This window comes from Mesocricetus auratus, unplaced genomic scaffold (genome assembly GCF_017639785.1).
Source record: "Mesocricetus auratus isolate SY011 unplaced genomic scaffold, BCM_Maur_2.0 Super-Scaffold_100008, whole genome shotgun sequence".
In the NCBI taxonomy this organism is placed as follows: Eukaryota; Metazoa; Chordata; class Mammalia; order Rodentia; family Cricetidae; genus Mesocricetus; species Mesocricetus auratus.
Genome location: NW_024429192.1, coordinates 7073529 through 7216709, shown reverse-complemented (window position 1 = coordinate 7216709; position 143181 = coordinate 7073529). Strand labels below are relative to the sequence as shown.

At 49.4% G+C, this 143181-nt stretch overlaps 1 protein-coding gene and 1 long non-coding RNA gene across 3 annotated transcripts; both read left to right on the top strand.

Moving 5' to 3' along the window:
* Window positions 1–10709: 10709 nt before the first annotated feature.
* On the top strand, window positions 10710–18825 carry LOC110341607. Of its 2 annotated transcripts, XR_002383576.2 has the most exons (3): window positions 10710–11115; window positions 12433–12635; window positions 18598–18825. It is a non-coding gene; the product is annotated as an uncharacterized LOC110341607 (long non-coding RNA). The 2 variants fall into 2 exon arrangements; XR_005878842.1 differs by lacking the exon at window positions 10710–11115 and having other exon boundaries at window positions 12233–12635.
* Window positions 18826–28474: 9649 nt separating this feature from the next.
* Window positions 28475–131419, top strand: Hunk (hormonally up-regulated Neu-associated kinase). Its single transcript, XM_040750519.1, is given in 12 exon segments — window positions 28475–28761; window positions 28763–28789; window positions 70591–70883; window positions 83664–83719; window positions 88917–89052; window positions 96642–96769; window positions 103692–103827; window positions 108621–108783; window positions 114167–114250; window positions 120386–120433; window positions 125693–125873; window positions 128128–131419. Coding segments are annotated over 12 exon segments (2145 nt in total). The 5' UTR covers window positions 28475–28527; the 3' UTR covers window positions 128787–131419.
* The last annotated feature ends 11762 nt before the right edge of the window (window positions 131420–143181 follow it).

Genomic DNA, 143181 nt, shown 5'->3' with positions numbered 1-143181 from the left:
CTAGCACGTTCAACTTTGTGTACAGTCCTCTCTCGCTCCTTCCCTTCCTCCCTCCCACCCTCTCCCCTGCTCTCTGTTCTTCCCTTGTCCCTTTCTTCCCTGGAGAGCAGTGATTTGATGTCATCAACCCAAGACATTTCACGAACATGGAAATGTAGGTGGCAAGGAATTAAGTTTATACCTAATAAGTGTCGCAGCTTTTAAAAAAATATTTCAAGACTTTTTTTTCCAAAAGGAAAAAACCTAATTATGCACAGGAGAAAAATCACTTAGAATTAATTCACTAGGAATTAAACTAAAATTAAAAGGTAAGGGTGCTAACAATCCTTCGAAAATAATTCGAATTAGAAACTCTAATTATGGAACCTTTTACATAACATGGGAAACAGCTCACCAAGGCAGGGGGAAGCGGGACAGCAAAGGGGAACCGGAAGCTGCCTCAGAGCAGCACGGAGGTCTGCTGTGGTGGGGTTTGTGCGAGTGAGAAGTTAAATTTCCTTTCACGGCGGCTGCCAGTTCTGCTTATGGCCTATCTGGTTGTTTGAAGAGATCGCAGGGCATAGCACGCGCTGCACTCGGCTCTGGAGTCAGGGCCCGATGGTTCACCGCCTCGGGTGGAGGAAGTTTGGAAGGGAGGACGCCAGAGGCCTTCCACCAGTCAGTTTCCCACGTGACGTGGCTGGATCAACAGTGTCCCCACCGAGCAAGAAGAAGCAGGCGGGTCGCGAAGGGGGTGTGGTTCTGTGTGGGCGTGTCCCACCCAGAGCTTTTCCTCTCATTAAGTGCCGCGGAGAGGAGGACCAGAGATTGCGGGCATCTGCTGGCCCATTTTCACGGTGCCAGAAGGTGCCGTGCAGGGCTGCCGGGGGAGAAAACGTCATCCTCCATGATCTGAGCCCAGTGTCCCTCGCCAGGCACGATGTGCCCGCTGGTGCAGTAACGGCATGACCGTCAGGAAGGCTACCAGCGGGCTATGATTGAGTCTCAGGCCCACTCCAGAGCGGGAAATTCATGACTGGTACCGTACGCCTGCTCAAAAGCCCACGGCTTGAAGGCCAGAAGCCCTAGTGGAATCTCCTGCTTTTATTTTTCTAGATGTTTATGGTGTCAACCGCCTACTAAAAAAAAAACAAAACCCCATTCATGCCTAGGTTAGTGCTAACCGCAGACTGGTTAAGAAGCTTCTGTTTGCAAGCGGGCCCGCAGTTGAGGCACTGAGGCATAACTAAAGTACTGAGAAAAAGTGACTGTCGTGTGCTCGGTCATAAACGGGGCGTCTGAGCCACCCTCTCCAAGGACGGGGAAAGAATGCTATGAGACGGAGGATGCCAGGAGCCTGAGACAGCGCTTCAGGTCATGGCGTGGCCTCCGTACTCACGAACTCATCGCTCTCTGGACAAGACCTGCAGGAACTGGGGCCCGGGGACTCCCCGCCATGGATGGGAGAGCGACCCATGAACCCGCTCCCGAGGAGCTGGCTATTGGCAGGTAATGGTTGCTAGAGGAAGGGGGGTTATTTTCTTCAGCGACGTAGCCGCTGCGAATTTTCCCACGCACCAGTCAATAACCCTCAACCCATGCTCGCGCAAGGAAACCCTAAATTAGGCTCAGCGGGCCCCAAGACAGAACAAAAGGGATACGCAAAAGGGAGGTGGCATGAAAATAAGAGAGGGACTAGTCGAGGAGAAGAGGTTCACCTGGAGACGGCGAGGGTGGGAAGGGATAAAAGAGCTAAACATGGCACAAAATTATCAAGGAATAATAATAAAAAACAACCCGAGGGTTGTGTTTTTTGACTCCGGACCCGGGTTGTATTTACTGGAAGAAGCTGAGAGATGGGCATACGCCCTTGAAGGAGATGTTGGGACCGCGTCCCCTTCCTGCCCTTCTCTCTGCTTCCCCGCCACCGCGGGATGAACTGCCTGCTTCAACGAGTGCTCCTCACAGTGTCCTTGCCCCATGGTGCGAAGTTAACAGGACCAAGCGATGGCAGACTGAAGTTAGAGCCAGAGCGAACCTTTAAAAGTCCTTCTAAAGTTCATCATCTTGGGTGTTTTGCCACAGTAAAGGAAGGCAGCTCAGGTAGAATTCCAAAGTTTGCATGTCTGTAAAGAATAAAAAAAACCCAGCTGTTATTTTGACTTGTGGAAATACAGAGTTGGTTGTGAGCAAAGATGGTCTTGTGCATTATGCAAAACCAAGTAGCAGGAATCTTGAACTGCTGGAAGTTTCTAGAATCGTGGAAGAGGCTCATCTCATAGGGAAGAAGGGGCCAACAACTTGGTAGGAAATCAGGTCCCAGGGAGAAGTTGGGTTTAGAAGTGTCAGGGGTTCAAGAGGGAGTTTCTGAGCAATGACATCCAATCTAGTTTAAGCTACTTCCCGTTTGGGGCTACGAGCTCTTTCTTTGACCTGTGAGGCCTCTGCGGGTCTGCTATACAGACTGCTATCGGTCCAGTGAGAGAAGTCCTGCATCCGCAGAGTGGCCAGAACAGAAAGGGAACTGGAAGCCTTAGTCCGGAGCCAAGGGAGGGGCCGTATGTGGCAGCAAGGACCAGGGAAACTGGGGGGTTCTCTTCCTCCAAAGCATGGGTTGAAGGCTGTCCTACATCCTTTGAACAAATGTACCTGCCAGTAAGGAGAAGTTCTGTATGTGGGCATGCCATTCCGTTTTATGGAATCTATTCCTAGACATGCAGTTGGGCCAAACATGGGTGTCCCATGCTGTCCTCTCCTTGTCAATCACCATTTTAGCAAATACTATTGTTTTTTGAAAGGCTGCTGTAACCCAGTGTCTTGGTTTACTTTTCTGTTAAGTAACTCAGGGAGGGAGCTTACACTTGATGTGGGATAATGTTCTCATTCATTGTAAAGATTTGTCACTCTTGCTGGTTTAATAAAAGGCCGATTGGCCAATAGCCAGGCAGGAAGTATAGACAGGGTGACCAGACTAGGAGAATTCTGAGGAGAGGAAACAGAGACGCAGTTGCCAGTCAGATGCAGAGGGAGCAAGAAGAGAATGCCATACTGAGAAAAGACAGCAAGCCATGTGGCTGAATATAGATAAGAATTATGGGGTAAAGCCAGGCGGGGGTGTCCTTTAATCCTAGCACTCAGGAGGCAGAGGCAGGCAGATCTTTGTGAGTGCAAGGCCAGCCTAGTCTATAGAGGGAATTCCAGGACTATAGAGAAACCCTGTCTTGAAACCCTCCCCCCCCCCCAAAAAAAAGAATTATGGGTTAACTTAAGTTGTAAGAGTTTGTTACTAATAAGCCTGAGCGACAGGTCAAACCGTTTATAATTAACACAAGCCTCTGTGTGTTTATTTGGGACTAAACAGCTGCAGGACCAGGCTGGATAGAAACTCCCATCTACACACACCTCATAGTCCACCCCTGAGGGAAGCTGGGGCATGAACTCCAGGCAGGAACCTGAATGCAGGAATGAGGCAGAGGCCATGGAGGAATGCCTACTTGCTTGCTCTCCGTGTCTCCATTATACAATCCATGACCATTGGCTCTGGGGGTGGCACCACCCTCAGTGGGATCGGCCCTCCCATGTCAATCGTTAGTCACGAAAAGCCCCCACAGATTTGCCTGCAAGCCAATCCGATGGAGGCCTTTTGTTAATTGAGGCTCCCTCTTCCCAGATGACAAAAATTAATCAGAAGAGACAGCGTGCCATGCCATGTCAGTGAAAGGGGTAAACTAAACTCAAAGGCTTCACTTCTAATAATTTAGAAATAAAGGGACCAGACCCTCACTCAGCCCCCTGCTTTAGCGGCCATGACAGGCTACAGAAAAGACACATAGGCCTCTGACACAAGAAAACTCCAGAACCTCTGGCCTCCCATAGTCTAGGGCCAAAATTCAACACAAAGAAACTCCAGACACCACCCCCCTCTAGCCTCCTAGATGCTTGGTTCCTGGGAACTGTTTGACCACAAAAGAAACTCCACAGGAGACCAAAACCTCCCCTGTAGTCTCCAGGATTCAGTTCTGAAAACTATTGGTATCTATGTACGACAGGCCACCTGCAAGTAACAAGACAATGCCATAGAAACCACAGAATGTTCCCTCTCAGCACTGACCAATGAGAATAATTGGTACACGGGTATCTCATGCCAAAATACGACGTTAAGGAATGCTCCTAATTGTTTCCAAATGTCAACCAATCAGAAACCAACCCGTACCTACTGATGTAACCCTGTAACTTCTGTCTTTAAAACCTAGCAGTAGACAGGGAACTTCACTCCCTCTGGAGGCGGCTGTTTCAGCTTGCTAGACGGGGTCCCTGTCATGGTTGGATGAGCAATTAAAACCTTGGTTTTGCAGTTTGGTGGGTCTGTCTTCCTGGTGGTCTCTGGGGACTTTGCAGCTTGGGCACAACAGTCAGTAGCCTTGTGCATCTAGTATGTCCTGCACTCTTTGCTGTGTGGAGGGGACCATGTTGAATGATTGTTCTATTCCATCCAGCCTTGTAACGATTATTTCACTATGTTCCCTGTGTTTAAAAACTAACTAATTTTTGTTTTAAAATTGCAGCCATGTCACTGTATGTGAAGTGGCATTTCATCATGCCTATTGTGTGAACAACAATACTATTGCAATCTTTTCATGCTTTATTAGGCGGCTGGTGACTACAGTAAGTGTTTGGGATCCCAGAGCAGCCCCTTTCTCAGGGTGAGTGCTTAAGCACAAAAACCAAATTGAGGGTTGACATACTTTCATTTACCAAGAACAGTTATCCAGAAGCAGAGCTGCAGGGGCCAAGAAGCAAGGTCAGTGCATCTAGAGACTTTCCCAGAGGCACAGACTTTGATGGGTGAGGCCTCTGCTTTAGTTTTGGTAGGTGGTGTTGTCTAGGTGAATGGTACTTCCATCATGGAGTCGGGTGTGTTAAGGTCTGGTGCCTACTAGTTGCAATGTGTCCTGGATATTAAAGTCATATCGGATGTAGAGTTTGGAAATGTTTTCTCCCATTACCTAGGTTTCTTTCTACTTTCCTAACAATCTTTTTCGATGGACAAACATTCTGATGTTGATCAAGCCGAGTTTTAAACCTGTATTTTCTCTTGTGGTCATCTGTGCTTTTGACGTCATATTGAAGAGCCCATTGCCAAATCTAAGACCATAAACTTAGGTCATTGATCACTTTGAGTTAATATTTTCCGTGGTGTGAAGTGAAAGCTGAACTTTGTTCTTTCACTACTGGGAACCTGTCGGCAGAGCACCATCTGCTAAAGATGTTAATTTGCCATTGGATGATCTTGACACTCTGGGAATACCAATTGACCCATAGAAATGGATTTTTTGTAATTAAAATTATACACCATGGCCTAAATGTTTATTTTTATAGCCATTGTTTTGGTTATTTTTATTTTGCTGTAACTAAATTGGAAATTATAAGTGTTCTGTTATTTCTCAAGATACTGTTTGATTACCCAGAGTCTAACAATTCCATATAACTGTGAGGACTGGGGTAGGGCTTGGGTTTTTCCCAAAAAAGCTAAGAGAATTTCAGTAGGGCTTGTGTGTAAACTGCTTCATGTCAACTCCCCTTTCTTCCCTGCACTATGCTCCGACTCTGAGTAATGCTTCTCAGCCAATCTCACAGGTGTTAACTGGAAATTCCTTCCCAGGAGGCTCTGCAACTGCTGAACACACCGGTAGTGTTGAGCTTGGAGCCATTAAACCAGGGAGACACTCAGTGTCTACCCTTTCTCCCGGAGCTGGCTGGGTACATTAAACCAGGGAGACACTCAGTGTCTACCCTTTCTCCCAGAGCTGGCTGGGTACATTAAAAACACCAGCATGTTCTCTGTCTTGCATCTGTTCTATCCAGTGGCCAAGCTTCAGAGCACACAATCTTAGGGGGTTGATGAGTCAGTACCCAACTGAGGGAACTGAAATTGGACCAGCTGGGACTTTTGAGCCTCAGTTGAAAAGCCAACATGGAACCAAAGCTTAACTTTCTAGCAACTCTTCTTCTTCTATGGGAGTATTTTAGTACTTTTGTAGCTAAATATGTTTTGTAATTCATATATATATTATATAGGATATTATATATATGGAGATGCATCCTGGGAATACTTTCAGTTGCATGTAACAGATTTATTTTTCCTCACACAATAAAAAAGTCCAAAGGTAGGTGGTGTCTGGATGTAATTCAGTTGCTCAAAGATTTCAGGGCTGGCATCCTTGCAATTCTTTTTGCTGTTCTCTATTTCATTCGAAATTTCACACTTGCATTCACAACAGAGAGTGTACAAGAGGCACCCCAGAGCCGATAACCAGAGGATGTCTTTCCTGGAGCTCTGGGGATGTCCCATCACATTTTAGGAGCTAGAACAGTGTTCCACGGCTCTCCATAGTCGGGGGGATACAGTGTTCCACGGCTCTCCATAGTCGGGGATAGCTGAGATTCCAGGGAGCTGTGCTGCCATGATTATAGTCAATTGCTCTTGATCCACTGCCTAGAGCTGGGAATACGGTCTTCCTTGATAAGGTTGGGACCGTGTTGCCAAGAACTAAAGGGAGCAGGGGTCCCTTGTGGAGGATGCCATGATGCCTCCCAGCGTGCCTCCTGCCCCTGTGAGTCTGCCTCATCCCTGACACCGTAAGAGTCTCAGAAGTGACCTTGTTTTCTGTATTTCCCTATTGGGCCTGGAGAGTGGTTTGGCACATAGTACCCAGTAAAAGCAGAGGGATTTCTCCAGCAGACAAGCACATGCCGGGGTGTGTTGCAAGGGAGGGCTAGGATTGTGCTGATCGAAGCCGTGTGTGGTTAGGATAGAAAAGCCGGGTTGAGGCCGTTTGATCCAGCTGCACTGTGTTTTCAAGACCCCGGGTTTACACTTCAGGATGTGTCTCCTAATTACATCCTTTGAATGTTGAAAACACTTTTCTTTTCTTGCCCTTTAGGGGTGGGGGAACATGTTTCAAAAGGCATCTCACCGATGATCCAGTCAAAGGAATGCCATTCATGAAAAAATAAACAGAAAAAGAAATCCCCCAATGTTGCATTTGGGCAGATTTCAATGGCTAGTTTATATTTTAGAATGTGAATGTAAATTAAAAGGCTAAATACTTGAAAGTCAAAAAGTATCCCTGGTTTGACATTAAAGTCAGCAAAACTGATCACATTTGCAGAAGATAGCTGGTAAAAAGTGCTAATTTATGGCTAAGTAATTAAACAGGGAGACAGATGGAGAATCAAATGAGTTTTCCTCACATCCCAATTTGCATACCGTTCCCGATGGTGCGTGTTCTCACTTCTGTGGACGCTGCCCTCCAGCACTGAAGATCACAGGGAGGTATGTAAGTCACCCTCGTATCCGTATATTCAAAGATGCCAAGGGGGGAATGTGCGGATACCCAGACTTAGGAAAACCCAGGCTTCGGCTACATGGTTTTTCCTGCTCCTCACTTACTCAGCACGTTAGTTTCATAGGGGAGCATAGGCAACTGTCAAATAACACGATTCCCTCTCCTCCGCTGAGTGACAGAAAACACAGTGGTCCAGGAAGCGGTAGACAGGCTCACTTCAGCTTCTCACTAGTCAATTGCAGAACAGCCAATAGCTTCTCCACTTCCTGGTTTCTCCCTTCACAGAGCTCCATGTGGCCCAGATTGCCTCAAGGAAACAGGACAAGGTGGTGAAAGCCAGGGTTCCCCTTCTGACCTTGGACCAGATGCCCATTGGCTGAGTGGCCTTGGGCACATTAGTTTGGGTACTGTTGCTGGAGTTTCTTTCCCGCCAGGTCCTGGCTAGCCCACTTTAGCCCCAAATAAACACACAAAGACTTATATTAATTATTAAACTGTTGGCCGAAGGCTAGGGCTTCTTACTGGCTAGCTCTCTCTTAATTATTAACCTATAACTACTAATCTATGCATTTCTACACGGCCTTACCTTATCCTATCTTCCTGGTCTCTACATGGCATTTCCTTGAGGGGCCTCTCTCTGCCTACCTTTCCCAGAATTCTCCTCATCTCCTGGTCCCGCCTATCTTCCTGCCTCTATTGGCCAAACAGTGTTTTATTCATCAACCAATAAGAGAAACATATCTACAGAAGGACATTTCCCCATCAAGGCACCATGTGCTACAATTTCGTATTGGCAAAATGGGTGAGCTAGGTAATGGAAGCCTGAGCTATAATAATTACCACTCACGTGTTGGGTGTTGATTATCTCTAAGACTCTCCTCTGCGGTGAGAGCCTCTGGCTGTCCTGGAGCTCCTCTGTCGGCCATGCTGTCCTCAAACTCACAGAGGTCCACCTCTTCCTCCCAAGGCTCCTCGATTTCTTAGCATTGTCCCTAGGCACTGTGTTTGAATGACGGCTTTAGGACTGCTTACCAACGTGTAAATGGTTAGACCTGCCCTCGTTTCCCTGTCTGTTTATCAGTCTCTCTGCAGTGTCTGAACCACAGAAGACGACGTGATGGGAAACACTTAGCGGAGCCGGTGAGCAGCCATCACTAACGTCTCCGATAGAACTGTGAGCAAAAGGGCGTAGAAATAACTGGCTGAGCCGGGCGGCGGTGGTGGCACACGCCTTTAATCCCAGCACTCGGGAGGCAGAGGCAGGCGGATCTCTGTGAGTTCGAGGCCGGGCTGGACCGATAGCCTCCAAAACAATACAGAGAAACCCTGTCTTGTAAAAACCAAAAAAAAAAAAAAAAAAAAAAAAAAGAGAGAGAGAGAAATAACTGGCTGAAAAAGACCCGGGTCTTTGCCAGTTTGTTCCCATCTCCTTGCTTGGCACACATGAACTAACGTGACCATTACATCCGAACCCTGTAGGGGTCTTCCATTCATGAAAGAGAATCCGAAATTCTCCAGAGAGCCTTGGGGAGTTCTCAAAGAATTCCTGGGAATGAATATACCTGCTTATTTATTCAACAGATATTCGCTGACTGTTGGCCAGATGTCTGGCACTGGGTTGGATGTGATCCTTGGGGAGGACAAGCTGCCAAGTTTCTTCTGTCACTCCTTCCACAAGAGTGTCTCTGTCGGTGTCTGCCTCACAGCTGAGCTCTCCGTAACAGCGACCTACCGCTCAAGGCAAGTTTGGGATCTGCTGGAGAGTAAGGGATGCCCCACCTTGAAACAAGTTTTCTTTTCATTAATATGCACCTACTGTGAGGCCATGACCTAATAGATATAAGTGAATTATACAGCAGCACACTGAAGGGCATATGCTGGAATCTGTGCTGACCATGGGAGTCTGTAATAAATGGTCCTCGTCGGGCCTTGGTGGCGCACGCCTTTAATACCAGCACTCGGGAGGCAGAGGCAGGCGATCTCTGTGAGTTCGAGGCCAGCCTGGTCTACAGAGCTAGTTCCAGGACAGCCTCCAAAACAATACAGAGAAACCCTGTCTCAAAAACCAAAAAAAATAAAAAATAAAAAAAATAAATGGTCCTCAAATCTCAGTGACGTTCAATATGAAAGATTAGTCTCCCACTCATTGCTGTGGTTTACAAATGCTTGTTAGTGCTGGAACTCAAGTTTGAATTCAACCGCCATTGTTAGCAGTGCTGGGACACCTTTTGATAAATAGCATGGTTGGCCGGCAGTCACCTCCCCCACCCCCTTTAGCTTGGTTAATGCTTGCTTATATCCTCGTGCATGTATCTCCTTCCCCAGACAGGGCCACAGATCTCCTGTGACAAGGGGAGAAATCAGGGCTTACAATTTATAGATCTGTCTACGGAGCTGAAATGTAGCTCATTTGGGAAAGGGTTAGCGTGAAGAAGACCATGGTAGAACCAGAAGGCGGGAAGGATTGTGACACACTTAAAGACGAGAAAAGAAAATGGGAGTAACAATTACCCCACGATGAAGTCTGCAAGAATGCATCCCTGAAGCCTCTCTCCCCATGCAGCGGCCTGTGAACGCACAGCCAAGCCTGCCCACTTTCTAAGCTCTAACTCAGAAACCATAACGTTTACCTTTCCATCTTCCCACTCTAGACCCTCACCAAAGCTAAGCCTGCTTCTGCAGGCAATCCGGGCCTTTTCACTGTCTCTGAAAAGTGCTTATCCCACCTTAGAAATGCAGCTGCCTTCAGGACTTCATTTCTGCCTGCTCCTTGACCCCCTAACTCAGAAAGCAGAGACATGTTTCTCTTCTTTTTCCATCTCTCCTCCCAGCAGCTGCTGAAATCCCAACTTGCCTGTTCTGTTACCTCCTCTCTTCCCCACTGAAAAACTTTCCTCTTGTTAAAAAAAGAGTCAGAGTCTTTGAACAGTGATGATACAGTGTGTGCATGCATGTGTGTGTGTGTGTATGCATGCATACATGTGTGTGTGTATGCATGCATGCATGTGTGTGTGTGTGTGCGCGCACGCGCATGCGTGTGTGTAGCTTATTAGAAAGAGAGGGACTGGTGAGACAGCCTAGTGGTTAAAAGTGAGGACTTGAACTCACGCGGGCACGGGGACTTGAGTCCGATTTCCAGAATCCATATAAAAGTATTGGATGTGGTGGCTGGGTTCTGAAAAGTTGGAGATGGGAACCGTGTGGCTGAGTGAAGACATCTGAGTAGGAAGGAGGAGGGAGGAAGACTCCTAAGGTGTACGTGTATGTACATGTGAATCTGCACATATACACGCACGCACGCATGCACGCACACGCACGCTCTCACACACTCACGCACATACACACACCCCATACAGAAACACCAGATGAAGAGAGGAGAGGAAGGGGGGAGGAGGAGGAGGAGGGCGTGGCGGCCGCAGAGGCAGTGGTAAGTCTGGCTCCCCAGGCTTCGTGTTTGTTTCCCCATCCTTCCGCCATGGGATGATGCAGCTCAAAGCCTTGCAGCAGCTGCAGCTCCCTGGTCCTGGAATCCCTACTCTCCAAACCATGATCTAGAGACATTTATAATAAATTCTGTCCTATCAACGGAAACTGGGCTGAATGACTTACGGCCACCGTGCTGCTTCTGTGGCTCCTGGGTGTGCTGTTGACTCTGGGACTCAGTCAGGAACACCTCAGCCCTTGGCAGGGGCCGGGGAGGAGGACACGGTGAACCTTCCATCAGCTCTTACAGTTTCTGCCTGGGACTTACAGGTGTCTGCTACTGGCCTCTCACTGGATAAACAAGGTAAGTGGCTTCCCTTACGTCACTGGCACACGATCTTTCCGTAGGGACTGGCAGCCAACGTTTGGGAATGGTAATGCGAAGACCAAAGTACTGAGTAAATATCTGCAGCTTGAATGTTTCTGTGCAGTAAGTAATCACGTCCCAATCTATGACCAGGTTGTAACCCCACATGCCACACTCTGAGAATCCCACAATCGCGAAGCACTAAAATAAGTTTGAAATAATTATTGTCACGTCTAAGTGACAACTCCCCACCACTGGGTAGGGACACCCCCAACCTCCATTTTCCCACCCTACATCCAGTCTGCCTTTTGAAATGCATAAGAAAACATCAGAAAGAGAAAGGTCTGGATTACAAAGAAATTCACATAGGCAGAAAGTCAGCCTGTAACTCCCCCAGGAATAGAAGAGCTTAGTTCCCGGGCCAGGCTGCAGAGAACAGGGCTTTAAGAGTAATCTGGAGCCATCCTATGTAAAACAAATTCGAGGCCAGCAGGGAGCCTCAAAGTGGGCTGCAGAGTAGGAAGGAATGAAATGGATTCCAGACTGCCCGGAGGATTTTCTTGATTGAAACAAGACCAACTTACAGAACCAAGCTCTGTGTGAGCCCTTACGTCCCCCATTTTCTGAAAGAAAAAAAAAAGCATGAAAGAAAGCTTACAGAGTTGTTGGAGTAGTTGGGCTACACAAATTGAAGATGCTTTTCTGTTTAAAAAAAAAGATGTCTAAGCTGTGGACTCTGCAGTGTGAGAGGAGGGAATTCCACGCAGGACCCGCCTTCACCAAAGGCATCACTCTGGTTCTCACAGCTAGATCCAAGAGGCCGTGTGCTATCTCCTGGGCTCTCTCTCTCTCTTGTCTGGTTCTGTTTGGTTTATTTTACAGGCTGGGTGGCATCCACAGTTTTTCCTCACCAGGGCTATGACTGTGGTCTGATATATCTGCCTTGGCTGAACTTCCAAATATGTCTGGAGCTCCCTGCATCAGCACGGAATCTTCACCCTGTTGCTGGTGTAACAGTGTTGCATTCTCCTTTGCAGTGACAGGTCCTCTTGTGTGTGTGTGTGTGTGTGTGCGCGCGCGCGCGTGTGTGTGTGCGCGCGTGCGTGTGTGCGCGTGCATGTGTGTGTGCGTGTGTGTGCGCGTGCATGTGTGTGTGTGTGTGTGTGTGTGTGTGTGTGGGCACGTGCGTTCCTCCCAGGCCTTCCGGCTTTGACTCTGTGCCACCGGCAGCCTGTGATCAGTCACAGATATGTGCATCCTTCTGCAGCCGGTCACCAGAACAGCAGTACTCACCCTCAACTACTGCCTTTCTAGACTCTGTTACACCAAGATGTATCAAATGCCAGCATGGTTGCATCTGCTGTCAACAGTCATCTCCACTGGACACGTCCTCCAGTCCACCACTGGGCGATCTTCTGCAACGGGGTCACTGCTCAACCTTCCGATCGGATCTTCTTTTTGCCCACCAGACTGTAGACTGTAAAACATTCTCAGATCTCTCCCCGTGCCAATGACAGGTAAGCCTCTGGCTCTCTCCAAGGGGCAGACACTGAGATGTAACAAGGCGCACAGAGATTTTACTATGTAGCGTGATTGAGAGAAAACGGATAGAGGCCTAAAAAGGTGGGAGAGACGTCAGGCCACAGCAGGAGGGAGGGCGGAATGTTCTTGACTAGTGGGCAGTACTCAGGTTGGCTCATCAAGGATGCCAGGGCGTCCCTGGGCTGACACTGGCCACCAGGTGTCTCCTGCTTCTGAGTAGGACAACTACACGAGGGAGAAACACGGGGGGGGCGCGGGGGGGTTTCCTGTTTGAAAATTATTGATATTTTCATGACATCAGTGTCAGGTCTTACTAAACAAAGCTCAAGCGACCTTGTGAGTCCAGGACCTTGCGTGAGTCCTGTCAGAGGTTGGTGAGACTGACAGACAGCAGGAGTCTTAATGGACATGAAGCCGGGCGTGGGCTGGGTAAGTGCTGCCCTGTGCTGAGTCATTGCCTGAAGCTACCCGAGGGTAGTGTGACCTCAGTGTCACACACCGACAGATTTCAGAGTCCAGCAATCAGGCTTGAGGACAATTAGGCTTTCTAAAGTTGGTCTCCAAAGAGCTTTCTCACGGTCTCCAGGCATGGGAAAAAATTTTTATGTGTGCGGTTTTTGCTGAGGTTAAATGTTATTCTCTGTTTCACGTTCACTTTTATTTTTTGCTGGTGTGTATGGTGTGTGTGGGGGAAGAGGGGGAGAACTGGAAATGCAAACTGCAATAAAGTCTGCCACCGGCAAGGATGCATCTCCTAAAGTTTCCATACTCTCCATTCAAAAGTGCCACCAACTTGGGGACCAAGTGTTCAAACACATGGCCTGTGGAGGTGTTTTCTCATTCAAGCAGCCACACTGGGATGGCATTCTCGACCCTGTGCTGTCTCGATCTGTGCTACTGAGGCTGAAGGAGCTGCAGGAACCATTTCTCAGGTGCCCCCTGTCTGAGGCACCTGGTCCCTGGGCTGAGCAGGCTGAAGGCGGGCTGAAGGGTGGAGAGGATCACACACGTGTGTGCTTACACACGGCATGGTGTGAGACACCGGTTCAGCAGGGAGACCGCGGGAGGAGTTTCTTCATAGCCAGGTGCAAGAGGCGTCTTTTCAGAAGTCATATCATATCATCTCTCCACGCTCTACTGATTAAATTGTCACCTACGCATACATACTCAAGAGGACGGGACATGGACTTCCCAACTCCAATCTGCACTGTCAATTCCAGGCATGTAACAGGGACTCCACAAATGGAGTACATGAACATTGTCCCAAACCCAGCAGGATAAATACCACAGTTATTCTATACTTAACTCTCCATCACTGTTTGAATATACCTGTTCTTTTTAAGTGCATACAACATGCTATTTTAATTCAATGATTATTTCTAGAAGGTACCATTTGCATTTTAATATCATCCACTTAGGACCATAAACGTTCAACATCCACAAATATTGTTGTGCTCCATGACATGGATGTGGGTTGCACATCCTTTGTGTCACTGTACTGTGCTGGCTGGATCTCATAGTGGTGACAACTGGATTCCCTGGTGTCATCCCTTGCCCTTGGGGTGCCTGTTCCAAGACTTTCAGTGGATGCCCGAAGCCACATGTGACACCAGCTTCTGCATGTTCCGTGCTGTATTAGGGCCTCGGGGTGTGGATCAGTGGTAGAGCGTATGGGTGGCTAACAAGCATGAACCCTAAGGCTTCAGTGTCAAACACCACCAAGACAAAATGTTCTAGTGTTAAAATAGGACAGCTGTAAAAATTCACTGTAACAAATGTTATTGGAGAATGGCCTCACTCCAGTTATCCTATGCTCACGCACCCTTCGTACGGCATACGATGACATGACACATTCCCACGAGTGACACTGGTGATGCGTGGCCAGGCTTCTTACGGCATACGATGACATGACACGTTCCCACGAGTGACACTGGTGATGCGTGGCCAGGCTGCCCCTGACCTTTTGACAGCACAGGACGGTCCGGAGCCTTTTTCCATTAGCATTCTGTCATGGGCAGTGTGTGACCGTCAGAGAGCGAGGGGAACACAGGGAGTAGCAGGCCGCTCATTCCCCACTCCCAGCACGTAAAATCCACGGTTGAATCTCTGGATGGAGAACCCATGACCACAGAGGTTTACATTGGATATTTTTATGTAGAACATTTTGGGATAATTAAGAGATATTTATGAAAATAATTTTGCATTTCCTCTTTTTCTTCCTCTTCCCTACCTCCCCCCCCCCTTTCTGATTTTGTTTCTTGACCAGGGTCTCATGTAGCCTAGGCTGACCTTGAACGTACTGTGTAGCTCAGGCTGTCTTTGAACTCCTGTAAACTCTGGGATTCCCTGTGTCACCATGCCTACCACATACCCTTTCCTTCCTTAATAAAAAAAAAGCTTTTCATTAATGTATATCAATCATATATAATAATGTTTCATTGCATTACTCACAGCATATTTTAATTGTATTCACCCACCCTGTTACCCCCTCTTTCCTACCCATCTAATGACACTCTTCCTCTTCCTCTCCCCAGACAGACAGTTTCTCTCCTACCTTCATGTTTGTTTGTGTTATGTTTTTGTTTGTTTGTTTGTTTTTATGAGACAGGGTTTCTCTGTATTGTTTTGGAGGCTGTTGGTCCAGCCCAGCCTCGGACTCACAGAGATCCGCCTGCCTCTGCCTCCCGAGTGCTGGGATTAAAGGCGTGCGCCACCACCACCACCCAGCTGTGTTTTGTTTTTTGATGACCCAATGTGTTTCATTGAGGTTTAGAGTCGTTTACGTGGAGTGTGGTGAGGGCTTGTTTGCAAAAGTGTGGACACTGGTAAGTGGCTATGCCACTGGAGAAAGTGTCACAGGAGCTGCTTTCTGGCATGCATGTCTTTGCATGTTGAAAAAAAACCTAGGATATCTTTTTTATTTTGTTTCATGGTGTTAGGAATAAAACCAGGGCCTGCTCATGCTGGGCAAGTCTCTACCAGTGAAACCTCTCTAGCCTGCTTTTCATATTTTAAAAGGAATCCTTTTAAGTATAATTTCCTAGAACTAAAATTGTTGGGTTAAAAAATGAACACATTTACAAGATTTTATACACACATATAAATATGAAATCTTGAATATATATATCACAGTATGGTTTCCTAGTTTCTAAAGAATCCAAATGGAACATTATCTAGTGTTCTTGTTCTTCTTGTAGATTTTAAATTTAACTTATTTTCTCTTTTAAAAAAAAATCAGGTATAACTGTGCTCTTCATTCTAAACACTTACCTTTTTGATTTTAGCTTTGTTATAGTTGGTATTTTAATAAAGTCAGTGGTACTACTGAGAAGAAGTATCAGAAGGATTTCTAAAAATACCACATCATTGTGAAGGTGTTCAGATTTGAAAATGAAATGTGCCCATAGTAACTGAATCCCGCTGCAAACCAATTCGTCTCCGTTTCGAGGAGCAAAGCGGGTTGCACGGCAAGGGCTGTGACAGCAACACGTCAGTCCTGACTTGCAAACTCACAACAACAACACCAAGAGCCCAGAGGCAGACAGAGAGAAAATTCAAGTTTTAGATTTGAGTCAGTTATAACAAGCCATACGCCTTAAAATGTGACGGTGTTCTTAGTGCTTACATTTTTTCCCTCAATTCCTAATTTTTAAAAAACAATTTTATTTAAGTACCTGGGCGTTTTGTCTGCATGTGTGTCGGTGTTACCACATGTCTGTCCAGTGCTGCAGGAGGCCAGAGGAGGGCGTTGGTTCCCTGGAGTTACAGATGGTCGCGAGCCACCATGTGGGCGCTGGGAATCGAACCCACGTCCTCTGGAAGAGCATCCAGTGCTCCTAACACAAAGGCATCTCTCTGGCCCTTAAGCCTTAGCCTTGTGAAGTGCCATTCTGTCTGCTGTGGTTTGACTGTGGTCCAGTTGTCCCCCAGAGGTGCATGTGGTTGAATCTTGGCCTCTACTCGTTGCTGGTGTTTTTCTTGTCCTTCGAAGTCTCGCCACCACATTGCCCCAAATGAACACACGAGACACTATATTAATTATAAAACTGTTGGCCGATGGCTAGGGCTTCTTACTGGGTAGCTCTCCCTTAATCATTAACCCATAACTACTAATCTACGTATTTCTACATCTACCTTATGTGTGATTTTTGTGTGGTCAGCCTCTCCCTGAATTTGTGTTAAATGTTACCTGCTTAAAGTTACACATTTTGGGTCAGCAAGGTGGCTCAGCGGGCAAAAGCGACCTCAACCTGAGGTCGATTCCTGGGATCTACACAGTGGAAGAGGAGAGCCAAACTCCAGCCACTTGTCTTCTGACTTCCACACTCGCACACACGCGTGCACACACACACATACACACACAAATATATAAAGTGTAACTAGAAAGTTGCACATCCTGTATGTGATTTCATAATATCAAATGTCTAGTTTGTTTGGTGTGGTGTCTAACGGGGTCAACAGTATGAGGGCAATGGCCTACAAAACATCTGTTTATCTAAGAATGGCGTAGGGTTACATACCTGTTGTTGTAGTCCACAGGATGCTGAGGCAGGAGGATCACTAGTTTGAGGCCATCCTAGGCTAATATATATAAGATTCTGTCTGAGAACTCCAACTGACCAGGGGCTAGAGACATAGCTCAGTTAGGAGTACACACTACTCTTGTGTAGGACCTGAGTTTGGCATAGTATTAGGTAGATCTCAATTGGTTGTAACTCCAGCTCCAGGGGAGTCAAAGCCCTCTTCTGGACTCCAAGGGCATCTGCACTCATGTGCACATACTCATACATAGACACACATATACACAAAGTTACAAATAAGATAAATATAAAAAAATTAACCAACTAGTGGGAGATACATATATACACACATATGTGTGTGTGTGTGTGTATGTATCTCCCATGTATAGGCATAAGTATATACATACTTACATATGAGTGAGTATATGTGTGTGTGTGTGTGTGTGCAGGTGTATCTACCCAACCGCCTATCATTCTTAGAGTATGACAGTGAAATAAAATACCAAAGGATCCATGTGGTGACATTTTGTTTGTGATCTAACAAATAAAGGGCGCCTGAAGATCAGAGTGTGGACCTAAGTCATTAGTTAGTCACAGAGGCCAGGCAGTGGGGGCACACACCTTTAATCCCAGCACTTAGGAGTCAGAGGCAGGGGGAGCTCTGTGAGTTCAAGGCCAACCCTGGGCTACATGAGCGTGATCCAGTCTAAAGTAGAAACAGAGCCAGGCAGTGGTGGGCCACCTTTAATCCCAGCACTTGGGAGTCACATGCCTTTAATCTCAGCCCTAAGGAAGTGGAGACAGGAGTGATGTGTCTGGGTGGAGAGAGGAATACAAAGCAGGAGGAGACAGGAGCTCATTGCATTCAGTCTGAGGATTCGTGGAGACAGGATCTTGTCCACTTGGGTCTGAAGATTTGGTAGAGGTAAGAAGTCTCTCTAGTGGCTGCTCCCTGGCTTCTCTGATCTTTCAGCATTTACCCCGATATCTGACTCCAGGTTTTCATTATTAAGACCTATTAGAATTCGCACTACAGATCCAAGTGATTAGACTGAAAGCAAATTTTTAAAATATCCTTATTTTTCCTTTTGGCCATGTAGCAGCAGCAGTAGATTGTCATCCAGGAGCAGAACTTATCTTCAGTGACATGGTCATTGTTAGTGACTGTTACTAATTAATGAACATTTGTGGAATTCAAGCTCCCGTCCTCTGACCGTGCCCTTTGTCTGTGTCAACTAAGTGAGATGTCACTGTGAGAGATCATTATTGATTCTTGGTATTGAGACAGAGTCCAGACTGCTCTCTAACGCGTGGTCCTCCTGCCTCAGCCTCCCGAGTGCTGGGATTACGGGTGTGAGCAACCGTGCCTGGCCACGAGGGACCCTTTGAGAGTCTTTAAGTCTTGTGTCGTCCGCAGGACTGCTGGAGTACGTGACGGTGAGTTCGAGCCTTGCCTCCTCATTTCCCCCATTGCTGCCTGGGGATGTGCGTATTTCCTGCTGTCTATCTGTTTCACTGGAACCCGAGAGGAAGATGAGAAGTCACAGAGGAAGAGCTTCACGACGAGCTCGAAAAGATGAAATAGCAGGCAATTTAAGATCCTTTGAGTCTTCCTCAATAAACATACAATTTTGCAGATGTGAAATTAGTCTATGTAAGTTCGCTGAATAGATGTGAGGAACATTTTTTTTCCCTCAGACCAAACACATTTCTGTTAGAGATGGGATCTGTTGTCACCAAGGAGTGCTTTGGTAGGTTTGAATTTGGATTTAAGGACTCTGCAGTTGGAACATGAGGCTCTGACCAGGTGGGATCAGCCAGCCTTCCAGGACTAGTATAGAGATGTCTATACTATTTCCTCTTATCTTTTGGGTGCCAGTGTCCCTTGAAAGAGCCTGGCCCCTGTCAACAAAGGGTTGTACTCATGACTTATGAGGCCAGGAGACAGAATATCCAGTCGTCTGCCAGTGCCTGTGATGAATTCAGATATTTATTTATTTATTTTTTTTGGTTTTTCGAGACAGAGTTTCTCTGTATTGTTTTGGAGACTGTCCTGGAACTCGCTTTGTAGACCAGGCTGGCCTCGAACTCACAGAGATCCACCTGCCTCTGCCTCCCGAGTGCTGGGATTAAAGGCGTGCGCCACCAACGCCTGGCGAATTCAGATATTTCTATAGGTGCCGCACAAAGGTGTTGATGAGTCCCATTTAGGGTCCACAGACAACTAGAAAAGTATTTTTAGGATATCTGAATTCTTAGTTATGATTTCAGGAAGTCTAGCAAGTCAGAACAGCAGGAGGAAAATGGAAGCAGAGTCTTCCATTTCACAGATAGCATCATCTTTCCCCCGCATTGTCCTCTTGGGTTGGAGTAAGCTGGATCCTTCCAATCCACGGTGTTGTTTTATCTTGGTGCTGGGCTTCCTGCCTTGGACTCTACATCATCACCTTGGATGTAAACGCAACCCCGGTCACCAAAGTCCTTTTGTTGTACATGTTTTCTCTTGTATCGTCTATCACTTCATTAAAAGCGTCATTCTGAGTTGAATTAAGGCAGATCTCATTGAATTCTTTCATTATAATTTGGTGCAAACCCGGACTCAGCTTCAGCTACACTGTTTTATATCTGTTTGCTTAGTCCTAGATGTATACTCCCTGACTGATTTTCTTTTCAAGTTGGGTTTGCGTTTGGTGTATGACGCTGTTGATCTAAATAGGGTTTATTGTTTGAACATTGCGTGCTGTTCATGTCGCATGTCCTTGGGGGACTTATCGTCGCTATTGCACACCTAGCTCTCTGCCATGCTTTTCTTTCTCAGGCTAAACTACAGTATTTTTACATTTAACTATGTGTATATGTGTGTGGGCATATATGTGTCTGAATGCAAGTGCCCATTGGGTCCCCCCTGGAGATGGCATTACAGGAAGCTGAGGACACTAACGGGGGTGCTGGAAACCAAACTTGGTCCTCTACAAGATCAATGTGTTCTCTTAACCACTGAACTGTCTCTCCAGCCCCTCTGTCACGTCTTTCTCTCATAAGTGTGTGTTTAACAATTTCTGTGAATCGAGCACTTTTTGTAAGAGATTTATCCACAAGGGCAGAGCCTAGCACAGGTCTTAATACCGTACATTAGAATTAAGCTTTGAAGTGACCTTTGGGAGAGACACAAACATTCAAAATTTAGCACCAGTGGCCTACATTCCACTTGAGGGGCTAGGGGACATTAAGATTGGAAGCTGAGCTAATGATCATGATTCGTTCATGCTCTGGTCACCCACCCTTGACTTCCTCAAAGGGCATAAAATGAAATAATGGCTTTGTTTGCTTGCCATCTGTCTTACCCCTAGGGATATCATATTCTTTATGGACATAGCTCTCTAACTGGGCACTGCTCAGCTTCTATTGTCATCATGATAATTGCCCCTGCCTGGCTTCTGGTGGTTCAGCACAGCCACCTGGCCTCTGTTAGTTCAAGATCCTACTACACGCATATGAATTATATTAGTATTCTCTAGAACAGCAGTTCTGAACGTGGGGGTCGATCGACCCTTTCACAGGGGTCACATACTATTTACCTTACAATTCATAACAGCAGCAAAATTAGTTATGAAGTAGCAATAAAAGTAATTTTATGGTTGGGCTCACCACAGCATGAGGAACTTTATTAAAGGGTCTCAGTGTTAGGTAGGTTGAGGACCACTGCTCTAGATGACTAGAATGAGCGTATATAAAGGGGAGTTATTAGACTAGCTCACAGGTTTTGTAGTGGCCCCAAAAGAGAGGGTGGCACTATTTGGAGGTGTGGCTTTCTTGAAGTGGGTGTGGCCTTGTTGGAAGAAGCGAGTGTATCTCTGTGGAGGTGGACCTTGAGGTCTCACATATGTCTGAGCAGGGCCTGAGGGACCAAGTCAGCTGCATAAACAGCCACCCAACCTCATGACTGCACGCGGGGCTCTGCCTGAGCTCACACCTGTGGCTATGGGTAGGAGGGATTACCGATGACCCCCCCCGACGGGAGGAAAAGCATAAACTTGGCTCTTGGGTGGTGTAGGAAGGTCCAAGTCACAGACAGCAAGTGGATTGTAGCGGCCTTTGGGGAGGCCTTGAGGTCGGCAGTGGAGCCTCGGTGGGCAGGGTTTCAGGTGCACCTGCGCAGAGAGGGCAGGGCCTCAGGTGCACCTATGCAGAGAGGGCAGGGCTTCAGGTGCACCCGCGCAGAGAGGGCAGGGCTTCAGGTGCACCTATGCAGAGAGGGCAGGGTTTCAGGTGCACCCGCGCAGAGAGGGCGGGGCTTCAGGTGCACCCGCGCAGAGAGGGCAGGGCTTCAGGTGCACCTGCACAGAGAGGGCAGGGCTTCAGGTGCACCTGTGCAGAGAGAGTGACCATCCCCTCTCCTCGGCGTTTGTCGATGGGTCCATCACATGGCTATCTGCCGATTAACTTTTCTACTAAGCATTGATCGAGGTACCATATGCTTCTCTGCTGTTATCTATCCGTCACCTAGTTTATTAATGAAGTCATATCTCTGTTTGCTTACCATCTATTAATTAGCCGTCCTCCAACTTCCTATTACCTCCCTCTCTCTTTTATTTTTTTGAGAGATAGTCTCACGCATGTGGCTCAGGCTGGCCTGGGTACACACCGTGGAGTTTTAGGTTGGCCTTGAGCTACTAGCAATCTTCTTGCCTTAACCCGAGTACCGGGGTAGGTGTGCTAGGTCCCACCTCACGTATCTGCCTGTCTATCCGTGGTTACCTTGGTTTCATCTACATATTTATCGTCATCATCACCATCGTTATCAATGTATCTATTTGCATGCCGCCTATTAATTGCTTTTTCCAATCGTTTACCTGTTTTTATTTTTGTATACTTTCTGTCTGTCTAGTCTACCTATTGGCTGACCTATCTCCTGATCCTATCACCTTCAATATTTCCATATAGAGATTCATTGGCAGTAATAAAGGCTTCAAAAGAGACAAACCGGAGGGTCAGGGTCAAGAAGGCAGGAGCAGAGGCTTGTGGGTAGGCTGTGGTGGCGAGCACAAGACATGGAGATGTCTCTACCCCCAGGATGCTCCCAGACGCTTCCATCGAAGAGGAGCTGACAACCAGGTCTTCAAAACCATTCACTCTTGATCTACTGGGCACTTGTCGTTTTCTGACTTGCATCTTCGGTGACTGCGATATAAAACTGCTGTGCTAAGAACAATAACAACACGCAAAAATGTTCTTCCCTTTCCAGAAGAAGAAAGCCGACCCTCAGAGATCAGAAACCACTGTGTGGGTCCCTTGCTTGGCTTTGTGGAGGGAAAACAGCGGTGTCCACCAGCAGGGGGCGCTCACCCCTTCTGGTCAGCACGTCTGCCTGCTCTAGGCAGTCAGGGCTTGGCCAGCCATCCATTTGGGCTCGGCTATTGAATCAATGCCACAATGCCTTTCCTGTTCCTGTCTCCATGTCTCCATCTGCAACCACACAGGGCTGTTCACCGTGTGGTTGCTCTATAACTCCCTCACACTCTTGCTACTGCGGGCTGTGTCCAGAAACCGACAGGGGGAAGCGCCCAGCCAGGCATGGTCTATAAGCTTGGTACTGTGGTAGACCTTTCCCAACTCCAGCTATAATCCACACATGCCACTTATCACAGGGGTTAATCTCTAGCATGAATACTGATTTTTTCCCAGTGTGCCCTTGGGATGCATACAATCTCCAGAAGGACCCCACACCCCCAGTTTCCTTGCAATTTCTCTTTTTCTGTCTTATGTATTATGGTGAGTTAAAAATTCATCCAACCACCACAAATTTATATTTGCTTTCCTCCCAGGAGTCAGGCTCCATGCGCAGCACACTTAACCAAAATCCCAGCCCTCATGGGGCTGTATTTCCTGAAAGGAATACAAACAATGAGCAAAATAATAAGGCAACTATGTAATTTTCAGTTGGCAATAAGTGCTATGAAAAAAAAAAAGAAGAGGGAAAGAATATGGAGGTGTGGGCAGGGTTGGGGTCTGTTCATACTGTAGAGAAAAGGTCACAGGACAGACACAGGATGTGACATTTGAATAAAGACAGGATGGTGACAGAAAGTCAGCTCTGTGGGTCCTTGGGGGGGGCATACTCTGAAGACCAGGCATCACAGAGCGTTCCCTGGGTAGCGGGCTTCCCGCGCAATCTACCGTGGCGGAGGGGACAGGTGACATGAGACACGGATGTGGCACCAGGGTGAGAGGCAGACCCCACGGCCTTGTCTAGTGACACGGATGGCGCTGGCTTGCTGTGAGACTGCACACCACTTCCCCCCGAGAGACTCGGGAGGACTGTGCATGGCGGTGTCCTCCCTGTGAGCCGCTTTAAATATCATTCCTCCTCAATGCCTCCATCTGGGATTCAGATCCCAGAGTCCTGAGTTCCCTGGTGGCGGAGGTGGAGGCTACATTGCTCTCCCTGCAACGGAGCAGAGAGAGGCTCCTGGGGACTGGGGGCAGGCACAGCCGAGTAAAAAGCAGAACTCTCCTAGAGGGGCAGCCACTGGAATCTTGTGTGAAGAATTTTCCCCCACTCCCACCCGCCCCCGCTCCAGAATGTCATTGTGATGGCTGCTAGGAAGCAGTGGTGGGGGTTGGCTCCGTACCACCATCCACACCCTGTCACATTCTAGTTGACACGTCCATCCGTCCAAAGCCCAGAATCACCCTCTTCTCCCACGGAGATAAGAGCTGAGATGAAGTTCCAGGTTGAGCATCTGCAATGTGCCAGGCATATGGGTGCAAGGAGCCAGGAAGTGGTAGAATCTGAGTCCCATAAAAGAGAGAGACTTGAAATAAAGGAAGAGGTTACCTGGAGGCCGTGTCCTTACACATGACTCTCATTATTTCAAGGAGAGGGATTTGCAGGATTGGGACATTCCGAACTGCCTTCTCTTGGTGTGCGTGGCGGTCTGAACGAGAATGCCCCATCTCTTCCCGAAAGGCTCACATGTTTGAATGCTTTTTCTGCGGTGGGTAGAACTGTTTGGGAGGGATTAGGAGGCGTGGCCTTGCTGTAGGAGGTGTGTCACTGGGTATGGGATTGAGATGTTAAAAGCCCATGTCTTCCCTAGTTAGCCTCTCTCTGCCCCAAGGTTGTTGTCTCAACATGTGAGCTCTTAGCCTCTGCCCCAGCCTCTGCCCCTGCCTGCTGCCATGCTTTCCATCATCACGATCTTAGACCCTATTTTCCTCAGGAACAAGAAGCCCCAAATTAAATGCTTTCTCTTATAAGTTTCCTTGGTCATGATGGCTCTCCACCGCAACAGAAAGGTCGTCAAGACCAATGAAAGAGCGAGCGAAAATAGCCACGTTTATAATATGCCAGCGACTGAGCTAAACACTGCTCTACATTTAAGGAAACTGAGGCACAGAGGTGAATTGTCGCTATTCCCTATTGAGAAGTCATTGTTGTGGGGGACCAGCAATGCAAGGCTGCCCATGCACACCGATCTTAGGAACTTATGACTTACAGTCAACAGCTGGCTGTGTGACAGGACTCACAATGGCCATGAACTCCAGGGACGCGGTTCAGATCCAGAGTCTGCTGTTTACCGCTTGCTCCGCCTTGCAGCACCCTGACTTTTCAGGACACCTTCCAAGCCTCTCTTCTCCACGTCTCCTGCCTTCCCTCTGCTGTTTCTTCTCCAGCTACCAAGCCACCCCTGCCAGCCTTACCCGTCCTAGCCGACTCTCATTTCCTGGCAGTGCCAGCATGATTATTTCTAATTGTCTTTGACTGCTTGCAGCTGGGTCCTGTAGCTGGCGTACTGTGGGAGCATGCAAACAGCCTCTCGGCCATATGGAAGGAGGAGAAGGGGAAGAGGAAGAGCAGGAAGGAAGCATCTGGCGCGAGTCAACCGAAACAGCTTCTCCAGGCTCCCCTGGCCACTTGTGATGGATGGCGCTTTTGAAAGGGTTCGCTCCTCCAAGTCTGAGAACCGTAAATGATTGGCAACAATGTAACAACTAATAACTTTAGAAAGTTATTTGTAAGGTCTACCTGAGGGAAGACGGGAGTCTTGCTGGCTCCAAGTAAGAAAAGATCGCTCAACATTCAATAACTAAACAAAACTCTTTAGACAAGTCTGTAGCTCCGACGCCATGCTGGGCACTGTTGGGCAAAACACAAACCCAACTGACAATGCCCTTGTCCACTGGCTCTAAAAAAGGACGTCCAGGGGCTGGAGAGATGGCTCAGAGGTTAAGAGCACTGACTGCTCTACCAGAGGTTCTGAGTTCAATTTCCAGCAACCACATGGTGGCTCACAACCATCTATAAGTCAATCTGGTGCCCTCTTCTGGCATGTATATGTAATAAATAAATAAATTTTTAAAAAAAGGACATCCAATAAGCAATATGGAAGACTTCTAGAAGGATGTGAAGCTGAATGGTACCCAGTGGGAGGAACAGAGGGGCCAGCAGCTTACAGCAGCTCATTGGTTAGGAAGGGCTTCTCCTAACAGAACACCTCTGATGGGTGAAAGCGGGTCAGAAGCCGCAGTTTGGAAGTAAGCATGGGATAAGTGGGGGTGGGGAGTTGGGAAAGCCAAGCTGGATGGAGACAGACACTTTTTTAAAAAATACTTTATTTGAAAGTATGTATGTATGTATGTATGTATGTATGTGGGAGAGCATGTGCACCGGAGGGCAGGTGCCTCTGCAGGCTAGAAGGCACAGGATCCCCTGTAGCTGGAGTTACAGGTGGCTGTGAGCAGACCAACGTGCATGCTGGGAGCCAATCTCTGGTCCTCTGGAAGAGCAAGGCAGACTCTTAACCACGGAGCCATCTCTCCAGTCCAAAGGCAGCTAACCTGTACCGCCTAGAGGAACCCTACAAGTGCAGGGGCTTAGTAGAGGCTCTTCAATGATGTGTGACAGTCATGTATTTCCATAACACCTAGTGTGAGGGCGAGGCAGTGTTCTGTGTGCTATTTGTCTTATGAAGTGAATTCTGGGGTCATTCCTTACTGAGCAAAGCCACTTCAGACAGCAGGAACTGCGGTTCAAAAACCACTTACTAAACACAGGCAGGGGTGGGATTTGAACTTCTCTTTGGCACCCGTCCCAGCCAATAGAATTAGCAGTGAGCTTGGCTCAGACCCAGGCAGTAGGCTTGAAGATTTAATGGGCCCGTGTTTTCTCTCCTGTTCTCTGCTTTCCTGACCTCTACCCTGAGAGGGCATAGTCAAAACATTAAAAGGAAAGAAAGTCTCTATTTCATCATAAGTGACTTGCCCCACTTATGAAGTGGTTCTCCATAAATGATGAGTACTGTCTGGGATTTGTCTTAAAACTGTAACAAGCAAATCTCTGCATTTTTCACAAAGAGCTAATTCCCCAAAATTAAATTAATGCAACATTGGGAAACTTTAAATCCTTTCCTGGCACGCGGGGGGGGGGATCTACCCCAAAGTGGGCTTCATCCTCCCACACATTGGACCTAGCATCCCCTCTGCCTCCCCAACCCCTGCCCTCTTAAAATTAAATTACTGAATTAGAAACATGAAAGCGATTGGATGAGCCCTGCAGGAGCTAAGAAGTCCCTTAAGCGCAGTAAGAAAGCCGCGGAAAGCTTGTCTTTAGTGTGGGAACACAGAGCAACGAGACTCCTGCAGAAGACACGCGCTGGACGGGGTCGTGGTAGCACGGGGGAATGAGAGCACTAGGTGTTTCAAAAACACGTCTGGTGCTTAAGCTTGAGGAGGGCATTCTTCGGGGTGTGTTTGAGATAGGCCAGGGAACCCCCACTGGAATGGTGACAGCTGTGTCCCCTCCCCCATCTCAGAGCATTAATGTGGGTCGATGATGTCATACCTGTTTACTGCGGGGTAAACAATGAAATGAACTTTGTTGGGACCGAATCCTCCCGTTGAGCTCGGATGCTGTGGGATCGGAGGTTAGATTATTTGCATTAGACACGGTCACCTCAACAGGTCGCATTTTGGAAAGGCTTGTCTGCATCCTTTTTTGTGCGTGTGTGTGTCCCCCCATTTCGGTTCAGGAAGATGTTGGCGATCCTAGAAGTATCGGGTAGGTGTCTCAGAACAGATGTCATTGTTTATGTGAGACCAGTACAGTCACAGAGCAGGGAGAACAAAGGCATACAGGAGCGGCGAGGCTCCGGGTCCGGATCGCCCTGCAAACACCGACATCATCGCTATGGAAAGCAGAGAGGGTGCACACGTACACGCACAGGCAGCAAACGCCCTGGTTCCTACGCTGCCGCCACTACTATTGACTGTGGCGGCTGCTTCTTCACCAACCCAGCAATCTGGTCTGAGTGCGCGGCCGGAGATACAGCCACCCACCACCCACCCACCCACGCACCCACCCACCCACCCACCCACCCACCCACCACCCACCCATCCACCCATCCATCCATCCATCCATCCATCCATCCATCCATCCATCCATCCATCCATCCATCCACCCACCCACCCATCCATCGTCCAGAGTCCCTACTCTGGGCTGGGTACGTAACCCTCCTACAATCCAGAGATCTTCTTTCTCTTTCCCCTACCCCTGGTGGATGCGGCTAGCGCGGAAATTCACCCCCAAAAGGTCCAGAAAGCTCAAGCTCAGAACCAGTGCTATCCGGGCCGCTGGAGACAGCATGTCTTGGGCAGCCCGGGAGCGCGCGTCTCCGCGGCCGCGCGGGGTCCCCCTGTCTGGCGCTCAGGTGGCTTCGCCGCCCACTCCGCCGCTCCCGTCCCCTCCCCTCTCCAGGAAGGGTCGAGTTGGGCTGTTGCGCGCGGGGAAGGAAGGAGGGGCTACGAGGGATTTGAAAGTGCTCAGGCTGCCGAGTGGAGCTCGCGCCTGTCCCCGCCGCCCGCGAGAGGATTAAATTTCTGCAAATTCAAACTGAATGAGGCTTTCTTCTGCTGCCTTCCAGAGGGCGCCTGCAGCCCGCCGCGCGATCCTCTCCGGCGGGAGCGGCCGCGGGGCGCACCGCTGACGACCCGGCGGGCTAGAAGGCGGCGGCGCCTGGGCTTGGGGGACCCCGCCACCCGACCTCGCTCCTCTCAGGGCAGCAGCCGCTCCCCCCAAGCACTCGGGCAGGACGCCCGACGGGACGGTGGACGCGATCTGGGCGATCGATCCTCCGAGGACGAACTTCTCGGGGGCGGGTCCCCGGTCGCCCCGTCTCCAGCTATTGTCTGCGCGCCGCGCTCGCACGGAGGCGCGCGGAGGGGGGGGGGCGTGAGCGCGAAGACCCCGGCCGGGCGGGGCTGGGTCTAGGGCGGCGGCAGGAGGAGCCAGGGCAGTCCGGGGAGCCGGAGGAGGAGCGGCTGCGAGCGCGGGAGCCGAGCAGGAGCGATGCCGGCTGCGGCGGGGGACGGGCTCCTGGGCGAGCCGGCGGCGCCCGGAGGCGACGGGGCCACGGAGGACGCAGCCAGGCCGGCGGCGGCCTGCGAGGGAAGTTTCCTGCCCGCCTGGGTGAGCGGCGTGTCCCGCGAGCGCCTCCGGGACTTCCAGCACCACAAGCGCGTGGGCAACTACCTCATCGGCAGCAGGAAGCTGGGCGAGGGCTCCTTCGCCAAGGTGCGCGAGGGGGCTGCACGTGCTGACCGGAGAGAAGGTGAGCCGGGGCTCGGGGGGCCTGGCGGGAAGACCTGGGAGCACTGTCCCGCGAGCACTCCGCCTGGCTCTCCAACCCGATGTAGCTAGCTAGACTCAAGCTCAGACTTCCGCAATGGGTCACCAGGTATCTACTGATGGGTGATGTGGGGGGTGCAGGTTCGTGGAGTGGGGGACCCGGACCGATAGATGTACCCGCGAAACTACCCCGCACTGCCTTTCTGTTTTGTTTTGGAAGGGTGCCGCCTGGCGGACGCCGGAGAAGGGGCCGGGGCCAGGCACAGAGGGAGGGTGGGGGTGGGGGTGTCCTGCTGTCTCTGACCCAAGGGGCGATGGAACTTGATCTAGACCGGTGTGTGCGTGCGGGGTGGGGTGGAGTGGGGGGGGGTGGCCAGCCTTGCTTGAGGAATGTGAGGCGGGAGAGCAGGGTAACCAGCCTCTGGGGTTGCCTACACTTTCATCCCTCCTGGGCTCTGGTGAGGACCTGGGCTCGGAGAGTTGAGGCCCTGGAAGCTACCCTCTTTCCCCCTGCGTGGGCTGGGGCAGCTGTCCAGTTTGCAGTAAAGACCCTGCTCTTGGCAGGTGCAGGACTACGCAGCTAGGCCTCGGACTTGAGAGATTTGGAGATACTTTTTACGTGGGGGGGGGGCGGGTAAAGGGAAGGAGCCCCTCCCCCACGCGTGGAGTGACACTACTTCGACCTAATTAGAAGTTAGAGGGTGTGAACTCTTGCCAGGCCCGGGGTGGGCAGATCTCAGGTGTAACTTAGATTTGTGAGAAGAAACCTAAGAGGCTGGCTTACTTTTGAGGCTGGGTGGCCCCAAGCAGGGAATTAATTGCTCCGGGCTGCAGAGCTAGCTAGAATCCTCACCCGGACACTGTACTCCAGCACTTCCCCCAGGCTGCAGGAGGAGGAGGGGAGCTCAGGGGAGTCCTAGCAGCCATAGTCCAAGGGTCAAACCCTTGTGCCTGCAGCTCTGAGTCCCCCAGCCCAGCCTAGGAGTTTGTGACAGTGATAAATTGTGAGAACTCTCTCTGGTGACAGGGCCAAGCTGCTGCGCTTGCCTGCTCCTAGCCTCCTGATACTTTGTTTCCCTTCTGTTTTCTGCTGTCCTGGAGACCCCTATGTCTGAGCATTGGGCTCCATCATCCTTGGAAATGGTCTTCTCTTTCTGTGGCTGTCCCAAGCGGGGTGCCCCTTTATACTGGATACAGGGCTAAACCGAGTCATTTTCAAAAGTGCCTCTTGGCAGAGTTTCCAGGCGGAAAGCAAGCGTTCAGTATGCACTCAGTTTCTCTCTTCAGAGAAGAACAAACTCTTCAGACCCCGCGTTAGTCATCCCAACGGGAGTAAGCAAAAGTTTATTTACTCTTTGGTGTGTGTGTGTGGGCTGCCTGCCTGCCCAATACCCCGAGGTCTATTCAGGGTGCTGGGTTGCTGGGTGTTTCCTAACCTATAGAATTCATCCTGGCCTTGCACACCACCTCCTGGAAGAGGCGAGATGTTCCTGCCACCTCACAGTGCCTCCCTTTCTCCTGTCCCGCTACTCCCAGCTCCTTAGAGGCTCTAGCCGTATTGGGCTGGACCTCAGCACTTCACCGGTGTAATTTTGTCCCAAGGCGTGACACTTTTGGCCTTGGCTGAACTGCCTGGGGATTCATCCAAAGTTCAGCCCCTCTACCCCTGTCCACCATCCTTCATGGCTTCCCTCCTGGTCTCTTATGCTACTCCTGCTCAACGAGGAGTCCTTGGAACACAAGGAATTTCTGCCCAGCTGGGGGTCCAGATGAAGAGTCCTTTTCCTCCTGTCTTTATGGATGGCTCAATTCATCTTTGCAATGAGGAGATGCTTGGTGGATGTGAAATGATTTCCCTGGACCAGTTGATGAGGTCTGGTTAGAGACTCTGCTTCTGGATGGAGGGAATCCCTGCATTGCAGACCTTGGGCTTTCCTGCTGTGCTTTTCTCTAGCCAGAAGAATCCCTGCTCCCGGGGACTACAGAGCATCAGGAGGGACTCCCGGGCTTAGCCTTTTCAGTTGTGAACTTTAAAGAAACAGTGGCCATTCATAGCTTTTATCTCCCTAACCCTGCACCTTTAGAGCTCAACTAATAGACGTGGGCTTTAGTAGATTGTAGAGTTGAGAAAGAGGGAGTAGGAGGAGAGGGAGAGAGAGAGAGAGAGAGATTAGTGAGTTAACGAGTCCCCAGCTCTCCTTTGTTTTGGGTTTTGCCTCATAAAGGAAAAGTGAGGGTAGCCTCAGGTCATTTGCAAACTAAACTGCAGGTCCGGGAGGGGAGGCAGACAGTGGAGGAAGCCTGCCCGCCCCCCCCCCGTTACACCTTTGTTGGGATTCACACTGCTAGCTGAAACCTTTCACCGCTTCCCTTCATTTTTACCGGGTGTAGATTTTCTTTCTCAGAACGCCGTGGTGAGTACTGCCGTGAGAAGTAGCTTGTCCTGAGAAATGGTTGCACGGACCAGGCTGGAGGGCAGATGGGGGCACGCCGTCTCCAATCCCGTCTGTCTCAGAGCGTCTCTTATCGAAGCGTGTGCTTTATTTTGGTGGATGTGTGGCCAAATCCAGACGCTTGCTAGTTGGAGGCATTTGAGGCAGCGTGGGTGGCGGGGAGTGAGTGCTTTTGATAAGGTGTGCATTTGCAGCATGCTTTGGATACAAGCCTCCAGGGTTTGCGGGGCATCCTTGGCTTAGTCCAGATGACAAGCAAGTCCCCTTCCCCCCACTTTCATTTTGGGCTCAACCTTATCTCCTCAAGAGGCTCCTGTTGCCGCAGCTGCCTGCAGGACAGGGCAGTGTTTTGTTTTTTTTTTTTAAACCTCAGTGGCCTCTGAAGTTGTATGGAAGTAATCTGACTCTAGATGGCCCCTTTACAGCCGAACACAAAGGGTGACTTAGGGCTGACGCCCAATTTTGCTGTCCTTTACTGGTCAGCGGAAGACAGACCCTGTCCATGCGGCTTTATAAAAGTAAACAAATATTCACTTGATGATGTGAGACTCTTAATTACTATCTTCTTAGTCATGGCTGCAGTGATGTTTGGGACCAGGAAGTCTTCTGTTAGATTCAGAAAAGCATCCCTCACTGTGGCTTTGGCGTAGGGAACAAAGTTGCTGGGCTAGCAGCCCCGACAGACTGTGGGAGGCTGGCTTGCTGCCTCACAGCGGTTCTCGATAGGTAAGGAATACCCGTGTTAGGCCCTCGAAGTAACCATCACATTTTAAAATGTCGAAGAACATAGCCGAAATGGCTCAGTGGAACAAGGTGTTGGCTGGCAACCACGGTGGCCCATGCTTCCTCCCCCAGTACCCTGTGGGGGAGACTTCCAAAGGTGCCCTTTGGTGTGTGTTCCCCCCCCCCCAACCCCGTGAATGTGATAAAGTTAAAAATACTTAAGAACAAAGCGAAGAGACTTGGTGAGGGAAAGAACAGGGACCTCTCTGGCGCAGCTGGCTTAGTAGGCAAACTTATTCACCTCGCCTTCACCTCACCCGTGATTAAGAGGCCGAGGGCACGCTAAACTATCCCAGATAACTTCATTCCAACCTTTGGTTTTTTTTTTTTTTTATCTAAAAAGCCCATTTCTACATTTCATTAGAGCTATTTTGGGGCTAAAACCAAGGGCTGCCTGCTTAGTAAGTTGCAAGTCATCACGCACAGAACACAACGGTACCAGATACCTGGAGTGAAGAAGTTACTAAAAATTACCCTTTACTATGTTTTGCAGAGCAGGAAATATGACTAATTTTAGAGGTGGCCTTTTGGCAGATCCGTTTTTAGCAAGTATTTCTGAAACAAACAGGTGCCAAACCCTGGATTTCTTTTTAAGTGCTGGAAAATTTCGGGAGCAGTGACTCTGAGGAACAAGGCCTGCAGTTCGGAAGGGGTGTGCAGAGGCACCTGCCCTGTCTGTCTGTCTTGAGTGACGAGGCAGTGCCTGCAATTTCCTGGATTACAGGTGGTGCGGTTGTGGGCACGTTCTTTTGAACTTCCTGCCTTGCCTGGTCTTTTTGAAGTACTTTGGGGGTGATGGAAATTGGCAGGTAGGGCTTGTTTCTTGGTGCTCACTGATACAGGGCCAAAGGACTTCAAAGGGTGCCGTGAGTCAGCACCGCCCTGCCTGATGGTACCCAGGGAGGAGTGCACCATGCATTTTCTCTGCAGGTGTTGAGCCCAGGCTGCACCTACCAATCTGACTTTAGGCATCAATGTCTGCCGCTGCCGGCTATTCCAGGGAAGTGGCAATCGTGCAGTTTTCTTCCCAGCAGGGGTGGGGAGTGGCAGCACATTCATCAGAAGGGATGGATGGGCAGGTTGGATCAATGGCTTGGGCATACAGTGGCATTTGTACTGGGTTTTTTTGTTTCTGCCCCTCTCTATTATTCACGTTAACCGGGAACTCTCTGTCTTGCCTAATTGCACCCTGATCAGTGAACCCCGTTTTATTGATTTTTGTTTCTGTTAAGATAGGGTCTCACAGGCTGGCCTCAAAACTTGCTATGTCACCGGGAAAAGAGGTGCTGAGCTGTGTGTTCCTCCTGCCTCCCCCTCTAGAGCACTGGGGTGACGGGTGTCCGCCAATAATGCCCAGTGTATTCCGTGATGGGGAGGATCTTAGTCACCACTACATCTCTGTGAAGAGACACCACGACCAAGGCCGTTTATAAAAGGAAGCGTATAGCTGAGGGCTTGTTTACAGTTCCACAGGGTGCATCCGTGACCATCCTGGTGGGGAGCGTGACAGCAAGCAGGGATCGTGGTGGTGCCGCCGGGGCAATAGCTCAGAGCTTACATCTGATCCATAAGCAGGGGCCAGAGAGGGAGACTGTGCCGGGCGTGGACTTTTGAAACCTCAAAGCCCAACTCTAGCGACAAACTTCCTCCAAGTTGGCCACACCTCCCAGCCCTTCCCGAACAGTTCCACCAACTGGGAACCAAAAATTCCAACACACGGGCCTGTGAGAGCCTTTCTTATTCAGAGCACCGTAGCGATCGCCCTCAGTGCTTCACAGACCAGGCAGGCATCTACCGATTCATCCACTGCAACCTCCCCCTGTGCTCTGCCCCGGCTCTGGACGACACACCCACCCCGCGTGCTGAGCTGACCTCAGTCCCCGGCTCTTTCTCAGGAGTGTGGCTGCATTGTCAGCAGGCACTCTTTTCAATGGCTTCAACCCCGATGAGGCCGGATTCCTGATGTGGGGACAGAGCAGAGCTTCAGGCTAAGCGAGAAGCAGACTTGACGGTGGTTAGACATTTTAGGGCAGCGAAAGTGGCTCGGGGTTGGGTAAAGGTATCCGCCACCCAGACTGATGAGCTGAGTCTGTTGTTCTCCAAGGGTCCTCATGGTGGAAGAAAACAGCCAACTCTTGCCAGTTGTCCTTTGACCTCTACTAGCGTGCCAGGGCACACGCGCCCCGCCCCTCCCCCAACCATAAATAAATGTACCAGTTTAAAATCGTAAAAAGAGGTTTTAGGGTTGGGCAGACGACCCAGTGTGGAAAGTGTTTGCTGTGTAAATGTGAGTAGCAGAGTTCAGATCCCCGGAACCCACAGGAGAGCCGGATGGATGGGCCTGGTAGTCCATCTGTAAGCCTAGCAGGGGGAGGCAGAGACGGAGAGCCCGCAGGGCAGGCTGGTGAGCCAGACTAGCCGCAGAGGCGAGCTTATTTGTATTGAGAGATTCTGCCGCAGTACATAAAGTGGAGAGCAGCTGAGGAAGACACGTGACAGGTGCAGGCGTCCATGCGCACATACGTTCACATGCGTATGCACACCCACATACGTGTGAACGCACAAAGAGAAGCCATTTTAACCTGGGATCTTAAGTGTCACGTTAACAGAGCGGTGATTAAGGAGAGGGCCTGTACATCTGTACCCACGTGTGGGTGTGGGCTCCTCGAGGGAGAGCTCTGCCCGATTGTCTCAGCAGTAGCCATGATACGGTTTTGGGGGTTCTCAAGTGATGTCTGAAAAGGTTGCTACGAAGCCCGCCTCTTTTGTCTCTCCTGCTTTTTTTTGGCCCCCCAAAAATGCAATTATGGTTGTAGGCGATGCCTTGGGAGGGCTGCAGGCGGCGCGGTGAAGCATGCTTAGTTGTAAGTCTTTTACTGTGGACGGGTTTCTTTATGGCAGCTTGGGCTGGGGGGCTACACAAAGAAGGGCCATCTGCACTTAGAGTTTAAGCATGGCCCACTGTGGTTTTAACATTCTTACTTAAAGTATCCCCGTGGAAGGGATATTAGCTCTAGGCAGACAAGCTTCCCAGCAAAGTTAACTGTTGCGATCCATCCTTGACTCTCAGCTCACGAGACAGCTCGCGAGAGGGTTCAGCCAGACGCTTGGGCGGGGCTTCTATGCCTCCCAAGTTCCTTCATTTCCCCCTGTTGCTCTATTCTGCCTTAAGATTTTCTGTAAGCAGGAAAGCACAGAAAACCAGGGCCTGGCTGTCACACATGTTGGGCGACACAGATTTGAGAGTGCTTGTCTCGAGTGCCAGCGCTGTGGTTGGCATTTGCTGGTGGGGTCAGGATCTTCTTGGACCTCTTCCTTCCGTGCTGGCAGCGACCCTGCACAGGTGAGCGTCACCTGTAGGTATTTTTTTAAACCTGCAATGACCAAGCGGAGGAATACCTTGGGCAGGTTTTTCTCTCTGACTTTCTCATAGTTTGCTAGGCTATAGCAAATGACCATAGATTAGGAGACTTAAATAACAGTTATTTACTGTGCCACATTTCTGGAGATCAGAGTCCAAAATGAAGGCCTGGGTAGAGCCGTGCCCCTCTGGAGGGGAGACTCCTGCTTGATGCTCGCCCATAGCATCCTCAGTCACCCCGCTTGTTGATGTGGCCCCGCCTACCTCTGCCTCCCTTTACGCGGGGTTATTCCTGTCTTCTGGCGAGCTGCTTCCTTCTTCCCGTAAAGGCTCCCATCATTGGATTTAGAGCCCATTCTAATCCAGTTTTGCCTCCTTTTAACTTGATTTACATCTACAGGGACCCTGTTTGCAAATAAGACCACATTCACAGATACAGTTCTCAGCCTGCGTGTCCCGACCTCTTTGGGGGTCGAATGACCCTTTCACAGGGATCTCATCCTTCGTGTCAGATATTTACATTATGGTTCAAAACAGTAGTAAAATTATAGTTGTGAGGTAGCAACAAACATAGTTTTATGGTTGGGGGTCACCGACAGCATGAGGAACTGTATTAAAGGTTCGCTGCATTAGGAAGGTTGAGGACCGCTGTGCTGGAGGTCAGGACTTGAAGCTGTCTGTGTGTGAGTGGGGCATAGTTCAACCTGCTTCACGTTAGGTCATCGTACTGTGTCACGGGTGATTTCCTGGTAAGCCGACCTTGAGGGAGAGAGGAGCGTGTTCCCAAGGCCTGGGAAGGAGAGGAAGAGCTCTGCAGGCTGGAGGTCCCAGGTCAGGATTGGTTGGTTCCTTCTGAGAGCTGTGGGGGAGACTCAGACCTTTCCCCTTGCCCTGTAGACGGCTGTCTTCCTCGTGTCTTTCCACGTTTCTGTCTATAATCTCTGCTCACCTTTCCCTTTTTGTGGAGGCAGCAGCCACCATAGGTCAGCATCCCCTCCAGTGACCCCTAAAGACCTCCAAATCAGGTCACCCTCGGAGGTGTGGAGAGCTAGGCCTCTTAGCTCTGCGTGTGGGAGGAGTGCAGTGGGACTCTCATTGGCATGTTCACGTCACGCACAGCTCACGTCATGCACGGCTCACGTCACGCAAAGCCACGTCACGCACGGCTCACGTCACGCAAGGCCACGTCACGCACGGCTCACGTCACGCAAGGCTCACGTCACGCAGGGCTCACGTTACTCAAGGTTCACGTCATGCACGGTGCATATGCTCATCAGTTCACCTACCCGCTAGACCGTAAGCCCTACTAGGAGGAGGCTACTGCCCTGTTGCTGATGCCAGTAGTAACCTCTGGCGCACACAGGGCATCCGCGGAGGTTCTTGACGGTGGAAGAATACTTTGATCTTCCTGGGTGTTATATGGCACTTTTTCTTCTGGTATAACAAGATGCCATCTTGGACGTTGCCTGGTAGCCATGGCAACTAGAGCAGAGCAAGACAGTGTAAGCCAGGCCTGAGATCATGGCAGGGGAACCCTTTAGCAAACGCACTTCCTGTTAGACGCAGGAGAGGAGAGCCAGGAACCCTCCCCTGAGATTCCAGCTACTGTTCCCAGCCCCCTGCCAACGGCTGCAAACGACCCCAGGAGACGTGGAGTCCATGGAAGAGAAAGGGTTAATTAAAAACAGGACTCCAGGCTGTAGCTTCGATGAGACCCCCATTCTATGATGCAGCTGTTTTTTTCTGGGGGGTTCACCCACATTCCCGTAAGTAGCACCTCACTCATGCTCTGTAAGATACCGAAGGCTCCTTCATCTCACCAAACTGGGCCAGGGTGAAATTACACTTTGGCCTGCTGTTGGTGCCTCTCTAGGGTGAATGGATGTTCACCTCTGTCTCCCTAGGAAAAGCTGTCACACACCAGGGTGCGGGGAGGGCTTTCTGAGCAGTAACGTACATGCTGCCAGGCTGTGGATCCACGGTGCCACTGCTTTCCCTCGCTGCTGCTGCTGGGCATGTCTGGGGGTGCGCGGGTGCTGGGCTGCTGCCCTGCAGGAGATCCCTGGCCCAGCACCAGCTGTGCTCTCTCTAGAGATAGACAACTCGTGATGAGAGTGAGGGGGTCAAACCGAGGATGCCGCTGCTGCAGATCTTAGCGCTGTTCTTGGACCCTCAGCTCTTCTCAGAGAATGTCAACCAACACTGCAGCAGATGAGACAGGTTGCTATTTGCAAACATACACTTTTTTTTGGATGTCTCCCATGGAGATATACGTAGGCTTGGAGTCTGCCTCTTTGACTATAATTTTCTCCATACATTTATTAGTCTCCTAACCCAGATTCTTGCCAAAACATTCTGTAATCCTGCAGGCCCTGCTCGCCTGTTTTCTGAGCTGTTTGATGGGGTTTGGTCTAATTCCCCACGTTAGCTTTGCCGTTCTCAGCCTCTGCTTGAGTTACGGTTGTCTTTTCCAGACAGGGCTTCTCTGTGTTAACAGTGCTGACTCTCCTGGAACTCACTCTGGAGACCAGGTTGATCCTCCTGTCTCTGTCCCCCGACCCCTGAGTGCTGGGATTAAAGGAGTGTGCCACTGCTGTCCAGTGAGTTCTAGTGCTTTCTCTGTGTTAACAGTGACTGTCTTGGAACTCACTCTGTAGACCAGGCTGATCCTCCTGTCTGCCCCCCCATTAAATGAGTGTGACTGCTGCCCAATGAGTTTTAGTTGTCTTATTGCCTGTCTTGTGGCTCTTTGACAGTTTGTCAGGGTACATTTCTGCCGTGGTCTGAACACTATTAATGCATGTATGTGTGTTTGCTTACATGAATTTGTGCATGCCGTGTGTGTTCAGGAACCCGTGGGACATAGACGAGGCCATCAGGTCAGTACCGGGAACCGAACCTGGGGCTTCTGCGGCGGCAGCAGCAGCATGTCTTTTTAGTTGCTGAGCCATCTCTCCAGTCCCCTGTTGGAACTCTTGCTCCATGAGGCACCTCTGCTGGTCACCTGCCCTTTGTTTCCAGACTGGGCAGGAAGTGTGAGCGTCCACTCAGCAGAGGGCCACTGAAGAGGCTGTCTTCAAGCAATGATAGACAAGACTTCAGAGTCCCGTAAACTCTCTGTGTGAAACAGAACGGGGTTTCATGGCCTCCCGAGTCCCTAATTTGCTGGAAAGAAATGACTGGGATCAGGATAAGAGGGTGAACACTGGTTCTTACCAGCTGCAGGCGGGGTCTTGCATGTCGTGTTGGATAAGATGACGTTTCCTGCCATGCAGCAGCATTTTGTGGTAGGTTCTAATGTCTTCACTTCCCCCTTCAGCCTTGAGCAGCGTCCGAGGAGTCTGTTAAGCTTAGCAGGTAAAGACCCACACTCTGGGAAATCCACGAGAGAACAACGGAGAGGGATTCACCCAAGAAAACATGTCACCGGTGTTTGGGGGCTTAGCTGAGAGTTTCCGAAGGGACGTGTCAGTAAGTAGGCAGCTAACCAGATCAGGAATCAGTGAAGAGTGGAAGCTTGGAGCCCTAGGCGGAGCTGGGGTGCTTGTGGGTAGTAATCTTCATGTGTGGTCCTGGGGAACGAGGGACACTTTTCCACACCTGTCATATCCAGCTGATGTCTTTTACAGTCTCACAATGAGAAGAATACACACACGCATGTGCGCACGTGGACACACACACACACACACACACACACACACAACCACACACAGAAACATGTACATGCATATACATAATATTAAATATAAAATAGATATTACACTGGACATAGATATACACATGTATAACTTTTCGTCAGCACAGTTTCTCAGTGAAGGATGCAGGATGGGGTGAAGAGGGTGGAGGGCGCAGAGACAGGGCGGCTAGCAACTTTTGTAAGAAGAGGTATTCTGAAGCGAGACTTCCTGTCTCTCCCTTCCGTTGTCATTCTGTTGAAACTATGGACCCACCCCCCCGCAAGGAATCCTGTGCAACAGGGATGGAAAGGCTGGTGCCCAGGTGTCAGCTGGAGGAGAACAGTTTCCAGAAAGAGCTTTTGCAGTTCTGATAACTCGGCAGAACGTCTTTCAAGAGACACTGTTGCTGAGTCAGTGATGGGTCAGCCACACTTCAGCTAGGACTGCTTAATTACGTATGCCTTTTGCCCTGTATTTAAGCCTAAATTTAGTATTAGTCCCCCAAGGATGGAGTGAGGGGCATAACCGGACATTCCTACGCGTCTCTTTCCCAGAGTGGCCACTGAACGGTCTTGGATTTGAGATTCAAGGGGTTCAAGGAGGAAGACTGTCTTTTTGGGTAAGAGATGGAAAAGTTGCTAATACCACAGACAGCAGACAGCAGGGGCTCAGGGTAGTGTCGAGGCCCACATGGCAGAGTGGGGTCTGTCAGGAGTAAGGTGCATGCAGGACCCTGGCAGATTCCATGGCAGGCAAGGATGACCTAGGTCGGGGGCAAACACGCCGGGCAGACGGCGTGGTGAGGAGCTTCATTAGGAAGGGAAGGGGGGAGGAAAGAGAACCGAGGTAAAGAGACGTAGAGACAGAGAGAGGACAGACAAGGGAGACAGGAAAAGTCCTGTCTGCCCCGGGGAACAGCGGGGAAGAGCGAGGGAAGAAGGAGGGGCGTGACAGAGTTGGAAAGAGAGCGTAAGCAGGCGGAGGTCTTTCTTTTAAAGGGGTCCTTTGCACCTGGGCTGACCAGGGCACTGCCTGAGTGCGTTCTGCCAGGTGATAGGGCCAGGCCAGCGTAATGCCTGAATCGGTACAGGGTCCTTTACAGATTTCAGAGGACAGCAGCCTTGTGCCACGTGGTTGATGAGTAGCCCATAGTACAGGCCACTGCCTCTTACTGGCGGGGAAGGAGGAAAGAATGTGTGATCTTGAGGATTTGTAAGGAAGTGTGGAGGAGGGTCCCGTTTAGTTAATATGTGTCCATCCCAGGGCCAAGAGAATGGAGTCTGGTAGCCTGAGGCCTGTGTGTACACTCGGCTTTGAGTGGGAAGACAGCGGCAAATTGGCATGACCTTAGCAGTGACTGGTCTGGGTCTGATATCTCCACCCTGTTGGTTTATGTAAAAGGAAAGGGGAAAAGATTGGAGGAAGGGAGAGAAGGAGATAGAGAAGGGGAGCAGGAGCCCTTTGGGATTGTGGGTGTCATAGTCAGTTACTGGCTGCTTCCTGGGGACTCTTGGGGCATCTTGGAGGCCTCCCCATTGTGGGGCAATGGTTCAGAGGCCAGCATCAGCACCACTCACACACCAGGAGGATCCATATGTATGGTATGCTTCATGGTGGCCTGTGAGAGCTGACTTAGCAGAGGGATTAGAGAAGGGCCGATGGACGTAAGGATAATAACTATGCTTAAATGGATAACCACAAAGCAACCTTAGGTGACTGTTCAGGCAGCCAGCTGAAGGCCTGCGGTGTCTCTGTTGTTAAAGGCCATCGCTTAACCCATACAGGTCTGCCCGCCAACCATTTTAAAGGTAGGGCCGTTGGCGCCTTTGAAAGGTCAGCCTCTCTTGTGCCCGGCTCTTTGTACAACCCGGATGGCGGGTGACCGTTCTTACAGTGTCTTCTAATAATCTGACGATTCCGCTGCTGTAACAAATCACGTCCCCGTGAGTTCATTGCTGTGTTAGCCACATGCGGCTTTAATGTTCCTCTCTGTCCTTCTGGCATTTGACCCATCAAGCGCTGTTTTACCTAAGATAAAGCCCGTGGAGAGTTGGGAATTCAACTTGAGTTGTGTGTGTTGCGAAGCGTGGACAGAAGACAAACAGAAGGGTGACTACAGTTTGACCACAGACTACTGCAGGACATCTGTCAACGTAGGGGTACATTTCAGTGTGGTTGTCATAGTTCTCCTGAGAGCGGACATCATCCAATTGTTTCCATTTGGTTGTAAGACTGTGAGGTCACATGATAAGGTAACAGATTGCCTTTGGCTTTGGGTCTGTAATGTTCCATCTCCCCATACTTGTTGGAGTGCTGTTGACACGGAGGGAACTTGCTGCAACTGGTGTAGCTTTTCCTTGGATCTAGTGGAGATGAGGCTGAATTGTCGGGAGAGACAGATGACTGTCAAAGCCACTGAGGAAGAAGCTCTCGGATCAGGTTATTCTATTAACCCTCACGGTCCAGCCTGATGTTCTATTGTTAGTATTATACCTCATACTAAGAAGATTAAAAGCACAGTGAATATGAAAGTTCTAATGTCAGCGCTCCAATTTAGATGAGGAGGGATCATTGAAATCTTTAGGTATCCTTAACAGTAGCAAACGACTTGGACTCCGTTACTACTTTTCTTAGTAGTAAAAGGTTTTTGGCTCTAAGAATTTGGATGTGAAATATAGGAACTGTGCTGGCAAAATGGTGGGTCAGGGTGCTTGCTGCCAAGCCTGACAGCCTGAGTTCAATCTACATGACCCACATGAAGGAACGAGAAAACTTTCTCTCTGTCTCTGTCTCTCTCTCTCACACACACCCCAAAATGGAATTTCTTTTGGGATATTTAAAATAAGTTCTTGTCAATTTTAAATTAGATTTCTTTGTGTACAAATTATACCACGTAATTGTAACTACTTCTGCAAAGACAGTGACACATTCCAATGTTTTTGAACATGAAAGCTTGGTTGCAGCAGAGTGGAGTCTGGGTAAGCGAGCCGTTATATCAAAAACAAGATTGAAGGAAGGGCACACTGACATCCTTTTCTGTAGTCCGGTCAAAATAAAGATTGGCATCATTTTACCACTGAAGAATAACTCAGCAAAATCGTAAATGTCTTCTAAGTGTAACAGGATTGAAGAAATGTTAGGATACAGTCCTTTCCCTCTAGGCTGGCGGAACCTTCTGGGAAGTGAGCTTAGTCTACTTGTCTTCTCTTGGAAGGAGCTTACTGTGATGATCTCATGAGCCGTTAGCAGCGGTCACTAATTTAACAATCCATCCAGAGGACTGAGGATCACAGGCACAATGAGGATTTTGTCTAACAGCCAAATTTATAAATAGATTGAATTATTTGTCCAGCAGAATAAGTTTTATGATCACTGTAATTGAGCTGGAATGTCTCAAATGGGCATAATTCTTTGTAACAGAATTTCCCCGACTGCTAGACAGTGTCTATTCAATAAGAGACAGCTTTACCCATTGAGACTATATCCCAGCATGACTGGGAGAAAGCTAATCACAGGTTTTACACGTCTCATTTAGTCAAAGGATGGAACACAATCATTATATTTCCAAGCCCATTCCTAAGAGCAGGTCTGTGCTTCAGAAAAGTTCATCGCTGAAACAGAGTGTCAGGTACCCATAGGAATTATAATTAATTTAGAACTGATAAAACCACCTTTTAATACATTTCTTACATAAAAATCTTTTTCTATTCAAGGCCTTTCCTTTCTTTAAACCTCTTTACCAAAAGTACAGTTTATAACGGTGCGTCTCTTAATAAACAAATGAGGAGTCGGGAGGGGACCGTGCACTGCAGAGATAGTTACACTGAGAAGTGAAGTGTAGAGTTAAGATTCGTGGATGTCACTGGAAAATTCCAAGATGGTCACTCTATGTCTTTAAAATAAAAAAACCCTCTTTGCCTTATGTATACCTATGCACTCATACATATGCACACACCTTTATTTTCATTCAGTCATTCATTCATTTCTAACATTCCAATCCCAGTTCCCCCTCTCTCCTCTCCTCACTTCCTCCCCTCCTTCCCCCCATCCACCTCCCACCCACTCCTCACAGAGGGTAAGGCCTCCCCTAGGACACCAACTAAGTCTGTCCCCTCACCTGGTTGAGGCAGGACCAAGGTGCACCCACCCCATGTCTAGGCTGGGCAAGGAGTCTCTCCATAGAGAATGGGCTCAAAGTCAGTTTATGCATTAGAGTTATTTCTTGGTTCCTCTGCCAGTGGCCTCATGTACTGCCCCAGCCACACCGTTGTCACTGGTATTAAGGGCCCCAGTTCAGTCCTATGCTGATTCTCCAGTTGACAGTGTGGAGTCTGATCTCTCAGTAGCTCTGGTCAGCTGGTTCTCTGGGTTTCCCCATCATGGTCTTTACTCCTTTGCTCATATCATTGCTCCTCCCTCTCTGTGATTGGACTCCGGGAGGTCGGCCCAATGGTTAGTTACAGATCTCTGCATCTGCTTCTGGAAGAGGGATCTAGCTTCTCTGGGGTTGTGGATCGTAGGCTGCTTATCTTTGCTTTAAACATATGCTCACCTCCTAAAATCAGGAACATAGCACTCTAGAACCTTGACCGTGGCCACAGGTCTTAGTTTTGTTCTCTTTGAACACAGAATGTCTCAAAAAGAGGCCACTTGCATACAGGCAGCGAACAGCTGCATCATGAGGACAAGGGAACTACGGTTGCACCTACCTAACCCATCCGAGGAGCTAGGCGCAGAAAGAAGCTTTCTGTCTGGGCCAGGGGAGCATTTGGAGAAGTACTACTGCAGAAGGCAGGGGCAGCCAGGAGCCAGTCTGGGCGGCTTGAAACTTTCTTTCTCTAAGAAGTGTTTACTCCTTGGGGCTGAAAGCTTCAGGCCTGAGGAGGGATGTGGGCAGTCTGACCCTTCTCTTTCAGGTGTGGAGCTCCAGGGAGCGGGAGGGGAGGAGCTGCGGATGACAGGATTTTGGAGGCTAAAGGGGAACAGCTTGGGAGCCTTCTGATTGAGCCCAGAATATCAGGGTGCCTGGGAATCAGTAGTATGTCTTGTTCAAGTCTGGAGTTGTTTGCCAAGAACCAAGGTCCCCAGACTGACTGGGTACTGGGGTAGCATGCTCAACCCAATTCAAGAGATCTGTTAGGTTTTTTTTTTAATTTTTTTTATTTTTAACCAACAAGTAGCTTTGATTGCCAGGGGTCAAGCTTTCTCCCATCCCTCCCATCCCCCTTCTTTCTTCCCCTCCCCCCTTTCCCTTGTCTCCCACCCCACCCCCATCCCTTGTAACTCAATAGTATTTGGCTCGGGCTCCCAGGCACGAGGGACCCCCCTTTGTGGGTTCTTGTTTGATTTGGAGTTAAATCTGGTTTTACTTTGAGTCAGTGGGGAGGGAGGGGTACACTCCACGTCTGGAGTTGCTGAACAGTTGTGGATGGAGGTCTGGGGAATTTTCACTGGGGGAAGCAGTGGCAGTTTCCTGTTGCGGACTGCCCTGGAGATGGATCCAGGCAGGGTACCCATGTAGAGGAGAAAGTTACTGCGGGGGGGGCTGGGGGAGGGTGGGGGTGGGGGCAGGAATAGGAATCAGAGAGAAATGGGAAGGTTTTACCCAGCAGGTTTCAGAGGGAAGGGGAGTGGCGGTCAGGAGCCCTCCCATGTGTCAAGTGTGGGAGGCACCTAGGCAGGAGAAACTGGGTGCCACCCTTAGGAGAAACTGGGCCTCTCATCCTGTGACCAGAGGAGGGGCTTTGGCTAGCGAGAAGAGCTGCAGGAGGCAGAAGCCATGGAGTCTCCTGAGAGAAGTTGCTTTGGGCCAGCTGAGGCTATTTTGAGCAGATTTGTGGTAACAGGGTCTGGAAACAGCGTACACAGTTGGCTGAGGGGACGGGAGCTTTTAAGGCAGAAGCCTGTACCATTTAAGCTACCTGGGTCTGTATGAACTTGGGGATCAATGGTACCCATGGTGAGGCAGGCGGGCGGAGAGGAACAAGAGGGGCTGGTGTCCCTTGGTTTCCTCCTGGATGTGTGAGCTGTGTTACAGTTGTCATTATCCTGGCTGGCCGAGAACTCAGTGTGTAGACCAGTCTGGCCTGGAACTCACAGACATCCCGGCCTCCCAAGTGCTGGGATCGAAGTGCACCATCATACTCCGCCAAGTTTTAAAATCCGATTGCAAAGCTCTGAGCTCATATCCCGGGCAGCGCAGAGACTAATCCCTGGAAGTCTCCGGTCGGTACCACCTGTTACACGTGCATATGAGGGTCTCCTGGATGCCACCAGGGTTTCCGATTGCTTGTGTCCCGGGGCAAGACATAGGATAGGGACACGTGGAAAGTGGGAGAAGCAGAAACAGTTTATTCGCAGAGCGTTTCTGAGGAAGTGGGTTAGAGCAGAGGGCAAAAGCTGTGAGCTCCGTGGTTTCCCTCCAGTGGACCGGGGCCTTCACAGGCCATTCAGAAGGCGGGGCCTTTTCTGTACACATTAGTTATGGCACCGCGGGGGGCGGGGCACTTCTTGGCTGCTTTCTTCCGTATGCGCTCTCTTCTTGACTTTCTTGCTGCGCCCCAGAATAGTGAATCTTTTACCAGAACTGCCTTTTACCTTCTTGACCATAAGCGCCGACGTCTGGAGCTAGCGTGCAGCCTTCTCAATCTTCCTGGGGCCTCTCTTCCACTAGAAGGGACTTCAAGACCCAAGGAAGGAGGAAATGCCCTCAGAAGTGAGCCTCTGAGGGAAGCCTGGCTGCAGAGAGAGACAGACAGACAGACAGACAGACAGACAGACAGACAGACAGACAGACAGAGACAGAGAGGGAGGGAGGGAGTGTGTGTGTGTGTCCGTCTGTCCATCCGTCCGTCCGTCCGTCCGTCCGTCTGTCTGTCTGTCTGTCTGTCTGTCTGTCTGCCTGCCTTGGGGTGGGGGTGGGGTGGTGTGGGTTGGTGTGGTGTTACCAGAGCATTCCTCTGAGCGCCACTTCAGTGAAAGCACATGGCTAAAGCTAAGTGTCATCACTTATGTGATCTGGCGTTGATCTGGATTCACCCTGCTCCCATGCAGAAGCGGGGCTTCCTAAGTGCATGCTTTCTTCCAGGTTAAGATTTAATTAGAGAAGCTAGTCTCTGACTCGGTGCTCAGTCGCACATCTACATTTAATAATGCTAATAAAGAAAGCTTGTTTTGAAAACACGACTGCAGGTTTGTGAAGTGTTGTTCCCATAGGATGACATTTGATTCTATTAAAAACGAACATTTGTGAGCAGTAGTTGCAATTTCAAGGCCAATTTGAAGTAATAAAACTCGAATTTCCCTCTGGAGGGAAAGTGCTCTGTGCTGTACTCCCACCTAATTCCGTACTTCAGTTCCCAGCTCAGAGGTGAGTCGTCTGCTTGCTGTTCCCCAACGCCCTCCCCTCTCTGCCCTCTCTTTCCTTCCTGACCACAGTGTTGGAGCAGCTGGTAGGGACCCCAGAGCATGGGGAGGGACAGCGTTTTCCTTCCGTCCAATCAGCAGATGAAGAGCAGTGGCTTCCTGTCTTCAAAGAGGTCATTACTCGCCGCGTATTCATTTACATGTGGAGTCTGTGTACACACGTGTGCATGTGTGTGTGTCAATCGCCAAATGTCAATTCTCTTTTTCTAATGATCAAACATGGTACTGGGGGCTCAAACATGCTGAATACATACATTATCACAGAGTAAGTAGTACCCCTCACCTAAATACTGTAAAAATTAATATTTGAGAAGCAATTTGACAAACCATCTTAAAAAGGAGTCACAGGAGTGCTTTCTAATGTTTGAGGTTTTTAGCACATTCAGGTGAGTCTTGGGCTAATGGCTGTATTTTCTTGTACAGCCACTTAGCATACTCTGTTAGTTATGCATATAGTTCCATGTAGCACACACATGTAATAGTTATGTGTGGTTACATGTAGTACGTGCATGTAAAAGTTATATGTAATTACATTCAGTACATGCACCTAATAGTTATATATAGTTACGTGTAGTACATACATGTGCTAGTTATAAACATCGCTGACCTTCTTTCTCCTTTGATTACATATGTTACAGCATTGATATCTGCTGTTCATGCTGCTTTGTAACTACCCCTTATTTTACTGAAACTACAGAGAACGCTTTTCCCACACTGTTAAAAATTCTTTTAAATTTTGATGTTTTGAGATTTCTTTCATCATTTGAAGTTATTGTGATATTGAAAAGTTGGGATTGTCTCAAGATTAGCCCTGTATAAACACTGCAGCCGCTACTGTCCTTGTGTCTGGGTCTCTGAGCCATTCCTTAGGAACAAGACTTTGCAGAGTTTTCACATATTACCACATTGCAATTCAGAGGGGATCTGCTGCATGACAACACTGTCGGAAATTCTTGACATACTTTTAGTGATTTTCACCGTGTTTTGAGTACTTACTGGTTTTCATGAACTACTTACATATTAAGAATGTTAGCTTTGTTATGCTGTAGACATTATCTCCTACTCAGTCATTTACTTCCTTTGTGATTCGTTTTATGACCCTCTTTTGGCAGAGGTATATTGAGGTTTTGTTTTGTCTACCCGAACGATTAATATTTTTCTCTAGTGTCCCCTTATCTTCAAGCTTGTACAGAGGGAGGGTTTGTTGTTGGCTTTGCTTCATGCGTTGCCTGTGACTTGTTGCTTTGTGCAGGAGCCTTGTGCCGGGTAGGGAGAGACGTTGACCGTGTTTCCTAACCTGTTCCATGGTGACAGGCTGCAGGCTTTGGGGGTGCTCACAGCTTCTGCCCACCCCCATCTTTCTGCTTCTTAGCAGTTGTGTGGTCTTGGGTAAGGTACTGAAACCCTCTTAAAGTTCAGTTCTCCATCTGTAGCATAGTAAACTATATCTCATGAATATTCACTGACACTCATGCATATATGCATATGTAAATGGGGCGTGTGTGCAAGAAGCTTTGTTTAATTAGCTTAAAGTACATCATTGTGTGAGAGAACACATGGTAGTCAGTGACACTTTCCATTTAGACTCCCAAACCGGTTTTTAACTTAAAGTTATGCAGAGGTCAGGCTCCTTGAGCCAGCAAGACTTGGACCGCCCCCTCCACTCGGCTGATCTGGGTGATGGAGTGAGTTTCCCTCTGAGGGCAGAGGTGAGGGGGTGGAGAGGGTCGTGGACAGCTCTGCAGCAGTCACCTCCCTAGGGCAGGAATGCCTCTGGACGTGCAGAGACACACATGTCTGCATTCCTCAGCTTCCACACCCTTCGTATCTGCCTGTGCCATGAGGCTCTTGGCAGCCTCCCGTCTTCTCTGCCTCCTGGCTTTTACTTTCTGCTCTTTTTAGACTGTGGTGTGTGTGTATGTGTGCGCGTGTGTGTGCGTGCGTGTGCATGTCAGTGAGTGGGTGCGTGCGTGCATGCGTGTGCGTGCATGTGCGGTCCCTTACATTTCTAGGATTCATGAGGTCATGCTAGGAATGATCACTGAACTGTTTCTGGCCTCTCCCCTTGGCCACCTTTGTGGTCCCTGAGACTTCTTTGCAAAATGGACTCAAGGATGAATTTGTAGTCACTTCTCCTCCAGTCACCCTGGGGAGGTCGGGAAAGCTTCTTTGGAAGTGGTTTTGACCTCGTCTTCTCCCAGCAGGCGGCTGAACATTGTCAGTGTGTGCTGCCGTTAGCCGACCCTTGCTTAGAAGCCCCTGGAGTCTCTGAGCCCACCATTGACAGCATGGGGCCGGGTAGGAGAATGCGATCTTGTGTTAAGAGTTCCTGGAGTTCTGTTTCCAATCCCACAACGCCCCCATCCTCCCCTCCCGCAAGGCCGTTTTGTTCCTGTACCCTCTGCGGCTGCATGTGGCTGCCAGTTGTCCCAGGATGGAGACGGGATATTGATTGTTTCCTGTTGCCTGTGGGACAGGAATGCTTCTTGAATTAAAGCTGATTTTGGAGTTTGAAGTATTAAATGTCAAATTTGAAAGAGAACATGTCTAAGGCTTCTTTGTTGCAGAAGGGAAGGTCATTCAAGGCCTAGGGGGAGGAAAGGAAGAAAGACATGGGAGAGAGAGGAACCAATTCCTTCCTCCTTGTACCAAATGACTCCTCCTACACTCGTGGAAAACTCGCCATTTTTGTAAAGTCTGCTGTATTAATACTTCTCTATCAAAAAGTCATTTATGGTAAGGTAGCCTCAGATCTTTCCCTTTTTCCTTCTGCTTAAAATGATATCAATTCGTTCTGCTATAGTGTTCTGTATTGCTATGCATGGAGTATGGGGAAATGTCCCAATTGTAATGAGCTGAGAAAAAGACGGTGACAAACACTGACTGTGGAGGTGGACCCCCTTTCTGGTTTTGTATCTGTGAGTGCTTATGTGTGGGTTTATGCTCACGAGTGCATGTGCCTTCAGAGGCCAGAAAAGGTATTGTATCTTCTAGGTCTTACAGGTGGATATGAGCTCTCCAGAATGGGTGCCAAGAATCGAACTCAGGTCCTCTGCAAGAGCAGCAAGTGTTCCTAACTGCTGGGTCATCTCTGTAGGGCTCTCTCTCTCTCTCTCTCTCTCTCTCTCTCTCTCTCTCTCTCTCTCTCTCTCTCTCTCTCTCTCAGTCTCTCAGTCTCTCTCTCTCTCTCCCTTCCTTCTGTCTTTTGTTTTTTACTTTTATGTGCATTGGTGTTTTGCCTACATGTATGTCTTGTGAGGGTGTCAGATCTTGGAGTTACAGACAGTGGTGAGCTGCCATGTGGGTGCTGGGAATTGAACCAGGGTCCTCTGGAAGAGCTGCCAGTGCTCTTAACTGCTGAGCCATCTCTCCAGCAACCTCTGCTTCCTTTTTTATTCAAACATCTATTGGTCCCTTCTTGATGCAGAGTTTCTGCTAATCACCTGTGTGGGCTTTTATATAAATTAGAGACAGCTCAATTAGAAATGGAGTGACAGACCAATATCCTACAAGTCCAGGAAATTTTAAGTGAAAACCAGCCAGCAGCAGTCCTGGCCCCTCTCTGCTTTGGCAAAGTCTGTGCTGTGGCTTCTCCTGGGTCAGACAGCAAAGGCTGGTGGGGTAGTCTGGAAGGGAGCTGCTGACTGCCCTGCCTTATGGAGCAAGTAGAGTCGAAAAGATGTCCAGCTTCTGTCTCCAGAGCCTTCACTCAGCTGGAGACAGGAGGGGCTGAGGGCTCAGATGTGGGTGTGGCAAGAGCCCTGGAGAACATTCAAGCACCGAGAGAGAAACCGGTCTATACGTCTGGTGAAGAGAAATCTCAAAGTGCTGGTTGCTCCCCCCACCCCCTCCCACATAGTTCTCTCCATGGCTGAGTGAACAGCGTGACAGTTTAATAAGGGGCTGTGACAATGACATGCGAGTGGGGAGGATGGAAAAGCCAGAGTCTCTGGACTGGGATTTTTCTCCCCCCTTTCTGGGAAAGGAATTCGGTGGTTTTGGGTTTCTTGGTGTGTAACCTGAGAGGCTCATCCATCTTTCTGTGCCGGTGCATTTCAGCATTGGGAGAGCAACTTCTGATTTATCACACACAGCTGGGTGGGCCGCCGCTCACTGGTGCCTCACTGTGCCCAAGAGCAAGCCAAGTTGCTCGGCAAGGTCTCCGCCTTCCCAAAGGCTCGTGAGCTGGGGTTTGTGTACCGCAGAGGCTGCTGGGAGCTGTCACTTTGAGCGTGTGTGTAGAGAAGCTCGGATGAATGAGGGGGTCACCTGGCCCCTATCCAGTCTTGCCTTTGTCAAGGCTGAGTCGGGGGGCCCCCTGCCTTAAAACCCCTTTCTTTAAGTCCGAATGCACACGTGTGTTTGTCTTTAAGACGGAAGGGGAACTGAAATCTTGTGTATTGGCCCTAATCCAGCACAATGTTTTCTCCTCCCAAAAGGAAGCTTGGGCAGAGATGTGTGCTCATGGAAAGACCAGAGGGAGCAAAGGCATGGATGGAGATGACCACCTATAGCCGGAGGGGCGTGGGTCGGGGCAGGGGAGGCCTCAGCAGAAATCCACTCAGCCCCTCTTGACCTTCTGGCCTTTGTAACTGGGAGACAATACCTTTCTGCTGTAGAAGCCGCCCGGCTTGTGGGGCTTTGCGATGGCAGTGGTAGATCCTCCCGTCGCTTCTTCTGGAAGGAGCCTTGGTTCTCACACCCTTCGCTCCACTGAACTCTTGCTCTATATTGCGTTTGTCATGTCTTAGGGAAAAAAAGAATCCCTATTGAAAGTGTTTTGAGTTCCAGTAGAAACTCCTCAAGGGTGTACACATGAAATTCCTAGGGTGCCCGCAGAGGTGTCTAGGTTGGTTACAGGGTGCCTTCAAGTGGCCGGTGAGTATTGGTGATTTACCTGTGAGGAGGCACTCTTTTGACTTGCGCTGACTTTTAGTGGTTGCTCGTAAGTTGTGGCCCCCTTTGGCACTTGTCATGGGTGGCGGTGAGAAGAGGTTCCCGGGAATCTGCGTGTCCAGTTCAGTGATGCCGTAGATCCGAGTGTTGGGAGCTTGCGGGGCGTGGCCTACACGAATGGCTTAATGCTGTTTGCGGTGAGTGGAGGTTGTTATAAAGGGAAACCGTCCCTGTGTTGTGTCCTGCTGCACACGTCCTCTTGTCTTTCATCTTTCCTGACAAGTTAGGATACACGCATGAGGTCCTCATCAGAAGCAAAGCAGATGTCGGCCAGCGTCCTTCCCTTGGGACGTCTCAGTCTCCAGGCCGGGAGTTAGTAAACTTGCTTTCCTTTATAAAATCCTTCACTTGAGGTATTTTGTGACAGTGGCTGAAGGTGAGTTCAGACCGTGTGTGGCTCTTTATCTTTGACTGACGCTTCGTATGACCTGTCCCCCGTATGCCTGCGTTCCCTCTTCTTGTAAGGCCACCGTGGCTGAGGCACTGCAGGCCAAGAGTCCACGTAAGTGGTCTTATCTTAACAGATTAGACCTGAAGTGACCCTGTTTCTAAGCGGGTCCCATCTGAGGGGTCTCATTTGGATGTACTGAGTGGGGCTATGGTTTCTTATTTTTCTGGAGAACACGGTTCAGGCTTTAATGTGTCCCAAAGTGGCTGTCACCATGTAGGACTCTGCCTCCCCACCACCCTCCTGGTCATTCGCTATTTCTCTACCTCGGCATCTTGGCGTGGTCTTGGATTTTCTACCATCTCACATCCACTGGTTTGTTCGTGTTGCTTTCAGCTCTGACTAACCAGTGTCCACCTTGGCCTGGCTTCGTCCTTCCTTCATCATCCTCCGCCTCCTGGTATTATGCCTCCTGGTGTAATCCATCCTGACTGTCCAGATACGCACTCCGCTCAGGCCACAGCCCTGATAATTAATAAGCTGGAGGGTCTCAGAGAAGGTGCCAGTTGGTTCTGTGTGTCCAAGACCATCAGGGTCAGCCCCCATAATCCTCGGTTCCGCTGATGAACACTCTGTCCTCTCTGGGAACCTTCTGGCTCCCTATGGTTTCTCCTGGTGCCACACCAAACAGAACTTTCTAGAGGACATTCATCCTCAGGGCCTGTTGCCATTTGCCTAGACCAGGCTGTTCTCTTCCTCTTTGCTGTGACTCTATGTCACTGCTCATATGACATGTGACCTTGTCAGCATTAATGAATGTGTGTTGGCTTCCTCACCAAATCCCATTATTTCTGGTAGAGCTGTGCACTTTTGTAGATACACTCTTCTCTGCCCATCATAATTGTCCCCAAACGGCGGCTCCTTAGACAAGCTCAGTGGAACAAAGGTCTCAGGGAGTTCCGGCTGTCATCAGGAGGCTCTGTCATGGTCCAAAAGTTTCCTCTTTGTGCCCCGAATGCACAGTGACACCCAGGTTAATCAGTATCCATGAGCCACCCTTTTTCTAAAGACACTGTGGGTATACGTATGGTCGCTTATGTTTTAACTTCTTAATGGGGCGGGCTCAGAGCGATCAGGAGGAAATTCCCAATCTCTGAAGGCTGGACGTAGTGGAGGGAAGCCTTGAGAAATGTGTTTGAGTCCTTGAACTGCCTTAATAGCAAGGTACAAGGTAGGGGTTTGAGAAGCAGAGATACGCCATCCCATGGTTCTGAAGGCTGGAAGGCCAAGACCAGGAAGCTGAGAGGGCACATGCCCTCTGGGGGAGCTAGGGAAGTCCTAGGCTCCCTGTGTGCCAATTACCTTCTTCCCATAAGCCCAGCATTCTAAGAAGCTCTTTAAACTATTGTGTCGAGGTCCTGGGAGTAGGACTTCAAATGTTTTAGAAGACACATTTCGATGATAGCAATTGCTAGCCAAGGCTCTCCTACAGAGCCAGCAGCGTGTCTCCTGGGAGATTATTGAAGTTTGCCTGGTCAGGAGGATATATATGCCTTGTAAGTGAGGCTGTGAGGCCGTCGTACCTCCATGCACTCTGTTCCCATTCAGTCCCTGGGAAGACAGCTCGAGCTTGGTATGTCTGGCTCATTACTAATAGCTCTCCGTTCTGGAAACCTTGGGTTGACAGCCAAGGGCAGTAGTCACCCTGGACCAAGCATGTAGTCCTGACAGCCCTGCTTGCTCTGTATAGAGACAAGGGGGCTGCGTCAGAGTGAGTGTTTGAGATATGAGTCGAGGACCTGTGTTAGTCACATCTATGTTTAGCGAATGCTTCAAGTTGCCCATCACCCTTGTCTGGCTAGCCCTGTTTTGTCCATATTGTTTCTTTTTTGGTAAGCTGAGTTCTGATGGTCAGTGATTGAGTTCTTATGGTTGATGACTGAGTTCTGACTGGTAGCAGAGTTCTGGTGAACTATGACTGAGTTCTGGTGGTCTATCGTCAAGTTCTGGTGATCGATGATTAAGTTCTGATGATCCGTGACTGAGTTATGGAGGTGGATGAAAGAGTTCTCATTAATGAAATCTGCTAATTCAGGAGTCCTAATGGTCAGTGACTGAGGCCTAATGCTTCGCCGCTGAGTTCTGATGACCCACAACTGAGTTCCGGTGGTTGGTGAGTGGCGGTCAAGATCAAATTCTAGTAGTCAATAACTGAGTGCTGATGGCTGGGTGACCAAGTTTTGATGATCAGTGGTTGAGTTCTGATGGCTGAAGCCTGGGTTCCCTTTTTCTGTGGCTGTGATAAACTATTCTGACACAAGCCACTTACGGGTGAACTTCCAATTCACTGTTCAAGGTACGTCCGTCATGGCGGGGAAGTCAAGGCCACAGAGCAGGAAGCAGCTGGTCACTGTGCACCTACAGTCAAGCCATAGAGTGATGAATGCCCAGTGCTGCTAGGCCGCCTTCTCCGTTTATACAGACCGGGGTCTCACCGGGAGGATGCGGCCACTCACAGTGGGCTGGCCTTTCTTTCCTTTGTATGCATGTTCAGTTCATATGTGTCGTGAGGTCAACCTTGGGAGCTGTCCACCGTGTTTATTTTGGTAGCAGAGCCCCTCCCCAGTTAGGCTAGACTAATTGGCCACTGAGTCCCACTCACCTCTGCCTCCCTAGTGCTGGGGTTGCGACCACCACCCCACGCCTGAGTGTTTGGGGTTTTGGGGCGTGAACTCAGGTTTCCATGGTTGCATTCCAAGCACTTTACCAACCAAGCCATCTCCCCAGGACCCTAACCTTTCCTTCATGAATGGTTGAAGAAAGATGCTTGGTAAAATGAGAGCCTCCCTTTGATCAATATTTGAAAATATGGTAACAATCAAAGTATCTTAGTCTTTTTTTTAATTATTATTTTTGATGGTTGAGAGGCTCGATTTGTAACCAGTACATCTCGTCTCCCATGAAAGCAACATTAAAATCTATCCCACCTGATTTTTGACCTAGCAAAGCTCCATTAATTGCGATGAAGGAAATAGATAAGGCAGTAGTTAACCCAGATTCTCAGGATGAGGTCCACTGGGACAGGCGCTTAAGATCTGAAAGCAGTAACTTGGATCACAGCTGCCTTCGTACTCAAAAACAAAAACCAAAAAACGAGGCAGTACCTCACGATTTCAGTGAGTGAGCATATTCTTTTAAGCGGAAGGCTTCCCTTTGAAGTCTACGATGGTCTCCTTTCTTGAAATGGTTCTTTTATTGACTTGATTATATAAATATTCATATCCCTGGATGTTCGCCTTTCACATTTCTTTTTCTTTTTTCTTTTTTTTTTTTTTTTTGGTTTTTCGAGACAGGGTTTCTCTGTGGCTTTGGAGGCTGTCCTGGAACTCACTCTGTAGACCACGCTGGCCTCGAACTCACAGAGATCTGCCTGCCTCTGCCTTCCCAGTGCTGGGATTAAAGGCATGTGCCACCAACACCCGGCTCTAGTTCACATTTTTTAAAATTAGTTTTTTGTTTTGTTTTGTTTTTGAGACAGAGTTTCTCTCTATAGCTTTGACTCTCTTGGAACTCATCTGTAGACCAGGCTGGCTTCGAACTCATAGATTTTCCTGCCTCTGCCTGTTGAGTGATGGGATTAAAGGCATGCACCACTAACAGGCAGTTTTTTTTAACTATTAAAATATTTTGCTTCTTTTTTTTTCTGTAACTATTTTTGATATAAAAAGAAAGTTAAACACTTAGGAGGAAACGGCAGAAGGATCTTTTTGAGTGCGAGGCCAGCCTGGTCTACATAAAGAGTTCCAGGTCAGCCAGCGCTACACAGTGAGACCTCGTACCAAATTAAATAAATAAATTCAGTTATTTACTTCTTATCATACAGATCAACTCATTCTTGCCAGAAAAAAAATCACTTTTATAACTAGGTGGTTGAATAGATGATGTTGGAGGTTTCCATCCTGGAATATTTCTGAAGGTTGATGTTGCAGATAGGAGAGGTATGTTCTTGCTTTGTTTTCGGGGTGATCACTCATCTATGTGACTCTTGTTAGGTCCTCAACCTCATCCCTCCCGTGGATGGAAGCCAGATGGGAGCGCCAAGTCCCTCTGTAAAGGTCACATTCTTAGCGGGAGGGGCTTAGCGGGAGGGGCAGTTCACATTCCCCAGGTGGATCCACAGATTCTGGAGAACCGAAGAGAAACGATTCAAGGAAAAAAATAAAACGTACTCAGGCGGAACAACACCGATTGGCCAGGGGGCTTGAGATTAAGTCACTGAGTGTTGAGCCCTAAATGGGACGTCCTTATCACCCTTCCCCTGCCACAAAAGCCCAGGGAGGACCTGAGGACCTCAGAAGAGGATGGGGAGGAACGCTGTCTGCAGATAGACTATTCAGGGATGAACTTGCAGCCCTGTGGTTGTCTGCACAAGCGCGGGATCTGCGCGAGGTCAGCGGCCACAGTCCTGCACAGGTGGGGTTAATAGCCACATAGGTAGCGTGTTCCCCCCAGGCTCCACCCCTTCCTGAGGAGCTCTTGGCAGTTAATGGACTCTGGGGGAGAAAGACTCTTTTTTTGTGTGTGTGTGACCGCCAATACGTTTCCAACCCTGCAGTGGCTGGCCCTACACCCATGAACATATGGGCAGCATTAATCAGACTCAGGGGCTTATGGAAGGAGGAGGAGAAGATGACGACGAGAAGCTGGGGAGAACAATGTCTCTTGTGTCATGATTCCATTAGGATAATGAGACAAGGGCTGGAGAGATGGCTCAGCCACTGCAGGCTGGGGCCACAACCCCAAAGACAAGCGGAAGAAAGAGAAGCAGCTAGGAAAAGAGCCTGTGTGGAGGAGGCTGAAGTCATCACGGCGCAATGATGTGAAAGCTCAGAATCCGGTTCCTGGGACGCGGGGCCAGCGGTTGTTTCTTCCCAGAGTCAGCTTGAGCACCCCCTGCTCTTGTAAGCTAGGCAGTCCGACGTGACTCTTCCTCAGTGTACAAACCGTGGCCATTGACAACAGATGACATGCTCACACCTGTCACCTTTGAAGTCCTGGGTGATGGGCTTACTTTAGGGAGTTCTCTTTTGGGGTCTGCCTTTATGCTCTCCCTGTTTAATATTTTTGCTACGCTTTCATACTTACTTGTGTGTGCATGTGTGTACAGGTACACACATGTGGTGTGGTGTGTGCGCGTCCACATGTGTGTGGCGGCAAGAGGGCAACCTCAGCTGTCACTCTTCGGGACCCATCCGCCTTGTGTTTAGAGGCAGGGTCTCCCACTGGCCCAGGGCTTACCAAATCCTTGGTAGGCTGGCTGGCCAGTGAGCCCTAGGGACCCGCCTGTCTCTGCTTGTCCCGATTTTCCTGCTGAGCTTTGCTTTTCAGAGACAAAGAGCAGAAAGGAGATTAACCTGTTGTCCCCCAGACTCCCTCACTCAAAGCTGCAGATGGAGGCGTGGTGACTTCTTTTCAAAGATAAAGACCCCATTTAAGGTGTAAGAGTTGCAGTTATTTATAAAGAAGTTAATGACCTAATAGGAAGAACCCCAGCTCGGGGGATGTGTCTGGAGAGAGGAGCCCGGGACTCCTGTCCTTCATTTCCTCCTCCTTTAGCACTGAAATACGTGACATCTGTTGACTCCGTGGACCCTCCTGTTTCCGTGTCAAAGCTGACCCCCAGGACCTGGGAGATGACTGTTTGTACAGTGTCTTTCCAGAGGCAAACGAGCTTGGGGGTCATCCTCAGTGCGCGGCCCTGGTCCAGGCTGACTGCTGTCTGTAAGAAGGGGTTTGGATTCTCTTAAGAGATGGCCTGGCGGACGCAATGGACAGGGAAGGCACCGACAGAGGAGACAAGGGACGATTGTGTGTCACATCCCAGTGTCCTACGAAGAGTCAGTGCACGGGAGGAGGGGCCAGGTGGGAGGACCAGGGAGCTTTGGCTAGGGTAAAGGCACTCGCCACCAAGCCTGATGACCCGAGGTCCGTCCTAGTGCCTGGGCTCTAACAAGTTGTCTTTTGACCTCTGCATTCCCACCGTGGCACTAAAAACCACACACATGTCCACCCCTCAAAGTAAATGTAATTAAAAAAGACAAAACCCAGAGGAAGTTTGTATACAGGCGTGGGCGCATCGAGGGCAGGCCTCCAGCCCCGCTGTGAGAAGAGTCTGCCCGCAAACCACGGAGAAGCCTCACGAGAAACTACCCCTGTGAGCTCTTTGATCTCGGGCTGATGACTTTAGAGTTATGAGGCCACAGCTGTCTGTTGTTTGAGGCCACCGTTGTGCGGCAGCCCCGAGGAATGAGTGAATTTGCTGGGACACAATTGATGAGGGAGGCCGTGTTAAAGAGGAAAGGAAGCCAGACCCCAGCTGAGGATCCCAGCCAGCCCGTCTCCACTCAGCCCTGCCCTGTGCTGTACAAGCTTGCAAACACAGGCCACCTCCCACCGAGTTCCCCCTCTCTGCCTGTGGATTCTATGCCCTTCCTGAGCTGTTATCGGCTCCTCCCCGGAGCAGAGTGGTTAGTCTTCTGTGGAGCGGAAAGGAGGCCAGGAGGATTTACGGAGGCCTTGCCGGAACACAAATTCTGCTTTATTCAGACTGACACCGTAATTGCACAGGGATAAATCAGAGTGGAGCCGGGAGAGGACCTCCTTTTCCTTTTCTGGGGAAGGCAGCACTGGGGCTGGCTTGACAGCAGGTGATTTAGGAGGGGCGGGAAGGAAGCCACCTGCGCTGGGCTGTTAAGGAGATTGTGCGAATGCGCACAGGGAGACCTACTGGAACCATGTGGGAACTTTACCCTTCCTCTCTCACATCTGTCTCTTTGCCTCCTGGTGTTGACTTCTGTGCCCTGCCTGTGGCCGTGTTGTCGTTATTAATCACTCAGTGAGGACAACGGATGGTGCTCACCCTGTACCAGGCACAGCATATCAAACTGACTCCCTTTATCGTGCCCACGTCACCGGGGAGGAGGTTTCTTGCCCGGGCTTTCTCAGTGCTGGGACCCTGACTTTAGATGGGAGACCAATTGTTTTCGGGCACACTTTGCACACGAGAGGACAGAGCATCTTTGCCCCTCGTGCCTTGCCTGGCTTTCTGACTGAGTTCTGGATCTTAGGCAGGCAGTGTGCTGAGACCTGGGTGTAGAGAACAAATGATTTGTGTAAAGCCACAGGGCTAGGACTCTCCTACAGTCCGCTGTGGTTGCCTCTAACCAGAGATGGCTGCTGTGTACCAGTCACTGTGCCCGGAGTCTAAAGGGACGTACTGTTGAAGTATAAAATACATGTCAGGGTTCCCAAGGCATTGCGTGACAAGGAGCATGTAAAGATTGCTCACTAAGTGTTCTGAATGCAGGGGTTGGGAAAAAAATGGCTTAGCAGTTAAGAGCACCTGTTGATGGGGTTGTCCTTCTGTATAAGTTTATCTTATTGGTTGATGAATAAAACACTGTTGGCCAATAGGGCAGCAAGATAGGCAGGTCTAGGAGATGAGGAGGATTCTGGGAAACGTAGGCAGAGGAGTTATCATGTGAGACAGACAAGGGAGGACTTGAGTCAGGAGTTCTCTGGTAAGATAAGACCATGTAGAAATACATAGATTGGTAGTTATGGGTTAGTAATTAAGACAGAGCTAGCCAAATAAGAAGCCCTAGTCATCGGCCAACAGCTTTATAACTAATATAGCGTTTGTGTGTTCATTTGGGGCTGATGCTGCTGTGGGACCCGGCTGGCAGGAAGAACTATCGGTTATAACCTGTTGCTCTTGCAGAAGACCCAGGTTTGGTTCCTAGCACACATGGTGGCTCACAACTGTCTGTAACTCCAGTTCCAATTCCAAGGTGCCCCACACCCTCTTCTGCTCTCCTCAGGCACCGGTCATACATGTGGTACACACACACACACACACACACACACACACACACACACACACACACACAAAACCTATCCCTGGGGTTCACTAGCCCGCCTAGTTGATGAGCTGTAGACCACTGATAGATGCTATCTCAGAAAGCAAGGTAGACGGCTCCTGAGGTTGACCTCTGTCTCCTGCACGATGCACATTCCCCCACGAGTACACCCTCATGTACACAAATACAGACGCATATAAAATGTTGAAGATGGCTTTGTTACATGTCATTATAAAAAACTAATAGAGAGAAAGACAGGGAGAAGGGGCGTGAGGGAGGATGAGAATGTGAAGGCCAGCAAGGTGGTCCAGAAAAGTGCTGGCCACACCCGAGCTGATCTCTGGGCCACGTCAAAGAGTAAGAAGAGAACTGAGTCAGCACAGTTGTCCTCTGACCTTCATACTGAGGGTGTGACATGTCCCCCTCCCCCATGTCTCTCTCTCTCTCTCTCTCTCTCTCTCTCTCTCTCTCTCTCTCTCTCTCTTTTTCTCTCTCTCTATCCCCCTCACACACATACGACACACACACACACGCACACACACACACACACACACACACACACACGCTAAAATAGAGAATGACCAAAATAAAGGACTCAGCGTTTCACAATGACTACTATGCAAAAGCATTTAAAGAATGAGAACTTTATTTGACCAAAAGTAATGGAGCCAAACAAAAACTGATAGAATGTAAGTAGTCAAAATAAAATTTGTTCCAAGAAAAATAAAGCGAAGGGGGCAGGAAGCAGGGCCGGTACCAGATCATGAAAAATGTCACATTTCTTATGAAGACATCTTACTGGAAAATGTCCTGTCATGAACGGTTAAGGACAACTCTTCAGCCTCAGTGAGTGATGGGTGGGGAAGGAGAGAGGGCTAATAGTGCATTTCAGGCGTGCTGCCTTGGAGGAGGCTAGCCCAGATGGAATGTTCTAGAAACTTGGTTGTGAGGAGAAGAAAGGAGGAAGGGATTTGGGTCACTGAGGCAGCAGATGAGGACAACAAAGGATCTTACCGAGTCTGGGGGACTTTTCCCAGGGAGTCTCAGTCGTGGCTATGATCACAGGGATGGTGCATAAGGAATGTGGGGTACAGGATGCCCACCTTGGGGTGTCCTTGGACAGTGGGGTTGCTGCTGATCTCCATGAGTGAATTCTGTGGCCTGGGAACCCTCACTGTCAATCCCCCCTTACCTTTTGCATGTCTTGGATCTCTTTGCTTTCAGCCTATATGATTTAAGCCTTTCCCCTTTGTTGTCATTGGTTTAGACTCTGGCTAATATGGGGCTGAGTCAGGGGAAAAAATGGAGCAGAAATGGCCGGTGGGGAACTAATGGGATCGGAGTGCAGCATTTTAGCCCCAGTATTTATAGACTGGCTTCAGAGACCAAGGGTGGGAGTGACCGGGGTGTGGGGGGGGGTGGTCACCTGGCCTCTGTCATGAAAGAGAATTGACGTTTGCATCCCTAGTTCAGCAGAACCTCATTTCCCCCCTGAAATGCCCATGTCCCCAGGTCTACCATGTACACGCTCAGGTTGACTTGGCATACTTTGGTCATGGTCCGCAGAGGCAGCTTGGTCATGAAGAAAGAAGAGGTGGCCTCTTGGTAAGACCTCCAGGCACTGCAGGCGCCCATGTCTGCAGTCTAGCCTTTACCCTGCTCTCCCAGAAAGCTTCCCTTTGCTTCCCCCACTCCCAACCAGTCCAGCAGGATCCAGTTTCTGGTTTCCCACCAGCAGGGTGTGTTTCCAGGGAGATTTGCCCAATGAATTAGAGCCTGAGTGGAGTGTGTACGGAGTAACCCAGGAAAGCAGCTTCCGAACTCCACAGGGTGGGCGGGCGTGGGAGGACTTCCCAGCGAGGCAGGCAGCGGCTGATTATTTTTTTCCCTTTAAAATCGAGTCGAGTCAAGGCTTTGGCTTTTGCCCAGTGCTAGGTATGTCAGTTGTCGGGGGGAGATCAGAAATGAGCTCTGAGGTTTCATCCGGGGAAGGACGTTTTAATGCTGGGGGAGAAGACACTCCCCCCTGGTCATTTACAAAGAGATGAGCTTTAGCTTGCAGCCTGGGTGGCGGCGGCGGTGGTGCTGGTGGTGGTGGGAGGCCAGCAGGAAGCCAGGGGTCAGGAGCAGTTGTGTTCAGCTACATAAACAGCGGCAATTAGTGGATCCCTGTAAAAGACAGTCATGCGTGTTTGCCGTCTGGCATCACTTTCCCTGTGAATCAGAGCAACACTGAAGTTAATTATGAAGACAGCAAAGGGTATTTTCTGCTCTCTGTTAAATAAGTTTCATCCGCACGGGCACACGTTCCAGTTGGATGCGTGTATACACAGTTTCTGGGGAAGAAGGCATGGAGCCAACTGATTTTCAGAACTTCCCACTGGGTCATGCTAATCATGCTGGTGTTTAGCCCTTTTGTACGGAATTCTGCCTGGGGCTGGGGAAGCAGGACCCTCAGACCCTCCTCACTTTCTTTCCTGGCTTCTTTGGAGTTGGGGAGCTTCTCTTTTTTGCTGATTTCATGCTGTGTGGTCACCCAGATTTTATTGTGTTTAATGAGCTTCACGAGAGTGTTCCTAGTAACCAGTTAGTTTGCTCATAAGAAAACCCTAGGATGGGCATGGTAAACAGGAGTCCAGGCTTTGTCAGGGTGGGCACAGGTTTACTTTCTCCTGAAGTCTGTCTTCATCCTCAGATGACTGTCCTGGCTATATCCTCACACGGCATTCTTTTAATTGTCCTGTGTTGGTGGGGTTTTCTTGTCCCGCCAACTCCCGCTGCCTCAGCCCCAAATAAACACAGGGATGCTCTATCAGTTATTAAACTGTTGGCTGATGACTAGGGTTTCTTATTGGTTAGCTCTGTCTTAATCATTAACCCATTTCTATTAATCTAAGTATTTCCTTGTGGTCTTGGCTTACCGGAGAATGCCTGGACCTCTATTCCTTTGACAGCTACATAGCGTCTCTCCTTGGCGCCTCCCTGCCTGCCTTTTCCAGAATTCTCCTCGCCTCCTAGTCCCGCCTATCTTCCTGTCTCTATTGGCCAAACAGTGTTTTATTCGTCAACCAATAAGAGAAACATATATATATATATATATATATATATGGATGATCAAATTATTGAGACAACGGTTCCCCCCAAACAATGATTTCCCCAGGAGGAGTCTCATGCTGAGAGGAGGGAAAATTGTAAGCAGATACTTGTGGGAGGGGGGCCACTTGTCCCCCAAAGAGAGACTTCATGCAGTCATGGCTACTTGTCAGGCCACTTTACAGGAGGGACTGATTACAAACCGTGACAGCGATGGGCCTGTGATGGGATGGTGATGGGTGGGTGACACCCTGACCAGGTCTGCTTTGTTAGGCCTCGACTTGTATGTAAGCCCAGCCCTCATGTCAGGACCCCCAATGGGTTTGGAGGTCACTGGACCTCTTTATTTCTTCCTCTTTCTAATACGGTTGAGTTGAGTAAGTCTCCTTTCTCTGCTCTTTATTGGTCAATTGGCCTATTAAGGGCAGTGGGCTAGCTCATTAGGGCTGACAGGACCCAGGCCCTAACCCTAACTTCTCACATCTTTTGTGCACACGACCCATGTCTCCCTCGTGGGAACTCATCAGTCCTAGTGGATTGAGGAACTCTTTACAAAGTGCTAGAAGGCCCCAATACCGTTTCTGCCGCTGTGTGTGTGGGGTTCCAGTCCCTCTTCCCCTTCCCCCTTTCTCTCTCCCCAGCTCTGTGTGTGGTGTGAGGGGGGGGAGCGCAGGGTGATGGACGGGGTGGGATGGGAAGTGTAACTTGAGTCTGAGAGAGGAGAGGGAGTCAGGAGTGCAGTGTGTGGGGGAGGAATTTCCTGGCCAGGGTGAGTGGGGACCAGAGCCAGAGACAAGGATAGTATCAGGGAAGTGTGTCCCAGCTCAGTGTAGAGGTGAGGCGTGGAGGCGGAGGGGGGGGAGAGCAGAGAGGCTTTAGGGGGTGGAGCTGAGAGGCCTGTCTGATTGATTAGGGGCTGAGCTAGGGATGGGAGGGGCAGTGGAGAGAGAAGTGTGTGTGTGAGGGGGTCTGCCAGCTGGGACAGCCTACGGATACCTGGGGGATACAGTCAGAGGTGACCAGGTTGAGTGGCTTTGGAAGAGCCACATGCAGATGGCTGCAAGCACGTGACAGCTGGAGAAGGAGAGCCATGCTCTCAGTGTCCGTGGACCTCATCGGAGTCAGGGCAGTGGAGGACATGGACTGCCTGCAGGGGAGAAAAGTGGCCCGGCCCGGAGACTTGGGGCTCGCTCGGGTGGAAAGAGAGGCAGGAGGTCCCATGCCTGGGAGCAAGGGGCCGGAGAGAATGGGAATGCTGGACTAGGTTCTCCATGGAACCAGGGATTTGAGGGGGGGCAGTTGCAGGAAAGTGGGGAGCTGGATTGTAGGGGCTTCCTGGCTTCAGTTTTTACCTTCCCCTCTTGTGCAAAACACAAAAGCCCCAGCAACCGCCACTCACAGGAATCTGGTGATGAGTGGGGTTTCGTTTCTTCCTCCAGCATCCTGGAAGGCAGGCATTATACTGCCTTCTTCATTATCCAAACCAGTGGGGAAGGCTTGAGAGGTCGAAGCCACCAAGTCATGCACAGCCTGAAGACTTGTCCCTAGCTTGCATCCCGAGTGTCGCCAGTGCTCAATTGTGGTGCCAGCCCTGTGTGGCCTGAGGCAGGCAGGCTGAGGACAGGAGAGGGGCCCTGAGAGCTGCCTCTGGTGGCTGAGGCCTGGCCCCTTGTTCTTACTGCGGGGGAACCCTGGAGAACTTTTAAGATGTTCGGCATTTGTCTGCTTAGGTTCTTTAATGATATCCCATAGACGGAGTGGCTTAACTAATGCACATTCATTTTCTCGGGGTTCTAGAAGGTTAGGAATGGCGGTGCTGACAGCTTTCTCCTCAGGCTTGTCTCCCTCCTGGCGGTGTCCTCCGATGGCCTCTCCTGTGTATAGCAAAGGAAGAGACAAAACTCATCTCTCTGTAACCACACCTCCCTTTCAGTCTCCTCTTTCAAATCCCTGTCTGCAAACATAGTGACACTGGAGTCAGGGCCTCAACTTATGCATTTAAGGAAGGACGATTTATTTTATGAGTCATTTCAAACCACTACAAATAATCTGAACTGTCCCTACAAAAGAGATTGAAAACTCATGAGCCGGTTATTGCGTGCAGTCGTGACCTGGAACAGCATCCAGTGTGCCGTAATGCCGAATGCCTGTTCATTAAAGTAGGGACGATAATTTCACTTTAGCAGATAATATCCATTAAGAAACCAAAGTGCTCTGACAAGAAAGCTTTTGGGGGATCATTTCCAAGTAAAAAGAAATGTAGCTGTTAGGGCCTCTAGTCCCTGAGCCGGTTGATCCTTTAAAACATTATGGTACCAAAGTGTCTTGATGGAGGCATGAACTCCCGGAACCAGGCATCTAGTGTGAAATGTGTAAAGCGTGTGGATGCTTCTGTGGTGTTAGAAGGAGTCCATCTTTCTTTCCATCACACGGAAGGCTCATTTTATGCCTGAGTTTCCTCGTTAGGGAGTTGGTACATGGTTCTAGATGGGGCCTGAATGATGGGTTTTAAAGACGGTGGAGAAAGGAATGAATCCAATGAATGAATGCTGTTAGCTTTGGTCCTGTATAGACGGTCTCAACCAAGTCAGTATTTAAAGATGAGACACTAGACTGGTAGACCACTGCCTTGGGACTGAAAAGTAAAGCCTTTGTGGAGAGTTCAGAGCACTGCAATGCGGGTCTGGTTTCTTGTTTATGGGCTACAACGGTGGGTCAGGGTGGTGTGTGTTTTTCCATCAGCCCTGCTGGCTGATCTACCATAAGTAAAGTGATGGTGTTAATGGCATCGATTTAAGGAGTACTGGCGAGGTGCTCTGTGTGCTTAGGGACCAATGGACTTATGGAATTGTGGACCATTACTGTGTCCGCATGTGATACTCTCTGCCATCTTATTACTCATATAATACCGCACCCTTCTCCCCATATATGACAAAGGCATTGGGCTTCCTGGATGTGGACCCATGAGAGTCCCTTCCTTCTCCTGTCTTCCTGTCTTGTGCCGGAGAGTGACACTGCCATTGTCTGATATATATATATATATGTATGTATGTATGTATGTATGTATGTATGTATGTATGTATATATATATATATATATCAGAGAGAGAGGGAGAAGTCGGAGGGTGATGGTCTTGTGAGGCACACTGTTTCTTGTAAGTGGATGAGTATGCTGCTGTCCATCAGACCTGTCCACAGCTCTGCCATTTAGTGTGCTGGAAATACAGGCAATCTTTGAAAATAGGTTTCTTTTTTTCACTTTTAAAATTTTATTTTATGTGTTTTGATGTTTTGTGTGTGTGTGTATGTGTGTGTGTGTGTGTGTGTGTGTGTGTGTGTGTGTGTGTGTGTACTCTATGCACCACATGTGTACGTGGTTCCTGCAGAGGCCAGAAGAAGCCATCAGATCCCCTGGGACTGGAGTTACAGGTGGTTGTGAGCCACCATGTGGGTGCTGGGAATTAAACGTGGGTCCTCTGGAAGAGTAGACAGTGCTCTTAATCACAGAGACACCTCTGTAGACCTGAAAGTGGATTCCTTTGTAAAATTCTCAGACATTGCAACTTCTCAGGGAGACATGTAGGCCTAGATTGCCCCTTGCCTTCTCCACACTTCCCAACGTGGGAAAACTAAAGTCCATACATTCACCCTGAGTGGGAGTTCCTGCACAGCACTGCCACGGCCTTGACCTTCCCTGGTTTTGTAGCTATGGTCTTAGCCACCGGTGCCTTCTCTACCATGCTGAATCTGCTTATTTTACAGTTCTTTGGTGACATTGTTTCCTTCTAAAACTCTCCTGCCTAACACAGTTTTCTCTTTCTGGCAGAGACGTATGCCCACATTGGCCTTACTTGATGGAATGGGTGTTAGATATTTTCCTGCAGAACTGATTGCCATCTTATTAAATCCGGGCCTCCCTGTGTGGATCGTTGATTACCTTCCCCTTAATTCCCATCCACTGTGGTTCCCATTTCAGCTGCTGTACACACAGTTGATTAAATGGTTTTATGCAGTCAGAATGACATTCCACTTTAAGGATTATCAGTGTGGAGCCTGTCGGTGCCGGGTGAAATAAGAGTTGTTTTGAAGATGGAGCGAGCTCAATAGGCACCCTTCTGTCCATGAGGGAGCTTTAACCCTTGAGATGTTCCCACACGGCCACTGGACTGGTAGAACTTGGGAAATAAGACATCATAGGATGGTGACATGCGATGATAGTTTCCTGGGCTTCTGTGACAAATTGCCACCGACCTAGTGGCTTGAAACAAAAGAGATTGTTCTTCAGTATCTGATATCCAAATCAGCTTTATCGATTCCAAACCAACGTGACAACAGGGTCACATTTCCTCCTGGACCCTCGGGGAGCTCTTGACTTTGTCCTGCTTTCTGGTGGCTGTACAATTGTTGTCCCCTTTGTGTAGTCTTCTCACTCTGTGTGCCTGTCTGATCTTTTTCTATCTTCTAAGGCCGTCTGTGAAGGTCTCTGGATCTCACTCCATTGATGCAGGGCAGTTTCCCTATCTGAAGACAAAGACCTCTTGCTTAGTTAGACAGCATTTACAGGTTCCAGGGCTTGGGATACAAATCATCCTTGGGACAGGTTTCCACACTATTATTTACCACAGACCTCTGTGAGATAGCTCAAGGCCAGGGCTGAGGTGTTCCCTGCTGTGAGTCATGGGAGGTGCTCCCTGCTGAGTCATGGGAGGTGCTCCATGCTGAGTCATCTGAGGTGCTCCCTGCTGAGTCATGGGAGGTGCTCCCCACTGAGTCATGCCATTACCTTTTCCCCCTTCCCTTCCCAGGAGTTGAGAGAAGGTTGAGGTGGTCGGGGAATGTAGGCGTGCTTTGGCTTAAGGTGGCTCAATTTAGGATTACTTGACCTACAATAGCACAGAGGTGGTCCCTATTCACTAAAAAAGTGTTCTTCACTGTGTTACATTTGGATCACTTCCTGAGCTGGCAATATGTGGTTCGACGCCTGACCACGAGTGCAACAGTCCATTTCCTACCTCACGCTGCGTGACTGAGCCAGGAGGGATGGTATGTTAAGGGTATGCTGTGTATTTTCTCCCCAGGGAATCTGGCTACCTGGTTTGTCAGGACTTGACAGAATCCAGAGTCAGCATGGAGACTAATGCCCGGCCATGCCTGTGGGGAGTCGTATGAGCTGTCACTGGGGTGACAGGGAAGGGCGGGAGTGAGATGGGTGCTGGTAGAAGGTGGCCTTGTGTGGCTGGCAAGGACGGTGGCCTTGGAGCCTGGGAATGCGCTCCTGGAAGCTTGTATCAGCTGAGGGCTACCTCTATCCCCCAGGGAAGTTATTAGCGCCTTGTGGCTGCTATAACAAATTTCCACAAGCTTGATTGCTTGAAGTTGTGAGATTAACTGGTCTGGGTACCAGAGGTCTGAAATCACAGCGCCGGCAAGGCTTTCTGTCCCCTGTGAGCCTCCTTTTCTTTCCCAGTTGGTGTCTTTGGCTTGTGGCCCGCTCGCGCTTGTCTCTGCCTCCTTCACACGGCCTCCTCTGTTGTCCAAGCCTCCTGCTGCCGCTATTGCACAGGAACACCCGGGAGATCGGGGAGGCCCACTCTCTTACTTCAGGTTAATCTTGTCATGTCCCTTAACCATGTCTACAGAGCCACTTTTCCAAAATAAAGTCACATTGATGTGACCCAGGGATTAGCGCTTACTATCTTTAGACGGTCATTATTCAGCCCAGGACAAGCAATTAATGAGCTAAATAAATTATCTCAACAGTAACTGGATGCTCTGATATTTTTTCCTTTTAAAAGGGAGGTCATGGGCTGGAGAGATGGCTCAGAGCTTAAAAGCACTGACTGCTCTTCCAGAGGTCCTGGGTTCAATTCCCAGCAACCACATGGTGGCTCACAACCATCTGTAATGAGATCTGGTGCCCTCTTCTGGCCTGTGGACATACATGCAGACAGACTACTGTATACATAATAAATAAATCTTTAAAAAACTATTAAAAAATAAAAGGAGGTCATATTTCTGCTAGCTTCTAGACTATTGTTTACTCGTTGTACTTTCAAGACTTCATTGCCAAAGAGCATCGTTTTTTTTTTTCCCTGAGGCAGAGTTTCTCTGTGGCTTTGGAGGCTGTCCTGGAACTCTCTCTGTAGACCAGGCTGGTCTTGAACTCACAGAGATCCTCTTGCCTCTGCCTCCTGAGTGCTGGGTTTAAAGGCGTGCGCCACCACTGCCCGGCTCAAAGATCGTCATTTTAAAAACACTCACACAGAGAAGCAGAGGCAGAACTCAGTTGTGGCTTTCCAGCATCTTCCCATTCCCCCAAAGATAGATCTGTCTGTCTGTCCACGTACTCCACATACACACAGCCACACGCATGTATGTGTGTGTGTGCATAAATGTGCACCTGTATGTACGGATGTCCATGTGTGTGTATACATCTGCATGGATGCCACCGGTCAGCTGTGGCTGTCATTCTTTACATGCTGTCCCCTTTGTTTTTTGAGACAGGGTCTCTTAGTTACCTGGGACTCCCCAGGTGGGCAAGCCTGACTGGCCGTGAGCCCTAGGAAGCCACCCGTTCCTTGCTTCCCATTGACTGGATTACTAGCACGCACCACCATGCCTGGCTGCCCCGCCCCCCCGTGGGCTCTGGGGATTGAACTCAGGCCCTCAGTTTGCAGGGTGAGCACTTTCCCGACCTGCCTTTCATTTGCGTGTGGAGCTGTGCCGGTGTCGGATCGCACTTAGTGTACTATGCCACAGCTTCCAAATCCGGCAACCTCTGTTGCAGAGTGTCCTTCAGTGGTAGCAGGTGCTGGGCACAAGGCAGGCGGCGTGTCAGTGGACTCAGAGGAAGGACAGACAGGTGGGGAGATGGGCCGCTGGCAGGATGAGCTGGAGCCCTGTTCACAGCTGGCCACACTGGGGGGGGGCGCGGGGAGGGCGGAGGTGGAGGTGGAGGGGGTGACTCCCTCAAATGAACAGGATGCTGGGGTACTGACAGTTTGGGTGGAGAATAGTCTTCCCGTCCTGTCCTCCCTCCTTACGTGCTTGGGACAAGGGTCATTAGATGCCAATGGCCCAGTAGGAGCATCTGTGGGTGGCTGATACTCGAGGTTGGTCTTGACAGTGGGGTGAAAGTTCACTTGGAAGGTGATCTGCCAAGGACAGGAGTCACCACTGGAGGTCAGAGACCGTGTGGCCTGGGGGGACTCTGCAGGTTACAGAGTGGGCGGAGCTGAGCCTGAGCGAGCTGCATCTGGGCTTAAGTGCGCTCTAGATCTGAAGACGGGGTTCTAGGTGCAGCTGTTTCTGAAGTGGGGTCGTGGGAATCGCCAGACCTGAAGGAAGGCAGTGGGTCTTAGGAGCAAATGGCAGAGTCCTTAGTTCCAGAAGAAATCAGTGTCTCATCTTGGCACACTCCTGTGGAGACACAGGTCTGACGTGGTGGACTCTTTGCTGAGCTGTCCCGTGCTTCCTCTTTAATAAGGAATTTTTTTTCTGACGTTCTGGCTTTGTTTCATTTGCTGCTGCTTGATGAACTAGCTCGTTGTTTTGTTTGTGGTGCTGGAATGGGACTCAGGGCCTTGCAGCTAATTCCCTTCCCCAGCTCCGCGTCTGACCCCGGTTTCTCCTGGGCTCCATCTTCCCCAGAGTCCTTGAAACCCTCCGAGGAATGAATGGCCTTTGTCTACAGCTGTCTGGTAACAGCCGTGCTTTCTGGTTTGCCTTAGGTCGCCATCAAGGTCATCGATAAGAAGAGAGCCAAAAAGGACACCTATGTCACCAAAAACCTGCGGCGAGAGGGTCAGATCCAGCAGATGATCCGCCATCCCAACATCACGCAGCTCCTGGACATCTTGGAGACGGAGAACAGCTACTACCTGGTCATGGAGCTGTGCCCCGGTGGCAACCTCATGCACAAGATCTACGAGAAGAAGCGCCTGGATGAGGCCGAAGCCCGCAGATACATCCGGCAACTCATCTCTGCAGTGGAGCATCTGCACCGGGCTGGGGTGGTCCACAGGTGAGAGCCGGGCGGCCGGGCGCTGACCCCCGAGTCTGCCGCACTCAGCGGACACCTCCTAACGAGGCCTAACAGTTGCAGCCTCTTCCAGTTTCCTGGGTTTGTTCTGTGAGTTGCAGAGGGGTTCAAACAGTTGAATCTAAAGCCAGGGTGCCTGGGCCTGGGTCTTGGCTCTGCCCTTTAATGGTCGGTTGTTCCTTCGTACATTACTTGACCTCCCTGGACTCAGTCTCTCCATCTGTGAAATGGCAGTGATGACATGCATCTCTCCAATGAGCTAGTGTTGGGCCAGGGCACCAACAGTATTTGGTACAGAGGAAGTGCAGGACAAGGCTCACCGCTGCTCTTTTATCATTTCCAAAGGCAGCCATCCTAGTCTTCCTTACTGGCAAAGGCAACTTAAGGAGAAAAGGGTCAAAATTTGATGCTACCGTCTGTCACTGTGGAGACATCAAAAGTGGCAGGAGCTTGAAGCAGCTGAATTGACGTTCACGGTGCAGAGCAGAGAGCAATGAGTGCTTCACACTAGCCGGTAGCCCGCCTTCCCCACACTCACACAGCACAGGGGATGGTGACGCCCACAGTGGACGGGGCCCTCCCACCAATCAAGAAGTCCCCCACAGACACGCCCACAAGCCAACCTGATCTAGATCCCTGACAGTCCCCCACAGACAGGCCCACAAGCCAACCTGATCTAGATCCCTCATTGAGACACTACCCACAATTAAAACCAAAAGGCGTTGTATGAGCGTATGAAAATTTCAAAGAACAAAAGTGTTATTTTTTTAAAAAACATATGTAAAATGTTCAGAACAAAACAAAACCACAAAGCGCAAGGATCACAGAGAGGGACCACTTGCCCGGCTTGCCTTACAGAACAAACAGTTGGTGAGAAGTTGGCGCGGATGCCTTTAGCTCAGTGATTTCGTTCCGTGTGCTGTCTGAGAGCAGCTGCTCTGTAAATGCTTTGTTACTGAGTGGAATCACCATTCAGATTGTGAACTCGTCCCTGAAGTGAGGGGCCTTCTCTGGAAGGCTACGCACCTTGAGAATAGTCAAGGAAATCAAGCTTGGTCACACCAGCTTGTTCTTTGGGGATTGGGGAGGTGGAGGGAAAGTGAATGGAGAACTGTATTTATTGCGGGATGGCTGCTGCTGCTGCTGCTGTAAGTCCTTGTGTGAAACAAGTTTAAAATAGGTGACGAGGAGAGAGAGAGAGAGAGAGAGAGAGAGAGAGAGAGGTGGGCCTTTCTAATAAAATGTGTGGATATTTTTATTTTTATGAAATTTTAAGCAATTGCTATGTTGCTGAGAAAATTGAAAGCCATTGAACTCTCATTTTAGAAAGCAAAATCAAGGCATAAAATGCACATGTATATATTTTTACGTGCGTACATGTGCATTTAAATGCATGCTGAAATGTAACATTGAGATATAAGACTCACAGTATAAAATACACAGTTTAGTGGTCTTAAGTATATTCAGAGTTGTACAGCCATCACCACATCCAATTTTAGTAGTTCTTATCCCTCGCCAAGAACCCCCGTTCCCATTGGGCCATTTTTCCATCCCGCCACCTTTTGCTAACGACTCGTCTCCGGCCTGTCTCTGTGGGCTTGCCTGGTCTAGATGTCCCACGTAAACGGGACCATCAAGTTCCTGGTCTCCTGCCGTTGGTGTCTTTGGCAGCACAGTGGCGTCCAGATTCCTCCATATTGTATTAGCGCTTTCTTCCTCTTCACAGTTGAGTAATATTCCAGTGTGTGGCGACGCCATGGTTTATTATTCTCTCCATCCTGGACATGTAGGTTGCGTCTACCTTGGGGCCGCTGTGAATAATAATGGAGTCTTCGTGTGGCCATTTCTACTTCTGCTGCTGCTCCTGGGGAACTTTTCTCCCACACCAGCAGTTACTGGGCCTTGTGTTACCTCTGCGGAGGTTACATACAACTTTGAATGTCACCCCCTAGCTTTCTGAAAGTCATTTTTTTTTCTGATCTGCTTAATAAACTCCATCGCTTCCCAGTTCTACAGGACTGTGTCCTCCCTGGTGAATTGGCATCGTGGGACCCTCTGCCCTGCTGTGTCTGACCGGGGGGGGGGGGGAAGGGGGAGCGGACGTGACTTCGAGGACACCCTGTTGCTTACAGTCTTTCTGGACTGGCTTTGGCTTGTCACCTTCCACGCCCGTCATTTGCTCCCTGCCGAGCTGAGGACCCGCTCCATACCAGTAGCCTTAGTCACACATTCTCAGGCAGTCATGCTCTGTTAGAACTCTTTAGGTCAGTGCGGAAGGGAACATTCATGAGTTTGCAGCGTGTGACACTGCCTTTGGCTTGCGTGTCCTCGTCGCCACCCCCTGCCTGTTAGAGGGGAGTGGTGGTTCAAGACTGCCTGGCTCCTGCTAAGATGACAGAGGCAGAAACCTCAGGACTGAGTCCCCGGGACTACGAACTCAGTGGGTCACAGCGGAAAATAGACCCCGGGGACCACAAGCGTCACTGTTCCCTGGGACTTGGTGTTTTTTCCCGGGGTTCTCTGCTAAATAAGACAAGTGCCGGGCTTCTCAGGATCTGAGGACAACAAAGGAAGCTTGGGTGACTCCTGTGAGGTGCACATGGGTCTGCCCCGCAGGAAATTCTCGATAGCCACTCTAAAGTAATTTTTAACAAAATCCAATCCCTCCGTGCAATTACTGTCAGAATGTCAAAGGAAGGAATTTAATAATGTTTTGATAGCAGAGACAGGATGCTGTTTTAAAAAGCTCTCATCTCCAGCGTTCTCCCTTTTCCTCTCTCTCCTTGGAAATAGCTTTATAATCCAATACTGAGGAGGGATCAGGCCTTTTAAAGTTAGAAGAGAGCAAGCAGAAAGTATAGCTTGCTTTTCTTTCTGGAAGTCATGGTGTGTGTGTGTGTATGTATGTGAGCATTCTACGTGTGTGTGCATGTGTGTGTATGATCATGGTGTGTGTATGTGTGTGCATGTGTGCGTGCGTGAACATGTGTGTGCATGTGTGCGTGCGTGAACATGTGTGTGTGCGTGCAGGAGCACATGCATGTGCAGGCCAGAGGCTGACGTCTGGTCTTTTTCAGTTGCGATTCCAGCTTCTTCTCTCTCTCACTCGGCCTCGGGCTTTCTGATTTGGTCCCGCTGGCTGGCAGGCCTGCGTTTCTTCCTCCTCAGTGCTGTGAGTGCAGGCGCACCTCTGTGCTGGCTTTTATTCTCATGCGTGTGAAGCAATCTCGTTAGTCCTGAGCTATCTCCCCAGCCCCTGGAAGTCCTGTTAGCGTGTGTCACCATACATGGACATGGGGGATGGGTGGTTATCATATACTCACAGCTGTCTTTTCTCCAGAAGTCTTGGCGTTCGAAAATTCCATATAACCGACTTTTAATGCTTTTTATTTAGGGGCCATCAGCGTATTTTTGACTGTCAATCCTTTGGTTCCCCATTTTGCCCCAGTGGTGGCGGATTTCCTTTTTCATGTGGTAGTGGAGGAGTAAAGCTTATAAATTATTCTGAGAAGTTAGCATTTCAGAGAAACCGAGGAGTGGGAAGACCTGTGAGCGGACGGACTGAACCATGCGAGGGATGGCGGGGATGCCGCTGGCTGTGCAGGCTCTGGGCCTTCAAAGGCTCTTGGTTCTTTTGCTGAGTTCTGAGGATTCAAACTTGGGCCTCACACCTGTGCATCAAGCATTTCACCTACTGAGCTGTTGGTCCCCCCCAACCCCCTCCCCGTTTTATTTTCCTGCCTCCAGAATGCTCTCCCGGAAGCATCCACAGACCCAACCACACACACCGCTGCTAAAGCCAGCATCCACAGAGGATGTCTGCTCCTCACAAAAGGGTCTGGGACCCCTATCCACCGCAGTTCCTGGAATTGACAGACAGGATCCTCCCCCCACCTGCCTTCCCCTCCCCTCTGCTTACTAATACACAGATTCTAAAAGTTAAAAGGATTTATGCAACCTGCCCAGGCGCTGTCTGCTTCTTGTTAGCCCAAGAGAACAAAGGGTCCTCTCCCCTCTGCTGCCCACCTCCAGGGAGGAGGACACCTTCTCAGCGTTGAAGAATGAGGGGGTCAAGGCCCTGGGCAGGGAGGTGCTAACACTTGTCTAAGCTAGGCTCCAGTTCCCCTTTGATCACGAGCCCTTTCTTCTGGCCCCGCAGGCCTGTGGCTTGTCTCTTCCTGCTTAGGGGCGGGCGGTGGTATTATGTTACCCTGGAATGCTGTGTCCGGAGACTTTGATTAGAATCTGTTACTTTGAATGACCAGATGAGTGTTTCCCATCATGGTGTTCCTGTGGGTTCAAGTTAAGAGTCAAGCTCTGTATCCAACAGGGTGCTTTTTGCCTGGTCTCTGTTTTCTGCTCAGACTTCCGTTTCAACCGGAGCTCAGCCCAGAGGACTGGGAAGGAAAATGGGATGAATTCAACTAGTATTAGCCTTGGCACTGGGATGGTACTTTTCTGGGAGCAGTCAGTCCCAGGTTCTTTCTGGAATATTCCATAGTCTTCCCAAGATTTCAGGGGGAGTTTCTTGGTTCACTTAGTGTGAATTTATTTGTTTTATTTTGTTATTACTTCTTTCGTTTTATTTTAACTGATCAGCGATTTGCTTGTGGAGCATAATAGGAAATAAAAATTTCATTTTAAATCATAGATCAGGATTAACAGGTTGTATGTGTGTTTTACCACCAAGGCGTCTTGTAAACAGTCAGATTTATAAATCACCGGGTCTTAGTATTGTACTTCTGAAGGTAAGAGCTAGCGAAGACTCCAGTTTGCCACAAAGAGCCTGTTGCCTTGGGGAGCTGGCAACCTCACATGGGTGCTGGGAACCAATCCAGAGCCGTCTGCCAGAGTACCATACGGACAGCCCGGACGGATGCCATTTGCTTTGTTTTTTTAAAGGAAGAGTGAAAGGCTCAGGGAGTTCGGGTGGCTTGCTTGGGGCGAGTGAGAGAATGTGGACTCACACTGCCTTTCTCTCCTTCAGGGCCACTGGCTTGCTGCCTGTGTGCTCAGCCCCCACTGGGGGAGTCACTGCTCTTCTGTGTCTCAAATCCTGGCCGGACGCGTCCATGTGCCACTTTGATTTACAGTGGTTCTCACCTGTGGGTCGCGACCCCTTTGACAAACCTTTATCCCCAAAATATGTACATCACGATTCATAACAATAGCGAAATTACAGTTATAAGGTTGCGGTGAAATAACTTCATGGTTGGGGTCACCGCAGCACGAGGAACTGCATTAAAGGATCTCAGCATCAGGAAGGTTGCGAACCCTTGATTAAGGGTCTCTTCCCTAAGGTGTCTCTTTGGCTCTCTCTCAGTTTAGGACTCTCCTTTGTCATAAGCTCAGACCGCTGAGGGTCAGGGCAAAGATCTTCCTTTTTCACTATCCCCCGATACCGGAAATACATCACACACGCATGCATACACACAATCATATCTATTCTGTCCACATGGATATGCACATGATCTCATATACATGTGTGCATGGGATGCTTTCATAGGACACATATGCATGTATGTGCATGCATATACGTGAACCCCATGCACGCTTCTTTTCATCCACATGCATATGCACGTGCGCATGTAATGCTCTCATGTGTGAGTGTGTATGTGTGTAGTGTGCACACACGTGCGCGCAGTGAACACATGCGTGCTCACATCTGTGCCTGCTCTCCCTTCCCAGTCCTGCTCCTGAGTGCCCCTGTGTTCCACAGGATTAGAGTAATTGTCCCTGCCCAATCGAGACCCAAGAGTACATGACAATGAGTCTCTTCCGGCTCTTTCCTCCATCACACTCTTGTCTGGGAAGGCATTGGCTGAATTCCTTATGGCCACTCCCCCAAAATTCAAGATGACTATCTTCAAAAACTTCAAGCAAAGTTTGGGTGGGTGAAGAAGAAAGGACACACACATATGAACCCCAGGGTAAGCATTTGATGGTTAGGGATGGCCTATTCTTTGGAAAGGACCTAGAACAAAGGTCGGTTGGCAGGCGAGGTTTCCCATGATCTGCTGTCTCCCTGTGAACCCCACCAAACACACCCACTTCAGTGTCAGCTGTGGCCTGCGGCTGCTTCTTCTTGGAGCCAAGATGGCCCAGGGACCTTTTGTCTGCCTGGTGACCTCTTCTTGGCTGGACTCTCCCCGCACCTTGACAGCTTCATCTCATTGAACTGGTGGTGTTCTTTGTTCTGGAGATGCCACGCCCCCTCCAGCGCTGTCCCAGATCCCATCTCTGACTGGCCTGGTAGCACAGTCTGCCCCACCCTCAACTCCCCTGGCCCCTTTTTAGTAGAAAAAGTTTCGTTTTTCTTTCCTTTTAAACATTTTTAACTGACGCATACTTGTGCACATTTATTGGGTACAGTGTGATGTTTTAATAGGTGTATATAACGTGTGAAGGTCAAGACAAGGTAATTAGCACATCGTTTCAAACATCATTTCCTTGTGTGAGGAGACTCAAAAGCCTGTTTTCCAGTCCACACTGCATTATTGTTAACTTTAGTCACCCTTGTGCTGTGGAACACCAGATCTGGTTTCTCTGGTTCTGTCCCTGTATCCTGACCTCTCTCTGCCCTCCCTCCCCCCCCCCAGCCCTCCCCAGATTTTGGCAACCACCGTCCTTCCTCCTATTTAGAAGAAGTCTCTTCTTTTGCACCCTCGAATGCTTGGGAACATCCAGTATTTCTCTTCCGGTGTCTGGCTTATTTCATTTAACATTGTACCTTTAGGTTACACATCCAGAGGACAGATCCTGAGAAGTCAAGGCGGCACCTGCAGCGTGCCCAGCTGTCCGTCAAAGGTGATGGGCAGAATCACGTGCACACACCTGTAGCAGCACACTCTCTATTCAGTCACAAAAAAAGAACGGCAGACTGTCACTTGTGGCAACACGGATGAGTCTGTCTGACGTGGTAGTAAATGAAATTAGCCTTACTCCTCTTTGAAGCCCTGTAGCCCAGAAAAGGTGAACTAACTTCCATGAAGTAACATTGAACCCCGAGTTCACCTTGCCACGAGGAGGCATTGTTACTGTTGTAAGATGGAAGGAAGATTACCCCCCATTTCCTCTCCCCTGATCAATATGCGATTAATCCGATCAAGGACCACTAACCAGTGTGCAGCCCGGCCTTCCTTCCCCTGTGCAACCGTCGGCTGTTGAGCCTTTCTTCCCCACGGGGTAAGGCTGGCATGAAGTAGAGGCAGGCATTCAAGCCTTGTGGTGGGTCTAGACTAAGAGCCACACTTGTGTTTGGGCCACGGGAGTCTGATGGAGCTGGTTTTCTGGACAGCTGTGATAATTTTTGAAAGTTATAATACAAACACGAAAACCTTATGAATAAATTTATCTTTTTCAATTTTTTTGCTCAAGAAGGTGCCTTAATTTTGTGATTTTTTTTCCAGCATCATTTGTGGCTTCTTTGGCTATGGCTGAGTGGTACGTTGTGCAGAGTGAACTTGGATAATAACTTAGGGTAATGAAAGGTGCACCTCAGAGAACACCCCGGGAAGGCCTAGCAAGTTCTTAACACCAGGAAGGAGAAAGCAGAGAGGCTGCTTTGAAAAGATTACAGACTTAGAGAAATTGCTCAGAGTCTCCAGGGGCTCCATTCACCGTTCCCGTGCTTATCTTGTCTACTTCCGTATCTTGGGTTAGCCATAGCATCCTTGTTTTAGCTGGCTAACTAGAACGCCAACAACGGCATTAACGAAGGACTGTAGTTGACATTAAAGTTCACTGCTCTGCACATGTCTGTGGGTCCTGACAGAGCTATGATGTCCAGGATGTCCACGAGACACAGATCCACAAAGAGCCATTTCACCACCACCCCAACCCCTCACGCCCCATCTTTCAGATACTGCAGTCTCTGACATGACACGCCCTGTCTCCTGTTTGCACATGACCCTTGGACCTCTCTAGATTACTTGTAATAGCTTAGCCGAGCAAACACCAAACCAAGTTACACTGCCGTTCAGCAACAAGGAAAGTGTCTGTGTACTCTCCGCGCAGGAAGTCTTTTCCTTCCCGTATATTTTCAATCCAAGCCTGGAGAACTAACTAACCCGGAGGACTCGCTGTGACCAGGGGAAATGCAACATTAGAGAACTGGACATCGAGGCAGGGGTGGTGACGCACGCTTAACCCACACTTGGGCAGCTGAGGCAGGAGCATCGCCGCAAGTTCAAGCTACACAGCAAGACACCTTCCCATTCCTTAACCCTCACTCCACCTCATCTTAAAGCAAGCAAACAAACAAAAAAGGCCTTGCCCAAATTTGGACGTGGGAGACCCCAGGAGAGCAGTCTCTCTTCAAAGCAGGAAGTGGGAATCAGTCCCAGAGGGTTAATGCTTCTGCTACCTCAGCTATGAAGATCATTTAGCACCCAGGGCTTCCTGTCCCCATTGCTAGCCCTCGGCCATGCTGGTAGTGAAGCTGGTTCCAGCTGGAGTCATCCAGGAAGCTGGACAGAGGTGTAACGGGCTGGACAGCTTCCGAGCTAGGTTTCTTCTGTCTGTCTCTCCTGGTGACGGGAGCTGAGCGCTTCAGGAGGGTAGTGTGTGGGAAGATGGTGGCTTTGAGCTGGTTTTAGTCCCCTTTCACCAAATAATTATATTTAATACCTCCTCTTGGTTTTTATGAACTTCCCCTATTTTTTTTTTCTTTTGGAGCGTTTCTTTTCTGTCTTGCTCTAATCATTGCTGCTTTTTTCTCTAGGCATTTATAGCCCCAAATTACTCAACTTCGATTTATTATTCTTATCAATTACTGCTTTCTTTTTTCCTCGGCTCTTTGAGCTGTTTTTTTTTTTGTTTGTTTGTTTGTTTGTTTGTTTTTTGTACGGCATTTGCTCGGGACATTTTTGCCCCCTTTAATGCCTGACTGTGGCCTCCTTCAGACCAGGAGGCTTGACTTCACTTTGCCTCAGATTGAAATAGTGCCCCTCCTGTGCCATCAGTTTTCACTGAATCACACTCTGGGCTGTTCCCAGGCACGCTGTTGTGTGTTTGTGCACGTTGGAATTACCGTAAATGCTCGAGTAGAAGTCCCACTCATGTAAAGTCTTAATTTTCTCCGGGCAAGGAACCATTCCTTACGGTGTCTCTCTGGAAATCTCTCGTCACGGCGGCATGGTGGAAGCTGTTACGTTTTCACCCACCACGCTGCAGTTAGAGAAAGACACTACGCTTGCTTTGAGTCACCGATGACTCCAGGGCTCTAGCGGACATCCTAGGAGTCTGGCAGAAGGGGCGATGAAGACAGTGAACACGATGCCTGCCTCACAACTTCTGAAAGAGCGGCTCCCGGATGCGATGGCTTCTGAGACTAGACTGAAAACAACCGTTGACTGGTTAATTTAGGGGGGTTTAAATGGGTGCTTGTTGCTCAGGGGTCCATGCAAAGTATTGACAGACACAGATACAAATTTATAGGTTAGCCAGTGTTATAGCTCGGTGGGAGAGCACTTGCTGGAGTGGGCAAGGATGCAGGACGAGACCTCAGCAGCCGAGGAAAGTGAGCTGTTCCATTGTAAATGTCTAGTTCAGGAGGATTAGCTGCCACAGTGGGGAACCCGAGGACCCTTTGCTTCTGACTTGACAAGCAGTAGGTAGTGACACTGTTTCACGAGCCATGAGGCGAGGGTGTGTGCACATAATTCTCAAGTTAGGGCCAGGGCACATACCTGTTAAAGAGAAGCTTTTTCTTTGAGAGAAGCCTTCAGCCAGCCTGGTTCTAGAGCCACATCAGTCCCAAATAAACACACAGGAGGCTATATTAATTATGAAGCTGTTGGCCTTGCTTGTTTCTTACTGGCTAGCTCTGGCTTAAGTAATTACCCCATAATTGTTAATCTAAGTATTTCTCTTACCGGAGAATAGTTCCGGGCTTCCTACCCCATGGCGGTTACATCTCGAGCTCTCTTGTGTTTCTCCTTCCCAGAATCCTCCTGGACTCCTAGTCCCACCTATCTAGATTCCTATTGGCTCAACAGTGCTTTATTGACAAATGTACAGGATTTCCCCCATCACATACCTTTACTTCAAGAACGTGGGAAGCAGAGGCAGACAGATGTCTGTGAGTTCCAGGCCAGACTGGTCTACAGAGCGAGTTGTAGGCCAGCTAGAGCTACACGGTGAATTGTGTGAACATTTAAGTCTATTGTCTTTTGTTTACATGGTGTTGGGGCATGAATCCAGGGTTCTTGTAACTTTATAGTCTAATGGCATATTGCAACTTCAAAGCTAAATACTAGCCAGAGTGACTCTGTAGTCCCAGCACATTCCTGACCATTTATATTATATACTTTCTAAAATCCCGATTCATAGGGGCAAGTTTGCTTATTGGGAAAGCAGGCGGGGCTGCCTTATATTTGGGGCAACCTTAAGAGCAGTTTCCAAGTGGACGGTTTCTCTTGAGCTGGAGATGCACGGACTTCTCCCCAGCTGTGTGCGCTTTCAGCAGACAGTATATATTAATATTCTCAGACTTGATGCCAACACACCCCTCGTCCACACGCCAGGCCCCAAGGCTCCCAGCAGCCTTCTGGTTTTGAAACCCCTGGACCCCACCCCCATGTTTGGTACCTTGATTCTTCCCATTCTGAAATCCACCCTTGGTTGTGCCAAGGCTGCCCAGTCCTGTTGCAAATGGCTGTACTCCTCGGGGGTCCTGTGCACATCGATTTGACTTGATTCCCCCACTTCCAGTTTTCTACCCTGCCCCTGGGCAGTCCCATATCTTCCCCAAGCTTCGTCTCTCACTCATACCGACTTGAGAATGGTTACTGGTAGGCCAGATCCTGCATCCAGCTTGGCTGCACAGTGCTGTTACTGTTATCTTACACGCAGGTCTGTTGCCAGTGTTTAAAAATCGAGACCAAATGAAGAGCTCCGGAGTTTTGCAAAATGGACAGGCTGGCAGCGTGGTGACTGGGCTCTAGCAACTGTCCCTATGAAGCGGGACGTCACTCTTCTTTTGATGGCGCCCGTTTGTTTACAGACATGGGTGTAAGGTGTCAGCCGCCGTTTTCTGTTTCTTCACACGCTCCCCATGATAGGCACAAGGAAAGGAGCACTGACTTTCTGATTTTTCTATCCTAGTGTAGGGAAATTACATCGGGGGCCAACCAGAGCAGATGTATATAAATGTGTGTATGTGCGCATTTATGGAAACGTTTTATTTAAAAATAGGATTGTAAAAGAATTCCATGTGCGTGAGTATTTTGCCTGTATGTGTGGATAGGCACTGTTTGTGTGCATTCATAGAGCCTTAGGAGGCCAAGAAGGTATCGGGTCTCTTGGAACCGGAGTTACAGACAGTTGTGAGCCACCGTGTGGGTGTTGGGAACTGAACCTGGGTCCCTTACAAGAGCAGCAAGTGTTGTGAACTGCTAGGCCATCTCTCCAGCCCCTAGAAAAGCATTCTTAATTAATATTCAGTGTATGTCTGAGCCGATAGGTGTAATGTGGGATTCCAGAATTTATGTGCTGACTGATGAGTTTCTGAGATGGCTCGTCTGTCTGTCTGTCTGTCTGTCTATCTATCTATCTATCTATCTATCATCTACCTACCCATCTATCTATCTATCTATCTATCTATCTATCTATCTATCTATCTATCTATCATCTATCTATCTAACTACCTATCTCCACAGCCCCAGTCCCCAAAAAGATCATCTAGCTTTACTCTATGTTACTTACTGACTGCCTGCAATGTACAGGGGTTTCCAGGCACAGTGGAGAGAAAGGCAGGCCTGTCTCCTTCCCAGGAGGAGCTTACAGTCAGCGGGCACCAGCTGAAGTCTCCTGCCTGTCACCTGCTTGTCAACCAGTGACATGGCCTGCTGCCCAGCCTCTCACTCTTCCTTCCATCTGCACACTCAATTCCCCACGTCAGGTTAACGCCCGCCCGCTCAGGCGTAACACCAGGGATTAGGATGCTGACATCTGCGGAGCCCATTATCCCACCTGTGACAACATCTGTTTGCTAAATAGATTAAAATGTTATCATCTGCCAACCTGCTGTGACGCTCCCGAGCTAAGCGTGGAGGCCCCGTGGAGGCTGTGGGCCGGGTTAAATTAAATCAGCTTTCAGTTTTTATTTGTCTTATTTATGCCTACTTCATTGATGGGAGGCAGGGGAGGGCGGGCTGAAACGTGTGTGGAGGACAGCCTGGCAGGACTCGGTTCCTTTCTCCTCCCCCGGGGGCTCGGCCCTGTTTTATTCAAGCGCTTCCCCAAGTCCCCTGGTGATTTTGATTGGCAGCTCCTCTCCCTCCACCCCATTCATGCTCTGTTTTCACTTATATTTTTACCTTGGCTACGTTTAATTTTCAGATTTTAGGTCCACTTCTGGAAACTCATCATCACCTCGTCTGCCCTCCTCTCTCACTCCGTATCCCCTGAAATGCTTTAGCTTTTTTTTTTTTTGGTTTTTATGAGACAGGGTTTCTCTGTGTTGTTTTGGAGGCTGTCGGTCCAGCCCAGCCTCGAACTCACAGAGATCCGCCTGCCTCTGCCTCCAGAGTGCTGGGATTAAAGGCGTGCGCCACCACCGCCCGGCTGCTGTAGCTTTTTATAGTGGATGGCAATTAATTATGTCCCATCACACGAATATTTGCTTACTGACCAGCTCTCAGTGGAAATGGTGAAGGCGGGTTCAAAGCGGCCGTAAAATCATTCACTTCTTTCCAGGTGCGAAATGCCATTCTGCCCTTCCAAACGTTTACCTGAAATGTGTGGTTTTGTTTATTTCAGAGACTTGAAGATAGAAAATTTGCTACTGGATGAAGACAATAACATCAAGCTGATTGGTATGACTTTTTTTTTTTTAAGCATGCTAACCTCTTAAGTTGTCCATGATCTGTATCTAATCCTAAGACAAGATTTCTAGTGTACCCCTTGTACATCTCATGTTTAATAATAGTTTTGACGATGAAAATTAGTTTAATAGTTTGTTTAAATAATAAATTAAAAATATTAGGAAGACTCGGCCTGGAGAGATGGCTCGGTGGTTAAGAGCACTGGCTGCTCTTCTAGAGGACCCTGGTTCAATTCCCAGCAACCACATGGCAGCTCACAACTGCCTGTAGCTCCAGTTCCAGGGGATCTAACGCCCTCACATGGGCATAAATGGAAGCAAAACACCAATGCACACGAAAAGTAAATAATTAAAAAAATATTAGGAAGACTAAAAATAGTGTCATTTGATTGTGAATTGAATTTTATAGTTCCAAGTAAATATTTGTTGGTCACGTATTTCTTTGGACTTTGTAAGCTTCTTGTATGTGCTTGTGGTACATGTCTGACGTGTGTGCGTGTGCATGTGTACACGGGTATGGCGGGCAGAGGTCACGTGTTCCCCTCAGCCTCTTTCTACCTTATGTTTTGAGACAGGGTCTCACTGAACTGAGACCTCACCCATGTGGATAGGCTATGAGGCTGGGGGACTCTCCTGTCTCTGCCTCCTGAGCAGTGGGACTGCAGACATGTGCCACCCTCACCAGATTTTCCCTGGAGTGCTGGGAATGCAAACTCAGGTCCTTTGTTCTCAAGGCAAACTGAGCCATCCCCAGAGGTCCCCAAAGTGTAATTAAATTCAGACTTCCCTCCCTTCCTCTCTCTCTCTCTCCCTCCCTCCCTCTCTCCCTCCTTCCTTCCCTTCTTTCCCTTCCTCCCTCCATCCATCCATCCTCCCTTTCTTTCTAGATATGTTTGATTTTAAGTGTATGTGTGCTGCCTGAATATATATCTGTACACCTCATTCGTGCCTGGTGCCTGTGGAGGCCAGAAGAGGGCATTGAATCCCTTGGAACTGGAGTTATAGATGATCGTGAGCTGCCATGTGGTGCTGGGAACTGAACCTGAGTCCTCTGTAAGAGCAGCCATTGCTCCTAACCACTGGGCCATCTTCTGTGCCTTAAATTCAGAGGATCCTCAGCCTTTAAAGCGTTCTCTCTCTCTCTCTCTCTCTCTCTCTCTCTCTCTCTCTCTCTCTCTCTCTCTGTGTGTGTGTGTGTGTGTGTGTGTGTGTGTGTGTGTGTAGTTGCTCTTGGCGGTCAAGTTCACACCCAGCTGTGAGGCATCCAGCACCATCTCCCATTTCTCGCTTTTCTTTCTTTTCCTACTTCACGTGCAAGCGATTCCTTCTGCCTAGATGGCTTGAAAAGACGTCTTGGCTCACACTCAGTTCCCAGTGTGGAACATGCTCCCGGGCTGTGAAGACGATACCATAACCATGGCAACTCTTATCAAGGAAAACATTTAATTGTGGTGGCTTACAGGTTTAGTCCATTAACTTCATGGTGGGAAGCAAGGCAGCATCCAGGCAGACACGGTGCTGGAGAGGGAGCTGAGAGTTCTTACATCGTGACTTGAAGCCAACAGGAAGTAGTCTGAGACACTGGGTGCAGCTTGAGCATATGACACCTCAAAGCCCGCCTCCACAGTGACATACTTCCTCCAGCAAGACCACACCTACTCCAACAAAGCCACACCTCTAATTGTGCTGCTCCTTTTGGGGCTCATTTTCTTTCAAACCACCACAAGCAGTCTGAAGAGAAGGTGAACCTAAGCGAGAGCCTGGAACTCCCCTCTCACTGAGTATGATGGTTGCTTTTAGAGATCAGGAGCTGCTCTATTCACTCTCTTGGGTTCCCACCTCTTGGCTGGTAGCCATGGGATTAACATCTAGCCAGGTATTTCAAGTCATCAAGCAAAAAGGCAAATTAAAACTAGCTGCTCAGACCAAATTTGCCTGTGAGGTTCTAGCAGGGGGCAGCAGTCCTGCCCATAGATAGCTCAGAATATCCTGACCTACCCCACATGCGTGCTGTGTTTATAGCTGAAGGAGAGAAGTGGTGTACAGAAAACAGGACAGGAGAGAGGCGCAGAGAACCCAGATGGCGGACTTGCCTGAGCATGGCTTCACCAGCTGACCCCCTGAGACTCAGCTCCTTGTGGTAGGAGGAGGTTGCAGTCTGTTTACTTGTCATGATAGGTCGCAGTTCACTGTGCATGGAAATGTCTTCGGTTCAAACTTAAAATGTGTAGAGCCATCTCTAGGCCAAACCGAAGCGGGTAGTAAAGGATGGGCCAGACCTACTGGAAATGACCTGGCATCAAAAGCCAGAAACACACAATGTGAGGCAGGGGCTCTGGTCAATGGGTTTCTCTTGGTCTCCTCCTTCTCTGTACCCCAGTCCTCTCGCCCCCTAAAGGACTCTACACATGAAAGACATTGCCTCGCCATCCTGCCTGCTTCCCTCTAGGGGAAGGAGCCCAGCCTCTTCTTCTCTTGCCCCTGGGATGGGCAGTGTGAACCAAAGGTTTTTCCTAAACCTTATTATTATTGTGTTAACTTGAAAGCCCTTTGAACCTTTTGCCTTCAAAGGATTTACTTAGGTGGTTTTCAAAGAGGATTATAGCTATTATCATTTCTTCGTAATAGTTTCCTTGTTTTTGAAATCATTTGGTTTAAATAAACTTATTTCAGCCGTGTCTCAAATTAGTTAGAATCATCAGGAGTAAGATTTTTGATTCAATCATATATTTTTCTTCTTAGAAGAAAGAAGAGGAAAAAAAAAAAAAAGAGAAGGCAGCCGGATGTTTGCAAGGATGTTCCCTCCCCAGGGGGCATAGCTACAGATTAGAGGAGCTGTGAATATTCACTGGGGCTTTCTTTTGAGATTCCATTTTGCAGCTCTCAGAAAAATTGAGTGATAATTAGCTTATGTATTTACCAAATCTAATTGAGACCGACCTATCTGACATTACTGGGAGGCAAATTTCTCTCTAGTTTCACTATTCTAATTATAGGCATATGTGTAAAATTTTAATAACCATAATTATGAATGTGAAATATTCTGCCCTTTATTTCTCTACAATGTCTTTAAAATCAAGCCTTCTAGGCTAGATGAAGACAACCTTAAATGCAGATTCGGCAACCCCTCCACTTCCCCAATCCTGAACTAATTTATCTTCTTGGAATGCTCTTAAGATAAGGCCAGGCTCTGTTCCCTTGCTTGCCTGGGACAGTGGAGGGTGGTCTGGCCTCTTGTCTTGCCTTTCCTGATAGATGGGATGAGGGGGGAAGGGAGGAGACGGTCTCAGAGAGGCTGCCAGCCCTTTGCTTTGACAGAGTCCAGGAATGGGAGCTTTACCTTTAATCTTGGAAACTCAGAGACACATTATTTCCCCCCTGGGATTGCTGTGAAACTGGGCTTCTAACAAGACAACTTCCCTTAACGCTTTGACCCTGGCAACACTACCGTCTTTACCGCGTGGTGCTGTCTCCAGACTCCACAGTAGGTGTTCTTATGCAAAGAGTCATGGGAGTTTCCTCCCGTTAATGCTCCCCACCCCACTCCGTCCCGCCCAGCCAGGGTGCCACAGTGCATCCTGGGTCTGGGAACAGAGCCCCTCACCATCTTTGCAACAGACACTTTCTCAGCTGGGAGGCTAGCCAGCCCCTGCAGTTCAGAAAGACCCTTCTGTGCTGGTCTTGCGGTACCTAGTGGGGCAATCTGGACCAACAGAAAAGAAATGGGCAGGTAGAGGGTAAAGGTGAGGAGACAGGAGGAAGGTGGCAAGCAGGAAAAAAAAAATACAATCACGAAAGCAACAGAAGAGAAAGGTCAGTGTTGAAACAGCCAGATCCCTAATGCAGGCTTTGCCTCTTCTTGCCTGACCTGAGGGCTCGGCATGCTTCGGGGCCTGAAAGAGTTCCTGGGGTGCTCTTTGGATAAGCTGTTTGGTGGTACAGTTCACTGCTTCGAGTGTTGGGGGACTCTTGTTCAGCGTCGTCATTGAGACAGGTGGTTTCCAGTCTCCCAGTTTTCTCCTGCCCGGTTTGCCGTTCCCTAAGTTCTTTCCCGTGGCTTTAGTGGAGGGCATGTACTTGCAGGTGGACACATGCCAGAGCGGAGAGAAAGACAGTAACTAGGGGCCTAGTGCCGGGCAGGAGGTGTGGGAGTGGTTCCAGCCTCCTCAGAGCCAATCTCCGACTTGCCCTGAAGCTTGGGAGTCTTACGGCTGCGCGTTCAGTTTTGCGATGGAGTTCAAAGGATGACCCGGGATGTCAGATCTTAATTCTGAGGTCAACAGAGACTGAGGAAAGTTATCAGAGGAGACAAGGACACTAACAGCTCCCTAATTACCCTCCAGTTGCAGTCATCTTGAAGATCAAAAGTAAATAGTGCACTAAACTCCTAATAGACCCAAAGTGGCCGTGAGGCACACCAGGGCTTTTCTGTAGACTTGCCAGACGCCTGACTCATCGAAGAACAAAGCAATGCCATGAGGTCACTTAGTCTAGTTGGCATCGCCAGCCTGCTGGGCGGTCTTTTTCCAGTCAACACGCGGGGCTGTTTAAATTGCCCCCCCCCCATTACAGTATACCTCTGGAAGGAATTTCTTAGAGACTTTAATGGAAGACACTGCGTTGAAGAAGTCAACTGTAAGTGGCCAGTGATGCAGATGGCCAGCGGAGAAACTCGGTCTCCATCCAGTTTCTCCCAGGCTGGCCACAGGGCAGCCAGGATCTCAGCATGCTCTCCATTCCCGCCTCAGTCCTAGAAAGCTAACAGTCTCTCTTCGCCCTGGATGACTCATTTACAAGGCTCGGTAGAAATATGCTTTGGCTCATCACACTGTTAGGTCTAGCTGGGTATTGCAGCGAGGGCTGATGTAAGATGTTCCACTGAAGCGAGGGAGCTGCCACCCGCCCGGCAGGCACGCCTTTGTCCTGAGAAGTCTGTCAGGGTTATGGTTTGCAGCTGGTGGGTTTCCTGTTGGATGCTAAATTATGTGTTAGCCTGAGAGAATGTTTCCTCTCCTGCTGTCTTCCTCCTCCTCCTCCTCCTCCTCCTCCTCCTCCTCCTCCTCCTCCTCCTCATCTTTCTCCTTCTCCTTCTCCTTCTCATTCCCCTCCTCTTCTTCCTCCTCCTCCTTCCCTCTTCATTTTTGCAATTTTCTAATTCAGAGTCCATGTTTGTCTTCTCCTCTCTGCAGACTTTGGTTTGAGCAACTGTGCAGGGATCCTGGGTTACTCGGACCCATTCAGCACACAGTGTGGCAGCCCAGCCTACGCAGCTCCGGAACTGCTGGCCAGGAAGAAATACGGCCCCAAGATCGATGTCTGGTCAATGTGAGTTATCCAGCTTGTAAAAGTCGATGTTGCCCCCTGAGGTCTCCGCACCCCCTGTTTGTGAAATAGTCTCTCACTGTCTGGTGAGATGCTGTGGATTAGATCATCCATGATTCTCGGAGCCCAGATTCCCTCCTCTCTTTCCAGACTTTTCCTCATAAACTTTCCAAACAGCATTTACAAACATTTCACTGGGAAGCGGAGAAAGGCAGAAAGCCAAGTCTAGTCTTCACAGGCTCGTGTTGGTGCTCCACGAACCACCCATGTTCTATGTAAAACCTTTTCGTAAAGGTCTGAGATCATAGCTACCTGGGAGGCCGGGGGAGGAGGGTCACAAGTTCAAGGCTGACCTGGCCTGCAGATTGAGTCTAGGGTCACCTGGGCAACTGAGTAAGACTTTGTCTCAAAGCCAAAAGGGGAAATGGGTGAAAATGAAGCTGGTGGTGAAATCCTGGCTTAGTGTATGGGAGGTTCTAGGTTCATTCTCCTGACACACACCAAACCAAACACACACATGTGTACACACACACACACACACAAACCTAACAAACACACAGGCACATGGGTGTACATACAAACACACTACAAACCACCCAGATACTATATACACAACCAAACCAAACAAACACATGTGTACACACACACACACACACACACACACACACACACACACACACACGAACCAAACAAACACATGTACACACACACACACAAACCAAACAAACACACAGGTACGTGGTATTACATGCACATCACATACTAACACACCACATATACGCACCAAACCAAACACATGTGCACATGCACATACATGTGTAACACACCACACACACCATACAAATAGACAAACAGCACACACCCCCACACATCACACTCCCCCTACACACATCCTCACTAAAACAAAATCCGACAAACAGATCCTGCCATAGTTTGCTAAGCATGAGCCCTAAGTGCGCCTGCGGCCTCTTTGCACCTGCCTGGTCCCCACCCACAGCCTGGCTTCTCTCTGCTCCTCCTCCTCCTCCTCTTCCTCCTCCTCCTCCTCCTCCTCCTCCTCCTCCTCCTCCTCCATCAGAAAGGGCTGTCTTGGGATGGTTGGGGAATCCATTAACGCTACATAGACGGAATGAAAGGTCTGTGGAAGCCCCCCCCCATACCTCAAGACCTTCCGAGGGCACTGTTGTGTCTCCGTGGTGATGAGGAGATGACAAACGAAGGTTGGGGAGCACGCGGGGGGTGGGGGAGCAGTCTGCTTTTTGAGGGGACAGACAATGTCGTGTCGCCCCAGGTGTCAACGCAAGTGGGAGCCTCCTTAGTGTAGAAGGGGTCAGAGGCTCAGCCTCCTCTGTCACCTCTCGCTAACTCTGACACAGAAGCGAGTAGCTTACCCACATGGAGAGAAAAGCATGGGCTGAGAAAGGTTGGGTTTTGTTCTCACCCCTTTTGCCCGGTTGCTCGGCCGCAGGGGAAAGGGATTCACGTGTAGCATCTGTTGACACTCCATCTCCCTGTTCTGTGACTGAGATGAAGGGCCCCGCTCCCCAGGGAGGCTTCCTGCCCCCTTTCCCATGGCCACCAGCTCTCCTGTCTAGAGGCAGGGACTCTGGGCCTGTCTGGGAGAAATGGTGACGGATGGGCTGGAGAAGAGCCTGGGATGTGCAGAGTTCCGCTTGTGCCACGAGAGTCCCCGGGAGCAAGGTGGCAAGCTGTAGCACCCGAGACCCCGGGGGAGCTCCTCAGTCTCCTTTCCTTGGGCCTCACTAGGCAGAGACCATTGCACGGCACACCCTTGAGACGGGAGACAGACCTCCTCTCCTGGGTTGTAGCCAGCTACTGTGACTCAGTTGCCTACTTCCAAGAACCCAATTGTGTCACCCAGTCCCCACTTAACCTTTTGAAGCCCTAACCCCCCATGTCATTGGTGATGCGGCCTTTGGGAGGTATCTCTTTTGGATGAAGTGAAGAAGGTGGGCTCCACGATGCTATTAGTGCCCTTATAGGAGGCACAGAGAGACTCTCGTATGTGAGGTCACGGGACAAGGGTGGCCCTCTCCCAGGTAGGAAGGAGGGAGGCTCTCACTCATCAGAACCCAGCTGGTGTTCGATTTTGATTTTAGGCTTTCAGTCCCGGATTGGTGAGACAGTGTCTGTTATTTGAATTCCCGGTTCTGTGGTATTTTGTTATTTGGTTACGGTAGCCTGTGTTGACCAGCGTTTCATGGCTATAACTGAATGCCTGAGACATGAGCTCATGAAGACTAAAGGTTTATTTGGTGACTACCTCTGAAGGTTCCAGTCTGACTGACTGACCTCATTGACTGTGACCTGTGGTGAGGTGCAGGGCGGAACAGCTGAACTTTCTTTCTTTCTTTTTTTTTTTTTTGGTTTTTCTAGACAGGGTTTCTCTGTATTGTTTTGGAGGTTGTCGGTCCAGCCTGGCCTCGAACTCACAGAGATCCGCCTGCCTCTGCCTCCCGAGTGCTGGGATTAAAGGCATGCGCCACCACTGCCCAGCCAGCTGAACTTTCAAACCAGGGACAAAGAGAAAAAGAGGAAACAGTCCCTGTCCCTTTCCAGAGTATGCATGAGCTGCTTAAGGATTTCCGCTAGTCCCCACTCCTAAATACCCCACTGTCTTCTCATAATGCCTTCCTGGGGATTGGACCTTTGGAAGCACATGACCCTCCGGTGGAGACTTGCCCAAACCACGGCATAGACCATGCTGACTGAGACACATAGCCGTCTGCAAGTCCCTGTAGACAGATGCAGTGCCAGGCGGTGGCGAGGCAGACAGACAGCTGCACGGAACCTAGAAAGCAGTGCAAGCGCCTTTAGCCCACTCCGGAGAGCCGAGTGGAGCTGGCCAGGTGGGGAACAGGGATGGAAGGTTCCAGGCTGGATGCATGGCGCAGGCCGTGCCGGCATCCGATCACCGCGGACTCTGAAGGTCTTGGTGAGAGCAGGAAGCCTCAGAGCCTTGGTTACAAGATGGATTTTTCCACTACCTCGGAGTCCTTTGTCTGAGGGAGAGATTAGATTTCTGTGTGGCACCCATGGCATTGCTGGCAGAATTGGAAATGGGAAACCCAAAGAGAATTTAATTCAACGCTGCTTAAGGTGAGCATGGAGATGGAGCCCCTGTCTCCCTGCTCCAGCACCACTATTACAAAATGCCCCTCTCCCCCGTTTTATGGCTGTGAAACAGAGCAGTGACGAATCGACTTCTCAAACCAAAAGCAAACACCCCTCTCCAGAGGTTTTCGAGCCTGCTGGGTGGCAGGGAGTCGCTCTAAGGCTTTGGAGACTGGTGAAGAGGGAAGACTCCGGCCACACAGGAAGGCGAGGAGACTCCTGAGACAGCCTGGGGTTCTGGGCCACCCCATCCCTCTGGCAGTGCCAGCATTAGCTGTGGAAAAGGAGGTGGGACCCTGGGGCGGTCATCCCTGTCAATGGTGTCGTTTTCGGGACCATATAAATTATCCTTAAATTCACCTTTTTCCTTCACTCAGAGGTCTAACGTGTGCACACATGTATGCAAGCGCGAGCCCCCCCCCCACGCACAAAACTCATTCATTCTCTCCCTCCCTCTCCACCCCTCCCCTTTCCTCCATTGAGTTTTTAGACACAAAACCATAATGTTCACTCTGGTACATCAAACATTTATTAATGCAACTCGACTTTTCCTCAGAGTGACATTATGCACTAATTAGAAAACAACTATACCGCAGATGTACTTTTTAATTGAAGAGAATTTAACTTCAAGAGTATCACAGCGCTTGCTTGAGAACCCCAGTGAGCCTCTGAGGGTAAGAGAAACGGACACCAGGAGCCTCGTCCTGGCCACATGGCCCCAGGACAGGCGACCTCACTCGATACCTGCTCATGCAGAGTGGACACTCGCTTTGCTCCTTGCATCTGGGTAAAGTTTCTGGGACTTCTCCAGGGAGCAGTGACGCTGCGTCTTTCTTGGCAGAGACGGCCGCTTTCCCTCTGTATGCTGACTATCAGACTACCAAGACCAGCATTTGCCCTCTGGTTCGGCGCAGGGGATCCCACACGTCTCTCCACAGGACCTTTTCCCTCCTCCAGTGCCCATGCTGTGGCCAGCTCCTTTCTGCGTCAGACTGGTGTGCAGTGTCCATTTCCCCGTAGGCTCCCCCACCGTTTGCTGTGAAAACAGCGCTACTCACTGATTGCTGCTCTCCTGTCCCTGCCTCTGTAACCGCTGGCTTTCTTCAAAGCTTTCTTGGGGTTGTCAAAGTTCCATGTCTGCCTCAGAGAACCCAGGGAACCCCTGGGCCACATTTCAAAAGGCTTTTCAGGAAATTCTGAGCATGTTTTGAAACCCCGTCTGACTCTGTGGGATTACGGGGGTTTAGAAACTGCATTCCACACATCCCCCTTTGGTATTCATGCATACTTGTGAAATGTCAGAGGAGACTGTGTTTCTTTCTTCATCTGCATATTAAGCATGGATGAAAACTCTAGGAGAGAGCAAAAAAGATGTCCAATCTGGCTTCTCTTTTAAACTTTCCTAGGGCTGTCCAACCATTAGTGTGGGTTTCCATTATCATTTGTAATAGTGCCCCAATATGATTGTAGTTCTCATTGTAGTCGTCATTGTATTTTATTTAAACAGATTTTTTTGTTTTTGTTTGTCTTTACTATAACAACGGAGAGGATTTATTTATTTATTTAATTCACTCCAGACATAGCACTCGCCTCTTCCTATGACTTCAGCTATTTGGCCTTCGTATTAGCTACATTTAAAGGTAAAGGCCCTGGGATGAAGTGAGAGGAATCTCTCAGCATCTGCGGGTTTTTAATTGATCACTCCATAATAACTGGAAGCCTTTTGGGAAGGCAGTCAAGGTGTGGCTTGCGGGTTGGAGGTGCCATCTAGAACACAGTGTCCTTCATTCTTATCTGTGGTCCAAAGTAGAGTAGGTAATGGAGAGAGAGAGAGAGAGAGAGAGAGAGAGAGAGAGAGAGAGAGAGAGAGAGAGAGAGAGAGAGAGAGAGAGAGAGAGGAGACTCACATCTCAGTGGGCACATGGTCATCAGAGGACATTGCTGTGGAATCATTTCTCTCCTTTAATTTTTACATGCATTTCAGCACTCAAACACTGACCACCAGGCTTGCCTGACAGGCACCATCACCTACTGGATCATCTCACTGGCCCCAGGCGGATCATTAAACCACATATTACAAGGCCTGGTCTGGGGGTTTCTGACTCTGAGTCTGTAGCCCCGCCCTGGAATGTGCACTTTCAAGCGTTCAGGCGGTGCTGATGCTCTGGAGTGAGGAACCCACTTTGGGAAGCGGCATACCACTTAGGGATGACTGTTTAGTGGTCCTCCGTAACTGTGGAAGACGCCAGAGGTTTTCCACTCATCAGAGCCTGTGGCTAAGGCCTCTTCGTAGAAACAGATCGTATAGTTTTGAACCTTCTTAGTTTTCTTTCCTGTCAGTGCTGAAGTCTCCCCAAAGCCAAGCTTTTAGCTCTGCCTGAAACACACCAGAGATGCAGCCCTGCACAATGGGTCCTTAAAGCACGTCGCGACCCCGTCTCTCCTCCCTGCCTTTCTGCCTGTGCCCCTCAGTTTGCTCAGTCCCACCTGTCACCATGGCTAGCCTGACCTCTAGTGTTTTAACTTGGTGCACCCCGTCGTACGTCTCTGTTGCCCCCTCGGTTTCTTTGGGGAATCTACGGCTTCATTCCGACTAAGAGCCACACCGAGTGCTTGCTGCCCGGTCTCTCCGGCTCTCCACGCTGGGCCCCTCTTGTTCACTTACGTGGGGGGACGGCTCGCTGTGTGAGTTTGGCTGTGGAACCTTTTGTCCCATAGCTATTCATTCCCCGAGGAATATGTCGCACTGAACACACACCAGGAACCACTGCTGTCTGTCACTGTGCGTCTGCCTCGTCTGTCCTGGTCTCCAGTTTCTTGGTTTCTGTAATCTGCCACATGGCCGTGTGCAGCCAACCGCAGACCCACAAGCTCATACATAAAACACTCCTCCTCTGAGAGGCTTCCCAGCCTCAAGAGTCCGCCGTCTCCTTAGCTGAACTCTGTGTCAAAAGCAGTGCAGCCCAGCATTGTCTTGCTCTCTGCATTCTCATTTTACTCGAAAGGGTCGTGTTTCTTTCTGCGTTTGCCCATTGCCTGCTTCTCTTCAGCTCAAAGTCCAAAATGGCAGCATCATTGTCTGGCTGTGTCATTCAGAGAGAGGCATCCAGCAAGAATCTGTGGAAGGAATGTCTGTCTGTCTCTCTGACTCCTTTCTGAATTCAGCGGACGTCTGAAAATCTGAGAGTGCTTAAGGCTGGGGCTGAGGGCCCCAGTACCTGTCATTATATGGAATGCACAATTCAGAGGCGCCTCCGTGGAGGGAGTTAGGCCCAAAGGGTCTTAATTTCAGTCAGCCTCATTGGCTCTGTTTTGACTGGAAATCCTGTGGCCTGTTTTTAAAAACACATCCGCCCCGTGCCTTTGAACAGTGGAGACCTCTTGGCAAGCAGTTGTTTCTTCCTCATCAGGAAATCTCATCAACGTGATAGTAGTTTGTACGTCAAGAGAATAAAATCCCCCCCAGAAGACCTTGCTGTCCTCTGGGTTGGCTTTGGATGTAAGCAGTTAAGTCCGCCCAGCAATAGCTCAACCACAGCCAAGATATTGGGCCAGGGCCTGGTGGGAGAGCCTCACAATAAATACCTGAATAAGAACAGAGCCCAGGAAGGACTTCCCTTAATGGCCACCCAGCGCAAAACTCGAGATATGGGTAAAAGACTGGCTTGGGGTGCGTGGATTTGGTTTCAAAGGGCTGAGCGGTAAGCAAAAGCCCTCATTAGCCCAGAAGAGGTGACTCTTGTCCTGTGTCATTAATCTGGTCCCCTCTAAGTTCTACCTTGTAGAGCATATCTGCAAAGATTATAGGCTGGCGGGATCATGCTTGATGCTGCTAACAGTGCGTTCCACATATTTTCCTATGGAATTGTTTGGTCTTGATGTATTCTCTTGACAACTTGAGTGTCCCTTGTCCGAAATGCTTAGGACCAGAACTGTTTTTTTTTTTGTTTTTGTTTTTTTTTTGTTTTTTTTTGCTTTGTGTATATGTAATGAACTATCCTGGCTAGGAGACCCAGGTCAGTGTTTCACATAGACATTATAGACCCAGCCTAAAGGTGGTTTTACGTAGTACCCTTAGTGCACGCGCTATGGCCTGCCACATGAAGCCAGAGGGGGAATTTTCTGCTTGTGGTGTCGTTTTGGCAGCTGAGAGGTTTCAGGATCCGGGGGGTGGGTGGGGTGTCTTAGACGTTCCAGCTGACACTCGGCCTGAATTCAGAGTGAGGATGTGTGGCTTCTCCTGCATAGGTCATTCTTCCTGTTCCTCCGAGCCTGGTTCCGTCTTCACAGTGTTCTCACACGGCCTTTGGAGTGTCAACACCTCAGCCATCACATGGCTGGAGGGTCCCGGGAGGATGCCTCAGCCAGGGCAGAGGCCAGGAAGCTGTGGTCTATGTGCGCTGTCTCCTGCTCCCCGGGGACCACGCTGTTCTCACATTTGATGTGTCTCTTTGCAGAGGCGTGAACATGTACGCTATGTTGACCGGGACCCTGCCTTTCACAGTGGAGCCTTTCAGCCTGAGGGCTCTGTACCAGAAGATGGTGGACAAAGAGATGAACCCCCTCCCCACACAGCTCTCCACAGGTAACGCACCTGCTGCTCTGCATTCAGGGTTTGGGCACTGTGCTCTGACAGGTTTGGACTCGCTTCGGAAGTGGTTGTGTGATGGTGATTTCCCTCGTCCTGTTCAAACAAGAGAGGCTTCTGGGCTTCCCATCCCCGAGAAGCCAGCCCATTCACCGCACCCGCTGCTCCTCTCCCCTGTAATTCGGAAGCTCCAGTTCCCTCCTTCTGTCTTTGGCATAGCAAACAGGCATCAAGAGGGCCGTGCAGTCTTTGCTGGAGAAGCAGCTGCAGGCTCACCATTTTGCAGTGTTGCCTTGGGAAGGAACATTTTCTGGAGTCAGTTTGCTGTAAAGAAATACTGGTTTCATTCAAGTACTGGGTCTGCGGTTTGTTTTGTTACGTGAATTTTTGAGGCCCTTAGAAAGCTTTCAGGTATGTGTAGATTCGGTTACTTCACTGGAATAAATCAGAGATGTGTTTGAGAAGTTCTCTCAAACTTCAGCCGCTTCAAATTGCAGTCAAAGGCTCGAATAAAGGTTTGGTTTCAGATCAGTAAATTAATAGGATCTGATCTTTTGTTTGGTTCACAATTCGCATCAAGTTCCTGGCCTACGCTCGGCTTGGAGGGGTCGTTTAATTGTTCTGTTAGAGTAAATCTAGGTTCACTGAAATGAGGCTTTTGACAGAGAAAGGATAATTATTTAATTTTCCCCTTCCTGATACATGGATAAAATAGAGCATTTTATTTTGCCACTGTTAAGTATTTTCCCCTTGGGTTTATAAGCATCTGGGAGACTGACCAGAGACATGCTCTTGTCAGTGGATCCAAGCTGAAATGAGTTCTTGGGCATAATTACCCAATCCAGCTCCGCTTTCACCTTGCAAGTGCTCTATCATCCCTGGAGGTTGAGAGCCTTGGGAAGAGTGGTTACAGTACTGACTTCTGGAAGAAGTATTTCTGCACCGCAGGCCTCACCTCGTGGAGTTCGGAAACTCAGCGTGTTGAAGGAATTGTCACACCGAGGCTTCTGGGAACTCAGAAGCATTGGGACGTGATGTAAGGCATTATGGGAAATTTTCATTCTTCCGTCCATTTATTCATCATTTCATATCTAGTCTCTTAGTCCATGACGACCAGTCACATGCTAGGCGTGTTCTAGATGCCGTAGAGAGAGGGAATGAGCCGCATATAGCCTCTGCTCCTATACAGCATATGCATCTGTAAGAGAGGCAAATACATACATCTATATGCACATGTTATACATACACACACATACACATGTGGGTAAATAAGCATGTCAGGTGGTTGGCAGTGTTGGTGCTTTAAGTGAAGTAGACTCAAGACACATAGTTGCATTACAAGAACCTCACTCCTTCCCTGAATAGCCCTTGTCACCTCCCTCCCTTCCCCGCTACAAACCCCTACTGGCCACTACCCTTCCTCCATCTCCATACAGAAATGGAGAATATGCACAAAGCCCTTGTCTCAGTACAGCTGTGTCAAGGTCCATTTTCGTTGTCAGATACGTCAGAACTTTGTTTCCTTTCTCTGCTGAGTTGCATTCCCAGGTCTGCACACACCACAGTTTGTTTAACCGTTCACCGGTTGAAGGATCCACTGGATAGCTTCCAGTTTGGGACTACTATTGAATAAAGCCGCTGTGAGTGTTCACCTTCAGACGTGTTTGTGTGAATGTGGTTTCTGTAAGACAAACGGCTAAGAACAGAATTGTTGGGCCGCAATAATAGCAGTCAGACCCGCTTCTCGGTGACTTAGGACCTCAAGGGCTTCTTGTGCTTTTTAGTCATTGAAAGCTGGATCGAGAATAGAAGAGTTCTGAGCCCAAGTGGCATCTCAGACCCGTTGCTGGTCCGTGCAGGGAAGGTAAAGGAGGAGGTCCCCACCCAGCAGTAAAAGCCACCTACACCTTCTGTGTAAGCATGGCAGGTGGCCTCAGTCAGCCAATCGGGATGGAGCAGTGCCACCCCACTGTGGGTTCTGAAGGTGAAAAGGCAGAGGTATGTGTGGACAGCCCCAGTGTGAGCTACACACAGGCTGTAGGGAAGCAGATCATTGCAACAAGCCTGGTCCACCGTTGTTCCCCTAGGACATCAGCTGCTGTATCCAGAAATACTAGTTTAGCAGTAACGGGAGAAGCTGCCCCTTCGTAGAACAACAGATAATCCTTTTTCCTGTTACTGCCATTGTTCCCAATTTACCAATAAGGGAACCGAATCTCAGAGTGATTGAAGGATTTTCCTTTGTACTACGTTATTTTTTTCCCCTCTCCTTATTTTTAAAACACACACACACACACACACACACACACACACACACACACACCACCCCACACACCCATGCACTCATATGTCTGCAGTACCCGCAAAGGCCAGAGAAGGTGTCTCATCCCCTGGAGCTGGAGTTACAGGTAGTCATAGCTGCCTACCATTGGTGCTGGGAGCTGAACTTGGGTCCTCTGCAAGAACAGCATTCACCCTTAACTGCTGAGCCATCCCTCTGGCCCCCTTCTCCCTGTGTAACTCACGATCTGTCCCCTCCATGGCCCATGAACTTGCAAATCTTTTGTCTTCAGGTCTTGTGTTTTAAGTGATGTCATTGCAAATTGGAAATGCCCCCATTAATTTGATATTCTGTCAGTCCTATTTGCATTGATTACATCAGTTAAATCTTACTTTATTCCATTTGGATTAAATTTGAAGTTTTGTTCATTTATTTTTATTTTAGCAAATTTCAGTTGGAAAAAAGGTTACAGCACCCCTGTCCCTGTGAATCTGCGAAAAGTGCAGAGAATCGCCTCCTTGTTCCCATCACATAGTTGGAAACCTTCAGCTTTGGGGGCCTTTCCAACCCTCCTCTAGTCGGTTTCCGCTTTCTGCAAGTTGGCTCCTGCGTATCACAGAGTTAGCGAGTGCCTTTCGCGGCTGAGAGATTTTTTTCCAACAGTTTACTTTCATCTCAGCGCCATAGCAATAGCATTTATAATACATTCCAAACAGACACTTCCAATTAAGGGGATTTTGTCCCACAGATGCACCAAGAGAGAAGCTGAGGAAGAAATGCTGGCATTGCTGAAGGTTGGGCCCGGTTAAGATTTCCAAGGAGGCTTAGCCACCCGTTGTCAAAGCATTCTTAGCCGAGAGGTGGCCAGAAGGCAGCCTCCCTGGAGGACAGGCCCCTGCTTGCATCTGGCTGGCTGCAGCAATGGCAGGAGGCTTTGTCACCTGCAGTCCTGGCTCTTGGCGGTGTCCAGTGCTCACACAGGCCAGCTCAGCCCCGAGGGGTCGGACTGCTCCAGGAAGAAAGGGTGTTGGCGCGACCGCGGTGCCCACCTATTGTTATGCGCAGGCGGCCGAGCTCCTGTTGGGCTCACTTTGACTGTCCCCGCTCGGGTAGAAAGCCCAGGTAGTCAGCTCACGGGAGGGGAGGCTGTTGTGACCATGCCAGATTCCACTTTCTGGGTTGGATGTGTAGTCCCTCTTGGCCCCAGAGACACGGATGTTTTCACGATCCGAGGATAAACTTGGAGGCTCTCTGAGGATGTTCACAAAGACCTTCCAGGCTAGCCATGTGACGTCAGTGGCAGCCAGAGGTGTATGACTGTCGGCAGAGACGTGAACTAAAATTACGCGTGCTCATTGGCAGATTTGGCACACTCGCAGGTGAAAATAGAACAGAAACACACAGCTGGCTATCCTTAGCTCTTCTGGTTAGTCATCCTTCAGAGACGCCCGGCCCTGGCTGTGTAGGGGTGGGCATCAGAGGTCTCAGAAGGTGGAGCACAGGGACAGGGTTTGTTGGCCTCCAAGTTCAGTGAAGACACCTTGGTGTGAAGGACAACAGAGAGGGACACCTGGCACCATCCTCTGGCTTCTGTGCCTGCCCTCTTGTGAGTGCACACACCAAACAACACCAAACCCAAACCAAAAAGCCCTCAAGCGACTCCTGTAGTGGAGGGGTGCAGAAGGGAGGGAAACATTCGTTCAAAACCAGGACCCGCCCCCCCCCAGAAGAATTAGGAAAATTTTATTTGGAGACTTAGCACGTTGAGGTTGAAGAGATGGCTCAGTGGTTAGGACCGTTTGCTGCTCTTCCAGAAGACCCAGGTTCAGTTCCCAGCACCCACCTGTAACTCCAGGTCCAGGACCTGTAACTCCAGGTCCAGGGGATCTATCGCCCTCTCCTGGCCCCTGTGGGTGCTGCAAGCACACAGTGCAATTACACACATGCAGGCAAAACCACTCATAGAATATAAAAACAAGTGAATCTTTTAAAAAGTCTGGCCACGTCAGTGTACCCCATGGCCAGTATGGCACCTGTACCTTCATTTGACTCAGTATGTTCTTGAAGGCAGATGGCCGTGTCCCCTGGGTCCTTGACGCACCAGTTACCTATGGAGGTGGCCTCAGAGGGCTGTTCCTCTGGAGCTGATTCTGGTCTCACAACTGACCCCTCTTTTGACCGCTTTATTCCCACCATAGGAAAAGTGCTCACAGAAGGGCCACCATTCTTGCAAGTACAGTCTAAAACAACAGCTGAAGGCAAAGGCAAAAGTGTGGATTTTCATGACCACTCCTGGATAAGTAGGGTTCTATTAATAAAAAAGAAAAAGCAAAACAGGAAAGAGCTCTTGAGAAAAAGAATTATTTGTAGTCAAAACAAATGGAGATTATTTTCTGAGAGTTACTATTAGATATGATAGAACTGGATATCTGGAAAACTGAAGAATTATGTGGTGAGGCATCTAGGAGCATGGCTAAGTTGATGGAGCACATGGCGTGCAAACCCAGAACCCTGAGTTTGATCCTCCAAATCCCACCTAAGGATGCTGGACATGGTAAATACCATGATGTGTACTTGTAATCCCAACACTGGAGGGAGGGAAACAGGAAGATTCCTGGTGCTAACTGGCCAGCCAGCTCAGCCCAGTGATTGAGCTCCAAGCCAGTGAGAAATCTTGTCTCAAAAGAAGTGGGTGGCATTCTTCTCCGCCCCCCTCATTCTTGGAGAATTTCATACATTGTATTTATTATATTTACCCCTCCCTGTCTCCTCCCAGATGCACACCCCCTTCAGGTGACACCTTAGATGGTCCTCTAGCCTCCATACCTGGATGCACATCTGAGTGCACATGTGGGCTTGGATAGATATGAACATACTTACGTACATAAAAAAGCAAGAAGTAGTGTTTTCTGTTTCTGAGAGGGAAGGGGTTGTGTCTTATGTGTCCTTCCCGGGAGGGGCAGCTGACCTTGAACTTACTCTGTACTGAGGGGCCTGGTCTTGCATTCACTCTGTGGCTGAGGACGACCTTGAACTCCTGACTCCTGTCTCTACCTCCCAGGTACTGGGGATCATAGGCATGTGCCTTCATGCCTGACTTACATGGTGTTAGGGCTCTGACCCAGAACTCGGGTCAAGCTAGGCAAGCACTATGTCAAATGAGGTGTGTCCATTGTCCCCTGACACCTACCCCCTTGTAAAACATTATAATAAGATGTCATAGGACAGGAAAGTGGAGACTCAGAGCTCAGGAAAACCAGGTGGACTCTGTGTGTGTGTGTGTGTGTGTGTGTGTGTGTGTGTGTGTGTGTATGTTGTGTGTGAACTCTCACTGAACAGTTCTGTACTTTACAAAATATAGTTTTGCGTGTAGTTCAGCTGTCTCTCCTGTTATGATCTTAAAGGATACAGACATCCAGCTTCCTGTCTCTAGTGTTTGGGTAGAGCACAGGTGTTCTATAAATGTTTGTTTAACGAAAGGAGACCCAGGGTGTTAAAACAAATTACTCGTGCTGGGGATGGAAGAAAGAGAGGCTGTGAGCATTTTATAGTTGTCAGTGGTTTTTATGTACTTCCTTACACTTGTGGTTCAGTGTAGCTGACATTACTCTACCAGGTCCTTAGGCTGAAAATAAAGAGCAAATACCGTTGGCATACACTCTGCCCAGGCATCCTCTTCCTTTCAAGGGACAGCATCAGATAGGCATGAGTTCTGCTTGCTAGAACCCTGTGACAGACTAAGATTTGGAGATGTACTTGACCTAGCCCTAAACAAAAGCATGCAGATTTCTTGGTGTGGTGTCAGCCGAGGTGAGCATGGGTTCAGGCTGGACTGGGTACTGTGTTGTAATCTGACAGAGTTTGGGGCAGTGTGGGAGGCAGGAGAAGATGGCTTGGAGAGAGCAGGAGAGGACTGCTGGGATGCACCTGTGTACACCGGCCACGAGGAAGGCTGAGGTGGGGAAGACAGAGGGAGTTCAAGGTTACTCTGGACTATTTTGTGAGAGCCTGTCTCAAAGGTAAAGTAGGGCTGAGGACATAGCTCAGCGATAAGTATTTCCTGGGCATGTATGATGCCTCAGGCTTAATTCCTGGGACATTAAACAAATCAATCAATTACCCAGTCAGCCAGGAAATACCTCATTGACCTTATGAGACTCAGTGCCCGCGGTCAGGAGCTAATTCGAACTCCTTCATCTTTCTTCCTTTCTGATTGCTTAGGCGACACTGTGATACTGGGCATTTCCGTTTCTAGGCTTTCATCCTCTACGTGTAAATAGTTCTTGTCTGTGGCTGATCTCTCAGTGACTACAAGAGCCCACAGATTGTTCTATAAACCCATGGTCCCCGGAGAGCAAACCGATTCTTGCTGTCTCGGGTACCAGGTGTGCTCCTTGGACCAATCTCTTAAGCTCTTGGGATATACAGCATCTCTTTAAAGAGATACGTGTGGGAAGAGATGGAATTTAAAACTCCAGGTGTCCGAAGGTGGGGGGCTGAACTCGTGGTCTGCGAGTTTCCGACACGAAGCCCTGCGGAGGCTCAGAGGGGCTGAGGGGTTGGAAGACCACCGTCTGCAGCTAATGTCTGCGCCTGTGCTCAGTCTGTAATGGGCCTTCTCTGCCGACTGTCTCACAGGGGCGGTCAACTTCCTGCGCTCTCTCCTGGAGCCAGACCCAGCGAAGAGGCCAAATATTCAGCAAGCGCTGGCGAATCGCTGGCTCAATGAGAATTACTCCGGGAAAGTGCCCTGTAACGTCACCTATCCCAACAGGTAAGCGAGTGCTTACAGAGGGACTCCTTCTCCAGGGAGATGGGGCCTGCCCTGTGAACCCGCCATAGCTGCTGACAGGCAGACGTACGCGATTGAAGTCAGTGCTGTGTGTTCCCCACCCCTGGCCTGGCCTGCCCACCTCTGCAGTCACCCACCTGCAGATAGGGCCAGCTCACCGGGCAAGAAGCTGCAGCCAGGGCTGCTGTCCTATGTGTTTGTGCCGAATGGGCCGTGTGGAGCCTGGTTGGAGGAATGGAAGCTGAGCTACACAGGACCTGCTCCCCCACCAAGGCTTGCTCTGATGGGTTACATATTCCCCAGCGGGCACTTACAGTCTTACAGTTCACTTAACGGGTCCATTTGAATGAACTGTGGCCCGTGTGTGTGTGTGTGTGTGTGTGTGTGTGTGTGTGTGTGTGTGTGTGTGTAAGAGAGAGAGACGGAGAGACAGAGACAGAGATAGGAAGAGGGAGGGGGAGAGAGGGAGAGAGAGAGAGAGAGACAGACAGACAGACAGACAGACAGACAGAGACAGAGACAGATAGAAAGACAGAGAGGTAGAGAGGGAGGGAGACCTACCCATGAGCTCTCCTGCCAACATTAAACTTCAGGGATCCCATAGATCTGAATCTTTGAAATCACCCTCTAACGTATCTTCTGCTGCTTGAATCCCTTGCTTGAAAGTTTGAAAGTCACAGAGGTGGGAGAAAACAAGGTCAGACCACTCACTTCAGCTGCCCTGTTGTGGGCTTGCTGTTCATGCCTTCTCAGTTCCCACGAGAATGGACCCTGAGGGAGGGTTGTGTGTGGGAGCAGTGACGGTCGGTTCACCTGGCCATCTCTGCAGGGGTCACAGACTACAGACCAGAAGACCAGCTCAAGAAACATAGCCCTGTGCTTTTGACCTCATTTGCCAACCACTCTGAGTGAGGGGTAAGGACTCTCGGAGACCGTCTGATTCCAACCTTCCGGAATAGTGCATCTCTCTTCTCTTTTTAATTCTTGAGAGCCCTACACACACCAAGCTTGGATGAGGACCAGGGGAGGAACGGGGGAGAGCTATCCTCTGTGGCCGTAGTTTTGAAAATCCCCAAGCCTAGGTCAAGAAGGTCTAGAAATATCCACCAAACCTTCTGAAAGCCGAAGTGCTCAGTTCCTCAACCAAGATGGGAAACACTCAGGACGGAGCTCCTTGAAGCACCTGGGTGGAACATTCCTGGGATCCGCATCCAGGCCACTTGACCAAGTTTACTCTTGCCCTGGGCATCGAGGAGGTGACTTTGTCCAGTCACTATACAGAACTCTAGCGTTTGGCTCATGGGTGGCAATTGAGACAAAGTCCGGGTTACCTAGGTTGTCAAGGGAACCTGGAAATAAACACTGTTTTCCAATACCTGCCCAGTTTGGGCCAGGAACAGAAACAGATACCAGAAAAGTTATCCCCTTGTGAGCCTGCAAGCAAAACCGAGGGGCCATGCCTTGTTTCTGTAGAGCAACACGCACGCTGCTTTCTGGTAAAGGAGCGTCATTGATGGTTAAGCTAATGTAATCACTCTCTAAATGAGCGAAGCCATCCACCCAACACAGAAGCTGTCGAAGGCCGTGGGGCTGCACTAGACACACAGAGAGCCCCTCCATTTAGCGACCTCTTCAGGGATGGAGACTTATAATGTGACTTATTGTTTTGTAGCCTCTCGACAGGGAACAGGAGGCAGGTTTTGGTGAGGTAAACATAGATTCAATTCCTTATACTGGTTTAGCCAGCCAGCTTGGGTTGTGTGTGTGTGTGAGTGAGTGTGAGGAGAGAGAGAGAGAGAGAGAGAGAGAGAGAGAGAGAGAGAGAGAGAGAGAGAGAGAGAGAGAGAGAGAGAGAGAGAGAGAGAGAGAGAGAGAGAGAGAGAGAGAGAGAGAGAGAGAGAGAGAGAGAGAGAGAGAGAGAGAGAGAGAGAGAGAGAGAGAGAGAGAGAGAGAGAGAGAGAGAGAGAGAGAGAGAGAGAGAGAGAGAGAGAGAGAGAGAGAGAGAGAGAAAACAACTAGCTAATAAATGGTAAAAGTGGTAAAGGCTTATTTAAAGAAAATAGCAGCGTGGTGTATTGTGTTATCTTAGGCCTGTGGCTTATTGCAGACAAAAGACAAAACAGCAGTCTGTCTCTATCTAAGATAGGAGACCAGAATTCTAAAATATTGGGGGAAGTATGTGTTATTTACAATTTTTATTTTGAAAAACTGTTAATCTTTGAGGCGAATATATATTTATTTCTGATAATTGTTTTTTTCTGGTTTTATCAGCCCTTAAATAAAGGAGAAGAAACATAGAGCCAAAGACACATATCACATCTACATATATATTTGTAAAATTTTTTCTAGTTTCCCAGTACTTCTGTCTCTTGGTTTAATTAGTTTAGATGTTGTCAGTGTTTCTGTCCCTTGGGAAAGTAAGGAAAGCCCCCCCCCAAGTTTCACACTATTCTTCTCACAGCTTCCTCCTGTGAAGTCACTGGGCCTCCAGGCTCATCTCCAAAGGGTTGGATGGAAGAGTGTTACACGAAATATTTTACAGTACTCATCCCAGGCGGTCAACAGGTGTTGGTTGGTGCCTTCCTGGTATGGACACGACATTCTGTCAGAGAAGGCCTTCCTCCCTCTCCCTGACTCCCTGTGGGGCCTGGGCAGCCCACAGCCACAGCCAGTTTCTGTAGATGGGCCAGAATGAAACCAAAATACTATCAAGGCAATGGGATATGAATTTGCGTAGCTCCAATTATAAAATTCGCATTCTAGAACATTCTCTCTCCTCCCTTTCCCCTCCCTTTCTTTCCGCTCTGCTCTCTGTTACAGGATCTTGTTGTGTGATCATGGCTAGCCTGGTGCTTACTGTGCAGCCCAGGCAAGCTTAGAAGTTTATAGCAAACCTCCCGTGTCACCCTCCCTGGTACTGGTATTACAGTGTGAGTCACCACACCTGGCAGTTACCATCCTCTTTATCAGCCAAACATGTACAATAACAGACATGGTAGAAGCAAATGTATTTCCAGAAAAGGCTTAAGATATACGTGACGCTTAGTTACGGGGGGGGGGGGGTGAGTCTCCTGGTTCTCAACACAACAGATAAAAAGGGCCGAGCTGGATCGCGGCCCCTGCTCACATCCCCCCTTTCGCCTCTATCCCTCCCCCTCCCCGTTTCAGCCGGGGTGGCACACCGCGCCTCCCCACACATTTTGAAGCAGAATACAGGACTGGAGTCACACCAGTGCGGCCGTGACTTCCCTGGAGTCACACCAGTGCGGCCGTGACTTCCCTGGCCATGAGTGAATGTCCCAGGGTTGCTCTCGTTGGAGACACCAAGAGTTTTCATGCAACTGTGTGTTGTTTTGTGACAGATCCTCCCGGTTTGGCATCCTGCTACCCGAGTCTCTCCTATAGCTCGGGTAACAAGCGTGTGCCACCAGGTCTGGCTGTCATACGGTTTTAAGGGTACACACTGAAGTGTTTGGAAATCATGCAGCACGCTGTCTAGCATCTAAGATGTTTTAGCAGCAACAGTGACAACCAAGAATGAAGCAAGCGTGGTAGATGCATGCTAACACACCCCGGTGATGGTGTACCCATGCTAACACACCCCGGTGGTGGTACACACGTTCTAACACACCCCGGTGATGGTACACGGTACACACGTGCTAACATACCCCGGTGATGGTACACACGTGCTAACACACCCCGGTGATGGTGTCCCCATGCTAACACACCCCGGTGATGGTGCACACATGCTAACACGCCCCAGTGATGGTACACACATGCTAACACGCCCCGGTGATGGTGTACCCATGCTAACACACCCCGGTGATGGTGCACACATGCTAACACACCCGGTGATGGTGCACACATGCTAACACACCCGGTGATGGTGCACACATGCTAATCACAGGTGTCTCTCTGTACCGGTGGGGTAATTCTTATGATTGCCCCCCAAAGATAAAAATCTGTCGACACTGGGTGTAGTTGTGCACATCTTTAATCCCAGCACTCAGGAGGCAGAGGCAGGCAGGTCTCTGTGAGTTTGAGGCCAGGCTGGTCTACAGAGTGAGTTCTAGGACAGCCAGGGCTACACGGTGAGCTGCTTTCAAGCACCTGCTCACCTCAAAGTCTACAGACACTCAAGTCTCCTACATAACATAGTATATTTTGCAGGTAAACCATACACATTCTTCCATATGCTTTAAATCACCTTGTTATACTACAGGGAATAATGACAATAAAAAAGCCTTTATGTTTAGTTTAGGTGAAGTTTTTTGTTTTTGTTTTTTCCCTAAAATGCTCTAAGATGAACTGAATCCTATGGATGGGGAACCCACAGGTATATAAGGTACATTATATAGTAAATCCACCACCTTTCTATATACATGAAGATCTTCAACCTCCAGTGGGATTGGGGACGTAGCTCAGTTGAGACAGTGCCTGCCCAGTGTGAACAAAAATCCCTGGGTTCCATGTCAGCACCACATAAAACAGGCGTGGCAGTGTGTGCCTCCAGTACCAGCACTCAGGGCGTATGTAATATCTGGGGCGTCTGTTATTCAGTCATTCTCTCGGCTACTCGGAGCATGAGGCAGCCTGGGCTGCATGCGGCCGTGTCTCAAAAAAAAAAAAAAAAAGGAAAACAAAGTCAAGTGAACGAATGACTGAGGGAACACAGTTGTCCCCGGGGCCCTGTGTGGACTCCGTGTGCCTGCCATGTTCGTGAGCCACTCTGAAGGTGGAGAGATGACTGGTTTCTCTGTGTCTACCCCTCATAGGATTTCTCTGGAAGACCTGAGCCCCAGTGTGGTACTGCACATGACTGAAAAGCTGGGCTATAAGAACAGCGACGTCATCAACACGGTGCTCTCCAACCGCGCCTGCCACATCTTGGCCATCTACTTCCTGTTAAACAAGAAGCTCGAGCGCTATTTGTCGGGGGTAAGTGGGACCACAGAGGACCTTCTTCTGTCCAGTGTTGCGAAGATGCTGAGACACCCGATCTGTTGCGCTGTTACTTTAGCCTACAATGTATCAAGGCTGAGCCTCCTGAATGTGGGGTAAAATTTAGGAAAAGCTGTTTCTTAGATGGCACTACTGATCTGGGTCGTGTTGTGAACGTTCTCCTGTAACAGTTAGCCCTGGCAGACCCCTGAGGGCCTCGTCTTCTGTTCCCAGTTGTCCGTTTTTATTCTGACACCTCTCAGCTCGTTGGGTTCTTGGCTTTAGAGGAACTGGAGTGTACCATGAGCTCTAATAGGTCTTAATAATGAAAACCCGGAGTCAGGTATCGGGGTAAACGCTGAAAGGTCAGAGAAGTAAAGGAGCAGCCGCAAGAGAGACCTTTTACTACTGAGCCCCGTCCCTGTGAGTCCTCAGACTGAATGCCGTGAGCTCCCTGTGAGTCCTCAGACTGAATGCCATGAGCTTCCTGTGAGTGAGTCCTCAGACTGAATGCCATGAGCTCCTGTCTCCACCTCCCCAGTGCTGGGATTAAAGGTGTGGGCTCCCAAATGCTGGGATCGAAGGCGTGAGCTCTGTTTCTCTTTTAGACCGATTCAGTCTCATGTAGCCCAAGGCCGCCTTGAACTCACAGAGATCCGCCTGCCTCTGTCTCCCGAGTGCTGGGATTAAAGGTGTGTGCCACCACTGCATGGCCTCTATGGATAACTAGTGGCTAGCTCCACACTCTGATCTCAGGCAAGCCTTTTTTGTTAAAGCACAAAACAAAAAACAATATCACCACACTGGAGGTTTCAGTGCTATTGAAAGTTGTGAAGCCCATGCCTGCCTCTACGGAGTGCGGGGAATGGAAAAGCCATGGGGCAGCTCTCTCTCTCTCTCTCTCTCTCTCTCTCTCTCTCTCTGATGGTCTGTGTCTGCAGGATTCAACCAACCACAGGTCAAAAATATTTGGGAGAATATTGTGTTAGTGCTGAACATGTGCAGCCTTCTTTCTTATTATTCCCTGACTAATATTGCATAGCATTTGCATTGTATTAGGTATTGTAAGTAATTCAGAGGTTTGAAGCGTGTGGAAGATGTGTACAGCTTATATGCAAATATTGTATGGTTTCCTATAAATGATTTACACAAGACTGGGATTTATAGGAGACCCTGGAACTAGGTGCCAACAGGAAAAAACATATGTTTAGGTATACTTCTCTTGAAAATAAGAACACAATAGACTTCACTGAGTTGACTCTGGCAGTGTCACACAGGCCAGATGTTAAAAAGTCCAACTGACAGGGTGAAGAGTTGGCTTAACAGTTAAGAGCACTGTTCCTCTTGCAGAAGACCCGGGTTCGATTCCCAGCACCTACAAAGTGGTTCACAACCTTCTGTAACTCCAGTCCCAGGGAAACCAGCACCCTCCTCTGGCCTCCTCTGACACAGGCACACACGTGATACACATATACGTAGTAGGCAAAACACTCATATACATTAAAAAAATCTAAAAATAAAAAGAAAGGCCATGTGCCTTGTTCCACACATGAAGTACTGTTAGGACACCCACTTTGTGGGTGGATAGCAGTAACCCAATACTATGGTACCTTTATCGTCTTGGCCAGAGAAGTTCATATGTCATCTTCAAATGGACAATCTCTTAAAAAGAATTCTGTAAGACAGTGTATAGATTCAATGTGAAACTGTCCCTCTTTAAGGCAGAAGGAAGGGTAGGTGCCAGCCAGCTCTAGCCGGAAGTCAACCAGAGAAACTCAAGGCTGACAGAAGCCCACCTGAGGTTTGATCGAGCATTCGCTCTCTCAAAGATGACCTTGGACCTGTGTGTGTTGTACCTTGAGATCTGCTGGTGTGTCTCTGTTAGGAAGATAGAACCTAGGTGGTAAGATCAAACTTGTAGAGATAGTTGGTGCTGTTAAAAGTCACACAGTAGATGACTATCTTACATACCATCCTAAACCTCCATCCAGTGACAGACGGAAGCAGAGAAAGACACCCACAGCTAAACACTGAACTAAACTCAAGGAACCCAGAGACAGAGAGGGAGGAGTGACGAGCAAAGGGGTCAAGACTGGGCTTGTTCAGAAACAGCTGACCTGAACAAGGGGGAGCTCATGGACACCAGACTGATGGCTGGGAATCTAGCATGGGACTGATCAGACCCCCTGAATGTGGGTTTCAGTGAGGAGACTCAATCTATGGGGCTTTGGGTAGTAGATCAGTATTTATCCCTGGCACACAAATGGATTTTGGATGCCCATCCCACAATGATGGACGCTTTCTTAACCTGGACAGAAATGACCAAAATAATATCGATGAGGCATGATGGTCCTGTTGAAGCTCGTGTTAGCAGATTGGCTCACGGGCAGTTAGATTACATGTGTATGAAGAAGCTTGGCTGGAGGTCAGCTGAACATCTGGACGGAAGGAAGTGCAGGTGTTTCCAAGCTGATTCAGCTTTCATTTTGCTTCCAGGAACATTTACCCAGAGCTTTCTTGGTGTGTGTGTGTGTGTGTGTGTGTGTGTGTGTGTGTGTGTGTGTGTGTGTGTGTGTGAGAGAGAGAGAGAGAGAGAGAGAGAGAGAGACAGAGAGAGAGACAGAGAGAGACAGAGAGAGACAGAGAGAGACAGAGACAGACACAAAAGGAAAAGACAGGTGAAAAGAAACACTGAAATGCTTGCACAAACAAGGAAAATAATTATGAGGAAATAAATGTTTTGTCCTTCTCATGGGGATTCATCTTGAGCTCTGAGGCTATGAGGTGGTGGCCATCAGTCAGGGGACAGTGGCATCAGGTGACGTGTTATCCTAGTCTTATTCTGGCGCAGTGATAAAATACTCTGATGGAAACCAACTTGGGAAGGAGAAGGCTTATTTGGTTACGCTTCCAAGTCACAGTCCATCTTCAAGGGCAGTCGGTGAGAACTGGGAGCCGTGAGCAGTGAGAAAAGCTCCTGGCGGCTGGTATTCTAGTCTGCTGGCGTTCTTCTGCAGCCCGGAACCACCTGCCCAGGGATGGTGCGGCCACAGTGTGCTGGGCCCTCTGCACCAATTAATAATCAAGGCAGCTCCTCGCAGACACCCCCACAGACCATCCTGGCACAGTTACTCAGCTGAAACTCTTTTTCCTCCCCAGGTGCTTCTAGGCTGTGCCAAGTTGACAATTAACACTCACTAAACTAACATAGAAGACAGGATCTGCAATCTCAGTCAAGCTTTGACATGTAATACCAACATATAGCACATATTATGCCTTATGTAATATATATTGGTATGTTATATATATATATATATGCACATGTCTGTCTTGTTGCTATAACAAAATACCTGAGGGCCTGAATACTCACTTTAAAAAGGGGCTTGTTTGAGCCTACAGCTTTGTTAATTGGAAGTTGAGAGTGTGCCCTAGCCTGAAGAGCCTCCCTGTTCTGTGTCAGAACTTCAGAGACGGGAAATAGCTTCAGGCAAAGGGCCAAGGGCGTCCAGTGCCTCACTTTCTAACAGCACTCCCTTGGTGAGGGGCGAGCTGGGTGAGACAGTGTCAATCCCTCCCATGAACGATGCCCCTGATGACCTAATTATTATCCGGTGTCGCTCCCTTGTATTAACGCTGCCACTTGAGGAATCCAGATTCCTGAGGTGAACTTCCGGGAGCCTCGCGCAAACCACAGTGGTACAGTCTGTTATTTCATAGCAGTGAGGGAGGAGCAAGACGGACCCCCCCCCCCCGCCACACAGTGGCTCTGCTCTCGTCAGAGGACCCCAAGAGACAGGTGGGAGTTGAGGCTGCTTTTCCATTCTCCTTCCGCCAGAGACCTCATCCCCGAATCTCTTTCCCATCTTATCCTTTTAAGTTCCTACTCTTACTGTATATTTTATAATGTAGATGATGTGTTAATGCAGTGGCATGATGAGTTATGAGTATTCCCGTAGATGCCTCTGTACAACTTTTTTCATTCAGGCTCCAGGTGGTATCATTTGGACACCGTGCCAGAGGCTAAATGTTAATCTTTCAAACGGTTTCCAAGTAAGAGGAACGAGGGTGCACACTGATTTTTTTTTTCCTTTTTCAAATGACGAATGTTGTTCAGGCTTTTAGAGTGTCGTGATGGAGCTGATATATAGGGGTGATCTTGGTTTCCTACGTTACTGAATAACGCTGTTACGGGCACAGGTGCTCTAGGTCTATGTGCTTTTAAACTTGGATAGAGGGGCGCTCATGGTCCCTTCCACATCACACCTCTCGAGTCTGATCACTCACCATCTCCCGACACCGCGGCATTGACAGCTCATGTCAAGCAGGAGGGACATTGTGTCAGAAACTCTTCCTCCGTGTCCTGCTTAGCCCGGGCTCCCTCCCTGCCTTCTGTCTTTTCCTGATTTCAACTTTGCCTCAGTTTCCAGTGTTGAGAGCTGAGCGTGGCTTTGTCCCGTGGAAGAGCACTCCTGGGAAGCCCAGGCCTTGCAGTCTGACTGGAGAAGCGCTTGGTATTACTGAGCAATGAGACTTAACTCCTCAGTCGTAAGATGTAACCTGGACCAAGAATCCAAGCTCTAGGCAACTGGAGTGGACTGACTGACCTCTGCCTGTGGCTGCAGCTGGTCCACTCCGTGATACCCAGCGCGGTTTATTTAATGGCTCTGTAGGCACTGCCACAGTCACCTAACCTGCGTGTGACTTTGAAATCCGGTGAACCTGAATGCCTGGCTCCCCGTGTTTGTCCCTTCTCCCCTCCTCTTCTCTCTCCTCCTTCACCAGCTCCGTTGGGGCTTGCTGTGACTCTCCTTTGGGTGCGGTTTTCACACTGTTTGTTTGAGACTGGGTCTCCTGTCCCAGGCTAGCCCAAACAAGGTCAAAGATGACCTTGAACCCCGGCTCCTTCAGCACTCACTTCCCATGTCCTGGGATTGCAGGGGTATGCCCCCACGCCTGCTTTTTATTTCAGTGCTGTAGGCTGAACTCAGAGCTCACGAGTGCAAGGCAAGTCTCCACCAACTGAGCTACCTTCCCGCCCCTGCTTACCGTAACAGGAGAGCATGGCGCTTCCTATGTGGCCAGTGAGGTGTTCTCCCAGTGTAACTATTAGGTTTCCGCTTTCTCCTCCTACAGGGAACACAGGGCAGGTGGAGGAACCGAGATCCCGAGAGAGCAGAGACTGGCCCGGGGCTGCCTGCCTCTGGGCGCTGGGCTCTCGTCGTACCCAGGGCTGGGGTGACACTGCACTGCGTCTTGCCAACGGGCCAGCCATTCTTTCCTTTTCCTCAGCTGAGCATTGCTTTGAAAAATTCACGACTGTGTCATGGAAGTTTCTATCTGCCAAGACTTAAGCCATGCCTCCTATTTCTTTCTCTGGTAGAAATCTGACATCCAAGATGGCGTCTGCTACAAGACCCAGCTCTACCAGATAGAGAAGTACAGAGCCACCAAGGAGCCCTACGAGGTGAGTGGCCCCGAAGCAAATTCAGGGGCTCTCAGTCCATTTTTAGGGGGAGGATGGAAAGAAAGCCAGTTACCACAGGACACAGAGACACCAAGGACAAACACCCTCGCAGCTGAGCCCTGGAGAACTGGTTTACAGTGGAGCCAGCATTGCTCAGTCTCCAAACCACAGGCCTTACGTGGCATACATCACCGGGAACATTTGCGCACCTGTGTGCTCGGTCCGTACCACAGGCTGTGGACGTCCGGTCTCAGGAGGGAAGATTTCGTGTTTTTAGTTTTCTTTCCTAGTCTGTTCAGTGGATCTTTGAATTTCCATTTTACGTACTAATTATACACAGTGTTGTTGCTTTACATTAGGACACTTCATTCAAACACACAAAGTACTCTGAGTATAAACTTCCTCTTTCTTTCTCCCTCCCTCTTCCTCTTCCTCCCCCTCCCCTGCTTCTTTCTATCCCCCTGCACTGGAATTAGTCCTTTGTTCCCCTAGGCAGCTTGGCTGCTAAGTTCATGGCAATTACAGGTGTGGTTTTTTTTGATTCTATAAGATCTAGGAACTGCTGGGCGTTGCTGGCGCACGCCTTTAATCCCAGCACTTGGAAGGCAGAGGCAGGCGGATCTCTGTGAGTTCGAGGCCAGCCTGGTCTACAGAGCGAGTGCCAGGACAGCCTCCAAAAACACAGAGAAACCCTATCTTGAAAAGCAAAAAACAAAACAAAAAAAAACCCCAAAAACAATAACAACAAAAAGATCTAGGAACTGCATGTGAAAGAAAATGATATTTGTCTTTTGGTGCTGGCTTATCTCACTTACTATGATTTCTCCCAGCTTCACCCATTTTCCTGCAAAGGCCATGACTTTGGTATTCTTTACTGATGAAAAAACACAAAACCAAACCAAACCCTCTGTGTAGGTAGGACACAGGCCACATCTTCCTTACCTATTGCTCAGCCGCGGGACAGCGAGGTTTGCTCCATGGCTTGGTGTTGTGTGTAGAGCTGCGGTAGCGATGGGTGCATGGCCGTCTCTGTGACGCGCTGACTCAGAGGCCTTCTGGGTGGGAGTTCCGAAAGCTGTCTGGATGAGTTCCTGAGCACTCACAGTTGGGAGCCACAGCCGGGGCCCTCAAAAGAGCACCGAGTGGCCCAGCTGGCAGGAGAAGGGAGAGGCAGGGTAAAGGGCAGGGAAAATTCTGGACGGAAGTGAGTTTTCCCAGTCATCCATCCCCAGGGCCTCAAGGTGACCTGCACTGACCTGAGAGCAAAACACTCAAGCTCATGGATGCTGTTAAAAGTAGTCCTGCGGCAGCTCAGGTCCTTACAAACTTGGACCCAAAGCACACTTTGTGGAGAAGTTTTGCTGTGGGTTTCAGACCCCGCACCAGGAGCACAGGGCTTTCTGCCCACCAGGTTACCTGTGGGCTCTTTTTACTCAGTTTCCTTCCATGGAGCCGCACCCCGTCCCTGTAGAGAATTTGTCAGAGCTCCCGGGCAAGTCACTGGGACGTTGTGGAGAGCTCGGGCTGCATTTACTGAAGGAGATCACAAAGGGCCCACTTCAGACTGTGGTCACTCCCTCCTTTCCTACCTCAGGTTCCCATCCTGACGACGTGAGATGGTTCCACCTGCCTCCCTCTGGGGTCCCCCTGACCCAGCTCTGTCTAGGGACGGGATCACGTTCAGGGCTGAGAGGGAGGCTGGGCTTGCTGGATGTCCATTTTGGACAGAGCCTGGGAGCAGGGGAGAAAAACGCCAGGGTTGCTGGGAGATCCAGGAGGGAGGGATGCTTGGGAGGCCTTGGGAACGGGCAAGATGATCTGGGCAGAACTCAGCAGCATCAGCTGGGCAGTTGTCCTGGTGACTGGGACGTCTCCAATTGCATCATGTCACTTTCCTTCTTTAAGCCTTTGGAGGCTCCGTGATGTGACCACCTGTGCAGAAGCCGGATTCTAATTGCTTTGGTCCCATAGCTTGGCCTCAGCACCGGCAGAAACCCAGCCGTCTTCTTCGAGGTTGGTTTTCTTGCTACTGCTTCCTGGGTCTTCCCCTTCAGTGCCCGTGTGTCTTCAGCTCTGGAGGCCCGGCCAGCTCTTCAGGGACCATAGCCATTCCCTGACATCTGCCCCTGGGTCCCCATTCTCTCTGAGGCAGCCCTGAGCACACACAGGGCCGGTCTCGGCACTTCGTCATTTATTTAAGGGGGTCACCTGATGAACCAAGGGCTCTCCCAGTTTGGTCCGTGAGTTCCACAAGATTAAGGACCTTATTAACATCCAAGGAGCCGGCTTGGCCCTGGTATGGTGGGAAGTTACCGCGCCCGCGCGTGCACGTGATACCAGCGAATGCTTGCTAACGGAACGAATGAAGGAGTGAAATGGACCTTGTCCTATGTCAGAAAGCAGATTGAACTGAGTGAGGCAAGCGACCGAAGAGAGTGGGACGTTCCAAATGCGACCCTTAGTTCAGCGCCCGCAGCGTTCCGGTGTTACCAGATAGTTGGGGAGCTACCCTACCGCGTGCGCCAGGCCGGCTGGGGTCTGGAGCCCCGTGCGAGTGCCCCAAGCGTCCTCTGCGCCCCAAGCGTTCTCTGCGCCCCAAGCGTCCTCTGTGCCCCAAGCGTCCTCTGCGCCCCAAGCGTCCTCTGTGCCCCAAGCGTCCTCTGCGCCCCAAGCGTCCTCTGCACCCCAAGCGTCCTCTGCGCCCCAAGCATCCTCTGCGCCCCAAGCGTCCTCTGCGTCCTCTGCGCCCCAAGCGTCCTCTGCGCCCCAAGCATCCTCTGCGCCCCAAGCGTCCTCTGCACCCCAAGCGTCCTCTGCGCCCCGTCCTCTTGTCTTCTCTGTCGCCCCAGCCTTCCGCAGCTGTGTCTGTGAGTTCCAGAACCCTGCTGGGAAAGAGCCCCATCTCTCACTCAGAGTCCCATCCTCTTGACGGTTATTTCCACTTGGCCAGAAAACACACGGTGAACGTTGTAAGCATTTGCTGAAATATTGAACAGTTAGGACTTAAATAGGAGCACTAATGGGCGAACCGCATTTCGGTTTTCTATGACCCATTTGTTTCTCCAGTGTGCCGCGTTACTTCTGCTAATTGAATAACAGGCTATTGCCAGATCGCTCAACTTGTCTCTGCTGGAAGCGAGAGAGTGCAGTGGGGCTGGGTAGACAGAGTCCTAGGAAGGCCTCGGATGGCCCAGGCTTCCCTGCTGCAGGGGTGAGGGTGGAGAGGCACAGGGAATGGAGTGGGAGGTTTAGTTGCATCGGGGAATTGGCTGTAGGGCCACAGACTCCAAGGATGTCATGAATCTGTGTTCTGTGTCCTGTGCGTGGGTGGCCTCTTTGTATTTCCTCCCTTCTTTTCTCTGCTAACGGACAAATAAGCTTAATTGAGTTTTCAAAACTTCCCTTTGGGGATTACAGTGCTGTAATATTAGGGATTATTCTTCCTCTTCCTGTAAAAAGAGACTGTTTTGTAAAATTGGAGCATACACCTGGGTGGTGGTGGTGCACGCCCTTTAATCCCAGCACTTGGGAGGCAGAGGCAGGGGGATCTCTGTGTGTTGGAGACTAGCCTGGTCTACAGGTGAGTTCCAGGACAGCCAGGGCTATGTAGAGGGACCCAGTTCCAAAAAATGGGAGGAGGAGAAGTATCTCAATTAGAATGGTGTTCAGAGGACCCTGGGGCTTACTGGGTTGGGGACGGGCTGGTCGTCATCTTTAAACTGGCTATTAAAAACGACCTCAGGTGGGCTGGGTGATGATGGCTCATGCTCTTAATCACAGCACTCAGGAGGTAGTGGCTTGTAGAGCTCTGTGAGTTCAAGGCCAGCCAGGGCTACACAGTGAGGACCCATCTTTAAAAAAAAATGACACAGTGCCATTTTTGTTGAAATCGCATGAAAAATAATGTCAACTTATAAAATGTAGACTAGAAACAGGCGATCTCTCCAGACAAGACCCATGGCCATGGGACATCAAGGGACTGAATTCTTCTGACCCAGCCACTGTAACAAATATTACCCAGGGCAGAAATCTAGCTTCTCTCAGTTCTAGATGTCAAGGTGACCGAGGGCTGGTTCCTCCTGAGGCACAGCAGAGGGCAGCTGCTCCAAGCCTTTGTCTAGGTTGTTGATCTTCCCTGCTTGGCATCCTTCTTACGCCATCTTAGAGGCGTTCCTGTGTTCAAACTCCTCCTCTTGTAACAACACCAGTCATAGTGCAGAAGGGTCGTCGTGACAACCTCATTTTAATGCAGCTCTCAGTATAAAGACCTGACTCTAAACAATGTTATTTTCTGTGGTCCTAGAGGTTAAAACTCCAACACAGAAATTTTGAGATATTGCTAACCTATTGGGACTGTAAGTTTAAATGTAAATATTAAGATATTCAGCTTATGACTTTTATTTATTTATTGCTTTGTTTTGTTTTTTGTTTTGTTTTTGATGTTTTTGTTTTTCGAGACAGGATTTCTCTGTATTGTTTTGGAGGTTGGAGGCTGTCCTGGAACTTGCTCGGTAGAACAGGCTTGGTCTCGAACTCACAGAGGTCCCCCTGCCTCTGCCTCCCGAGTGCTGGGTGTGCGCCACCAACTCGCCCAGCTTGTTTTTGTTTTTTGAGACAGGGTTTCTCTGTGTAGCTTTGGAGCAAGATCCAGGATCAGGCTGGCCTTGAACTCACAGAGATCCACCTGCCTCTGCCTTATGGGTGTTGGGATTAAAGGCTTGAGCCACCACTGCCTGGCAGCTTATGACTTATTTAAACATCTGTATGACTTGGGGCTGGAGAGATGGCTCAGCAGTTAACTGCTCCTGCAAAGGACCCTGGTGCTGTTCCCAGCATCCACACGGAGGCAGACAACAGCCTGTAAGCCCAGTTTCAGAGAATCTGAGTCTGTCTTCTGTCCTCCATATTTATGATGAATATAAACACACATACTCAGAGGCACACACACACTCACAGGCCAACGTGCACACACACTCATACACTCACAGGCACACGCACAGGAATACACACACACACACACACACACACACACACACACACACACACACACACACATACACAATGTATGGCCAAGGTGCTATTTGCAACAGATACCTATTGCCACTGTTTTCTCCTGCGGAGCATTACTGGGCATATCAACCACATTCCAGGGCAGGGTTGGCCAACACAAAACAAACATCATGTATTTTTGTAAGTCATTATTATTTATTACAATTATTATTATCATTTTGTTTTGTTTGGGCTTTTTTTTTTGTCTTACTGGGTTTTTGCTTTGAATTTTGTTGTTTGCTTTTTTGTTTGTTTTTGTTTTTGTTGTTTTTGAGAGAAAGGCTGGAAATTAAGTTGGGTGGGGAGGATCTGGGAGGAACCGGGGGAGAGGGAAGCAGGATCAAGCTATATCATATAGATTTTTTAAAATAAAAAATAAGGCATGCAGTCCAGTCAGGTGGTTTATGCTACAGGAAGTTAAAATGGTAGCTATGCCGGGGACAGAGAGGCTGGGAGGAGAGCCTGCCAGCTGGCTGACAGGGAAAGACTCTTGCGACCTGAGGACCTGGGTTCACTTCCCAGAATCCACATGGTGAGAGGTGAGATCCAACTCCCGCAGGGGTCCTCTGACCTCCACACGCACACCTCGGCGTGCCCCTGTACACACAATTAACCGATTAATTAATTAAAATGTAAAAGTTTTACAAAGAGACTTTGGGCTGGGAGAAAAAGCCGAGAAGAAACTCTCAGGTGCTGGTGGGATCTCTAGTGCCTGCTGTGGGTGCTGTTTCCATGGTGTCTTCACTGTTGGAGAAACACGTTAAATTGCTTGCTTGTCAGGAGAGCACGTCTGCCTTCTGGGTCTTGGTGTCTAATAACTTCACCTAGAGGATCTGCCCTACACCTGACTTAGGATATCTGCTCCCTCCTTACACTGCAATTCAGGGTGGTTGATGTACGTACGTACGTATGTATGTATGTATATGCATGCACACACACACACACACACACACACACACACACACACGTAAACACTGAAATGATTAATTTTCCAACCAGAGGTGTGGGGAGAGTCCTAAGGGGTAGTTTTGGGAATCAGTAATAGATGTTCCTTTGTGAACTGATGAAAACTGGTGTCCTTCACAGGCCTCCCTGGACACCTGGACAAGAGACTTTGAATTCCATGCTGTGCAGGTAAGCTTGCGGGTTTCTGATGGATTAGCCAGGCTCTCTGGAGAGATGTGTTCTCTCTCACCTGCATACGCATGTGAGAACAGAAACGCAGTAGGAAGATGGATAGATTGACGACAGGCAGACGGCAGCCCTTTGAACCCTTGCGTGTGTGGTGCGTGTGCTTGTGTGTAAAGCTAGCCTTGTGTGTGTGGTGCGTGTGCTTGTGTGTAAAGCTAGCCTTGCATGTGTGGTGTGTGTGCTTGTGTGTAAAGCTAGCCTTGCGTGTGTGGTGTGTGTGCTTGTGTGTAAAGCTAACCCTGGAGACACAAGAGTGCATTGAGTGTCTTCCCCTGTCACTCTGTACCTCATTATTGCGAGGCAGGATCTCTCCCTGAGCCTACAGCCAGTTTTTCAGCTAGGCTGAAAGCCCCGGAAATCCTTTTGTGTCAACCCCTCAAAGTGCCAGGGTTACAGGTACGCCCAAGACCCCTTTGGCTTTTTACATGAGTGCTCACATCCAGAATCGGGTCCTCACGGTTGGGTAGCAAGCGCTCCGAGGCACCGAGCCAGCTCTCCAACCGGCCTGTTCTTTTCTCTGAAGACGTTCAACGCTGAGGAGGGCCATCCGCTCTTAGCACCTGCTGGTGTGGATGTTGAAGATGCTAACCATTCTCTACACAGTGACATGCACACCGGTGTTCACCACACACTAGATGACATGGCCTAGCCAAGGTGACATATGGAATTAACCGTCGTGTGATGCTGGGTGTCAGCCGGTCCTGGCCCAACCCCTGAAACCCTCTTCTCTTACCCTGAATGGAGGCTTCTCCTCAGAAGGGCTGGGTGCTTGCTATACTGTGTCTCACCGTCTTGCCTTCCTGTGTCTTCTGCATGAGACACAGGGTTTGCAGCAGTCTGGGGTTCCTGGTTCTGTGGTCTGGTTCATGACTCCACCCCTCTTTTTATAAACTCACTCATAGAATTTTGTTATTGTTGTTGATTTCGCTGCTGCCAGTCTGGCCTTTCTCTAATACGATAGGCATAAAGGAACAAAGACCAGCTGTCTAGTGACATCTGGGAACATGGTCATCCAGGGTGAGAGGTGTGACTGGATCTGATGCCCCAAGCAGCTGGGTGCAGCTCCTCATTTATCAGTCAGGCTCCCAGCGAGCCGGATGTGATGGGATTCACCTACCGATGGGAGCGCCTTCAACTGCCCTCAGCCCCAGGGCTCTTCCCGTACCACAGTCACCCTCTGTATGGGAGAGAAGTCAGTTTCCCAAGGGCAGTTCTTCCTCCAGCCTGGGACAAAAGGTGGCACAGAGTCCCCGTCCTCGTTGTTAAATTAGAGTGCTTGCCATTCTGGCCATCACGCAGATGCAGGATGGATTCTTGCTTACTCTGTGGAGCTGGGCGAGGCCACACTTGTGGTTACAGATGGAGGTATATTTCTGGAGGTGATGGGAGTTGCCGGTGGTCACAGCCAGTTACAGAGAGTCAGAGATGGAGTTCACGCCGTGCTACTACCATGGTGGTTGTTTTTTGGTGACTCTGTTGACAGTCGGGAAGGGAGACTTTGAAAGGGAGCAGCTCTCTGGGACTCAGGGCTTAGAGGCTGAGGACTGGGCCTTCCCCTCAGGTTGGCTGCTGGAGCTGATCCACATCTGTCTCTAAATGCTCAGTGGACCTCTGCTTCTTCCATTGAATGGTACAGGGTATATTATCCTTTCTGGCCCACGCTGTTTTGTAACTGTTTTTAGATGTCTCCAGTGGGTAGAATTGGTGGCTACCGCTCAAGTTTTTGCTCGTGGGGCTGGAGCAGCGGCCCAGTGGAAAAGGTGTTTATGCTCTGGTGTGAGGTTGTGAGTTCAGATCCTCAGCGCCCATATAAAAGCTGGGTGGGCATAGTGGCCCACCTGTAACCTCAGCACTCAGGAGACAGGGGATCCCCAGGGCTAGCTAGTTAGATTAGCTAAATCTGTGCTAAGTTCATCAAGAGACCCTGGATCTGTGAACAAAATAAAGCAGAATTTAGAGTGACAACTAACACCAATTGATGTCTGTCTGGCCTTCATAGACATGCGTGCACATGTGTGCAAACACACACACACACACACACACACACACATACACACATGGAAACTGCTTGACCCACCTCACACGGTCCTCTCTGGTCTGACTCGATACGAAACTGTCCTGTGGGTTAAAAGGAAAAGGTACTAAGAGTTGAGATTGTGAACTTCCTCACCAATCCTCTAGGCCTCAGGGATGCTAGGAAACCCTGAGGGAGAAGAATCTGGAAACTGGGACCCTGCCAGCCCCAGAACTGTGGGTGTGACACATGCCCTTGGGAAGAAGAGTGCAGTCTGTCTCTGAAGACTGTTTTCTGTTATGTCAGGCATCGCCAACATCCTGCTCCTTGGGGGATTTCCTTTAGAGAGAACAGGGTAAGCAAAGGGAAAGGTCTAACTGGGTGATCACTGGCGCGTGTCTGAGGCAGTGGGATCAGCATTAGACAGGTTTCCTTTGGACGTCTGCACTTACACATGAGCTGGCTCAAGGCTCATCCCCCTTCGAGGGATGTGAGTTCTGTCCAGCTCTCTGGAAGCAGCCCCTGAGGCATTCTACGGCGATGCATGCTCTGACGGTTTTCACGGCATGCTGGGGCACAAGTCCAGCAAAGATGGTTGCCTGGAAGGTTTGGGTCAGTAAGCGATTCCCCTTCTCCATAGAAGGCCCTCAGCTCATTGCCGCCCCTGCCTTGATCACGGGAAAACTTGATCCTCCAGGCCAGCCTTCGGCTCCTGTGCAGCAAACCCTCATTTCTCACATGCTTCTTGCAACTAAGCTCAGTCTGGGTGGGGAGTCTGGCCCCAGAGCTTTTATAACGTGATTCTTTTTTTTTTTTTTTTTTTTTTTTTTTGGTTTTTACGAGACAGGATTTCTCTGTATTGTTTCGGAGGCTATCGGTCCAGCCCGGCCTCGAACTCACAGAGATCCGCCTGCCTCTGCCTCCCGAGTGCTGGGATTAAAGTATAACGTGATTCTTAAACTATCAAGAACCCCCAAAGGGCCTGGAAAGGAGCTACAGTAGACCCCCCCTCATGGCTGGGGACAGACCTCTATTCATTGGGGCTACATAGCAGCCCCGAGGAGCCTTTGCTGGTTTTTTTTTTTCTAATTCTAAAATGGTGTGAATGCAATTTGATCGTTTTCTGTCGAGTTTTGTTTTAAAGTACAAAAGTGCATCTCGTGTGTGTTTCTTCCTGCTGTGGTATTAACAGACAGAAATGGGGGCTTTGCATAATACCAGAGAGATTAAAAAAGAAACTGAACAAAGGAGGAATGCTTCCAGACTTTTCAGGACAGACCCGTCATATCCTCCTTCATGCTACACAAGTGTGTGTGTGTGTGTGTGTGTGTGTGTGTGTGTGTGTGTCTGTCTGTCTGTCTGCCTCTGTGTGTATGTTTACCTATCTGTCTGAGTATGGCTGAGCATCACCTGTGTGTCTGAATATGTGTCTGTCTGTGTCTATGTGTACATCTATGTGGTTGTATGTATGTGTGTGTGTGTCTATGAGTATGTGTTTGTGTGTGTGTGTTTGCTCTAAAAGCTTGTTCTCCTTTGCTTTAGGGAAGGTATCCCCACCCCCATTCTCCTGCGGTTCTTTCTCCGAGTGGCCCGTCATAATGAGCTCTCTACGAAGGCGTGGGCATCCTTGGTGGGAAGGGCACTTTGTGAAAGTGCAAAGACATGCTTCCCCACGAAGCCCGCCCTGCACATAAATGAAACATTGATGAGCCCCCTCCAATTGCACGTCCTCTTCAACCTAAGGCAGAAAACTGTGGAGAGCTGCCTTTTGCCCTCGGTCAGCGCAGTCAGGGACGCCTTGCCTGTGTTTGGCCGTGAACATCAGTGTAGTCATCAGGGCCATAGATACGATTTCTCCTTCTGCAGTTGCTTAGTGGCCTCAGCATTCCCAAAAGCTTGAACTCAATTAATTTTAATTCAGTTCAGCATCCACTGACCCTCTCTCCCTCCAAATAGCTGCTTGTAAGGCTGTTTCTAAGGACCTGGCTTGGTGCCAGAGGCTGTGGGGTTGAAGGCAACTCAAACAGTCAAGGCCATTCCCATTAGAGTGATTATGATCTAGTTCTATAAAGATTAACTCTGCAGCTAAAAACATGGCAGCCTACACGCGAGGTTTAGATCTATGTGTAAACGCTCCTACGCTGAGACGGTAGAAAGGGTTACACACCCAACAGAACTTCTCAGGGCCCTATGGGGTTTAGACTAAACACACTGGGCCTAAGGTTAAATGAAAGCAGCTATCTCTCTGTTGGCAAGGCCTTCGTTGCAATTGGGGTCTGAGGGTACCACGTGATGATGGGTGGGTGGATGGATGATGGATCGATGGATGGATGGATGGATGGATGATGGATGGATGATGGATGGATGATAGATGAACAGATTTAGTATTTTTAGACGGGGTCTATGTTGGGCTTTTTTATTGTTGTGCTAGTTGCCTGAGGAAAGCAACTTATTTTGCTTCTGATCTCAGGCCGTAGGGTAAGGGCATAGCAGAGCTGTTTATATCATGGTGGATGGGAAGCAAATGGAGTGACAGGAAGAGGCCGACAGCACACATTCAGGGACCTCTGTCTCAGACGCGCCCCACCTCCCTATGTGTCCCGTCTCCCCAACATTCTGTTCACGTTTGGAAGCCATCGGCAGATGCATAGATAGGATCAGTTAGCTAAGGACCTCAGGAATCGTCCTCATAGGCACCCCAAGGGGCAGATTTTAAAGCCCTGACGTGTTGCTCAGTTCATTCAAGTTGAAGGTCAAGATTAACCACAGCCAGGTGTCACTGTGTAGGTCAGGCCGGTCTTGAACTTGAAAATCCTCCTTGAAGATACAGTTCTGCACCCTCATGCCCAATGAGGGCCATTCTTCAAATGCACACAGTAGTTCTTTAGAACTCTGTTTGTTCCTTAGTTCCTTCAGGTTTTTCCAGAATGCCTGATCATATGCGGTGGCCTTGACCATTGCCGTGCAAGTGAGCTAGAGAGAGTCCATGTTTATTTGCTCCAGGCAGAGGGAGCCTGTCCCCTGGAGCGTGGGCTAGACCTCAGCCTCCATCCCCACTTAATCCACACACTGCAAAGCATGGGACATTTAAAAACTGGGTTTCCCTCTTCCGTTTGGGTGGCCTTTCATAGAAGAATCCTAAAGTATATTCTTGTGGGTGTCTGACTATGTTCACTTCCGATTTGAAGGATAAAAAGCCCAAAGAACAAGAAAAAAGGGTCGATTTTCTTCACCGTCCGTTTTCCAAGAAGTTGGACAAGAGCCTGCCCCCTCACAAACAGCCCTCGGCCTCGCTCTTCACACAGATCCAGAACACCAAAGCCCTCCTCAAAGACCGCAAGGCCTCCAAGGCAGGCTTTCCCGACAAAGGTGGGTCAGCTCCACGGCCCTGCTCACTGCGGGTGGCTGTGTGGGCTCGGGGCAGAGGTGGTCATGCCTTTGGGAGGGTACCACCGGCACATCTACGGCAATGGGACTTGGGGGCCAGACAGTGGGGTGTTGACCGCCTGTGCGGGAATGGAGAAGACAGAGGTAGGCATGCGTTATAAGGGAAGCAGAGATAAGGGAACACAGTGCTGCGGGTACACAGGGTTAAAGGGGGGCCACTGAGATACGGCAGCAAGTCCTCGGAGTGTGCGGGGCTATGGAAGAGGAGTCGGGGTGCATAGACCTACAGGGGCGGAAATTAGGGCGGAAAGTGTTGTTGGAGCAGAGGCTGGGGTGTGTGGCACTGCAGGAGTAGAAATCGGGTGGATAATTGTGGTGTAAGAGTTTGGGGGTTCATGGCATGTAGGAGCGGAAATTTGGCCGCATGGTGTTGTGGGGCCAGAGGCGAAGGTGTAAGGTGTCACAAAAGGAGATTCAGGCACAGGACCAGAGGCAGGTGTGCAGGATGAGAGACCGGCACACACACGGTGTTCTGGGGGCCAGAGTGAGTACAGGAGACTACGGGTCAGTGGGATAGGCAGGTAGCAGCAGGAGCGGGAGCTGCCCCGGGTGGTCTTACTGGAGCTTTTCTCAGAAATGCGGCCCCATGGGGCATTCACACATCACTGCTGTGTCTGGGTTCTGGAGAGGTGGTAGGATTCTCAGTCCCAAGTTCAAGTCCCAGCTCTACTGTTCGTTGCGGGCTGAAGGTCTTCACTGAGTCCCTTAGTTGTAATATCCACTGGCTGCTACACCTACCAAGTAGACCCAATGTGTCGTGATTCGGAGTCCATCCCATCGTTGGTAACTGATGCATGTGAGCCTCCTCCCAGGACAGCACAGGTTTGAGATGCACGGAAGAAGCATCCCCGGGGAGGGAGACAGGGAAGCTGGGGGTGTCCTAACATGGAACCTCGAGGCAGGAGTGCTCCCTTTACTATCGTCTCGTTGCAGAGGTTTTGCTGTCTGTTTACAGAGGTTGCAGCATCTGACGCTCAGGGAGGGGTGTGGCTATCTGAGGCGAACTCCAGGCTCGTTGCTTTGCTCAGTGTGACTCCAGGGTGGCAGCTGCTATCCCGTCATTGCCCCACGCACGCAGCCTGTCCTGGTGCACAAATTCAGCAGACCTAGGAGAGGAAGCTTGCACGCGCGCCAGCCGGAGCACCGACAGTATTAGCCATTAACAAAGCCTTATTTCTTCCTGCTGTCGCACCTCAGGCATCTGCTGCCTGTGGAGATTTATTTCCGCGTCTGAGTATTTATTTATGTGGGCAAGAGAGATTCTCAGTGCCCTCGGCTGTTCCTGAAATCACCCACACTGGGCAGCAGCTTGCTCCTGCAGCTGGGCCATGGCGCAGCCCATGAAATGTTAAGGCCCAAGACAGAGCCTACTCTGCCTTATTCCCGCCACGTGCCAAGCCTCTGGGGTTTTCCCTCTCTTTCCCGGTACAGTCCACAAACCTGGATTCTGGCCCTATACCAACTCAAGACGTGAAGTCTGGGCATTGGCTGGTTGCCTTTGTTGCATATTTCTGTTTGAAGTTGGCAAGGCCGCATTGAGTTCAAAGCCACAAGGGAGGCTTGAGAAAGGAGGAGAGCCGTCCACAGCCTGGGAGCCCTGGCACTAAGGGAAGGAGCCGGTCTTCGAAGTCCGGATGCTGGGTGGGGCTATTTGCGTTCCTAGAGCGGCCAAGTTGACAGATCTGCAAGCAGAGTGGGGATTGCCAGAGGGTAGGGAGACAAGGAGGATGGGCGACCGTGTAATGGCGGCACTATTTCTGTAAACAGTGCAACGAGCCTGTAGATTTTTTTTTTAACCATGATAAACTTAACAAGAGAGTTGGGGGACACAAGTCCTTCCAGGGTCAGCAGTCAAGAGACCAAATGTGTTGGAGCTCAGTAAGTCAGATTCGTTGAGCAGGTAAACCTCTGTTCGAAGGCCTTTTTGGTAGAGTCAGGAATTTTCAGTCATCAAAGGGGAGTAGCTGTTAGCCTGGGCTTCTGGTCTAGCCTCTTGCCTCCTATATTCTAGAAGGACTCCTGGGGCTCCTGCTGGGACCTCAGGAGCCTCGGTTGACGCTTCTTCTCGTTTCCTCCTGCCTTGCGCCAGGTTTCTGGCTCAGATAAGTGCAGGCAGAATGACTGTGCGCTGCTCTTTCCAAACCTATTATCACGGTCTTGTTTTCTTGGTGTGCAGATTCCTTCGGCTGCCGCAATCTTTTCCGCAAGACTTCCGATTCCAATTGTGTGGCTTCCTCTTCCATGGAATTCATCCCTGTCCCACCTCCCAGGACACCCAGGATTATAAAGAAACTAGAGCCGCACCAGTCAGGGCCGGGAAGTGCCAGCATCCTCCCCAAGGAAGAGCCGCTGCTGCTGGATATGGTCCGCTCCTTCGAGTCTGTGGATCGTGAGGACCACACAGAACTGCTGTCCCCTTCCCATCACTATAGGATCCTGAACTCACCCGTGAGCTTGACTCGTAGGAATTCTAGTGAGAGGACACTCTCTCCGGGGCTGCTCTCCGGAAGCACATCACCTCTCCAAACTCCACTGCATTCCACGCTGGTCTCTTTTGGCCATGAAGATAAGAACAGCTCCCCGAAAGAGGAGGGTGTCTGTTCCCCTCCTCCGGTTCCCAGCAATGGCCTCACACAGCCTCTGGGGAGCCCCAACTGCGTGAAAAGCAGGGGGAGGTTCCCCATGATGGGCATCGGACAGATGCTGAGGAAGCGGCACCAGAGCCTGCAGCCTTCCTCAGAGAGGTCCCTGGAGTCCAGCATGTCACCGCTGCAGCCCACAGCCCCCTCCAGCCTCTCCTTCGACATGGCTGACGGTGTCAAGAGCCAGTGTTAACCTGGGACGGCAACATTCTGGGTCTCCGTAAGGACAGCAATGGACAGAACTCCACACTTACATCAGGGCACGAGCAGTCAGCCTCACGAGAGAATCCTTTACACCTGCCTCACAACGTCCCAAGCCCGGTTCAGCTGAAGCCCATAGACTTAAAGCCTGCACACCCAGCCTCGCTCAGGATCCCCTGAGATGCTGGGAATGAGGAAGGCAGGCTGTGGGGACCGTCCATTCTAGTCTGAGACCCTCTTTCCGACAGCCCCTCGTCCAGCCCTCTCCAGTATCCCCCCGGCTGGGCTCGGAGCTGAAAACCACACCTCCGTCTGCTGGACCACTCAGATTTGCAGGTCAGTCCCCTCCTCCCTGTGCTCCATGTGGGTCTCCCACAGAGTGCTGTGTTCAGTGGCCGGTCACAGTCCCACGGGGACCACACCACTGCAAGGACTTTTGCCCAGCCAGGGCTTCCTCCACAGGGGGAAGCGACCCTCCTTACCCTAACAGTGAGTCCCTGCGGGAGAGCAGGAGTGGTGAGTCAGTCCCAGTGTCAAGACGCCAGAGACTCCGGAGGAAGATTAGACAGAGCCTCAGACAAAGATGGAACCCAACAGTGAAACCCCAGATGATGAAGACTAAAGAAAACACTCATTCCCATACAATGTTTTAACAAATCTGTCTCTCCTGTCTTTCTTTTTCCTTTTTTTTTCTTATTGAAACTTGCTAAGGATTGAGTGAACCTGTCCAAAGAAAGCTTTCTTTGTGTGATGCAATTAAATTGAACTAACTTTTTGTTTGTGACTCGTTAAGTAGCCCAGGCTGGCTTCAAACTCACCGTCCTCAGCTTCCAAAGTGTTGGTATTACAAGTGTGTACCCCCGAGTCTGGCTCAAAATAGCAATGTTTAAAAACCCGGATGGTCAGATGGGAAGCGCCTCTACCACATTCACGTTTTCCTGAGAGGCTGCAGCTGAGGCGGCCATAACAGCTGGCCTGAGTGGTGACGTAGCATCGGACCACGGTGGCCTGCATGAGGGACAGCAGCCTCGCCACCCTGTGCTTGTGTTGCGGCTACAGCAGAAGGCATTGAACACGGCGCCAGATGGTTCTGGAGAGAGAATGGATTCTCAGGGCCAGGGGAAGGTTTTGCTGTGCACTGCTGTTTTCCTGCTGCAGTTGGAGCTTCGCTGTACTGGGGGATGGGAAGGAACAGGCTTGTCCCCTGGGCGCAGTTCAAGGAAAGCGGTGTCCCCCAGACAGTCCTTCAGTCCACGTTGTGTTCATACACCTTCCCCTTCCAGGACTGAACCAAAGATGCGTTTCCGGTTTTGTGACTGTGATACCCCCTGCGTCTTTTGTGGAATCTGGTGTTGTCTGATCATGTCCAGCTGGCACTTGATGTCTCTCTGTGGATCCCGGGCCCTGGTACTTAGCAGAGGACTTCTCAGTCATCAACGGCATTGTAAGGAAGGGAAGAATCCTCACAAGTCGGGTCACAGTTGGTTTAGGAGATGAGTTGTGGATTAGCCCAGAATGTTCCGTCTTTAACTGTTTCAGGTGTGACCAGGACCACAACTGTAGCCAGGAAGCCAGGTTCATCATCTTGGTCCGTTGATGCTAAAGCGGGCTTGTTTCTTTAAAACCACAAAGCCAGTGAGGGGTGAGATGCAGGGGCTTCCCTGGGCCCCTCACAGCCCTGACTGGGCAATGAGAGAATACACATGGCTGACCCTGAAAGCAAGATGCTCTAGTCTTGGCTGAACTTGGTGAGACCTGGGCTGCTCAATCCTAGGGAGGGACTCACCCCCTCCCCACGTCTCCTCCCAGCAGCTGCCATTGTTCTGCAGTATGGTTTCAGCTCGGCTTCCAGGACTTAACATTGAAATAGAGCTCTGAGCAGAGAGAGAAGAGACGAGTCATCTGCAGATGCTCTATTGGCACGATGTGTGTGCATCTCGATGGGCGAGAATCCTTTTTTAAAGAGAGCTACCAACCGCAGCCATCTTACTCTGCAAGTTGGTAGGACGTATGCCTGTGTGCCCCCCATTTCTGTAACCCCTTATGTCTTTTTCTGGCTGCTTGCTTTCCTCACGTGTGTGTGTGTGTGTGTGTGTGTGTGTGTGTGTGTGTGTGTGTTAACTCATGGAGAAAGTGTTTCCCATTCTTCACTTCAAGAATGGTGCCAGAGGCTGCACCACTAGCTGCCCGTGTTGCCACTGGAAACAGACTCGGAACTCAGGTGTATAACGAACCCAGTGAGAGGCCAAGGGGAGCAATGCGGGGAAACTAGGTGTGTTTTGGGGTGCATATACACCTGACAAGTCTATGAAGCTGAGTGGGAGAAGAAATGTTAATTGCTTTACTGTTTTATTATATTTATATGGAAAAGCTGACCATCCTCTTGTTAAAGTGCCGTGTGTTGTCTGTTGACCTGTGACTGTCCTTCACGAGTTCTTGCCTGTGATTCCAGTCAGCCTGCGGCTACTGGTGGGAATGACCGAACTGTCTTTGTGTGAAGTCCAGAAGGAAGAGTCCATCGTAGTTGTAAGGTTTGGTCATGAGAAAGGACTGATTATATTTATGTCACCGTTATTGAATATCTGTACTTTTGTAATGGCTGTGAAATACATACTTTTTCCTCACTGTGGCTGCCTCTTTATTTGTTGGTAAACCTTAAAACTTGGAGTGTGTGATGCAGAGTACCATTGTTTACGTAAAACTCTTGGCACGGTGGGGACTTGGGAGCATTTCCTACTGCCGTAGCCCCTGGTTAATCTCACCTGCAGTGGGTGTTTACAACGGTTTACACGGCCGATGAACGACTTGGCAGCTCAAGATGAGTCAGCATATTGTTCTCATTGATGGGTCAGGATTTCCAGGGAGAATCAGGGAAGGGCGGCCACGAGTCTTGTTTCTGGTCTCTGCCTTTGTTTGAGGTCCTGGGTAAGGGAAAGCGGTGGATATGTGATGGGTGGGTGTACATTAACTGTACAGATTGCCCCAGATATGACACCATTCATAGCTGCTCACAGGATGTTTTTCTACAGGTGCCACCGTCCTTAAGTGCTTGTGTCCCTTGCCCAGGCTCAGCAGGTTGCGGGGCTACAGAGCAGGCAGTGCTCCTGCTCGTGCTACACAGGCTCGATCTGCAGTTAGAGAGGAAGGAGCAGGCGTGTGGTTTTATTGCAAGAATCACAGCATTTCAGAGCAGGAAGGGAACTAAGGCTCTGTAGCCCAATCTTAGTTCAAGGGTTCCAAGGTAGCTCAAGATAATCGTAATTAGGTTTTGCCCTGGCATCATTCTCACATCTCTTGATATGCTACACTTTGTTGACGCTCATGGAGGACCTGACCATTTCTCAACAGAAACAGAGCTGTCTGCTTTCTTAAGTCGTTCTCAAATGGGTATCGTCTCAAGAACCTGCAGACGGTCAAACATCGGACCTTTCTGCTACCCTCCACTGAGTATTGGAGCTCAACAGACCACTTCTTTTTTGGAGTCTCTTGTCCTCTAAATCTGATGTAAATAGAAGCCTCTCGTTATCTACTGGGGTTTGTGAGACTAAACCAATGGAACATTTACCCAGAGACTTATCACAGAGTGAGACCCATTTGGAAAGAATGCAAGGCCTGACCATTTTTTCCTAGCAGGGTCTGGAAAGCCTCTTGGTTACTGTATTTGTTGTCTGTGTATGGTTCTCTGTGTGCCACAGACACACTGAGATTAATTCAGAGCAGTGCCGGGAGCTGGTCCAATTTAATGTCATCACTTTTCAATGCCAGGGGTGTGTTTCCTGAGTGGTAAATGAGTGTATTATCTGTGGCAGCCCTTTGCTCAAGGGAACTTCTCAGACATCTGTTTCCAAAGACAAACGGGTGTGGGGGGTTTGTACTTCGTCACTACAGATGTGTTTTCAAGGCACCCTGTTCTAGAATTTGATATCTGCGGACACATAGGAATAGTGGGGGGAGGGTGGCCAGGGGGCTTGGATCTGCCACTCACCTTCCACAGAAACCTTCGTCTGAGTTGGTGCCCAGCAATGAGCCGTCTGGGGGAATCCCATCTGGGACTGGGGGCCAGCTAGCTGGATGTGGAACAAACTGGGACCAACTGGAGTTAATCAGCTTGTGATGAAAGGAGGCGCATGACAGAGAGAACGCCACCAGGAAACATTTACCGCTGAGGACATGAACGGTGCTGGCTTCCAGGCCGGAGCTCCGTGCAATCCCTGCTGAGAAGGTGGCCTGTGCTGAAAGCAAAGACCTTAACACAGAGTAAAGTCTGTAACTTAGACTTAAGCTTCAGACAACAGCAAAACTCAACTTTTGTAGATGTCACACTGCGGACAGCTGACAGAGGGGCAGATGACTGTCCTGTGTTGGGGACAAAGTTTTCATCCAGAGTTCCCCCTCTAGCAGCTCATGTGTGGGATCCGTTGGGCTTTGTTTGCATAGCATAGCATAGCATAGCATAGCATAGCATAGCATAGCATAGCATAGCATAGCATAGCATACCCCAAATCCTAAAGTCTCCGGTAAAGATTTCTTCCCTACACTAATCTTAGTGAAACTCAAAGACTGCCACAGAAGATGAGTGAATTGTTGTAAGAGCTAGCAGCTAGCCGGGCGGTGGTGGCACACGCCTTTAATCCCAGCACTTGGGAGGCAGAGGCAGGTGGATCTCGGTGAGTTCGGGGACCACGCCTGGCCTACCAATCGAGTTCCAGGACAGGCTCCAAAGCCACAGAGAAACCCTGTCTTAAAAACAAACAAACAAACAAACAAACAAAAGAGCTAGCGGCTGGGGAGGACAGGTATGAACCAGCATCTTCTTGGCATGACTGGATCACTTACTGGGGTTGTAAACGGGAGTGGGGGTGGTGCATACCGAAGTCTCCTAAGTAACTTTGGACGGCTGTCCCATCAGGAATTCCTACCCCAGTCATTTACCTGCCATAGTGCAGTGGTTGGGACCTTGGGGAGGGTCCTCATGAGGATTTGCAGAAGTCTTGGGCGTCTCCTGACTCTCTCAGTGTTGACAGAGTTTGATCTCATGAGGCTCCTAGGCAGATCATCGAAGCTGATCTGCAGTAGTCATGTCCAACCTGGAAGAAATAGCTGTCTCATGGTCCCTAGTGCTGAGCTTGGTGGTGTAGACCTGTAATCCCAGCACTGGGGAGATTAAAACAGGGAGGCTAGCAGAAGTAAGGCCAGCCTGGGCTACAGAGTGGAGGTGGCTCTATCAATAAATAAATATCACTGAAATCAGGCAGACCTCACTCCACTCTTATACCGTAATGGCAGCTCTCAGTAAGAGAGGGATTGATCTTTGTGTCCGCATGTGAGTGGTGTGTACATGTGAGTGCGGGCCGGAGATCAACCCTGACTGTCACTCTTCAGTTGTTATCCACCTTCTATTTTGAGTCTGGATTGCTCGTTGGCCTGGAACTTTCCTGGTAGCTAGGCTGGCTGACTTGAAAGCCCTAGCATCTCCCTGTTTGTCAGTCCCCAACACTGGGTTGTAAGCCCATTCCATCACATCCAGGTTTTTGTTTGTTGTTGCTGTTTTCAACACGGGCTCTGGGGGATTGAACTGAGGTCATCACCCTCACAAGGCGAGCAGTCTACCAAAGGAGCTGTCAGCCCAGCCCAACAGTTATTTTTGCTAATTTCATTTTTGAAGAGCACGTTAGGGTGATCCTGTCCTCTTAAAATTCACATGTTGAAGCCCTTAGTATCTCAGAATGTGACACCTTCAGAAACGAATTAGAATGAGGCCATTAGGGCGAGACCTGATATCCCCCAGGAGTGACAGCAGACAGGAAATGTCATGTGAGGACGGGAGAAAGCGGCTGTCTGCCTCAAGGAGCCTGCTGGCCTTAAACCACCTCAGACCAGAACTGCGGGACAATAGATGGCTGTTGTGGAAGCCGCCTGGTCCAGAGTGGGGTTTTGTTTGTTGCTTTGTTTTGTTTTTAATGGGTGTCCTATGGACACACAGGTAGAGAGGGCCATACCCAAATGACCATATTCTACAAATCTTGTGATTTTTGTCCAATCTGCTGTACTCGTTTATTCTTTCCCTTAATGTGAAATGACTTCCAGAAAGTTCCCTGGTTTGGGAATAAAACTTCTACCTTTCCCATGTGTTCCCTGTGTGCTCAGCTAATTAAAACAAAACAAAACTAAACAAAACTCCACCTTAAGCAGAGATCGCCAGTTTTTTTTCTACAGAGGATCACACAGGCAGTATTTTCAGCTTATTTTTCTTTGTTTTGGTTTGACTGTTAACCAACAACAAACTGACAAACAAAAATATCCATTTAATTGCTGTTTTCACAAGACTCTAAAATATTAAACCTATTTTATCTGGTAGATACACAAAAACAGACCACAGCTGCCTTCTGCACTCAAGATGCAGTTGGCTGAGCACTGATTTTTATCTCCTCCCCCCTCTCTTTAGGGGGTTCAAGACAGGGTTTTGCCCTGTAGCTCTGGCTGTCCTGGAACTTCCTCTGTAGACCAGGCTGGCCTTGAACTCACAGAGATTCACTTGCCTCTGCAACCTGAGTGCTGGGATTGAAGGCGTGCGCCATCATTGCCTGGCAAGGTGTCATATTTTCCTTTTCATAGATGTGTTCAGGGTCCAGAGAAAGCAGGAAGGAAAGAGGAGAGAAGAGAGGGAGAGAGGTGACAGAGAGATACAGGGAGACAGAAAGAGACAGATAGAGAGGCAGAAAGACTGGGGGGCGGGTTCCATTTGTGATGCTTGGGCCCGTGGGTTTCATGTATTCTCAGAAGGGTCAGTGTATGCTAACTTGTGAAGTGTTTAACCTAAAGGGAAGCATAGGTCAGGAGAGACTATGACTTTTCAAACTATCATACTTTCTTGTTTGGCTTTTGGTATTTGTCTGCTTTTCATGACTATAACCAAGTGCCTAAGGCTGGATAACTTTATTTAAAAAAAAGTTTATTTAGCTCAGGGTTCCGGTCCCAGATCGAGAGGACCTTACTGGCAGCTGCAAATATCCCCAGAGCAGGTGTGTGTACCCATCCTCCAGCGTCTCCTACGGAGCCACTGGTACTCAGTGGTGGGGCCCCATCTTCGTGACCTCATGGAGTCTCCTTCAGCTCCCAGAGGTGCTGCCTATAAACATAGCAGGATTGCATTTTCATACCCATAACACCTCACAACGGGGATCAAATTTCAACGCACGAGTCATTTAGGGACTCATACCCAAGCCATATGCAAACCACAGCCGATGTGCAGGGTCCTCTGCCACCGTGACTACTGCAATGCTTGGGTGCAGCCATGCTGATGCCAGTCTGTGCTGCCTCTGAGTACCCCACATTGAGAGCCGTTCCTGTCCCCTCTGTGAAGAGGGGAGCGCGGCCCGTGTCATCAAGCGACTTTCCATTTCAAGCCATTTCCCGTTTCTCTTTTGCGAAAGGGAATGCTTACTCACAGTCTAAATGGAGGACTGATGTGCAGCTGGACGACACTTCTTGACGAGTCACGGACATTGTTCACAACTGATGACGCGGGGCCACGTCGCAGGCTGGGTAAGCATCCCTGCCACTGAAAGACGAATTGTGCCGCCTGAGTCAGAGTTCCAAATAGCCCATTCAAGTGTCCTTCCCACCCACAGCCACTTCAATTACATGAGCCATTCTCTCTCTGTCTCATTTCGGAGACTCGCAACGACCTTGGGATTGACCTGTCTCTGGCGCCGATCCTTGGAAGTGTGGAGCGACGCCAGGAAACAGATTCTCGGGATGAGCACAGAGCAGCTGCTCGGAGCGTAGTTTTTATATAACTCACAGCTGATTGCTCAGCAAACTTTAACGTGTCCTGTTTTCAGATTCAGAGGAATCAGAGCGATGCTCTCAGTCCGACTCTCCCTGTGGGACGCTCCATCGAATCAGGGCTGCCAGCTGAAGTCAAGCTGCTGTGCTTCTCTGTAAGGCCAGGGTGGAGACGTGATACCTCAAAGAATACAAGGTTGGGAGGCAGTAGCATGTCTCCAGCCAAGTTCTCAAACCAGAAAGGGGTCTAGAATTAAATGACCCTCCACCCCCTGCTGGGAGGGGGAGCTCCAGGATGCCCTGGCTTCTGGAGTCTACTCATTCCCTTTTGCAAAACTCTGGGCTTCAGAGAAGGTAGACCCGAGGAGAAACAAGGTAGGAAGCTGGCTTCCGGGGAGGATCTAAAGGAATAGGGTCCCTGTGGTCTGGATTTGCCCTGCCCCCTTCTTGGTAAGTTTGTACTGTAGCTCCGATATACTGAATGACAGCCATTGAATTACAAAAAGCTTGGAATAACCCCTTACTTATTCTTGTACCTATGTGCAGGGTCCAGACACATGATTGTGGGTAGGTAGGTGGGCAGATGGATCACTGTAGCCAAATACCTGACTCGAAAAGAATTTTAAAGATTTGATAAAGTTCCAGTTCAGTTTTCATCATGGCAGAGTCTAGAGCATCGTGGAGCAGAACAGAGCCATTCCCATCCTGGCAGAGGGGACATAACAGAGAGCAGAGAACATCCATCCTCCTCTGGCTTTCTCCTTCCTTCCCATTTATTCTTTCTGAGCCCCCAGCCCACAGGACGATAGCGCCTCAGTTAACCCTTTCCAGACATGCTGTCATAGACATGCCCAGACACGTGCCTCACCAGTTCCCTGGATGATTATTCCAAATGCAGTCAGGTTGAGAGTAAGTTTAACCATCACAGATGGCTGGTTTAGTGAGTGGATGGTTGCATGGATGGGTGTGAACGCATTTAGAGGTAGAACCTCTAAAGGGATGGTTAAGATGAAGTCCCTAGGGCAGGGCCCTCATCTGGTCTCGCTCCTGCTCCAGTAAGAAGAATAAGAAGCATGGGCAGTCAGAGAGACACCAGGAACTCAAGGATACAATGTGAAGGCAGCCCTCTGACAGCTAAGAAACCCAACCAGAAAATACTTGTATCTTGGACCTCAGTCTCTACAACTCTAGGATGTAGGCTTGTAATAGGACTTTGGACTACCAGCTCCCAAATAATGACATAGAGACTTCTTATTAAGTATGAAAGCTCAACCTTTGCTTAGACTTGCTCCCAACCAGCTCTTAAAACTTAAATTAACCCATTTATATTAATCTACCACGTGGATCTCTACCTCTCCTCCATATTCCATGTCTGTCTCCCTCCACATCTTGCTGGCAAATCCCTGCCCCAGATTCTTCCCAGAGTTCCCATCTCTGCCCCAAACTCCCACCTATCCTCTCCTGGCCAGCTATTGGCCATTCAGCGTTTTAATTAAACCAATGTGAAGGTGCTTAGACAGGCGAGGAAGGACAGAGACACATCCTCACATGGTATAATTGAATATCCCTCAACATAAGGCTTGTTGTCTAAACCACCCAGTGTGTGGCATTTGATCCCAGCTGCTCTACTCTAGTCCATGGCTCACAAATGCCAGATTCAAGGCAGCAAAGCTCACCTGAGGAAGACAGCCTGCTTAGTCAAAGCTGCCGCAGTGAGGCAGGTGGACACTAGACCTCATTTGCCCTCGACAGATTCCCAGGCAGGTGGAGGGAGGGGGAGGCTGGTGAGAGGAAAGAGGGAGGTTGTGGGTGATCTTTGGCTGGTGGTGGGGCAGGCGGGCACTTTCTGGGGTCCTGTTTCGGATCCCTCACCTGAAAGTGTCTGTTTTTTTTTTTTTATCACGGTTAGATGGAGTTACAGGGTTCTATAAAGAAGCCATAGATGACCCATCCCTTGAAGCACATTCCTTCAGGCTGTATGTGATGGTCGTAGACTATGGGTGGGGGTGTGGTCCCTCTTCCTAAAGTACAGTTTACAGCTTTCTCTACTGTAGCCTCGGCAAGTCACTAAGTTAGTTCACTCTCAAAGTAAAAATGGACAGGACGGAGCCCACTTCCCAGAGAGGGAGTGTTTACACAGATTGCATGATGTTCTCCTTTAAGGAAGGCTGGTCTCGGTTCCCCCACGACATTTGCGTAATCATGTACCTTGTATCCGCACGGAGCCGTGGGGATCTGGGTTACACTTTGGGCTATAACCTAACACTGCGCTATCTCTTGTGTGGCTCGGCTGGTTCCAGCGTTGGCTCATGCGACCCTTCTGGCTGGTTCTGGGTTTCCTTACCGCGCTTCCCTCCCATTGCTTTTTGGTCACTGTTTGCCTCCTAGCCCTGCCGGATGTGCCAGGATCATCTAGAATATCCCTTAGCCCAAACCTAGAGTCAGCCAGCTTCTCCAAGGAGCCCTAGTCCATTGTTCTCTTTTACTGTTAGCAATGGTGGCAAATCCGATTCTTTTGTGAGTGGATTTAAAAAAAAAGATTAACAGGCAGAGGTCATTTAGACCCATGTGTGCTGAAGCAGATCAGTAATCGAGCGCATCACACAACCTCTTTCATCAAAAATTTCTTACAGAAGGTCAGCTGCCAGCCAGAGCTTTCTTCAAAAGGAAACCCTGACCAGCTTTCCCTACTGCCTTAGTGTTTGTGCCTGAGGCACCTGACAGACCCAGCCTTTGTGTGGTGAACACGCTATTGGTGCACAGGGAACACGTCAGCATCCTCTCGTCTTTCTGTTTTGAGTGTTTCCCCTTAAGTTTTGGGATAAAGTTGAAGCGTTGCTTCAGGATTATAATAGAAACACCATGTTCCAGGATCAGTTGCTACATTTCTCAAAAACATGTGTGCTCCCCCCTCCCCACTGGCCACCTCTCAAATCTCCCTTGAAAAATCAGAGTGAATGCCAAGACTTCATGGTTTAAGTTTATGGCTCAAAGTTCTTGGCAACATTTCACAGACATTTTCCCCGGTGGACAAAGTTTCCTTCCATCTGAACACAGCACGTCAGATGCTGTGCTCACAGTGCATGGCACAGCATAATGACTGTCAGCATCCGTCAGTGACAAAGCAGCCCCTTTGTGGGCCACGGCTGACTCTTGTCTTTGCCATCTGCTCTTGGTCTTTTCCCCAAATGTCCCCTGTCACTCAGCAAGCGCCCCACTGGCCTAATGTTTGACTTGGTCTGAACTGTGGACTCTGATCCTGACGCTCCTGTCTTTTTCACCAAGCGTGAAGCTACACGCGGTTCCCGTCTCCAGCACACATTCCTGTGTAGTTAAGTTTGCAATTTCCACAAGTCTCCTAAGACACCGTTTTTGGCACATTGAAATCCACCTCGGTGGATGGAGAGAATGCCCTGGCACCAAGAGTTAGAAACGTTGATTCTGTCAATAAAAGGACGTAAGTCCCTAGGCAAAGGAGGCATATCTAGAAACTCCACACGAAGCTTTAGCCCATGGTACTCCCCTAAGTGAGGTGAGTCACTCCGGCTCTGTCCTACCTGACCTAACTAATTCAGGCTAGCATCACCCCGTACTCTTCTCCTTCTCATCCAACGCATAAAACCTTACAGAAAATATAAAAATGAAACATCATTGTTCAGTTCGCCTTGGACCGGTGCCTTCTGTCTTATGCATGTGTGGAGTAGCAGAATGGGAACGCCGGCCCGCGCTTCTGCAGGCTGCAAGTCCAGAGGCAATCTGTGGCTAGGGTTGGCTCTTCCTGGATGCTGCAGTGAGGCTGTCCTGTTCCTGATGGCCTTGGACATCGCTTGGGCTTGCAGATGGCCTTCTCCCTGCTGCTCCACTCCCCCTTGGTCTGAGCGCATCTGTCTCTGGGTCTACGTTTCTCTGTTCCCAAGGATATCAGTAATATTGGGTCAGGAACTTCCCCTGGAGATGTCTGTAACAGGACGCTGGGTCGGTTTGGCTTCCCTGACAAAATGTCCTCAGTGTGACGTAAATGTAAATAATGTAAAGAGTGCCTCATTTGCTGCCAGGATTCTGGCATGTTGAGCTCTGGCGAGCTGCCTCCTTGTTGAGTCCTCATATGGTAAATAGAGAGAGATTTGGCACCTTCCTCTTGTTGTGACGGCACTGATCCCACCGTGAGGGGTCCCATCCTTCTCATATCTCTGGAACCTACTTCCTCCTGGATTAGCCTTTCCATCACTGACAAGTACCTATAACAAGTATCTGAGATACCTAGTGACAAGTACCCAAGAGAAAGAATTTAGAAGGAAGAGGGATTTACTTTGGCTTATGGTTTTGGGGGTGTCAGACGGTGGCTCCTTTGCTTTAGGTTTGAGGTAATGGGGGGATAGTGGGAGCGTGGCAGAGCAAGGCGGCTCACCTCATCCCAGACAGGAAGCAGAGAGAAACAGAGATGCTGGGACAGATAGAGCCCCCTCCAAACAACCTTCCCACCCAGTGACCTCAACAGCTCGTTCAGTCTGAATCCATCTGTGGCTTAAGTTCATTGACATAGTTAGAGCCCTCATGCTCCAATCACTCCTTGATAGGTTACCATCTGGGGACAAGTCCCCAACACACAGGCTTCCAGGGGAAATGCTTACCTCCTAAGCATAGCACTCCACAAAGGCCTCACTTCCTAATATGGTCACTCTGGGTTTGCAAATGTGAATTTTGGCAGGGAGAGACATGAGGCATCCAGACTCTAGTCCCTATGAGGTAAGGTCTCATTCTATGGTAGTAGGGGTTGGCGTTTGAATATATATATATATATATATATATATATATATATATATATATATATATATATATTCAGACCACTGGCTAGCTGGGTAACCAACTTTGTGTTCAGAATGAGCCATAGACGTGTTTACTCTAGAGAAACCTTTGCAGTTCGAGGGCAGGCTGTGGGGTAGCATGGATAGGGTGCAGGAGTCTGAGGAGAGGTACCAGAGAACCAGTGTTGCCCAGGGTTTATGTCCTCTTCCAGTAGTTGATGGGGCTGGATTCCATCTGTGCTCGCAGGAGAGATGCTGGTTAAACTTGACTTGCATCTATAATTCTTTAGATCCTGGGGAAGTTGTTGGAAATCTCAAGATGATTTTGATCCTTGCATGTGGCAATGAGAGTCACGGGTCTACATGACGAGAAAAGTAGCAGGCAGTGCTAGCAAGGCCGAGTGGTTTCCTACAGTTGTTATAATAAACCCAGGAGAGTAGAAAAAGGGGGAATCTTTTACTCCTGAACTCACACCCCACAATATTTAGAGCATCTTCTTGTAATTTTTCTTATGCATTTATAAATACCATTGTAGCCCTTTATATGATTTATTCATATTTTTATTTAACATATTTACTTATATTTTCACTTAATTGTATGTGTGCATATGTACTTGTGTGTGTGTGTGCAGATGCACCTGTGTGTGTGCATATGCCCCTGCATGTGTATATGTGTGTGTGCATATGCACCCATGTGTGTATGTGCAGATGAACCTTTGTGTGTATGTGCATGTGTGCATATGCACCTGGTGCTTATATATGTGTGTGCATATGCACCTGTGTGTGTGCATATGCACCTGTGTGTATGCATATGCACCTGTGTGTGTGCATGTGCACCCGTGTGTGAATATGCACCCGTGTGTGAATATGCACCCGTGTGTGAATATGCACCTGTGTGTGTGCATATGCACTTGTGTTGTGTGTGTATATGCACCTGTGTGTGCATATGTGTATGTGCATATGTACCTATGTGTGTGCATATGCACCTGTGTGTGTATATATACCTGTGTGTGTATGTGTGTGTGCATATGTACCTCTGTGTGTGTGCATATGTACCTGTGTGTGCATATGCACCTGTGTGTGTGCATATGCATCTGTGTGTATATGTACCTGTGTGTATGTGTGTGTGCATATATACCTGTGTGTGTGCATATGTACCTGTGTGTCTGTGTGTGTGCATATGTACCTGTGTGTGTACATACGCACCTGTGTGTGCATATGTGTGTGCATATGTACCTGTGTGTGCATATATTTGTGCATACGCACCTGTGTGTGTGTGGGGGGGGTGGGCGCATGCATGCCACAGCACACAGAAGCTAAGATAATGACGTGCCGCAGTCAGTTCTCTTTCCCCATCTGGGCTCCAGAGATCTAATTCGGGTCATCGGGCTTGGCCGCAAGTGCCTTTGCCCACTGGGCCGTCTCGTTGGCAGCAAGTGCCTTTGCCCACTGGGCCGTCTCGTTGACCCACATGCTACTTACTTTTCAGTTTCCATTAGGAATAATTTTAGACTCACATACAAGTTGCAAAATGTGAATAAAGCATCCCCACACCCTCTTCCCACTTCCCCAGTGATGGCTGCTTTTGAAGTTGTTAAAATACGTGGAACATTTCTATGTGTGCAGAATTCCCTTTGTCAGAGCAGCTGTTATTACACAGCATCTTCAGCATGGGTGTGTCAACCACGGCCTCCTCTGAAGCTATACTGCAGTGGCTAAGAATAAATGTGCTTTTATTTTATTTTATTTTTTACTTGAGATAGGAACTCAGATAACCCAGGCTGACCTTGAACT